At 40.7% G+C, this 113,026-nt stretch overlaps 5 protein-coding genes across 11 annotated transcripts; 2 read left to right on the forward strand and 3 right to left on the reverse strand.

Annotated features, from left to right (window-relative positions):
* The first annotated feature begins 2,579 nt into the window (after positions 1 to 2,579).
* Positions 2,580 to 7,747, forward strand: LOC119660118 (peptidyl-alpha-hydroxyglycine alpha-amidating lyase 2). 2 transcript variants are annotated; one of them, XM_038068512.1, is made up of 8 exons: positions 2,580 to 2,702; positions 2,763 to 3,114; positions 6,201 to 6,390; positions 6,448 to 6,561; positions 6,625 to 6,712; positions 6,769 to 6,868; positions 6,925 to 7,016; positions 7,075 to 7,747. In XM_038068512.1, the coding sequence occupies exons 2-8, from the start codon at positions 2,861 to 2,863 to the stop codon at positions 7,281 to 7,283; spliced, it is 1,047 nt and encodes a 348-aa protein (XP_037924440.1). In that variant the 5' UTR covers positions 2,580 to 2,702; positions 2,763 to 2,860; the 3' UTR covers positions 7,284 to 7,747. The 2 variants fall into 2 exon arrangements, with proteins under 2 accessions (XP_037924440.1, XP_037924446.1); XM_038068518.1 differs by having other exon boundaries at positions 2,617 to 2,702; positions 2,797 to 3,114.
* Positions 7,741 to 44,977, reverse strand: LOC119660090. 5 transcript variants are annotated; one of them, XM_038068482.1, is made up of 7 exons: positions 44,886 to 44,977; positions 44,542 to 44,610; positions 43,825 to 44,484; positions 31,597 to 36,224; positions 31,382 to 31,528; positions 16,322 to 17,176; positions 7,741 to 8,603 (listed from the first exon to the last, which is right to left on the reverse strand). In XM_038068482.1, the coding sequence occupies exons 3-7, from the start codon at positions 44,447 to 44,449 to the stop codon at positions 7,974 to 7,976; spliced, it is 6,885 nt and encodes a 2,294-aa protein (XP_037924410.1). In that variant the 5' UTR covers positions 44,450 to 44,484; positions 44,542 to 44,610; positions 44,886 to 44,977; the 3' UTR covers positions 7,741 to 7,973. The 5 variants fall into 5 exon arrangements, with proteins under 5 accessions (XP_037924410.1, XP_037924397.1, XP_037924404.1 ...); XM_038068469.1 differs by having other exon boundaries at positions 44,542 to 44,752; positions 44,886 to 44,962; XM_038068476.1 differs by having other exon boundaries at positions 16,322 to 17,173; positions 44,542 to 44,956.
* Positions 44,978 to 45,145: 168 nt separating this feature from the next.
* On the forward strand, positions 45,146 to 55,450 carry LOC119661613 (zinc finger protein 525-like). The gene is made up of 2 exons (XM_038071031.1): positions 45,146 to 45,278; positions 54,411 to 55,450. Exon 2 carries the CDS (start codon positions 54,526 to 54,528, stop codon positions 55,432 to 55,434), a length of 909 nt encoding a protein of 302 aa, XP_037926959.1. The 5' UTR covers positions 45,146 to 45,278; positions 54,411 to 54,525; the 3' UTR covers positions 55,435 to 55,450.
* Positions 55,444 to 66,557, reverse strand: LOC119661612 (ATPase ASNA1 homolog). The gene is made up of 7 exons (XM_038071029.1): positions 66,322 to 66,557; positions 66,141 to 66,258; positions 65,902 to 66,083; positions 56,312 to 56,396; positions 56,072 to 56,245; positions 55,833 to 56,009; positions 55,444 to 55,772 (listed from the first exon to the last, which is right to left on the reverse strand). The coding sequence occupies exons 1-7, from the start codon at positions 66,432 to 66,434 to the stop codon at positions 55,629 to 55,631; spliced, it is 993 nt and encodes a 330-aa protein (XP_037926957.1). The 5' UTR covers positions 66,435 to 66,557; the 3' UTR covers positions 55,444 to 55,628.
* A 12,428-nt stretch (positions 66,558 to 78,985) lies between these two features.
* On the reverse strand, positions 78,986 to 110,725 carry LOC119646883 (transcription factor AP-1). Of its 2 annotated transcripts, XM_038047516.1 has the most exons (4): positions 109,804 to 110,725; positions 109,541 to 109,740; positions 93,886 to 94,069; positions 78,986 to 81,383 (listed from the first exon to the last, which is right to left on the reverse strand). In XM_038047516.1, the coding sequence occupies exons 1-4, from the start codon at positions 109,853 to 109,855 to the stop codon at positions 81,061 to 81,063; spliced, it is 759 nt and encodes a 252-aa protein (XP_037903444.1). In that variant the 5' UTR covers positions 109,856 to 110,725; the 3' UTR covers positions 78,986 to 81,060. The 2 variants fall into 2 exon arrangements, with proteins under 2 accessions (XP_037903444.1, XP_037903443.1); XM_038047515.1 differs by having other exon boundaries at positions 109,541 to 110,725.
* Between the last annotated feature and the right edge of the window lie 2,301 nt (positions 110,726 to 113,026).

The following is a 113,026-nucleotide window of genomic DNA, read 5'->3' on the forward strand; positions in this document are numbered from 1 at the left end:
TCGGCTGTAATTCCATTGGCTCCTGGCGACTTATGATTTTCAAGCCGATAAATTGCACGGACTGTTTCTTCTACACTTGGTCGTGACAGTATTTGTCCGTCGTCTTCAGTTGACGGGACCTCCAACTCGCCGATGTTCTGGTTGTTCAATAGCTCATCAAAAAACTCAACCCATCGCTCCAATATGCCCATTCTGCCGGAAATCAGATTTCCCTCTTTGTCTCGACAGGATGAGCATCGAGGTGTATAAGGCTTCATCCTGCTGACTTGTTGGTAAAACTTCCGCGCCTGGTGCGGTTGCTCCCTGTACTTTTTTAGTTCACAGACTTGTTGGTTCTACCTGGCTTGCTTTTTCCGTTTGTGAAGTCGCTTCTCCGCTCGACGGAGTTCGTGATAAGTCTCTGCGTGTGCCCGCGTTCTTTGAGAATGCAACATTACTCGGTATGCGGCATTCTTCCGTTCCGTTGCTAGCTTACATTCATCGTCAAACCAGCCGTTCCGACTCCTTTTGTGGCTGGGGCCAAGTATGTTTGTGGCCGTACCCATGATAACGTTCTTCAGGTAATTGTGAAGATCATTTGTTGATGCTTCATCTCCAGGTCCTCTGTTGACTGCGGTTATTGCGGTATCCATTTCCCTCTTATAGGTGTCGCGGAGGGTTGTGTTGTGGATGGCTTCAGTGTTCACTCTCACCTGATTGTCAGAGGGGATTCTAGGTGGTATTGTTATTCGAGCTCGGAGCACCATGCCAACGAGATAGTGATCCGAGTCTATATTGGCCCCCCTATATGTTCTGACATTCATCAAGGCTGAGAGGTGGCGGCGTTTGATCAACACGTGGTCAATTTGGTTGAAAGTGGTCCCGTCTGGAGAGGCCCACGTATGGTTGTGGACCGCTTTCCGCGCAAACCAGGTACTTCCAACAACCATTTCGTGTGACCCTGCTAATTGAATAATCCGCAGTCCATTATCATTTGTTTTTTCGTGTAAGATATGGGAGCCAACGTATCGCCTGAATACGAGTTCCTTCCCTACTTGGCTGTTAAAATCCCCAAGTATGATTTTAATATCATATCTGGGACAGGCTTCGGGGGTTCGTTCTACTGCCTCGTAGAAGGTATCCTCCGACTCTGCAGTCTCCTTTGTAGGGGCGTGAACGTTTATGAGGCTTATATTTCTAAACTTACCTCGCAAGCGCAGAGTGCATAGCCGTTCGCTTATGTTTTCAAAGTCAATAACAGCAGGTTTCATTTTTTGGCTAACTAAGAAACCTACTCCGAGCACATGGTTTACTGGATGACCGCTATAATATATGGTGTAGTGACTCTTCTCCAGGAAACCGGTCCCTGTCCATCGTATCTCTTGCAACGCTGTTATATCAGCCCTATATTGGAACAGGATATCGGCTAGCTGCTCATCAGCTTCATCTCTGTACAGGGAGCGCACGTTCCATGAGAAAATGCGCAAATCGTTGTTCCGTTGTCGTTGCCGGGTCCGTCGTTTTAAAGTCCGTCCTGTCTGAGGCTCCTGTTGTGGCTTCGTAACAAGTTGTTTTCCATGTAGGGTTGTCAGCCCTACCCAACCCCCAACCTGGAGGACCAGTTGGTACAATTTTTCCCGTTTTTAGGCGCGGGAGACTCGCCTTCATCCTTCTCCGTCTGCCGCTTTTCGTTAAGAAAGAGCTCCTAGCGGTCACCACGTGGAGGTGGAGATAGAGTTTGGTAGTAGAGCTGTTGGTGTTGGTTCGGCAGGCATTTTCCAGGTTTTATGCTCCATCGTGGGTACCAACCCATGTTTCGCCCTGGGACCTATACTACCCTTTTGTCCTTTTCCTCAGTGAGTTTTTGGCAGACAAAAATGGTATGGTATGGTAGGTACGCAATCCCAAAAGGCTCGTAGCCATTTATCGACCATTCTTCTGACAGTGTATATCTTTGAAAAGACGTTTTTCGAAACCGTATGATCAGTCGCCATCGGAGCCACCGGATTCTATGCATAACCGTATGATTGGTATCGAATTTATAGCATCGTTGGCTGCTTTCCGTTTCACCTCAAAACGAATGGGAAGTAAATTTAGGATAGCTACGAGTGCCGCGGTCGGCGTAGTGCTCATTGTTCCAGTAATGCCTTTTGTATTTGCGCCTGCTGCTTCCTGCTGTTAGAATCGATAAGAGATAGCTTGCTTTCAAGATAATGACGAGGTTTGAGAGAGAACCATGAATTTAATATGCATAGATCGGAAACTTAGAACAAAAAAGTTGAAAATTACCATCAAAGAATAAATATAAATAAGCCCAGGAGCCTATATTTGGAAATAGCTTTTGCCATTTTACACAACAGTTGCAAATCTGGCGCATTGCATTCATAAGAGGACGTTGCCTTTTGAATATATGCTTATAAAAATGCAATCAACATTTATTCAAGTCAGCAAAATTAAGTTAACAAATCTATACCATTCATCACCATATTTCTCTCGGCAATAGAAATTTAAAAACTACACAACTAGCCCAACTGAAATGAGAACTTATCTGGTTGAGGTTCGGGTTGCTTATCGTAACCACTTACTTTCTTTCGAGCTGGAAAAATCAATATCGGAAAACCAAATCAAAAGAAAAGGCGTTGCGCAATGTGTATAACATGACGTCCAGAGATAGATACGTATTGATACACATTGACGTACAACGGGAAATTGAGTTGTCCTAGGTATCAGACTATGGAAACTTCATATCACATATTCTAAATATCTAATTACATTATATCCAGCTGTTATCAAGTGCTTCCATATAATTTGTCACAGTGCTCACCGTAATATCATCCCGTATAGTGTCAAGTGCAAATCCAGGAGTGAAAGAAAACTAGTCATGGCTAGTGGAAAATTTGTTATCGTTTTGGCATTCTTGCACATAGCATATGGAAATATCTTACCACCATTTGGCTACGATGAACTCTTTAAACGACCTTCAGAACCTAAAGCTGTGAAAAATCCTCCATCCCCAATTCTTGTGCGTGATTGGCCCGTGGATAAATATGAATTTGGACAAATCACCGGAGTTGCTATTGATTCAAGTGGAAATCCTGCAATATTTCACAGAGCTGAAAGGAATTGGTCGCAGATGTGAGTTTGCTCTAGCGAATATAAATAAATATTTTTTTATGTTTGTAAAAGTCTTGAAAATCGAACCAACATTATTAAATAAGGATATAGCTTGGATAAATTTGAAATTCACTTTCATTCTGGATCTCAAAAACAATGAAAGAATTTGCTTCGGAATGATGTTAAACAGGTTGGATTCAATATCTTAAAAGAATAAATTATCTCCAACAAATAAGAAGTACACTTTCCCGCCATTAGCATCCTTGTTCTATTAGGGACTTTAAATCTACAATCTGAAATATTATTTTCGGTCTTACTGGTAAATTGGATCCAATTTCATAACGATGCCTCCAGTATATGTATAAGCATATCATCATCATCATCAACGGCGCAACAACCGGTATCCGGTCTAGGCCTGCCTTAATAAGGAACTCCAAACATCCCGGTTTTGCGCCGAGGTCCACCAATTCGATATCCCTAAAAGCTGTCTGGCGTCCTGACCCACGCCATCGCTCCATCTTAGGCAGGGTCTGCCTCGTCTTCTTTTTCTACCATAGAAATTGCCCTTATAGACTTTCCGGGTGGGATCATCCTCATCCATACGGATTAAGTGACCCGCCCACCGTAACCTATTGAGCCGGATTTTATCCACAACCGGACGGTCATTGTATCGCTCATAGATTTCGTCATTGTGTAGGCTACCGAATGAGCATATACACCTCTCTAAATATATGACTCTTCTACGGCCATCTCCAATTTCTCGTTTATTGATCTAATAGTCTCTAACTTAGTTATGCCACGTTAGAAACTATTAGATCAATAAATAAGAAATTGGAGATGACCGTTCCACTCGAAACTTTCTCGAACCAGAACCCTTCGTGATGCGCCTTCGTCAAACATTTATGAAAATCTAAAGTCTTATAAATTGTTGGCATTTTGCCGAGATTAGTTAGAAAAGTATTTTTGTTGATATATTGAAAATTTTGAAAAGATGGTGAAATGGGAAATTAAAAAGAAAATCCGCCGATTGATACGATTACAACCCTTCTGGTAATATAATTCAAAATCAATTCATTATAATAGGAGAAACATTGTTTCGTGCGCCTCAGATCGTGATTGGCGTCTGGCCCCTGACGTTCCCTCCCTTCCTTGACATCCTCAGACCATTATTTCAGAGGACGTCCCTACAAAGGTTTTGCAGGGTCAAGGAGGAAGAGACAGGGAGAGAGTCCTCAAATCAATAAAAATTATCCACAATTCATGATATATTGATCCACTCCAAACAAAACAAGTCGGGAAACCGGAAGCTGGGCGCTTCTGGTATGAAAGGTTTTGTTTGCTTCTTCTGTGAGTATATTTGAGTGTAGAACTATCCCATCTATATGCATTTAGCATGTCAGATTTAGTACTTCGGGTTGTAAATTAACACGGTAAAGACAACTTTGAGCTACTGTAACTTTGTTTCTAATAGCATGATTTTGATCAAACTTGGGGATAATATGCTTCATATTATATTTTATATTACTACCGAGTTCTATGGGATAAACCTAAGGGGAGTTTTACTCAATTTTCCCAAAAATATTGTTATATACTATTATTAACTTAATTTGAACAGATATCGATATGGAGAGTATTTTGAGGCCTGGACACCATATAGAGGCAGCTTCATGATTTTTTTTAGATTTTCAGTTGGGTAGTTTCCGAGAATGGGTCCGTTAAACAAATCATCACTTTCCACCACCAACTCCCCCACCCCCAAACCCCGCCTTTTTAACAAATCTCAAAACTAAGACCGGCTTCGAAAAGTACTAATTAAGACCTTTCATTTGATATCCCACATGACTATATTCGATGAAAAAAATGTTTACACCCCCCTCTTACATGTATGGGGACCCCCCCCTAAATCTCAACGTAGAAGGATACTACTCACTGCATGTCTGGGAGTCCACAGGTCTCACCTTCTCACCAAATTTCGAGTCAATCGATATAGCCGCTTCTGAGAAAAGTGCCTGTGACAGACAGACAGACATTTTAATAAGGATTTGTTTTTCAAACAAAACAAAACAAAAGTAATAATATACAAACGAAAAGAAAAATTAAAATAAATCAAAGAAAAAAAAATGAAAAAAAGAAAAAAGAAAAGAAATGAGATCCAATAAAAAAATAACACTTACACGTTGTGGATTAAAAATATTTAAAACATTAAAATATGGATTTCATAATTATATAATCTACTAATTCATTTTCTTCCAGATACCAAAACTCGACCGAATTTCCCATTTCAAAAAAAAGCCTTTGAGAGTTCGTGGTTGGGTCGCGTCGCCTACGGGTAGCAATGAACCACGCCTCTTGCACTACCAAACTCTTAACCAAAATCTCTTAAACTACTCGCTGTTCCGCGGAACGGGCACAGATCAAAATCGCTTGGAAGCCCAATGATTTCGAAGCCCAGGAAAAACTTACATATACATATTCCTCTCTCAGCAGACTGTTTCACGCTTCTTCATTTCGCTGCACAACTACCTTGAAGTTTCTTTTGTCTTTTTAATAGACTGGTTTTTTCCTTTTTATCAGTCTTACCTGCCGCCAGCTAGAATAAAATTGCTTAAATAAATATTTTGGCTCCAGCGACAACTCTTACTTACCTTCCTTCACATAACATGGATTTTAGATCGTGTCGCACTCCTCGGCAATATACCATTTACCTGCATCGAACTGACTGATCAATACCTTTTGCATCCCTTCCCGGAGTATTCAGACATGAATAGGATTAAATCAGTGTCCTCCATATTACCGAAATATCTATTTAATTTTGTTAAGACCTTTATTTCAGGTCACGAGAAACTCCGGGACCAGAGGAAACACCCCTTTCCCCTCAAGTCTACGTACTGTAATTCAATAAATCTAAATTCTCCGTTAAAATATCGACTTTCCAACGAGCACTTATTCATTGAAACAGAATCTACATTGCTCGAGAAGATCCTCGGATGCATCTTTAGAACTTTTTAGGATAATCCAATTTATGCATACATGCTTTTACTTTACTACTATTTTTCCAATCTTTCCTTAATACATTAACACTAATCTGAACTAATACCTCTTCGCAGGGAATCCAACTACTATGACTTCATAAAACGTGGTCCAATACAAGACAAGACCGTTTATATTTTGGATCATAACACAGGAGCTATTATCCGTGGATTTGGGGAAGGAGTATTTTACATGCCGCATGGTCTTACCATTGATCCTCATGGAAACTATTGGATGACTGATGTTGCCATGCATCAAGCTCTCAAGGTATTTATGAACGAATCATTGTAATAACAAAATTAAAATATATCTTATATGCTCTAGTTCAAGCCCTATGAAAATGAACCGATTTTGACCATTGGGAAAAGATTTCAACCCGGCTCATCTACAAGTCATCTTTGCAAGCCCACTGCTGTTGCTGTAGCAACTACTGGAGAGGTATGCTTTTAATATCGGAGAACAATGAACAGCTAGATTAATACAAAACCTTTTGTTCAACAGATTTTCGTAGCAGATGGTTATTGCAACAGCCGCATTTTGAAATTCAATGCTGCAGGGCACCTTCTAAGAACCATTCCGCAACCACCGGGTAAATAAAATCCAATCATATTTTATGTTCCACCAGTAACTTCCTACATTTTTCAGAATTCATGTCGCTGGAAATCCCGCACGGCATAACTCTACTGGAGCATCTGGATTTATTATGCATTGCAGATCGAGAAAACATGCGAGTTGTCTGTCCTAAGTAAATTTTCTCTTCATGTCTATTAATTATTCAACTCAAATTACTAAATTTTGTAGAGCTGGATTGCGAACATCTATTGGTGAAGGATTGCCAGCGGCTACAATACAAGAACCAGATTTGGGTAGAGTCTTTGCAGTTGCATCATATGGTTCGTAACTAATATTGGATATAGACGTTAAGCACTTGTTGAAAATATCTTTACGCAGGTGACTTTGTTTATGCCGTCAACGGACCAACTTCCCCAATGTTCCCTGTTCGAGGTTTCACTATCGATCCACGTTCCGAGAAAATCGTTCATCATTGGGGTGACTTCCAGAATCCCCATGACATTACAATTGGAAGCAATGGCACTATACATGCCTTGTACGTGGTGGAGATTGGCCCAAATCGTATCTCAAAATTCTTCCTCATCTAAGTGAGAGAAGCTGGGAAAGGTCGCAACAAGTCCTTCTAGAAGAGACCAGCGAAAGCAATTACAATATCTTTCCTATGACATAAGGTGTCTAGAATGTCTAATAATGTACATACGTATGAGAACAATGTTTAACTGAAAAGCACAATATTGTTATTGATTTTATCGAGATTTATTATCCAAGCAAAAATGTTTTTATAAACCATTATATATTATACCTAATACATTAAAACTGTTATATCACTCACTAATCACAACAAAAATAATGAACTTTAAAAGAATTTAGAATTGCCATCAAAGAGCAATGATTTCAAATCGTTCAAATCTACCTTCTTCGTTTGTGTAATGATAAAACAAAAAAAATATATGAAAAGTTAAATGAATGTTGGAAGTACGGCATTGATTACGGAATGTAAATGTGTAACAAGAATTAGACAAAATATAAATGTGTATATACTAAAACATAATTCAGTTATCGATTATTAAGTTGTAGATTGAGACATTACTCTTGGAAAATAGGAAGCTCACATCGAGGTCACAGATCAATTAAGTCAAAATTGCGGCGTGTGTTTCAGAAACTCGAAATACTCCCTTTGAAGACATCAAATCGCTCCCACAATCCTCGCTTGTCGCAATTTTGCCTTCACTGATTTGCATTTTAAGGCAGCTAAATTAGAACATTTTTCCTACTTACTATTGCACCTGGACTTTCCAAGTCCGCATGAATTCAAGGACATCATTCAAGTTTCTCACCCAATAGTTATATTCCTCTTGGCTCTCCGCTGAAAAAAGAAATATTTGGCTGCTCCTGTCTATATTGCTTTCGTTTCCCGACTTCTGGAACTCTAACTGAAACGACCTTGGTTTTGGACAGATCTCACGATTTGCACTTCTTATCGGATTTGAAACACATTTCGTCAGATCAAGCTTCAAGATTGGGCTGACTTCTGTGCAATCTTGGGGATAATTCCAGAAGTACAATGTTAGAGCGTCAATTTGGCACCATCGCTTATTCCAATCCAACTTTCCATTCACTTCGCCAACATTCAAAAATCCACTTATTTCGAAGTTCTTGAAACAGTAAGTCGCACTTGCAGTAAGCCACACTTCATTGGTGAGATTTATGTTTCGAGGGAATAGGTTGATGGGCAAAGTGAAAATATTATTCGAGACCAAATAGAATTCTTCGTTGCGAGTGACATTGTCTTGATCTGATTCTACCTCGAATGGAGCCAAATTTAAAGCACTGATATTGAAATTGCCATGCATTCGGAAGCGAGACACAACTTCCTCCTGGGAGTCTGATAACGAAGATTTTCGAATCTGAAAAATTAAATGAAAAACAGATTAACATTAAGCCATTAAAATTAGAAATTAAAAAGAGAAAATTCAAAATTTCAAAACTAAAAACAACCCGACTGCACTCCAACAAAGACAATCCCAGGCCAGTGTTCGTGTAACACCTACGCGTCTCTTGGTGCAAGGGCAAGTAAGGAATTACTATTTATTATTAATATTATTTACTAATAATCTGTGTCAGCTTTACTCCACTGAGATGACGGCTTCCCTTGTCATAAAAGACAACTAACAATAATATTAATCGTTGGGCGACAATCCAATTGGATGAGGGCTTTATATTAGAGTATGGTTTGAATTAGCAGATTAACTATCTGCCCCTTCATCGGTACGCTTGGGAACAGCGCTTTTACGTCGAAGGATACTAGTATTTCATCAGTTTGTATCCCCCGGCCTCGCTGAGTCTGGCAATGACTTATCTGCCGTGTCCCACTGCTCGTTTTCCTATTTTAAGGCCTAACCTTTTAACTTCTACCAAGAACCACTTCGCAATATTTTGGGTCGGTGAATTCGTTACTGCTATTATCTCTCTGACGTCGTTGCCTTCTTTTTGTATTTTGGGGAGGCATCTGATTCTAGACAGAGGTGGGTTAGGCAGAGATGGGTTAGGCATTCTCAGTTCGGCTGCTTTCTTAATAACGAGTTTGCATTTAGCCAGAACCTTTTCCATTCTTTTAATGCAGTCTGGCAGAGGATTCTTCCTGATGTCGTGAATCCTTACCTTCTTATAATTTTTTGCGTACTAAGTCGTCGTATGCTTCTTTGTCCTTGATGACCACTGAGTTTCCTTTGTCTGCTGGTAAGAAGAAAACGAGTTTCTCTTTCAACTCTTTAATGTTTTTGTGCTGGTTGGACGATACTCTTTTCCTTGTGGCCATTTACTTGGTGGGGGTCAGCGGATACCTATTTATTCTCGGATGCCGGCCTTTTCTTATTGTGATGTATATTTGATTCCTACGTCCATGTCAATTACGATGTCCTCTTGAGGGAAAATGGGGTTTCTTATGACGAAGTTCAAGTCTTTATTGAGAAGTGAAAACTGTTCATTGTTAGATTTGCTGATCGCATAGTGGGATATGAATTCTTCCTTCGGTTTCTCTATTGCATCCTGGCCCGCTTATCTTGTGGTGAGCGCTTTTTAATTTCTTTCCCGGTATGCTCCTCCCTCTGGCCTTTTCGCAGGTGTAGGCCCTATTGATTTTTTTCCCATATGTCGGTCATGTCGTCCTTTCCTCCATGGGTGTTCTTGCTGATTTCCAAGTGTGCGGAGTAAGCATGGAGTGCGTTATATTCTTGCCTCGTAAAGTGGTTTAATGCTTTGTGCTATGGCCATCCTTTCCATCTTCTTTCTTTCGAGTTTAGCGTTAAGCAAGGCTGATGAAATACACAGGGACAGCATTTGTCGTTGGACAACGCCAATATTTCAAAGGAAATGAACGACGTTAGGAAACTAGACTCCTACGAGAGTGTCCATATCACGAAAATTCCCCCCGTAAAAAAGCTAAACACGGACATGGGAAATTTTCAGAAGATAAAACACTGAAGAAGGGGACAGTTGGTCCCCAAAATACGTCTTTGTATATATTACCAAATACTTTTAGCCAAAAAAAAGAAAAATGTCTTCAAAGGCTAATCTTTCACTTATGTTAAAGCACTTCATTCAAGACGGTAACCTAGAGAATTACATTACTTTATAGGAGCTAATGTGGTCAGCATTGCGCTCGCCCGGGTGTTATTACTGACAATCCAACGTCAAGTCACGATACAAATCCCACTGCCACCATTGAGACTTGAACCGCGACTTCACGCACGAAAACCTAGTGCTCTAACCACTGAGCTATCCGGACCAGTCACCTAGAAGGAATAAAAATGCCCCCAGAATGCTTGCTTTCTCCAGCTTGAGTGAGAGTTCCAGCGCTACAAGCTGGGCATTCTGAAGTTTAATGTTTACAGCAACTGCAAAGTGCGCTTTCATTACTTGGTAGCCGATTTCGGACAAGATACTGACGGCAAGTTTTGGACTAAAATGGAGCACGACCGCCGATACAGAGGAGAAGGCTCTCTAAATACAACTCACGAGGGGCTTCTTAAAGGTGACATTTTGATCGTGAATGCTGAATGCTAAGGTAACCTCTGATAACACTATGTTCGGATATGATGGGGAACCACGGCCTTGAAAAGGGCAACAATAATGGTGAGACGTTTGCTGCAGCTTCCACCGCCTCATTATTAGGCCTGCCATAAGGTCAGTTGAGTCTCAATTGACGATCAATCAGATTGACCGCATTGCCATCAGCAGAGATGTATGGACATGTGTAATAAAATGCGCCCTAACATTGGCCCCCGGAGTGATAATGATCTAATAGTTGCTTGTATATTGTATCGGATGCTTCGCGTAGGATTGGAGGGCTTCAATTCCCCAATTTCGACACCGACCACTTCCATGATCGAGTTGTCATTCGACAGTGGGAGAACTATCTTGCTAATCTGAATAGCCTGAGAACATTGAAAAGCATTGGCCCACCATTAAAAATGGTTTTTAGGCCGCCAAATCACGAGGGGCGTCAAAGATCTGGCTGACTGCCGAATCGTGAAAGCGGGTTGATGGATGTCACTTGGAGCCTCTATTGATTGCTGTTAGTGGTAGCGAGCGTCACGAACTCCGATACCATGAAAAATCTAAGGAAAGTGAACATAGTAAGTGCTGTGAAAAAGGAAATTTATTATGGCACTTAACCAAGGTTATCACCCGAATAACGTATAATGGAGGTGGAATGAATACCAACTCTAGTGGATGAAACTGGCCATAACATGCGTATACGGGCTGCTGCTTCAAATAGAAGAATCTCTCTCTGACATCAATGAACTCAAGCGGAGTAAAGTCGTTGAGTTTAAGATCTCCCCACGGAAGTTTTCATCGCACTGCTACTTCCACTTAAACAGAAATCTTGGGAATCGAAGATCTTTCCCAAAGAGCAGAAGAGGTGCATATTTGTTAAGATTCGGTCTAAATGTAATAATTAGAGGGGTATGTGCGTGCTTTCTGCTGTCACGAAGACAACAGCAACCCTAACATTTACCAAGAAACAATTCGAAACCTTGATCGATGGAGAGCAGGCTGATTTCCGGCAGTGACCACAGATTATTTTGGATCAATTTGCGAATTTGAGACTTGCACTCAACCTGCTCTTGGATTTCACCAAAAAAAAACTTTAAACGGTATAAACAGAGCATGTATGTAATGCTTTACGCAGGAGTATTCCAAAGACATAAATAGCTATTATCAGAGCGACATAAGACGACACATAATGCCACGTGCTACATCGAGGTAAAATTTCGGAAGAATCTAAAATCCAGATCAAAGTCCACCAGGGCTGTAACCTGTCGCCATTATTTCCTCTTATCGATGACGTTTCTCATGCTGCCTTGCTCGGAGGGTGTAAACTATTATACCTTTCCATCAACACCTCCACTGCGCTGATGATGTCTGCTACATCTGGATTTGCAGACAGAGCCAAACAGAGTCGAGTTGAAGATAAAAACCAACAAAAGCAAGGTTCACAGTTTGGCTAATCATTGCACACCTCCTATTGACATTATTGGGCAGAACGTTAATGGCGTTAAATAATTTGTATATTTAGCTACGTTGTCGCTGCCGCTGAATTTGATATCGCTCGAGGTACTAACAATGCTAAATCCACCTTCGCTCTTTTGTCCAAAATCTGGAAATGCAACTATCTCAGCTTTAACATCAAGTTCAGGCTGTTCTACGGTATTGTTTTCTCCGTGTTGCTATATGGATGTCGTACATGGAAGATGATCGCCACTGTAATTGAAAAGGCCCAAAGAATGTTTTTTTTTGTTTTCACCGAAGAAGACAACTCGTCCTCAAAATTCCGGAGCAATAAAAACTCTTTATTTGGCATTTAGAAAACAAAATTTAGTCTTTTTTTCCCGCTCCAAAGAATGGTTCTGCATCATGTCATCGAAGAGCTCTAACTAGAGATAATATAAAGCGAAAAGACACATCGATGCGCCGGCCAGACATTCGTAGACGTGTTGATCAGAAGGTAGAAGTAGTGGTGATAGATAATACATTAAGAAAGAGCAACCATTCCTAGATAGTCAGCGAGTGACTCGCTTCAGAAATACATGGCCCAGAGTGCTATACAGTTTCAAACATTTGCGAAGCTTAGAACAAACTCAATCACAGACGGTGGTCTAGTGAATTGTGACTTCGAGCTTTTTAAATGAAAGTAGGAAAATAAAGATACTACCATAGCTGTGTTACTCTTTAGGTAGACAGTAAGTCCTGTTGGAACGCCCTTTCTGTATTGTCGAAATGCTACTGAGGTTCCGGGGATTCCTGTAAGCCAGATCCTATTTTTTCATTATCGTGTGCTCATTGCCCAATGGACAATTCCTCGATCGTAAGAATAGGCCATTCCCATCATAAATCTGCAAGCCCATTGCAGAATTTAACGACATTTTTGAAGGCGAACGCGGTTGTTATGATTGAACGTTTTTGGATCCTAACGACTTGTCGATATTTTGATTGTGTCGCTTTCACCACCGACTTTCTTCGTGGAAACTTTCAGAATGCACCAATTTTTTCATAAGTTCAAAATTTCTTTCTTTTCCAGGGCGGTCGATAATATGGCCAAATGGTTTGAATAGTTTGGTCACCTTAAATACATTTGCTGAGGAACATTCTATAATCGAACCAACACATTACGTTACCAGTCCCAGTCCCCGGAACAAAAAACTATGCTTTACACAAGACTACAATAATTATATTTATGATAACTGCGTCATACACTTTCGTTTCGGGACGAAGTAAACTTTGTTTTTGTTTTTTGTTTTAAAATTAAACTTCTATTTCGTTCAGAGCAGATCGAAATCATGAGTCGCTGCCTCACCTCTAGTGTGGGATATGGGAATAAATTTTCTTTTTAAACAAAGCTTTTTCATTCATTTAAACAGTAAAATACAGTCCCTGTTCATTGAATTAGGAGAAGTCAAAATTTTTTACAATTCTCTGGAAATTCTATATGTGGCATTAAAAAAATGGAGGAGCTAATAATTAGATATATAACTATAATGACAACAATTAGGAAAATCTCACACCTTAATCCTTCTTCAGGAGGCAGTTTAATGATCTCACTTCTTTTCTATCTAACTTAGAGATTTCCATAAAAGTATTTGAACTAATTAAAAGGATCACTTCTCATCGTTCTTTTTTAAATATTTGGAGAGTAATTATTGGTAATTTACTGGAAAGTTGTGTATAGTTGTACAGAAAAGTTGTGGCTTTGAAAGTGTAAACGAAAAAGTGATTTTTTTTCTGTGATTCGGTAAAATTTCATAATGTGAAGGCGTAAGGGCATTAATCCTGGAAAAAAGTGCATTACTGGTTTTATAAGGAGCAGCACGCTTTCCTGTCAAGATACCACAAGGAGAGAAAAGGTTTCCTATCAAACACTGAGCAGAATCAGCAAAATTAACATCAATCATGAAGGACAAGTCCGCAACAAACGGTAAAATTACTGCCGTAAAAGGAAAACGACTCCTTGAATGAATATCAGAATCATTGCACAAGCTTGTGAGGAGCGCTTCGACTTAAAGGACTCTGCATTAGGGACTTTAAGGAGACAGAATACACATTTCGAAAATTACATTAAGGAGAAGGAATTACGTACAAAATTTAAGATCAAGAAGACCGGCAAAAAAGCTAAAACTGACCGCCCAAATGAAGAAAGTCAGACTGAAGTTTGCAAGGCGCTATCGGCATTATATCGTGAAAAATGGAAAAAGGTATTTGTCATTGGATTTGAATATTTTTGTTTATTTTTCTCTCAAAAGCATATTTTAAAAAGAAGAATTTTTTGTTTAGTTTATTTAGGTAGCATTGGGCAACGAATGTATGCTGGAGGAGTTTAAAGAGAGGCGCCGAAATGTGCGAAGAAGACCATCAAACCGATACAATGAAGGATGCGTCGAGGCGACGATACAAAATCGACCAGCGACAATGCTGTGGTCACTTATCTCCGCCGATGGAGCTGGACCCATATATTTCGGGGAAGGAACAATGGACGATTTCCAGTACCAGAGGGTCATTACCGGCATCTTGACTTGAATTTTTTACTCTGTATATGTAGGATGGTGCACCCCGCCATTTCCTGCAATATCTGCAATATCCCGGTTCTTCCTTTACCTGCCAATTCCCCCGATCTTAACCCCATAGAAAATGTTTCGAGCCTATTGAAATCGAAAGTTTACTGCTCTCCTAATCCCACTTTATACATGGTCAAGACAAAAATTGTCGACATCTGGGAAAATTTACGGTAATTTGCGGGAAATAAGCTGCTTTCTATAAGGTATGATTGCATAAATCGAATTATAGGGAAATCCAAAGGAGCCGTGTCTGACGAATTGGGCGAATAGAGAAAGATTTGCCAATTCACCCCTTCCAAAAATTTTTAGCTTCGTTGAGCAACGTGTGGCCTAACGTTATCGTGGCTAACGCCCCTTCCAACCATTTTTCTTTCAGTTCAATTTAAACGTGTTAGCTGCAGTCGGTAACGAGTGCCTTTGTTGGTGACGGTATAAGGAGTTTATAATAAATGATACCCTTCTGTTCAACCAGATACACAATATAATCTTCGAAGTATGAATATTTTATTTTGGCGTTGCTAGACCTGTTTCACCTGGCTTCACCTAACTTTCTCATGCTTAAGATTAATGGAGCACATCCATTTTTCATTGATAGTAACAATACGATACAGAATCCTTTTTCCGCCTTTCCAATAATTCTTGGCAGTTGTGCATCTTCCAACTTTTTCAGTGCACCTTTGATTTCTTTATCGCTCACATCAAAATCGCCACTTTGGAAGCGTTAAAACCACCTTTTACAAATTATATTAGACCGAACGTGATGACCGTAAATATTAACCAGCATACGTTTCAGCGGCACTTTCCTTCAAAATGTAATAATAAACTAAAGCCTCCCGTAAGTCCTGCTTTTTCAGTACGAAAGTTTAGATTTTCGACGTCAAATAAAAAACTATGTTTGCACCTGAAAATAATGCCAACTGTACAAATTCAGCACTTAACAAGAAATAATATCACTAACGACGACTTTGCTAAAAAGGGGCTAAAACAAATTTTCATACACAAATCCTTAATAAAACCACAGATACTTCCCTTGCAAGATTCACCTTCCAAGCGAATTATCAATTAAAAGAATCTCCCCTTCATTACATTAGCCTCTATATGTGGGCCTTCGAACAACTGAACTTTTTAAAAAATATCCTTTCTGATTATTCAACGTGCAATGAATCCTGCCATAACGTTTTGATCTGTTCATCAAGTTGCTAGGCCTCCACAGGGCTGAAATTTGACAATTTCCATAAACCCCTATGAGGGTCATAGCGCCTCAACTACGCTTATGCGCCATCGCTGTCGGTCCCTGACTATATGTTCCAACTTTTTGGCGAACACCAATACAAAAAAACATCATATAAACACCCAGATAACATTCAGCCACTTATTCACAATATCTATGTTCGTCAAATAGTACCGTAAACCATCAGAAGCGTACTAGTAAATAGGTCAGTGAAATTTTTTTTAAAAAAAAAAACTATCCGTTAATATAAAACCAAGAGAAAGAAATAAAATCAACTTACCGTTACTGGCGTATTATCATTCTGTGTTGGTGGCGATGACAACTTCCTGAGCCGCAGAACATATAAATCCACTGTTATCTGAAAATCCGCTGAAAGATTCTCAAACAACATGTTGCAATTTGAAAAGAAAACTGCATTATCCACGTTTTCAGCCGATTGTGTTGATCGTATATCTTGACCACGAGTGAACACTCCAATGTAAAAGTAGTTGAAAAACTCGTCATGATGAATGTCAGGTTTAATGGGGATTTCAAATGAGGTTACACAAACACTTCCACTGATGAAATCCTTCGGCGTGCTCCGATAAGAAGAAAGACTCTCATTCGAGAAATGTGTCGACTTTTCTTTCAAAGACGAATATAGTAATAATCTTTCAGCCTCAACCATTTCTGGAGACATTTCGAATTCTGGAAACTTTCGACAGATACTGACTGTCTGCTCCAGTTGACGCTTCACCGATGCATCCTTAGCAGTCTCATTAAGCAATTCCATCGCTGAAATATAATCAACTTCAAAATCTGATTCACCCTTGCGTTCTTGGCTAAACGAATCCTCTTTACGACTGCGTGTATCATTATCGGATTTTGTACTGCGATCATGAACCAACGAAAGGCGTTTCTTCTTAAAGTAGTTTCTGCCTTTACGGAATGATGCCCGCAGTCTATGTCTTAGACTTGCGTATCTATTCGCTGGTTTTGCATTTTCAGCCAAATTTAGGTCTTTGGATGTTGAATTATTCATGTTTTCATCCTTATCTTGACAAGATCGGCATGATTTGAAACTGCCAGTTTCCGGCGACTCGTTCTCAAAGTCGACGGTATCATATCCAACTGGTTTTAGATGCGGGCAATTCTGCTAGGAAAAAAATTTTTTTTTAGAATCATAGCAATCATAAGGAAAAAATGTGATAACAATACTGTGACGCTCACAAAACGAAGATTGTGCTAGTGCAAAAAAAAAACAAATTCGGCAGAAAAATACCTTGAGGGAGATATTTTCTTTTCAAACTTTTTCATTCCCTTCAAATGCGGTTAAACCAAATACAAACTGGAACGTAGAGGATTAGTTTACATCTTTAAGACATGCCAATACAATAAAAGGAGAGTGTCTATCATTGTTAGTTACAATATGTAACGGAAAACAAAATAAAAGGCTCATTATAATTGAGTCATACGATGATTAACAGGAAGCATTTTGTCACATTCTATTAAAATGTTGAGTCGTTAGCTTGTAAAGGAACACTTTCAAAAGACGAATAGCAAGTGTTTGAAATGACAATGTGTCTTCATTCCTTATACGAAACAATTACCAATCCATAGCCATACTGGATAAATTCCTTTGTTCCCAGCATTATACCACGATTCCTATAACGAATGTAAGATCCCGGCGAATTAGAACTTAATTATAAAGAATTCAATAAGATGATCTAATAAAAATAGAAAGTGCAACTCAAAAAATCATAAGCAATCATCAAAATAACACGACCATCATTCGTTAATAGAAAGAATGATTGTCAAAAACCTCCTCAATCACGTTTAGCGCCAGTGATATTAAATTCACATTGAAATTAAAAGTTTAAAATATTTCTTTATATATGCATGATGAGTTGACTTTATATGATCATGATGTCGTAGAGGTCTTAGATTGCGATAAATTCATGTAAAATACAAAACTTTGATCTTCTATAATTTTGTTAATAATCGTGTCATTTTTTCCAAACTTTCTAAAATTGTATATCACATTATTATTTATGGTGGTACCAAATGTACTTTTCGGATGAACTTAAAAGTAAATTTCTAAAATATAGAAATATACTATTAACTTATTTGAGCAGGCACCGGAATGGGATGTATTTTGAGGCCGAAATTTATAGGTGCCCGATTCACAGACCACATATTCTCATCAAATTTCGTGACAATCGCCTTAGTCATTTCCGAATAAATCGGGTGTGACAATAAGGCAGGAATAATTGATTAGCCGATAACTACTGAAAGTATTTCTTAACGAAATCTTTGAAGCTCATTTTCTAGACTTTTCATTTTTATAATTTATCCAAATTGGCATACGTAATTGGTAAAAAGCTAATGATCCCTTTGAAATGAATTAAAGCTTATTCTCTTCAGTACTAAATTATCTTCTATTTGAACTAAAAATGGTAACAAACTTCTAGGTAATAGACATCCTTCTTTTTCAGCTACTTGGCCAGTTTCATTTCCTTGGAAGGACAACTGGGCTAACTGTTAGCCACAGATTTTATAACTTTCCCCACTTCTCGGCTAACGTTGTATTTTGTCTGATTGGAAATATTTTCTCTTACCTTCAATGTCTATCACTGTTTTTTTCAGTTAGTGGTTCTGGTCTTCCTGCGTACCGCTCCTTTTATTGAATTGGCATGGATTCAATGGGATATTTGTTTGCCCTACTCTGTTTCGGTTGGGATTTTAATAGGTGCCATTAAGTAGATGGCGAGCTCCCGGCCACTTATTCTTAAACGAAAATTTTGTTGTGTTAACTAAAACAGGTGCAAATTAGGCGGTTTCGATCAATATAATTCATACACTTGCCGGATTTTGAATTCAACAAACAAAGAGCTAAAGGCCACCTGTAGCCGCTTTCAGTCGCGCTGAGCCAGCGTCCGATGAGATCGCTTCTATCCTGAGATTGAAACCGACCAAATCAAGAAAATAGTTTTTTAAAAGTATTGGGGACATGCCCAAGAAAAGAGTGAATCGAAAGGGCGAGTTGCTTCTCAAACTAGTGTGGACTGCCACTAGTAGATGACGGGCTCAGAACCACTCATTCCTAAACAAAAATTTAATAATGGACATTTTTTGGCTCATGTGCTCTGACCATTTTTGCCAATTGGACCGATATCTGTTCTTCTTTCTCTGATTGGCTCGCTAATTTTAGCTGTACTTCATATACTAATAGTGTTGTGCTGGACCGTATGTCTACTTTAATACCGTCGCTTTCCATTATTTCACTCTGGCTTGTATATCTAGCTTCTTATTGAAATATACATGCTAATATTGACCATGCAGAAATAAATCACCATGTAATATAATTCTTTACTGGAAACGGTGGTTATAGTTAATTGATCCAATTTGGATAATGATTTCAACTGACATGAACACTATGAGTATTCAAGACCGATAGGCAATGAAGCATGTATGTATGAATAGAACACTTTTCAAACTTCAGACTATTCAGGGTCAAACAAAACGAAATTACTATACTACAAAATGTACAGTTCAGCACATGCATCCATACTGTGTTTGCATTAAATTTGAAAAACAATCCTTTGTTTAACAAATAAGACAAACAAGAAGTATGAAAAAACTGCTAATCATTCTTGAATATATTCCAGACTCACGATATCCTCTCCTCTCTAATAGATAACACTACGATATCTAAGAAAACGGACATTTTCTCCACCTACTCGCAACTATTCCATCGCATGAAGCGGATAAAATAGCCTGAGAAAATGAACCTCCTTATCATGCGCCTGCACGATGTAATTGATTATCCAAACGAAAAATATTGATGTTACTGGGCCAGGTCGTGAGCATGTTTGATCGGCCGCAGATCTGAGCTATATTGCACTTTTTACAGAAATTATCAAGAAGTAAATTCCAATATGCAGGCTCTAATTGGTTGTTTGAAAAGTATTCTGTGGTATGGACTTCTGCAACATTTGAAACTGGTACTGAGATGTGCTCTTGGTGGGAGCGAAACAAGCGCAATTACTCTGTTCATAACCCTTTCATGAACATGAATCACCACCAACAATTCAACTCTTTGAGTTTGGAAAAATCGAAAATCGACAATATATGGCATGAAATAGCCTTATGACGCATAATTATTAATGAAGCGAAACACCTCCGCTAAATTGAAACCACTATCAGTTATTTTTTAGCTAGAAGCAAACGATACCCTTGGCAAAAGCTGTTTATAAAGCATATTGCGAAATTGACCACCGAATCATCTGAATAAAGAGAATTCAGACTGAGAACGCATCGCACGAATTTGCCTTTTTTCCCCAGGCATCACTCTGAATAGGTTAAGTTACGAATATTGCATAACCGCTCAAAAGGGACCTGGCACATAAACACAGTTCTAAGCGATCGATGCAACTCCACATCGATAGCGGATATCTTCATTTTGGATGTGAGCAAAACGTGTCACGCCACTAGTCCAACGCAACATTTCCGTCTTCATTGCCGCAAGACGCCATTCATTGTCTTTTATAACCGACTAACACTAAGAACCATAAAGAACAGGAAGGAGGACATTGCAATTCCACAACGCAGTTCTCCATTGGATGATAGCATTGACCCGAGATATTTAAATCGCTCTGTTCTAGGTAGATGACTGCCGCTGGCAGTGATTGCGCCTGTTTCGGGGGGATCGATCGTCAAAAATTCAGTTTTATTCTGATTCAATCTGAGATCGTATTGCATGAGGCGATCATTCCATTTTTGGACAAGTTACTCGAGATCACTTTTGCTATTAGCCGCTAGAAAAACATCACCTGCATAAAGCAGTGTATAGGGCGCTAGACGTTAGATGTCAGCATTTTGAAGTGGGAGTTGCTCTTGATGGCCGCTTGATTTGAACAAAAGTACTGATAGAGAGCAGCGCGACCAGGAAGAAAGCAAGAAAATGCAAGTGCGCCACGTAATCCAGATTTTGCTAATTTGTGAAATAATTTCATGGAGAATTTCCAACCAATGGTGAACGTTTCGGAACAAAGGCTGGTGGTTCGAGGGTGCTAGGTTTAGTAAAGATTCCGGAAAAGTGCAATAATGTATCCGCAAAGTGCTAAGTCAAAGAAGAGCCTTTCTGCCTTTCCTAGGAATTTCTTATTTTGTGTTTTGAAGGGAATCAGATATTATTGGTAAGGATCTTGGGAACCCTCTCAGAACCTTAACAAATTATGTTGCGAGTCAGTCCTAAAGGAACAATTGTGTGAAATCGGTCTTGAAAATATCGTAACAGATATTGGGTGACAAGTTCGATTACATATTATGAACTGCGCGTCTGGTGTGTCATGCGAGACGAAGTCAGCATGAGGAGCAAATCAAGGAATGGTTTCCGAAAAATTGCACTATGACGGTTGACGGTGAACTATATCATACTTTCGCCTTAATTTTTGTTTTTTTTTTTTAATTTTTAGACTCTGCTTGAATTTCCTAACGAAAAAATAAAGAAACAAGTGTTCTAAGTGTCACTAGTAAAAGGTTTACTCAAACAGACCTCTGGGTGAGGAATTTCACATTCGTTTATGACCTTTTTTAAGGTTTTGTTTTATTATTTTTCTTATTTATTTTGCTTTGATTTACACACAATCTCGGCAGATGCCGGATTTTACCTAATACTAGCACTAAGTGTCAAGAATTTAAACTCGGACGATCCTACCTATTTAAATTATAATGGGTCCCTGGTGGTAGTGGCCGATGGTCGATCAATGGGAGAATCCGTCGAGAACTCCCCGCAACATCGAGCACGTAACCAGAATGGTACATTTCTGCATGGTTTAAACCAGACTGTGTGAGAGTCTCAGAACATCAAGGGAAACCGTGAGGGATTTTGGTGCAACACCTGTAGTTGACAATATTATGGGAACTACAACCACCCGCTCGAAACGCCAAATTTCTTTGATTTCCGGAGTCAATGGCTCATAGTTCACCTTCTCCACGTATTTCAATGTTGATATTATGGGGAATAGCAACATCAATAATATACGCGGAGCGACCCGTCTCGTCAACTAACAGCACGTCAGGTTTGTTGTGTGATATATGACGATCAGTTAGAACTTGCCGGTCCCAATACATGCTGCAAATATCGCCTGGGGCTCATATCGGTAAACCGGGCATGTTTCCATGATCAGCCAACGTTTGTATGCAAGGTTTTGATGAATCACCTTAGAAAAAGCATTATCTCTCTTCCTGTATTGCACCGGTGTCATTGCAGTGCAGCCAGAAATGAGATGGTCCAACGTCTCTAACGCCGAACCACACATTCTGCGCTGGTCGTTCTCCATCCACTCTTTCATTATGAACTTTTTATAAGCTCAGGTGGCGACCACGCCATCCTGAATGGCACACATAAATCGCTCCACCTCACAAAGAGCTCCCCAGCTCTCAGCCATCTGTTCGACAAATGGCTGTCAAAGATCATTGACGTGGTTACCGTGTATTGCCTGCGCCTTCCATTCATCGATTCCCTCTTGGTCTGACTTCATCCCTCTTAGAGGATTGAAAGATCGATCAATCAAGTTAAGTGGAGTCATTTATGATCATTTTTATTTACACTATTTGTTATTCATTTTCCGAATTTCCGGATTATTACTTGGATTATTTCATTTTTGATTTAGCTACTTTTTCAATTTTTTTACAGTTCTTATGTTTTGAATATACAAATTGTCATGAATACCAATTGAATCATTTGATTTGAGGACTTCCTTTCCCTCTGCTCCTCTCTAGTCCTGCAAAACTCCTTTTTTTTAGATGGGCATCCTCCATTTCAATGACCTGAGCATGCAAAGGCAGGAAAGGAACCTCGAAAGTTGTGTCTCACCATACATCTAGGACAAACATTGATGGAGGGTGTGGTCCGTCGTGGATCCTCCTTGTCAATTGCGGCAATCAGGTCCGGACGTAGTTTTACGGCTCCACGCACGAGATCGAGCCGTCATTTTATTTTCATTTCCAGGTTCAGCTCAGTGAATTTTTGTAAAATGACACATGGGGAACCGATTTGCCAAAGGACCCCCCCCCCTCTTCAACATTCCCGAGTCTGGCTGGCACAAAGGCGTGCAAGCAAGTGTCGACGGAGCACTTCGATAGAAATTCAATATTCACGGTCAATTTCGCCATCTTTTTAGATTTCTGGGATAGCTCTCCTCTCTTGGTCGTCGTCGACCACTTAGGATTGTGTTTTTACCATCGACAAATCCCATTTAGCCATTGCATTATATGAGAATGACACCGAACTTACTAGTAGTACAACATCATAAGATCACCTACCGCGTAACCTCTAAATTAAATTATTATTAATAATAATAATAATCGTTGGCGCAACAATCCATGTTGGATCAGGGCCTTGAAGTCTGTTAGAGCACTTCATTCAAGACCGTAACGGTACACTAGGAGGCAATGTGATCAGCATTGCGCTCGCCCGAGATTATTACCCTGATTTGGCTCAGGTACTCATTCACAGCTGAGTCGACTGGTATCCGACGTCAAATCACGATTCAAATTCCACTGCCACCAGTGAGATTTGAACCGCGACCTTCCGTACGATAGCCTTGCGCTCTAACCGCTCAGCTATCCGGACACCCAATTATTATTACTTTAAATAAATGGAATAAGAAATGTTGAATAGCTTTCTCTTTCCAAATTTCCGATATTTACAAACACACCATCTATGATAACGAAAACGTAAGTAATTTGATAATATAATAAATACGCAACTGTCTGTCCCCTTGCAAAGTAGAAATAATTCAGTGAATAGGTGGACCCAATACTGATTTATTGCCATTTAAATCACGAAACGATATCCGATTGGAATAAAGATCTAATTTTCCACTTAATAATATCTTTTACCTTCACCAATGGATAGCAATGAGCATCTTTTATAGAATAGAGCAGCACTTAAGACTATATCAACTCGAAAAAGCCAAGATAAAAAAAAATAAATTGGAAACAAAACATGCGATAACCAAGCATCCACTCTGTGACATGAATAATATAACATGCAAAGCTTACCCTTGATTGTCCTGGTCATCTTATAGTTCATATTCCCTTAATGCATTAAAGTTTAACTGAATAAGATCAGGATTCTTATGTTAGGATGTTAGTATCAATGAAAATTAGTCATTTAGTAGAGGTTTCATTAAAGTTTATCTTTTTCTGTTCCTGGAAGAAAAGATCCATTAGTCGAATGGAAGAGATGTAATAAGTTTAGTGTAAAAATGAAACAGAAACTTCGCAGATATTACATTAGAAAAATGCTTTTAGCAAAAACGAACAATGTATTCATGATAATTGCAAACAGGTATTACCTCTGATCACCAAAATGTTAAAAATTATCTAAGTATTTAATGAATTCAAGAAAAAACGCAACTTCTATAAATAGGCAAAAAATAACTACTACATGCAATAATAAAAAACATAGAAACGTGTAACGAAATTTTATTCATTGCTAAATATTTACAACGTTTTGATCGAAGTTTTACAAAAACAATTTGGATTGGATTGCATGAAATTTACATGTGAGTTTTTGCTAAAAGCACTTAATAAAATGAACACTAAAACATCTCACTATAATAAAACTTTGAGCAAAATATACAAAAGAAAAATTTTACATTAACACGGACAAAAGCTTTGATCGTTCTAATACAAAATTTTGATAAAAAAAACCATTCAATGCATGGTAAATATATTACAGGATGAAAACAAACGATTTTAATACCAAAATATTTAAATGTGGAGATGCGGATTATTTCTTTTCTGAATGTATCTCATGATTAGATTTACAACTAAATGCCAACTAGGCGCATTTACCAATAGGAAAATTATAACCTGAATTCTTGATATGAATTGAAGGACAATCTGGTTTGTCTATAGCAAACCTTGGCTCATTTTCCCTTAAAACGATCCACATTTGGTTTAAATTCTTTCGGCCTCGCGCTCACCCACATCTTGGTAAATTCACGGTGGAAAATTCGAGTGAAAAAAAAGTGTCTCAAAAGCGTTATAAAATCGAAACGCGAAAATCGACAGCTTTAGTCATTCGCCATGTTGTGTGACGTCACAACTCGAACCAAGAAACTCCAATAGACCGACAGTTGGCAGTTACTGGCAATTTTTAAACCATTATAATTAACAAATGAGCGTTGCCAATTGTTTTTTTAACAGATATGAGAATTGGGCAGGTGAAACTACTATTTCGGCGTAAAAAAACATATAGTCATTTTCTAACGCGGGAAGTCTATCATTGACGGGAGTCGAAAACGTCGTCATGAATTTCATCGCAAATTCGGAAAACTACGTTTAATAGATAGGTAAAAAACGAGACATGCCAGAACAGGGAACTTATTCGCGAGCCAGTTAAGGAATTTAAAAAAATTATCTGAGCTTGCTGTGGTTCTGACGAAAAAAAGGAAAGTGCTCGTACAGCAAGAGGAAGACTTGTCAAAGTGGATATTAACGGTTGTGGAGTCAGAATGGAAGCCTTAGCTTTTGGAACGAGACAAAAAAAAATCGTGTTTAAGAATATTATCTGGATTGTGATACGGCCACTGTTATGCACGGAAAAAACAGTTTTATGCTGTTGAAATGTATGAATGTTAGTGGGATCGGGAAAATGATCTTTTGTAAAGGTCAGATAAACAGTGAGAAGTATATAAATGTATTAGAAACTGGCTTGATGCCTCCAATAACGCACATTTATAGTAACACCGACTTGAATAGTGTTAAACTATAACAAGTTAACTCACCCTATTACAAATCAGCTACCGCAATGGATAGATCTAGCGGGAATAACATTGTTTTGTTAGATTGGCCGGCCCAATCCCCGGATGTGAACCCCATCGCACATATGGGGCAACCGAAAGCACAAAGTAAGGGAGCACGAATAGATCCACGGATCCACGAATAGAACACCGCAAGCACTCAATAATTTGCGAAGCTAATATAGGAGTATAATGTAAATGATAATCGAATCGATTAAATTTTTTTCATTTTTTACGCTAAACAAGAAAAAGACATAAAATATTGGCCAAGGCTGTATGTACAACAAAGATCAAATATTTGAGCGATACCATGACTGTTTGATTGTGGATGAAATCCGGCTCAATTCCACTAATCTGTATGGATGACGATGTACTACCAATCCGGAAAATGTATAGGAGAAAAATCTATCGTAGAAAATTAAGACGACAAACAGCCGCTGGGAATATCAAATTAGTGGACTTCGGTGTAAACACGGAATGTCTGAAGTTTCTTATTAAGGCAGGCCTAGACCGAATACCGCATATTACGCCGTTAATGATGATGAAATATACAGTCGTCGGATCAACAGATATTTGACCGGTAGTGACCATCGTAAATGCTCCAGCGATTTTTTACTAAGAAAATACGTCTGTGCATACCAGCAGGAAGATGATATATTTTTTCCAATAGAAAAAAATCAAAAACGCACTCGATTATCTCAATATAGAATGGCTGGAAGACCATAAATTTTGGGGTGAAATTTTCCAAAAACGCATTCAAAAATCATACAGAAGTCTTCCAAAACGAATGTATGAAATAGCGAAGGTTCAACTCGGTACTAGTGCAAAAATAAAGACAAAATTTCCATATCTTCGTTTTTTTTTTTCAATATTTCCTCTAAATTTCTCCTAAAACCTCAACCTCTGAGAAAAATATAATTATTTTTAAGTAGAACTCTGTATATATTAGTCTGCCTGCCCAATTTGAAAAGCATCCAGTAGTTTAATAAATAACGAGGAATGTTAAAAAAACTAGCACTTTTTTGCGCGAACTGTACCACGTTCGTAAATAAAAAACAACTTCCACAAAATAGGAAATGCAAAATTCCACTGGATCTACTATCAATTCAAATCCATTTTACATGTACAGTAGAAGCAGTCAAACCTAACACTCCAAAACCGAACAGAATTGGCGAATTTCGCGCTTTTCATGTAACAGTCTAGCAGTTCATAAAATTGGTTTTGCTTACAAATGTATTAATGTCTGTCTGGATTTGGTTTAACCAAACTAGGAAAAGTGGAACTATTTTAACAGACCTTTCAATCAAAGAGCAACCGATGATGTTTCCAAATCGACTAAGACTTGAAAAGCCACTCTCAGCTCCTGAAGGTTGGCTGGAAACGTGGAAAACAGGGCATGCAATCCTACAATTTCTGGAGAAAAGCGGCTCTACAACCTCAACGAAAGGGTCTTAATGACAAAATGCTCCCACGAAAAAGTTCTGCTTCTAAGCAGAAGCAGTGTGTGTGGATATAAGCAGTCCAAAAAGAAGTTGACCGTAGTTATGTGTAGGTAATGCAAGTGGGAGCCATAAATTTTCCCTTTTGATAAGTGAACCAAGGAAGCAAAGGACCTTTAAAAACTTGGGGCTTGCGGTCCTTTCCGGTTCATTATTGATTCGAAAATCTGCATAAGTGGACGCTGTGCTATTTACAAGCTAATTCGATGAAATGTTTATATCTGAGGTTTCTGTACATTTGAGAACGACTGTAAATCTGAGTCGTGTATAAACTGTACTCGCACTTTCTGTCCTTTTGAAGAGGACTGGGTGCTGTATACATAACCAAGTATAAACTAAAGTGCAGCGTTAAGACCGTGAATCCATTAGCAAAGCCGAGAAGAGGAATTTTCCAGAAAATTAAATGTACGATAGGATACTGAATACGGAAGGCCATGGAATGAGAATGTTCTGTCGGAAATTCGAAAATGAATTCGCAGCTTTCCAAAGAGAAGAAGTATCAAGCGAGCCTAAGCAATTAGGAAGCGTTGTACTATCATAAAACTCTAAACTAGGAACAGGATAAGGGCACTTCAATTAGAATCGGCAACAGGGGGTCTTAGAGATGATTTCCTCTAGCATCAGGTCAGGGAATCCTATTTATCGGAAAATTTAAAGACCAGAAGGATAGTCCGCCTGAAAATTCGCCACTCAGATCTACCTAGAACTCGAAGATTTCTGAGGAAGCTTCAAATGAAAAATTCAAATTCAAAAAAAAGCACGATCAAAAATTATATTTTGGGCTGACCTAACAAATTGTCCATTGTCCAATCAGGGAGGAGGGAAGCTCCGAGCTGTTGAACAAGAATAAATATAATAAAAATCGTTGGCGCAACAATCTAACGGTGCCCTATAGTGCAATGTAGGAGGCAATGTGGTCAGCAGATACTAATTCACAGCTGAGACGACTGGTATCCTACATGCAGTCACGATAACAAATCCCTGTGCCACCACTGAATTTTAAACCGCGACCTTCCGCTACGTAGCCCAGTGCTCTAACCACTCGAGCCATCCGAACAAGGATATACTTTGAGTTTATTGAAAAAAAGGCAGCACACTCCACCCAGAACAATAAAAAGGGGCTCCCATTTTACAACTGTACTAATCATGGGCTTGCGGCTTGTCCTTGCAAAATTAAGAAACAACTGAAACGCTACAAGCAAGCACAAGTTTTCCAACTCTTCTTTCTTCCAAAAATACTCAAAGAAAGAGTTTACGTAGATTTCTACGAAAACAATGTAGCCAGTCAAGTTGACATCTCCGCCGATTCTTTTAGCATCGAAAAATCCTAATGACGAGTGAACAAAGTCACGATCAAATCACTGTGAAGGAAAGAAAATACGCTTCTCATACTTCACAGTAGGAATGCTGGGATAGATTCACTTTGATCTATCTGGACCGATGGAAAAATATTTACATTTTACATTTACAAAGTAGACGAAAACATTCATAAAATTCAAGCAATTATCAAAAAATTAGAACGGAGAGAATCAAACCAATAATGGATGTTAAAACGTAAACAAAAGGCAGGAGAATATTCTGAAAGCAAACAAATCCCGATACCAACAATTCAAATGATCCTAGCGTGTGCAATTCCTACACTACCGAGAACGGGGAATCACTCAATCAGAGAAATTTCTCATCTGCAGGGAGTTTCAGCTTAGTAACGATCCAGATCCTCAAAAAAATAAAGGAAAATTCATCTGTGGCATTTTCAAAGCGGGCAAACTTTGGACGAAAAAGGAAGACCACCTTGGTCAGAACGGAAAATTGCTGCTGCAAACCGCAGAGATCCTTTGTGGGGGCTCAATAAGTTGGTCCATGATACTGGCGTGGAAATTTTGAAGTGAACTTTGCGATGGAGATTGGATGATGCCGGCTTTCACCCGATACGGCCGATAAAAAAAGCACGCTTAACTGAGAAAATGAAAAAAGCAAGATTTGCATTCGTTCAGGAATATTCAAAATTCGGCGTACGATTTCCTTAAATTTAAAAGCAGTAATTGTAATGTTTTTATATAATATTCAATATTATCCAATATTTATCAGACAGTGTTTTCTTTCGAATCGACGTTCCAATGCCTTGCGGAAGCCAGTAGGTTTGTCAGAAGACGTAGGGGAAAGAAGTCGAATTAGTCCTGCATTGACCGTTAGACATCCACCATCTGTAATGGCATGGAAAAATCCCTTTACTTCCATAGCCAGGAAACTCGTCGAAGCAGTCATAAACTAATGAAACTATAGAACTAATACTCAATTGAGGGTGAATTTTCATGGCGATTTGTAGTCGCTGACGCCACAAAATTAATAATTGGTATCTACTCCTTGTCGACAAGTTATTGCTCCTCCCCCTTAAGCCTTGCACCGAAAGATAATGACGAGTGGAGAAAAAAATTATTTGGTTGACCATTGATGTGATGAACGCGTTCCAACAAATACCCGGCGCTGAGGATAATGACTTTCCAACGATACATAGATGGAGTTTTGAAGATATTTTTCGTCACTTGAAGAACTTACTTGTCATGCTCAAATATTGTTCACGCGACTAAGAAAATTGGATGTAATGATTAAATCTTCAAAGTGCGTATTTGGGCAAGACAGTGTTAAAGTAAAATTTCTCGGTTACGAAGCTAATGGCAATGGTATCCAACCTCTCAATGCAAAAGTTAGATGCGATAAGAAACTTTCCGTGACCAGACACAATAAAGCGGCTTGGCAAGTTCCTAGGCATATCGAACATTTATATCTTAGGTTCTCAAGTTCTACTTAATAAGCAGAAAGGCGTTTAGGAAAGCTAAAGAGAGTCTAGCGCAGGCCGTATTATTTGCACATAAAAAGTCAAGCTATTTGCTAGCGATCATCAATCACTTTTCCGAGCTGAGCGCAAATACTGTGCATATGAGCGGGAACTGTTAGCCATATAAGCTATGTAGTACGAGTATTTTTGGCACATGCGAGAGGTAAGACCTTTTTTATTTTTACCGACCACAAACCGATTGCATATGCATTCAGGAAAAGGAACCAGCAGTGAACACCACCTCAATCCGTTTTGGATTTAATCGGATAAATCTCCAATGATATCGAACACATTCCTTGGAAAAAAATGTCGGTTTCGATGATGGAAGAAATTAAGGACCGGCTGGACCTCAAGGAAATGAAATCTGCACAAAAACAGACTCAGGAATTGCAGAGTTTGATAAGTGACAACTCAATATCCTTGCATCTCAAAGGTATAAAATTCTTGAGGCTGATATCTTTGATATGTGACGTCCCTACATTCCTGGGTAGTTTCGCCGCAAAATCTTTAATCGTCTATACAAGCTACGTAATCCAGGAGTTAACGCCACAATAAAAATCATAACACAGCGTTATGTGTGGTCGTCGATAAGGATAATAATAATAATAATAATCGTTGGCGCAACAATCCATGTTGGATCAGGGCCTTGAAGTGTGTTAGAGCAGCCAATCCAAGGGTTCAACCAGGTGTCATAGGCTCTTTGAACCGAAATTTTACAAACAGTATTGAAATTCGTTCAACTTGAAGGAAAGACAACCATCAACTACACCAGCAGTGTTATATATACAACAACTGCAACCACCAAGAGAATTACAAACCTCGGAACTTATTCAAACCTTGAGAGAACTCATAGGAGACACTCGTTTGATGTTTCATGGAGACTTTTGTTCTGAATCGTGAAAAGAAACTCCATCCAAAAGCACAGCCATAAATCCCAGGAGTGAAGAACAGCAAATTTTAGATATTTAATCATTGCAAATCTAACATGAAACCGATCGAAAATTCTGGTATTAAAATCAAAAGCATCTTTGAAAGCCACATTTCATCATGGCAACTAAATATTCAAAAAACAAATGAGTTGTACATAATCAATAAAAACGGCAAATTCCACATAAGCAAAAACATCCTTTAGCATGCTAGTAACCTACACTATTACCGTATCGATGATAAATCTCTTAAAACTTATAACGCCACTCCAATCCAATTACCTCTCCACAGCAAGGATCTTCGTATTCCCCGTCGCTCGTCTGCCGCCTGCTACCAAGTGGATCTCTACAGAAAGAGCTGTTACTGCTTTCCCCATTTCCAGTACTGCTATCATAATAGAAGAATTGAGCCACAGCCCTCGGCGAATCCTGCAAAAATCATTTCCATATAGTGAAAATCAAATCATTTTAATTAATCTCTCCAACGAGTAACTTACCAAATTGCTCCTTTTTTCATCGTCCGAACGATCCGAATATTGTGTAACATTTACATTTTTATGATGCAAATTTTCTAGGAAAATATCACTAGTTTGAGACAAATCTGACTTACTTAGAACTCGAGCTCTAGGGGGACTGTCTTTTTCGTGGCTATTATTGAAAGAAGTCGATGGAATTGGTTCTACGGTGGCTGGCGGCTGGGGAGTGGAAGAAGTTAACGGACGCTCTGTTTCTATGAATTGCTCAGAATTCGCTTGGAGAGTCGCTGTTGCAAATGATGTTGATGGAATGGCATCTGCAACTGTTGTGTATGATGTTGACGGAGTGGCATCTGTTGCAGAAAATGTTGGTTGGCTAACACCTGCAGTTGTGATAAATGATGTTGATGGAATGTTAGTCGCAGATGATGCTGGGTAAGTGACAGTAGCGCCAGACGCTGGCCAACCGTACTCTACTACAGGTGGATTACCCATGCTGATGTTTTGGGGAGGCGACGGAAGCATAGCTACATAATCCACCTCTTGTGGTCGAATGCTAGAATGAGGCGTCATTGGAACATTTTGACGTTCCGAAGTTATAGGATGATCATTAGTAGACCGTATATTTCGTTTCTTATTGTGAAGAGAATCTTCACTTTGTTGCTGATCCTGATAGTCAGATTTTCTTGATACTTGAGCGCGTTCTACAATATGTACTTCTGACTGATTAGGTCCCGAATTGACTTTCGGATCTTCGACAGATCTACGTCTTCTTGCAGGCACGCAGGGTGCAACATCTTCAGACTGATGGGTCGACTGAACAGTAGCAGGGGAATACTCTGGAAGATCTCGAAATTCTTCTTCCACAGATGGCATAACAGGTTGTGTTCGGACGATATTCGGATAAACGACAGGTGCTGTACGTTGAACCTCATTATCTTCTGGCAGAATGTCCCTTTGAATTTGTTCTTGATGAATATGACGAGTCGCGATAGAAGAAGGCTGAGGCTGATGAACGTCACGAGTTTGTGGCAAGGTGGGCTGAGTTTGATGCCATCCTTGAGGCTGCACTCTAATGGCTTCATTTTGATTCGCAGTAGAACCAACTGCTTGCAAATTATGCGGTGCATTCGTTGTCGAAGGTTGTTGCATTTGATGCCAACCATGAGGGCCTGCCATATGGCCCTGATTCTCTGCATGGTCGCTTCGATGAGGAAATGGCATCGGCTGCGCTTGATTCCCCGTTCCAGGAGCAAAATGGACTGTTGGTTGTTGGGGGCGATTATGACGGGTAGGTTGTCCTGGAATAGGTTGTGCTTGATGCCAACCCATAGGAGTACCATATTGATCACTCTGTATAGAATAAAAGCTTTGCGATCCTACACCCGAATACTCCTCAGGATTAACACTACCATAGACTTCTCGGAAATCATCCTGATCTGGTGATGATTGACCCTGCGGTGAGGACCTCGGTGTTATTCGTAGATTTTGCGATTGAAAATGCTGCGGATCAGATGGATTAATATGAATGGCTGATTGCGGACCATATGGGTGATTTCGTTCAGCTTGAATCAAGTCAGTCGAGTATGGCTCTTGAGCACTTCTTCTAGTTCTTATATGTCCTTGTTGAGTGGAATGTGTTGGATGGCCTACTTGGGGTGTTGTTCCTGAGGGACGGTCACTTTGATGAAAGCGTTCACTTGGAATATTGGCATATTCAACCTCTGAGGTGATACCCCTTTTTGCAGGCTTTTGTTGTTTGAAGTTATCATCATGATAATTTTCATCTGTTCCGTGCCTGTTAATCGGTGGCGCCCGATTTCCACTTTGTTGTGGTAAGCCCGATGGAGGCACACGTTTTAAATTACCACCTCCTGAAGAATCTGAATCAATTGGGCCTGGCGATGAACGCTGCCTACCAAAAAGAGTTGGTGCGACTTCTTCAAGTGGACCATGCGAGAAAAACTCATCTAAATGGGGCGAGAATAGACCTCGGGATGATGAAGTCGATGAGGATGATCGACGCGAATGCGATGGTGAATGATGTGGAGGCGTTGGAAGCCTAACAATCTGCGGGGCAGGAGCTTTGGACATGTCAACGGGAACTGGAGGGGGACTCTGTTTCGGACGATTGGCTGGTTTTACAATTTGAGTTGGCTGAGACCCTCTAGGCAGTTGCGTTGGCAAGCTTGACTGAGAAGACTCCGCATGCCCTCCATCTGAAGGTGCACTTCTTTCCTGAATGTTGCTTTGTGAATCTCTTGGTTGAGAAGTTTGCTTAAACGTCCCTGAACTCCCAGGTTTATCCTGACCATCAGAAGAGTGTCCAGACCGTTGTCCCTGTTCTTTATCAGACAGATCTCCCGGAGGCAAAGGTGCTGGACGATGAGGACTCAACGGCGTCTGTTTACCACCTTTCTTCACAACTTTAGCATAAACAATTTTATCCTTATCAGGGCCCTGGTGAGACGTTTCTTTAGAAGCAACATCTAACCTAGCTCTTCCATCATCATCCACCTCCCGTATTTCAGCATATACCGGTTCTGGATGCACATCAGCTCGCGCTGCTATCGTACAAGCTGCCACCGATTCGTCCGTCAATGTATTAGTTACCGTCTCAGCTGCCGTCGTTTCGCCCTCTAATTTCGCTCGTGCTTTTCCCAAAAGATCTTGCACAGCTACAGTAAAATCTTCACTCAAATCCGATGCATACGATTTGTAACTTTCGTCGTGCCCTACTTTCTCATTGCCAGTTTGAAGATTTTTAAGAAAATTCCTTGGAGAAAAGGGCTTTCTTTGTGAGCTCCTTTCTGGTCTAGGCGACTGTACTTTTCGGCTAAAATCAAAACCGTCATCTGAATGATGAGTTGGTTTCGCAACTTCAGATACATCTTCCCCAGCAATTGGCGTTATCGAACGCCTATTCAAAGTATCGTCCGAGGCATAATCAAAATTCAAACGCCTACTTTGCAATACCAACGTATCGTTGGTTTGTGTTGCAACCGTTTCCACCATTTTTGGAGGTTCCTTTGCCTCTTTATTGGAACTTTTTCGGTCGTCTTTCCCATCTTTCTTTTTCGAAAAACCAAGTGATTCGAGAAAGCTTTTCGTATGTTTCAAAGCTCTCTTTTGAAAGCTTTTACCAGCAGGCGTACTGGCAGGCTCCTTAGCTGTTGTAGATTCCTTCTCTGTTACAGAATCCTTGACTGTTGTTGCAACAGTCACACTTTCTGCAGCAGATATTGATTCCTTAGGCTTCACCGAAATGGGATTTACAATGGGGTTGCTTTCTACAGGAATAGGAGATGACAGTTTAGGGTAAAGAGCACTATCCTTGGGTTCGGAAGAGATCACTGTTAATTCTTCCTCTCCCGAAGGGCTCACCTCTCTCACAGTAGCCATTTTCGGTGTTTGATTCTGACGCTGCGGCTTCGAAGGCGGCTGCGGCAAATTCTTAACTTTTTCCCGAAGAATGTTTTTCGGAGTCATTTCATTTCTGGGAATATCCGGCTTCACCGGTGTGCTCTTCAATTCCATGTTCTCAGCGAAATTGTGCGAATTCTCATTTTCCGATGTTTTTTGTCCACTATCCACTGTGTCGATCTGAAGCCTTGGTGGAGGTTGCCAACCAACTTGTTGAGGTTCTGCCACGGGATGTTGAGACACAAATTTCTGATTTGCTGTTTCATTACTTAGCATATTGTAAACAGCTGGAGGCACCCAACCAACTTGCTCAGGGTTAGGTATTTCGCCGGCAGGGACAACATTTACCTCCGCAAATTCAATGTTTTTAGGATGAGTAGCAGATTCAATGTTAAGCTTATTCAATGAATCATTGACAATAACGGGTCCAGTCGGAACACTTGGAAGCATACGGAGCAGTTCATTAATGTCCGTGGTATCCGGTGACACTATTTCACTGTAAGGTGGGCAAGTAGGCATGAACTCCTGTCGAGAGCTCGGACCAGTTTCAAAGCTTTCCTCTGCTATATTCGAAGAAGCAACAGCAGGTCTAGAATATCCTCCTTCTGAAGTAGGAGGGCTTGTTCCAGCTCCATTTGAATCAACTTTCCCACTCAATTTGTCAAATGTTACTTTTGTCACTTTCGGCTTTTGATTCATAACACTATTCAAGGAATCATCTGAAACCTTTTTGGAATTATCCTTTCCATTGAATGAATCGTCTGTTTCTTGCGGCAAACGAAAACTGGCTGGCATCGTTGGTTGGTCTCCTATCGACATTGCGCTGATATCTGAAGAGCTGCAATCAGGTGAACTTGAGAAATTTCTTGGCGGCTTTCGAGGCGGACCAATAATTGGCCTATAAGACACATCTGGCCCAACACGTTTCATAAGTAAACGACCGCCTTTTAACTTATTTGACCTTGGTCTGGCTTTAATGAGATCAGTCCGTATACCATCGTCTTCTGATTGACTTGGGACGTTCGTTGCACGTGATTGCATTTCTTTATTTTTTAGAGCAGTTGTGTTTGTACTGGCATCTTTCCCCTCCGTTTTGTTAGATAATTTCTCTGGAACTTGCCCTCCATTGCCGTCGATAAGATTTTCGACATTGATTATCTTTTCACTAGTACTAGTTTCTGCATTTCTGCTTCCATCGCCGGACCTGCCAGCACTTTTACTACGAACTGAAAAACATGATAACACTTAGTATTGAAATTATGATGACTGCCTCAAGTAATTTTTCAAAGAAGAGCAATACGTGCTATTCATTCGAATATGATCCATTTCAGAACAAAGTGATCGAATAGAAACTAACTCCGATGTTAACTCCTATTACGAGCGTTATTGATAAATCAGGATCACTCACAAATAACCGATCTAATACACGCTGCACTAAGCAAGCAATGTAAAGGACTACTTCTGGTTTAATTAACAAATTCTTAGCCCGAATGGATGTAAAATAAACAACCAATACTACGTACGACTCGAACTGAATTCTGCTAAAAATGAATTTTAAGAAAGACTCCATCCATTCATTCCAGTTGTGAATTAAATAAATTCATTGAACAATTTTTTCTATGGGTCCAAAACAATTTGGCTAAATTGGTAACCTACAAATTCGAACTCTATTGATAAAACGAAATTTATTGGTATTAGCAATATTTCGCCGCCTAAAAACTAAACAAATAAATTGTGTGCCAATGTTTGGTATCAGACTAAACAGAAGCAATCAATGAACAAAATAAAGTTGCGTAAAAATGAATTGCTTTTCGTTTTGATTTGATGACTGTGTATTGTGGAATGAAACTGATAAAGCAGCATAAAAGTAACATAGCCAAAGTGCTCAACTGTATAGGTCGAAATTCAGGAAGCAATTTCAGTTATGGCTGACCAATATTATTAACGTACAAACTGCCTTCATCCAGATCGAGCAGGCGGCGCGAGATCTTGGGCTGCACATCAATGAAGGCAAGACAAAATATATGGTGGCAATGTCAGCACCGAAGACGAATCAACCAACAACATCAAACCGCACTGGTCAAACACAAACACGAACAAGAATAACGATAGGAGAATACAACTTTGAGACCGTTGACAATTTCTCCTATCTAGGGTCGAAAATCACAACCGATAACAACTACGATGATGAAATCCGCGCACGGTTGTTGTCAGTCAATAGAGCCTATTTCAGCTTACAAAGACTGTTCCGCTCAAACGTCTCACCATAGGGTCAAAGCTCTTACTGTACAAGACTATGATCTTGCCAGTCCTCATGTATTCCTCGGAAACTTGGGTTCTTAGCAAGAAAAATTGCGAACTCTTGGCCGCGTTCGAGAGAAGAATCCTCCGAAGAATTTTTGGCCCCCTACATGAGGATGGACGATTCCGTAGCCTACACAATGACGAAATCTATGAGCGATACCATGACCATACGGTTGTGGATAAAATCCGGCTCAATAGGTTACGGTGGGCGGGTCACTTAATCCGTATGGATAAAGATGATCCCACCCGGAAAGTCTATAAGGGCAATATCTATGGTAGGAAAAGAAGACGAGGCAGACCCTGCCTAAGATGGAGCGATGGCGTGGGCCAGGACGCCAGACAGCTTTTAGGGATATCGAATTGGTGGACCTCGGCGCAAAACCGGGATGTCTAGAGTTCCTTATTAAGGCAGGCCTAGACCGGATACCGGTTGTTGCGCCGTTGATGATGATGAATATTATTAATAAGGACAATGAACAGAAAAGTAAAATTATATATTGCCTCTTAAGAGAGGCGAATATGTAAAGCTTTCCTGTGATCAGAGGGATGTAACGACGACGCAGTCCCACAGTCAACGAATGTAAGGTGAGTTCGAGCTCCGCCAAAAAACACCTCAAATATGACCCCCTGTCGTAATTTAAAGGAATAAGAAAATGAATATATTGGGTTGAGGAAAAAGAAATATCGTATTTGTGATCGAAATTAGACGCTTTGTTTAACATACTTAGAATTATCCGATTTAAGTCAAATATGCGCCGTTTTGTTCGCAAACCTGTTGCCATTTAGAAGGCGACTTCATTATCCCCTCCTTATTTGCAAAAAACTCAGACAGCCAGTTTTCGCAAGCCTCTTTTGAGGCCAACTTAGTAGCACCAAGAGCTTTTTGCATGGACCGGAAGAGATGGTAATCACTTGGTGCCAGGTCCGGACTATACGATGGGTGCGATAAGACATCCCATCCGAGCTCCCGTAGCTTCTGGCGGGTCATCAAAGATGGGTGAGGCCAAGTGTTGTCCTGGTGGAACACAACACCATTCCTATTGACCAATTCTGGCCGCTTCTGGTTAATCGCCTGCTTCAAACGGTCGAGTTGCTCACAGTAGAGGACCCAATTGAGGGTCTGGCCATAGCTGAGCAGCTCATAGTGGATGACTCCCTTCCAATCCCACCAAACACACAGCAAAATCTTCCTGGCCGTCAATCCGGGCTTGGTGATGGTTCGGGCTGGCTCGCCGGGCTCCGACCACGATCTTTTTTGCTTGAGATTGTCGTACGTGATCCACTTTTCATCACCAGCCACCACCCGCTTCAAAAATGGGTCGAATTCGTTCCGCTTCAGCAGTGCATCGATTTGTTTGCGTCAACTCGTGTGGCACCTAAACATCCAGCTTTTTTTGGAATCCAATCTTCTACAAATGATTCCAAACGGTTTTATGGTTTATACCCAGTTCCTGGCCAATCGAGCGAATGCTCACATGCCGGTCTACTTGGATGATTTCGACGATTTTATCGGTTTCTACGATTGGCCTACCAGTACGGGGTGTATCTTCAACATCCACTACACCAGAACGAAATCGATCGAACCAACACTGTGCTGTACGAATCGTTGCAGTATCGGGCCCATAAACTTCACAAATTTTTTCGGCCGCCTTCGTTGCACTTTTACCTCTCAGTTAGTAAAAATGTAAAATATGACTAATTTCTTGCTTGGTGGACTTCGTCTTTGACGCGCTATAACTTAAGACTGAAACGTACGATCACAACACTGTCAAAGAGATACTTGAAGCACAGATTGTCGTCTTCAAATCGCCGTATAGTATGACCCGATGCGATAATACGACATTTCTTTTTCCCCAACCCAATATATATTTTGCTGCATTAGAAGATATAATCATAAAGTTGAAGTCAAACGACAGTTGATCGAAGCTTCCCTCTTTCGTTCGCCATAGAGTACAGCCTTTGATACTTTTCAAGCATTCTTAGGAAGAGTGGACTTAAGGGCAGTTATTCTCAGTAAGAAAAGTATCTCCTTTGATGTGTAGTATAATAAGAACTCTTTTGCAATGGCTACGGAAAAATTCAATTAAAGGCTCTTGTTGAGTATTATACTAAGAGGCGCATTGTTGATAATTTACCAGAAAGACTCGGCGCGTTTTGTGATGTTTTTATAATTATTTTCTTTGCGCAATACCCTAATGTATATGAATTTCCTAAATTTGTTCTGCGTTGGAAGTATCAGCAAACCGCTAAACTGTATAGTTACAAATCCAACATATTCCTTCATATTTATCCAAACTGCAAGACATACGCGAGCGCTAAACGGATCGTAGACAGCCCGTTGCAGAGCAATCTGGGGAAAAAACAAAAGGAGGAAGGGGCATCTGAAGGAGATTTCACTCATATAATCCAGAACTCAAAAGAACAAGATGAAAAGAGCAAGAACCAACAACACGTCGCGTCATCAGAAAAACTTCTGCTTAAAATTAAAGCAGACACGAAAGCAGACAAAAGGAAAAATAGGGAGACGAAGGAAGACTAGACCGCCAGCTCTGCTCATTGCGGAAGTTCTCAGTGAAATTCGTTATAAGATCAAGCCCGAATATAGCGGAGCAGAAGTGTCTTCCATTCGAGAAGGGTGGTGGAGTCCCGGTCGAATTAGACCCGAAGACAACAAAAAAAGATACGTTCTGTGAAGCAAGCAAGGGACTTGTGGGAGAGAAAGCTTTGGTTTGTAACCTGGAACCCACGTGCCCTCTATAAATGCGAGACTTTGACTGCTTCACAGAAAATAACGTTATCAAACGTGAATGTCTAGAGGTAACCAATGTCCGGATTGGTATCACCGCTGCAAACTCCCGAGGCTAAAAGCTCGCTGTGGTGGAAGTTGCGGAGCAATACACGAGAAAGCTTCTAAACAGCGAGAAAATCAGAATTAGTTGAGTAATGTGTAGGATACGAATCTGGGTCACCCCAATCGAATGTTACAGATGTTTGGATTGTAGACACATGTCTGCAACCTGTCAGGGACCTGACGGAAGGGCAACATGCGTCAAATACTGTCAGGCAGGCCTTAAAGCAACGAAAAGGAGAATTGCGTCTTATGCAGTGACCGTGGTGGGTCTGATGAAAACGTTGCGCACACTGAGGACTGGGACAGTATCCAGTCTTTAGAGCAGAACTGGAAAGAACTAGGACGCGGTCAATATGATTCGCGTCCTACAAACCAATATGCACGGAGTGCAACCGATCACGAGTTGGGACCGCAGTTCACTGCGGAGACCAAAGCTGATTCAGTGCTCATCAATGAGCAGTACCGAGTTTCATGGCACCTTGACATATCAGGCAGAGGGGTAACGTTTTTCAGTATCTATCTAACGAATGAGGCGACGCGGGACTACCAACGCAGGCTTGATACTCTGGAGGACGCTATATTGGACACAGAAGGGCGGATCCCGGTCGGGGGTGACTTCAGAACTAGGGCACTTGAATGCATGCCTCGCATCACCTAGAATTCAGAGGAAAACGAATTCTCGAAATGGCGCCGAGAACAGGACTTGTAGTATTAAACACCGGATCCACCCCAATGTTCCGGCCCCCAGGCTTCGAGAAAAGCATTCCAAACGTAACTTTCGCGTCGTTGGTGGACGGGTGGCGAGTTCTGGAAGACTTCTCGGCAAGCGACTTTGCCTTCGAAGTGGTTGACACAAACTCTCGGTGGGCGCTCTTTCTGTGCATGGAACGTCGAGAAATTGAACACTGAGGAGGTTTGTCGAAATCCTTGAAGCAGGTGGGATCGCGCTAGAGGATACTCCTGGGAGTGGTAGCGCTACAGCTGACACTGTCGTAAATTCAGTTATGAACCTGAGAGCGACACCCTACGGAACTTCCATGATCAGGAGGCGTCGAAACGTGACAAACCTTCTATGTATTGGTGGATGGCGGAAATTGCAGTGCTCCGTCACAGATTCCGCCGCTTGACACAATGTTTAAACCACCGAGATGGGGCATGTAACATAATCACAGAGTAGAGTAGTAGACCTGGTCGACAAGGTGAATGGGGACCCGGGGGACTCGGTTACAAAGTGATAATCCGAAAAATCGGCGCTCTCCGCTCCGAGGTCTGCCCGCTTTTCTCTAAAAACGAGTTGGAACAGGCAGTCCTCTCTATGAAGAACAAGAAGACGCCAGGAACCGATGTTATACCAGCAGAGGTATCTAAACTGGTATGCCAACATTGGCCAGACCTACTGCTCGGCGCATTCAACGCCTGCCTGAAAGAAGGCAGTTTCCCTTCTCGTTGGAAGGTGGTGAGGCAGAACAAAGGGAAAGGCGTTGCCGTCTTCGTACCGCCCACCTTGTACACTTGACACTCCTGGAAAAGTGTTCAAAAAGCTCATCAGAAGTAGACTCGCTGAAGCGGTACCTGCCGCCCTGCCGGATACTTATCTCCACGGCAGTTCAATTTTAGAACAATCCATAGTTAATGCTGCCATGCAAGTCATGGATACCGTTCATCGAGCGGAGGCACATAGCCGCCGATCTCGACGAGTGGTGTTCCTCGTAACGGTTGACGTCAGAAACGCCTTTAATTCCTAAGATGAAAAGACATTCTAGTCACACTAGGCAACACTTGCTGAACTATCTCTTACGGATATTGAGGAACTATCTGAGAAACCGCTCCTTGCTCTTTGAAACGCTACAGGATCAGAGGAGGATGGAGATCACGTTGGGGGTAGTGCAGCGATCCATCCTAGATCCGGACCTCTGGAATGCTACCTATGATAATCTACTTAAACTCGATATACCCCAAGAGTCACACCTGGTCGATTATGGAGATGACGTCGCGGCGATTGTTGTTGGATACTGTCGAACAGGCGCAAAGGCAGATGGATGGCTGTTCATGGTTTCAACCTTGCACTGGAAAAAACCGAAGTAGTCATCCTAACTAAAAAGAGAATTTCGACCTTGCGTCCCATATCGTTCGCCGAGTCGATAATCCGTTCAAACCCCACTGTAAAATACCTTGGACTGACTCTTGATTCAAAGATGAGCTTTTCGGAGCAACTCAAAGCAGCAGCTGGAGATTCGGCGTAAAGTAGGCTAATGGCAAATATTGGAGGCCCTGGCAGACGAAGGTTCCTGATGAGTTCAATGCAGTCTGTCCTGGCAAGGAGGTATATCGTATGGGTCTGGCACAAGTACAGAGACGGGAAGCTTTGCGGGTGGCATCTGCGTCTCTAAACCGACCGTGATGGTGATCGCGCGAGTCATCCCCGTTGATAGAATTCAACCGGTGGAACCGGAGGAACCGGATGGCAGGAGGTTCCTTGAACTAATTGTTCCTTTCCTTCTCTGCCACCCGTTGATGAAAGGATGATTTGGAGGCCCCGCAAGGCGGGAGAGTTCGGGGACTAGCCCGAAGTAATGTGACAACCGGTTCCAGGCTAGCTCTCCGACAATGGGAAAGTGTTTAGTTGGTAGTCTTATGACACACCGTTGCGGGAGTCCACTACTCTGTGCGTAAATGCATTCACCTACCCTACCCCGAAAGAAATCCTCTTTAATGTGAACACTCTCAATAGTATGAACACCTGAATTTATTCTGTTCACGTTAGTACGAGTCTACTGTCTTTTTCTATTTTTGTCGAGAAATATGAAAATATGTGTTAGGTCTATAATTTTTCACACCACTAATTTTGTTTCTTATGCCACCATCTACACCCACCCCATATTTCATGTCGCACCCGATTTTCAACTTCAATGACTGGACTGAAGGGAGAAAATCAACACGACACGGAGGGATTAAGAATGACACATTCGCGCGCTCCACATCCAACGGAGAAGTTTGTAAATATATCGTTTGCTTTCTTACCAAAATCTAGATTTGATTTAGATGTTTCCATCTGTATATAATTGTGTTTATTCAAAATTCTACTGTGTTTCCATTTACCATCTACATTTCAAGCGTATTTATTTCCAACTCGCTCAAAACGGGAGTAGATATTTTCTTTTCATACCCCCTAACGTTTCCCGCATTATTGCCAGCAAGCAAAACGCCGATACATTCCATTCTCCCTTTTTGTGCGACCAATACACTCCGCGTCCTCGAAACCCTAGCGTATAAACGAAAAGTTGACGTGCCCGCATTTTCCGTCAATTCGCTTATCTTTTGCATCATTGCATATGTCCATGCTCACGACTATATCGCGCTATGGTAAATCAATTCTCCACTCGATCCTCGTATTTCTCCACGCTCTGATTCAAATAGGTCGTTCTTGCGTTTGCAAACTCGGCACATTTAACTGCCGCCGCTCTACCATAAAGTGAGTAGCAAAAGTGTTCTCGCACTCTCGGTAGATATGCTACAAACGCGCAGGGGCTCGTTGTAAGTTACTTTCGCTTTCGCAGAAAGTAGAGTTTCAACAAAATTAGCAAAAGCAAAAGGTTAACGGTCAGATCTCTTATCATGGGAATGTAGTTCTAAGCTTAGCAAACATAAGTTTAGTGTTTTTTTGAAATTACCTTTCGATTTCTTCAATTTGCTGCGATTAATGCGGATCTCCGAGACCACCACGTTCCTCTGGACTTCCTGGACTATGTGAATAAGCGGCGCATCGCTGTCAGAGCAATGGAACTCCTGGAACTTGTTCGTAGCTAGGAATGGTCTCCTCCGGCAATTATCATTGCTACATTTCCCGTCTTTATGGCCGCAGCCTGCCGAGCCGTTTTGCCTGTTGATCGTCCCCGACTCCAGGATTTCCGGGGGCAACGACACCCTTTTCTTCTTCTTTTCCTTCTGTTTATCGGCGAAGTACTGATCGGACGACACAATTTCCGAGCAATCTGATTCCGTTGGCAAATGGTACGCATATTCCTTCCGGAGCGCCTTGCACCGGTGGTGGCCCGCTGAGGTGCCGGGGTCTTTGCGAAAGTCTTCGCTGTCGCTCGTGAAGCAATAGCAGAACCCATCTTTGCATGGTTTGCTCAGCCGCTCATTGCGCTTGTTGCACATATTCTGCATGATGGATTCCTCCTCGCAGCGGCAGTGACTGTGGGAGCAACCGGTTCGCCGAGACGACGGCCCCGGCGGCCCCAGAGCACTCAACGGAATATGCTTCTTGCCATGCTTAAGACTCGGCAGCGCCATGTACGAAGACGCAGACGAAAGCGATTGCACATCCACTGAAACAACAACAAAACGCGTTACAAACGCTCTAGCACAGCCCGTAAAGCACTTACGATACTCCGTCTGGGAGGCGCTACTGCATGTGTGCTGCGACGTGGAGGACTCGCCCGTAACCTGGCGATCTGGAATTGACGGATCAAACTTTACTGTGTCTCGCATCTTAACTGTTTGCTGAGATCATTATCGGATCTAAATAAAGCCAATTTCGTCACTCAACTAGGAGCCAAGCGTATTCACATGACGAACACGGAACTTCTCAAGCAGCTAAAGCACAAATGGAACACAAAATGGGCAAATCACACACAAAGCAATAACTAAAGCGCTAAAAATACAACGTGCACTTTCGCAATTAGTTCACAAAACGATAAACCTTGCAATAAACAATCTAAATTCTTACGGGATCCGCTGGCGTCGGAAAAGGTTGAATTTCAAACAAAACGAAACACCGAGAGAAAACCTGTTGCGCGATTGAAGTGCTGTACTAACAAGAGGTTCGAGTGCTAAATTTGAAACGATCGTTCAGGGCGGGGAAAGCCGTATTCAGCCGGGAGGGGTTTAACGGTCGCTTGATATCGACGACCTTCTTCGCAGCGTTGCATTGTTTACAAACAAATGAACCGCTGTAATTGTGCCCTAATCAGAAACGAATGCTCATACGTCATCGATTGCGGAAGTGAATTGTTCTGATTTTCATAATTCCATGGTCATTGGAGTTTTGTTCTAAACAAAAGTGTACGAGAGTGAATCTGAAAAGGATGCGATGTTGAGTATGATTACGACTGTTCTCAAAGTAATTTGAATGATAATTTATCACCTTGAGCTCTCCCATTTTGTTTGGCTTTTATTCCGTTCTTTTATTACTTTTTCACGCCTTCCTTAATTTATTATTTTTCTATTCAAGCGTCTAATGTTAATTATTTTTAAAGTCAAGCAAAAGACAACGGAAAACGCATACACACATTTACGGCAGATATTATTTTAAGGACCTTCTGGAAGAAAACAAAGTGATATCGATTTTTCGTTCAAAAGTTGATATCAAAGCATTTATGCTGATTTCATTGTTAAAAAAACAAATTCGCGTCCTCCAGTTCTTGAATTCGAGCAGTAATATGCTACCTTCGTCTATTGAATACCTCTAGCGTTTCCTTGAGTTTTCACACTGGTTATTTGTCCTTCGGGTTTTTCTCATGTTGAATGTGGCACCTTTGCACGTTGATAATTGTGGAAACTTCTGCTTTGTCAAATATTTCATGTCTCTCATGGTTGTACTCAAGAAGACTACATACAGGAGGTTCGTCTCCCGGCAGATTGCTTGAATTTGTATGGTGAAAGAAATGCATGGCATATGTACGCCGTTCTGCTATCGCATACATAAGAAAACCATCAAGGCGCAATCGACATACTCTACATAGTATTCATTTGACACGGTAACATAAAAATTTCTATCTTCGAAGAAGTTTATAGTAAGCATAATATTCGAGATAGGGAATTCATAGTCAATTAATTTATATATGAGTCCGTTTTAGCATACGAACTCAAAGGGCTTTTCTAAGTTCAATGCACTTGCTACCGTGGGTTCATTATTGACGTTGTCTACTGGTATACTGATCTCATCAAGATAGTTCAATGCATGTTGTGTACCGTGTTTATGTCGGAACCCAAACTGATGATGATTTGCATTAGGACCATCAGATAATGATAACATTCGATGCCGATATCAGCGCCTCTACTTATAATCAACGGCGCAACAACCGGTATCCGGTCTAGGCCTGCCTTAATAAGGAACTCCAGACATCCCGGTTTTGCGCCGAGGTTCACCAATACGATATCCCTGAAAGGTGTCTGGCCTCCTGACCTACGCCATCGCTCCATCTTAGGCAAGGTCTGCCTCGTCTTCTTTTTCTACCATAGATATTGCCCTTATAGACTTTCCGGGTGGGATCATCCTCATCCATACGGATTAAGTGACCTACCCACCGTAACCTATTGAGCCGGATTTTGTCCACAACCTGACGGTCCTGGTATCACTCATAGATTTCGTTGCTATGTAGGCTACGGAATCGGCCATTCTCATGTAGGGGGCCAACAATTCTTCGGAGGATTCTTCTCTCGAACGCGGCCAAGAGTTCGCAATTCTTCTTGCTAAGAACCCAGTCTCCGAGGAGTACATGAGGACTGGCAAGATCATTGTCTTGTACAGTAAGAGCTTTCACCCTATGGTGAGACGTTTCGAGCGGAACAATTTTTGTAAGCTGAAATAGGCCTAAATCTACTGCTGGTCGCAAAGTGGTCAATCTGATCGCTCGTACGGTGGTGATCAGTTAAAACCCAACCGACCTTACCGACAACACGGAACAATATTCCACCAATGACAAGACGGTGAAAGCTGCAGAAATCCACAAACCTCCCACCATTATCGTTTCTTCTTCTTTCTTCTTCTTCTTTCTTCAATATATGTTTGAGCAAGGTGTTGTCAAAGCCTACTTTGGCATTCATATCACCCATCACGATCACAATGTCACCTTTAGGACGTCTCTCCTGAACTGCGTGTAATTGCTCATAGAAAGCATCCTTCTCCACTATATATTTTCTTTTTTTGGGAGTAGAGTAGGTGAATGCGTTTACGCACAGAGTGTTGGACTCCCGCAACGGTGCGCTGTCGGACTACCAACTAAACACCTCCCTGTCATCAGGGAACTAGCCTGGAACCGTTTGACACGCTGCTTCGGACTAGCCCTCAGGCTCTCCCGGCTTTGGGAGCCTTCAAGTCAGGGAATTCCTTTCACCAACGGAAGGGATGTGGAGGAAGTTAGTTGTCAGTTCAGGAAACCCCTTACCGTTCGATCCCCCCGCCGATCGAGTTCAATATTTTTCGCAATAAGAAAAGACCGAACATAATGCGCAATACGATTCCAGCTGCCAGCGCTCTTCAGCATCTCTCTGATAATGTTGTCTGGAGAGAGCTCCCCCGTGTCTGCTTAAAGCTACTGACGAAAACCGTTCCACCTCTCGCAAGAGAAAAAGGTGTGTTCAGCGTCGTCCGCCACTCCATTACAGAACACACAATCAGGAGATCGCGCCTTCCCAATCCTGTGCAGGTAAGACTGAAAACCTCCATGCTCACTTAGAAGTTGCCAAAAGTAGAGGCATGGGGGTAATAGCAGGATGTGATGTCAACGCTCACCACATATGCTGGGGAAGTTTGAACATCAATGCAAGAGGATCGAGACTACTGGAGTATCTAGTAGGAACCGATTTGCAGATCCTAAATGTGGGTAATGAACCCACTTTCTTCAACGTGGTCAGGCGAGAGGTCATCGACATCACGGTGGCATCTCCTGACATCGCGGCTCTGATCGGAGAGTGGAGAGTATCAAACGATATCACACTCTCGGATCGCAGACGCATTGATTTCGTTATGGGCATGGATCGGAATCGAGGAAGACAGATTGGGTAATGTATCAAACAGAATTGAACGCCCGAGTTACGATCCCTGGGAGGCGCATCAAATCCATTGCTGGAATTGAGAAGACAACCCAGATGATCACAACTAGCATGAGAGAAGCTTTCGAAGAAAGCTGTCCACTCAAGATGCCAAAGAAGGGTAAAACACCATGGTGGAACTCGGATTTGGAAAAACAGAGGAGAACGACAAGGATGCTCCTTAATCGTGCTCTGAAGGGCGAATCAAGCACTAGCTGGAATCGCTATAAAGAGGCACAGAAGGCTCTAAAGAAGAGCATAAGATCGGCTAAACGATCATCTTGGAGACGCTTTTGCGAAGAGACTAACTCTCTTGAGGCAACCTCAAAGCTGAAGCGGATTCTGGTCAAAGAACGTAGCCAGAAACTGAGTTATTTACGTTTACAGAATGGGAAGTACACAGAAAGCGATGAAGAAACGGCAAATCATTTGCTTGAAGTACACTTCCCAGGCAGCATCCAAAATCTAATCTCGGGGCCAACAGGTGCATACAGCCCTCAACCGAGAGATTGGAATCTGGCATGCAAAGTAGTATCACTGGAGCGAGTGAAATGGGCATTTAACTCGTTTCACAGATATAAATCCGCAGGTCCGGATGGCATCATTCTTGCGCTAGTAATAGAAGGAATGGATGCCCTGGGTCGACACATTCGGAATATATATCGGGCATGCCTAGCACACGCTTATATTCCAATTATATGGCGGGATGTGAAGGTGTTGTTCATTCCCAAACCAGGAAAACCCACCTACACAGACGCAAAAAGCTTTCGACCGATCAGCCTAACGTCCTTTCTGCTAAAAGGACTAGAAAAATTAGTAGATCGGTTCATAAGGGATACACACATTCCTAAATGGCCACTTCACCATAGGCAACACGCCTACCAGAAGGGCAAATCCACGGAGACAGCACTCCATGAACTTACGGCAAAAATTGAAAAGGCGATGTCCGATAAAGAATACGCTTTAGGCGCATTCATGGACATCGAAGGTGCCTTCAATTATGCCTCATTTGCGGCAATTTGTGATGCGGCAAGACAGCACGGAATCGAACCGCTGCTAATCAGTTGGATCCTTCACATGCTAGAGTGGAGAAAAATCCACATATCGGTCGGCCAGAAGTCTATTGAAGCAGGATGTCTCAGGGGCTGCCCACAGGGAGGGGTTCTCTCTCCACTGTTATGGCTCTTGGTGATGGATGCCCTGCTGTGGCTCCTGGAGGACAAAAAAGTCTTCGCGCAAGCATTTGCCGACGACCTAGCCGTAATAATTACCGGCAAGTTTGCGGACACAGTATGTGACCGCTTGAATGCAACTCTGCATGTAATCCACAGCTGGTGCCTCCGCAATGGACTCACGGTGAACGCTAGAAAGACTGGACTAGTTATGTTCACTAGGAACGTCAGGTGGGGCAGCTATACGCTACCCACCTTAGCAGGGGCGGAAATCCAGCTGGCACAAACAGTCAAGTACTTAGGAGTGCATTTCGACTCCAAGTTAACGTGGAAGCATCATATCCAGAAACAATACCAGAAATCCTGCAGATTGCTCTGGTGCTGTAGGAATGCGATAGGTAAGACCTGGGGACTTTCACCTAAACGGATATATTGGATGTATACATCCATAATAAAACCCATTTTGATGTATGCATGCATCGTCTGGTGGCCAAGACTGAACTTTGCTAACAGCAGGAAGCTGCTAACGCAGATTCAGAGACTTGGTTGTCTAAGTATTACTGGAGCAATGAGTACTACGCCGACTGCGGCACTTGAAGCCATCCTAAATTTACCCCCCATCCACTTGGAGGTGAAACGGAAAGCAGCCAACGACGCATATAGGCTCGATACCATTGGGGCGTGGAAAGGCGGCCAATCCAACGGGCATGCGTCTATATGGAAATTCCTTGAAAAACATCCGGTAGGCCTGATGCCGACCGATCATATGGTTTCCAGATTCGTCTTTACAAGACATACACTGTCGTAATCACCGAAAGAGAAGAATGGTCGACAAGTGGCCATGAGTCTTTTCAGATTACAGACCTAATAATCTTCACCGACGGGTCAGTCACGGAGGATGGATCGGGTGCAGGCGTGTTCTCGGAGAATCCGATTATAGAACAGGCCCGACCCCTCGGAAAAATGACGACCATATTCCAGGCGGAGATATATGCCATTTCATTGGCAGCAGAAGAATGTCTGCGACAAAAATGGAGGGGTCGCACCATTCGAATCTGTTCCGACAGTCGGGCGGCATTATCAGCGCTAGATGGCAACAACATATCAAGCCAGTTGGTGTGGAGTTGTCATCAGGTGCTGCTGAAACTTGGCCGACTGAACGAAACATTCCTGATGTGGGTGCCGGGGCACTCTAACATCGCCGGTAATGAGGGGGCTGATAGACTGGCTCGCCGAGGGTCTGGATCCACAATGGTGGGCCCAGAACCAGCTCTTGGAATCCGACCATCTACTGTCAAGTCTACTCTAAAAGGTGAAATTGCAAGGATTCACGCAACCGAGTGGAGAAATTTGGACTCTTGCCGGCAAGCGAAAATCCTTGTGAAGGAGCCTAGGGCCACTAGAGCGGCATTTTTGTTGTCCCTTAAGAAGTGGGACATGAAAACCCTAGTAGGGCTTTTGACGGGACACTGCCTCTTAAACTACCATATGGAAAAGATTGGGGTAGTGGTTTCGGCTGTGTGCAGCCAGTGTGAGGAGGAGGAGGAGACAGCCCTGCACTTTTTATGCAGCTGCCCGGCATCCTCTGATCTCAGACGAAGACACCTTGGCAAGGTTTTCTTCAATGAAGAATCTGCACACTCTCTGCCTCTTGAGAATGTTCTCAGATTCGCTAAAGCCTGCGAACACCGTAGGCGGGAAGCCATTGAATAGGCAACTTACGGGAATAGTACAATGGGCCTAATAATGGCCTGAGTGCTCGGAGCTGCGGCTCCCCCCATTTAACTAAACTAAACTAGAAGTTGGGTAAGGAAGTAGTCAATCTCACTGTACGTTCGGTTCGACCACGGGTCTAAATTGTCATGGCTCATCTTCGAGTCGAGCATTAAACCTGTTAAATAACAGTTGGTTTTGACTCTATAGTCAACTCGCCGATCGATATGGTACGCAGGATCGGGATTCTCCTTCTGGTCCAGACGACTACTTCAATTTTTTTCCAGCGCAAGGCTGAATCATCCATCCGCTTACCCGTCGCATCAACATGCCAAGTCTGCTTTACGCCTATTCAACAGTGCGTCCGGCAACAAGTGCCTCAACGTCGTCTGCATAACCAACCAAGCGCGACTCTTTGGGCATGTCGAGTCTCAGCAAACTACAGGGTGCGGCAGCATAACTTCCTTTTTTCAAAACTCAATAAAAACTATTGTATGTAACCTCATTTTCCTCAAAAAACCAGGGACCAATAATTCCAGCTGAGGAAATTGCACACCACACTGTGACTTTGGGTGAATGCAAAGGCTTTTGATGCAATTCTCGAGGGTTGGTGTCAGCCCAGTAGCGCATGTTTTGTTTGTTAACCGACCCACACAAATGAAAATGGGCTTCATCGCTAAAAAAAACAATAGCACCCTCGGGAACGAAATCAAGAAGAAGCTCACACGCGTTCATCCGAGAATTGAAGTCACGTTCTGAAAGTTCCTGCACTATCGCCATCTTATAGGGATGAAAATGAAGATCATCACGAACAATTCTTCTCACAGAACGATCGGATAGTTAAAGGGCAGATGCGTGTTTGCGCGCAGAACGCCGTGGCGATCGCAACAATGACTGCTTCAATGTTCTCAGATGATCTAACGGGCCGAGGGACTCCAGTTCTTCCTTGTGTCGCACTTGCAGCTTGTCTGAATGTAGTGACCCATGTAAGAATTGATTTGCGGTCTGGGATGGAAGCCAACGGGGCTACATTAAAGCGATTGCGAAATGTACGCTGTGTTGCAATAAGCGAACATCCGTTTGAAAAGTAAACCTCAACAGCAAAGGCACGCTCCTCACTATTCCAACGCATGATAGCGACTGAACCGTGTCGGGACAAAACTTTACAGTATCCCCTCTTGAACGAGACCACTAGCGCTCCGCTATGACATCAAATAACTGAGTGGCGCGCATTTTAAAAAAGGAAGTTATGCTGCCGCACCCTGTATCATAGGATCCTTGTGCTACTCCCGACGTGATTTCCATCCTCCTTTGGCCCTCTAGCGTCTCATAGAGCAGGGGGCGGTCTCTCATATAATCCCCCAATATCCGCAAGAGATAGCTTGGCACGTGAAATGAATTTTCTAATGTGCCTAGAATATCTGTCCATCTTACGGAATTGAAGGCATTTCTGACATCAAGCGTTATGAGGTGCACTATTCGTCTAGATCGGCGGCTGTGTGCTTCGGCTCGATGAACCGCATCCACGACCCCCATAACAGCATCTGCTGTGGATCTCCCTGTTCTGAACCCGAACTACCTTGGGGATAAGTCTCCGGCAGCGCGGATCGCTTTAACTGCTGATGAGCTTCTCGAGCACTTTCCCGGCCGAGTCAAGCATACTCATATTACTCATACTCAGTAACCATTCGACACCGGATTCGTGTCTGCTGCTACTCGGCTTTACAGAGTACAAAAGCACATCGTCGCAAGAGGGATAAGAGTATTCTACTACAAAATCCCACATGTTAAGCTTATATCATTGGAATTCTCCCTCGAGTTGGAAAAAGCAAGCATTCTGCGGACTCTCGAACCCTTGTCAAGGAGCGTGCACACATTCCAGAAAGCAATCACTACTTCGTTTTCAATAGCCAAAGGTCGTAGCCGTAAACCAGAGGCCAGAATATCCCGATGACGTACTAACGAAGACTCAGAGCCTTTGAGTAACAGTGGTGGTCACTTCCCATATGCTGCTTCATTCATTGGCACAGAACAATCTCAACTTGATGTTGGTGTTGAGGTATTTGCAGCAAGGGCGGTTAATACGTCGGGTTATATCAACCTTGCTGTCACCACCGGCAGAAACAATACTATCAAGATTTTGATCGACACCCCCGATATTCTGCCCGTTAAAGCAGTTCAGTTCGATTCTGCTTGCTTCTCTTTCCAAATTTAGACCCATTTGATTAAGCTCTGTGACTCGGGGAGCGAATGGGCAGATGCCATCAACGTACTCAAGGTCTTTGAGGAAAGTTTATACCTTTACTTGGTCTATTCAAGTTCCCGTACAAGGCGCTTTCGACTTCAAATTCCTATGAAATTTTATCTTGATACAGCTGTTAATTTCTCCGGGATGCCCCCTATTTAGAGCATTCCAGATTGTCCACGTCACCGAAAACTTTGCCGAAATCGGCGAGGAGCAGGTGAAGCGGTGATCTAGATTCCACACACTAATCCTAATTAACCCGAACTGCTGGTGTGGTCAGTGCAGGAGTAGCCAGAATGGAACCGGGTCTTTACCGGTCAAGCCTTTAAGCGTTCCAGGATAATTTTAGTCGATATGTTTGCTACGATAGCAAGCATGAAAATACTTCTCCATTGGTCGCAACTAAGACAGGCGCCTTTTTTCGGAACCCTGACGGCCATCCCCTTCTTCCACTCTCTCGGAAAGATCTTAAATTCCCATATAATCTAAAGATTTTCCCCCCCTTGAGTGCATTAATGGCCCAGATTACTTCATTTTTGTTCGGAGGAGCAATATCTGCATCTGCATGATAAAGTGACTAACCATTTTATCCATAAACGTCACCGGATGTTATACAGTTGAGAGGGGTGGTGAAGTATTGCCCTACATCTTAAGTCAAGATCATTTTCAAACTGAGTCCGGAAAGTGGACCGTGTTTAGCTTCTGGGGTCGCGCTTTCCACCCCTTCGAAAAGATGCGGACACAATACGTAAGCGAAAGCGCGAGACCATTAAGTGATGATCTCGCTCGAGGCTAATGTCCGCGCCTTTTTTGTTTTCCACATATAGAAGAGAACTCCTAAATCTACTGGTAACCGCGATGTGATCGATTTAATTAAGTGTACATTGTTGATTGACTGACTCTCTCCTCGAGCAGAATGTCGCAAATGACGAGACAGTAGAAGCTGCAGAAATCTACAAACCTCTCACTGACACCAACAATGCTGGGATACCATAATGGTGAAAACAAAGCAGCAGAGGAGAACATTTCGACGAAAATATCGCCCAATCCCAGATTTTTATTTCATAGTAGAGCCACGAGAAGTGCTTTCCTATATGAACAATGTTGCTGGTAATATTATAGGTTTTCAATCTCAGGAACACAATTATGATTTATTTATTTATTTAATTCTTTTGACTTTATTGGGATTCTTTGTAATTATACCGATGGCTATTCTCTTTATCATTTGATTATATTCCTAATAAAATTCTTATTAAAACCAAGTCTATTGCACGCTTTGAATGCTTCTCCATTTCTCTCTCCTTACCAGCTGAAAAGATGTCTTCCCTAAGATTCGTTACACGATTCAACTGAATATAGTTAAACACTTTCTTGATAAATATTTAATCCTCAAAAATGGTGCAAAGCAGTTCACTACGAATATAATGGAACAAAATAATTTAAAAACAATCGATTGTGCAGATGTCTTCCAAGATAGCTCATGTTCAGTGCAAAACTGCGTATTAGAGACGAAATACCGTTGCCAACATTGCTCTCTTCAATTTTTAAAACGTACAACTTTAGATATTCATCTCAAAAGGAATCACGCAGAGAATCCTTTAGCCTTCATCGTTCATTGCAAAAAAAATGCCTCAAAATCTTCACATCGCCCTCAATTGTGTGAAAAGACAACATATGAACACTTAAACGATAGCAAAGTACAGACCCTAAAGTGCGACTTCTGCCACAAAACATTTTCGAAAGCATGCAATAAACAACGCCATATTAGAGTGCACACCGGCGAAAAGCCTTACAAATGCAAAGAGTGCGATGAAAAATTCTCCCATCTGAGCACTTTGAGAAAACACCTTTTGGTACATTCTAAGGAGAAAACTCATCAATGTGAGATTTGCGGAAAGGTATTCACGCTCAAAGGCAATTTGGTAGTCCATATGCGAAGTCACTTAGGCTCACGCCCATTCAATTGCACTGAGTGCGATAAATCATTTTTTACGAACGCCCATCTTCGTGACCATTTGAATATTCATTCGCTGAAGATAGAAAATACGTGCAGCATTTGCACAAAGACGTTCCTGTCCAAAAATAGCTATAATAAACATTTAAAAGTTCACTCCGGGGAAAAATGCCACGAGTGTGGAATATGCAGTAAAAAGTTCAAACAAAAATCTCATTTGAATACCCACTTAGTGACGCATTCCACCCAAAAACTGTTTAAGTGCAATATCTGCCACAAAGAATTTAAGAGAAATGATCATGTGCGTGCGCATTATAAAGTACATCTCAAACAAATTATGAAGGTCAATAAACCTGGAGAACTTTATAAGGAACCATAAAAAATTAAGTTTCAAATTCTATCGTTGTTTTATTGCGGTAAATTATTTCCTTCCCTTAATTTATACAAAAAAGTGGATCATTATTATGTAAGGTTTTCATTTTTCCAGAAGAGCCATGACATACGCATTGAAATGCAATTTACTCAGCCATCAGTCGAATCGAATGCCAAGTGATGAAACGTTACGTTCAACATTTAAGGGGAGTAGGGCTTAATTAAGTTTTCGGAGAATTTCTTAACGCTCTCGACACCCCGTACTTCATTCTCTAGTAACGGCAGCTTTGTAACATGGAAGTCTTCATATAAATCGGCTATTTGGTCTAAATACTTTCCTTGCACCTGGAATTGGAAGTTGCATTAATAAGGCTATACTCGACTTTGCTTATATCTTCGCATTACCTTATACCGTGACTGACACATGGAGCACGGTGCCTGATTTGCTTTCTTAAACAACAATTGATTAACAATTATGTTATGCGTATCAATACCACACTTTGTTAACTCTTGTACTAAACGTTCCGTTTCGTAAAGGGATAAAAATTCTGCTATACACACACAGACAAAAGTTGTCTCGTCCTGAAAGAGAAGTAGTTATTAACGAAGTGACCTGGCATTGTCATCGACAATTGTATGCTTACTGGATTTCGGAATTGATCATTAACCTGTCGTATAACGTTCAGCATGTCGTCTAGCTTTGCTGATAGTGCATCCGCACTGAATTCTTGCATACCAAATAAGGCACCAAGCTGGGAAATGAAGGGAGCGACTTTCATTTTTAATCGGAGCAATTTACCGAGACCCCTTTCGACGACCTATTTGTGATGAAATTTTATATAGAGTAAGAGCAATGAATAAAAAAAAATAAAAATCGAATTTACCTGCGGAAAGGACAAAAGTCTTAGAGTGTGTCCTGTTGGTGCTGTATCAAATACCACAACGGAAAAGTTCATTGCCTTTACTAATCTGGAATTGAACATTAAATTCAAATTAAGTATTGAAAGTTCAAAGGCCAGTTCTCATACCAAAAATCTAAATCAATTGGAACAACTGTGCCCCCTACCTTCCGATGCGGTCAATTTATAATTTATTAACGAAAAAATGCATATGAAAAAAGCTTCAAAAAAGGAAAAAAAGACAACCAATCTTATACTTAAAATTAGGGAAAGAGGAAAACCCAAGGAGCAGCTCAAATAGGAGGATGTTGGGGGAAGTAAAGAGAATTTGAACAAGTAATTCATCGAGTGGCATTTACTGACATTAAATGCTAATTTTTTCACTGAACCTCGGCGCCCTAGAGTTGTGCCAACTTGTTGTCAATGGGGGAGGTCACTGATAAAGGCTTTAGCATTTCAAAGAAAAATCGACCCCATTAGCTATGCAGCTAAAATAAATTGCATTGACTTATGGTTTCTACTATGTATAACGGAAAAACAAAGTAAATTCAGAAACGGTATTCGAGGCACCAGAATCAATTCTAATGCTCCGTAGATCACCTCTTCTTTGTTTAGCCTATGTCCTGTTTAGTAGCGAGTTGGCTTGTCTAAATCGAGTGCCCAATTTTCTCGGTCATAGGCTTAGTCTGGGAGGAATCGGGAGGCTCTCAGGTCACCATCAACCGTATCAATCCATTGTTGTAAATTTTTTTTTCACTTAAAATCTTTGATTGAGACAAAAATGTGACTGTCAAAATATTTAAGACTGGAGCCACAGCCGTCTGTAGTCTTCCCAGTGCATTCGTTACAAAAATTGCTCGACTGCCGCAAATCACAGATGCGACGCCTGCGCTTGTTCCTCGCTGCGTTTTCTTCCGGGTAGAAAGGCTTTAGCTGGGCCAGGAAAACTCTCATGAGCATACTTTCGAAGCCGAGGATGAAATGATGTGGGCCTAGCTCAAGGATTTCATAGTGGCCTTCATAACTACGAGTTTCGGGAGGCGCCCATCCTAATTAGGACGTCTGAGGATCGTTAGGCACATTGACTACGTTTTTTTCACGTGGTTCGCGAGTGGCGGCGACTTCAGTTACCGCACTGCGTCCTCCAGCAGACAACAACCTGAGGATGTTAAGGTTCGAACAAATGTCGAGTACAGGGTTGCTAGGGAGTTTCAGGTTCTGCCCATATTCCAGCTCCGCGGGACTTACAACTAATTCTTCATGATTGGCTATCCTGAGGCCAAGTAGGTCGACTGGCAGGACTTACGACCAAGAAGAGTCGCCTTGAATCATTATAGCGGTTTTCGCGTCCTGTGACATCTTTCGAGCATCCCATTTGACTGCGGGTTGTACGCAGTTTTTCGGTGGCGTTTGCCTAACTCCGAGAAAATGGAAGACTCGAAATGCATTCCCTTCTCGGTGATTATAATTGCCGGCGTCACTCGCAGGGCTTCAGTACAAGATTGTGTAGAAATATCTTTCAGAGGTATCGTCTCAGGCGTGAACCTATCGAAGATTGTAAGGTAATACCTGAAACAATGCGAGTCTCGCAAAAGGCCAATATGTCGAGATGGATTATGTAAAAGTGCTAAGTGAGAGAGGGAGAACCCGCCAATCTCTTTGCTAATATGTTTCGTAGTTTTGCATTTTCTGGCATACGATTTATTATTTATTAATTTAATTAAAGACAATATACAGAAAAGTCAATTCCTAGTTAATGGCTTAACTAAGCATAAGGGCGTTGTAGAATCAGCATAGCCTTGGTATCGCGGAGTTAAAGTAGATTTGGCATTTGCTGACATTCAGAATCAGCTTCTTAACCGAGTCCATGAAAAGAAACTCGGTATGATAGGTAGGAGCAAAAGCCAACGAAGAACTTAATAAAGAAAGGCATGAGGAGAGGAATGGCGAGAAACTTGGAGCAGTCCGGATTAAGGAGAGGTGTAGATTGAGCAGTGGTTGTGGGAGTAAACACGGAGCAGCAAAGATGATGATGAAGAATGGGAAGACTGGGTGAGGGGACGGGGACCAAAACAATTTCAAGTTACCGTGGGCAAACGCGGCCTCGACGGTCAACAAGTATCTCTTATGCACTAGTTTAATCATCGACTTCACAGTGGAGTGCAAAGCTCTGAAATGGGCAAGTGTCAGTGTCATTCTTTGAAGTCCGGAACTTGTTATTAAGGATCTCCGTGGTGAACCAAGTTGGGTAAGAACGAAGACAAGTAGGAGAAGGACATAACAGGAGAGACGATCGAAAAGGATTTTATGAAAAATGCCAAGAGCTTGATCACACGTACCAGTGGATTGACGCTTGGAAGAGATGTTTGGAAGGAATAGAAAGGACGACTAGGTCAGTTGAGCTTGAGCGGGTTAAACGCTCCGCAGAGGAAGAAAGGGAGGGAAAGGAACTTGACAGTAAGCAGTTCCAACAAGCTGTCAAACAATTCTTCCTGCAGGTGGGAAGGGCTAGCACAGGGGACATAGATACAAGATACAATAAACCGGTTGGAATTAGGCGGGGAGACACGTAGCGTAACACATGATGAGCCTGAGGAGGAAAAAACGATTTCGGCGTAGAGTTGGTTTTTAATTGCAATTAGGACTTCAACACCAGTGGACTTACACGACACAGCGCGGTCCCTGTCGTAGCGGAAAATGATGTTGCAGAGCCAGCGGGAATAGATTGAAGGCCCCCAGCTTGATTCTCAAACCCCTAACATTTTGATAAAACAGACGGACACTGAACACATAATTAGTTACATTGATCAGTGAGGCAAGCGGGGTATCCTGAAATTTACTCGCGAGTTGCTACACTTATACGGCTTAATAAACACACCTTTAGACCAGAAAGAAGAATGCCGATTGTGTCACGTTCGTGCCGATAAGTGATTTTAAAAGAAGTTATCAATCGGACAGGGTTGCTGTCTTTTCATTCATTCTGGTGCAAAAATTAATTATTCATGGATGACCAGAAATATGTTGTGGTAAGTAACCAGTTCATTGTCCGGATGACTATGTGTGTTAAATCGAAAACGGCGGGGAATACTTCCTTATAGAAATCGATCGGAATATATGTGCCCTTAGTCTCTTGTCTGAGGTCTAGACATTGATTCGAAGATAAAAAACTCCCTAAATCTGTTTGAAGAATTGCGTCGTTCATCTGCGCCTCCGCAATTACCGGAAAATCGATGATGGCAGAAATCTTGACCTGTTCAACATGTGACTTCTTCAACATGAGTGTGCGTCGGAAACTACGTTATCCTTTCCCGATATGTGTTGAATATCGGAAGTTTAAGTGCAAAAGATGGGAACACTTTTCGGACTTCTGTTGAAAAGCAAAAATCAAGAAATTCTTTAGCCATTAAAGGCAAATCAAGCTAGACTTAGTGGTTAGAGCGCTAGCCGGTCGCAGCGGAAAGAAATTGGTGAGAAAATACCTGGATGTCGGGTCCAGTCGACTCAGCTGTGAATGAGTAAATTAGGATATTACCCTCCATTACCATTGCGTAATGGATAATGCACATTGCCTTTAATGAAGTGTTCTAACACCCTTCAAAGCGCAGGTCCAATTGGATTGTCACTCCAAAGAATTATTATTCGACTAAACAGCCCCAAATTCCCACGTTGAAAAGTATTGCTCTTGCTTTTTTGGCCTGGAAATTTGAGAAAGCTTACACCAGCTGAGCGCAATGCTGACCACATTGCCTCCTACACTGTACTGTAGTGTACCGTTACGCTCTTGAATGAAGTGCTTTAACACACTTCAAGGCCCTGATCCGATATGGATTGTTGCGCCAACGATTATTGCACCTGCTGAAGCCCGAAATCTTGGGCAGCCATTCGCTTCAGGTAGGCTACCAGTCTTATAAACTCCCATGTTAGTAGATGGACCGTTCAAAAAATAATGATCCAAAGCATACGGCATTCTAAACATCAGTAATTAAAAATTTGAAATCATGAAAGCACAAAGCCCGAAGTTAAATTCAAAATATAGTTGTAGTTGCAGCCACAAGTTGAATTTTAGGTGCAATGGACTAAACGTATATTTTATAGTGATTAAACGAGAAATGAAGCAACTTAGCAACGTATTTTGCTATTTGCTAGTATTTGGTTTAGATGTGCAGAACCCAGTATAATGAGGACCACTTGCCATCTTCTTTAGTGCTTTACGCCCTCCTTGAAACAGAACTTGGTCGGCCCTCAGGGCAGGTACTAGTACACGATGTGATTGGAAGGCGGAAATGACAGTGGATAGGTCACACATTAAGGAGGCGCGGCAATTGCATTGTGGGCCACGCCGTACAGTGGAATCCAAGATGATCGGCGAGTGCGTCGCCCCAAGGGCACTTGGCGCAGAACAGTAAACCAGGAGTGCGAATGTCTCATGAAGCCGCGGGGTGAGCTGAAGGGTAATTCAGGTAACCGCCAACGATGGTGCGTAGATGTGATTGACTCGCTATAACCCACCAAGGGGCAAATGGCAACCAGTATATAATAATAATAATGGAATTTCTTGCAAACTTTGCGCAGTCGTGCCTTATTGCGATTGTAATTCAAGAGCAGTTTTCCAGTAAATCGAAAAGAGAATAATATACTCTCATTAACTTTATTTGAATAGAGATCGGAATGAAATATATTTTGGGGCTTTGATTTTATGTAGACGCATCACCACCATTTGATTTAAATTTTTCGGTTGGTTAGTTTCTGAAAAAGCGTCTTATATTGCTGTAAGTTTGTGCTTTTTAACCTCTCATTCCCCTATTTCGCAACCAATGCCAAACCCAAGACCTCATACGTAAAGTACTGATTGAGACCTTTCATTTCATATTCCACATGATTAAAATTGCACTCTTTGCTTATACGAAAACCAGGACCAGAAAATGGACTTATTCGGGAAAAACTCGTTAGCTCTAAGGTATCCCTCAAATGCCAAAAGTAGCAAGAGAGGAACCCCAGGAGTGCTCAATGAATGTTAAAGATTAAGGAGTGTCTAAAAAGAAAAATTCCGCTACGACTCATAGAGAACACAGCTACAATCTGGAGGAACTACCTTGGCTTAATACGCTAGTTGGTGATTTGAGAAATTAAAAAAAAAAACTCCTAACTGAAAGCTAGAATATGCTGCCCCAACGGTAGACCTAAGCAACACCAAACTGTACTACCCTTGACGTATGGCTAAATCAAAAATTACGGGGAGAGCGAATCAGCCGGTGTCTAAAAGGAGAAAGACATACTGGAAATTCCGAAGAACGGTCGAACGAACGTGTCGGCAAGCGAAAAAAGTCCAAGAGGAACGAAAATAGTGATTATGCCAAGGCCATATACATAAAGGAAGAAGAAAGAAAAGAGGTGCTTGTTATATTCAGACCTCGACCTAAAAGGAATAGACAAAACTGTCAGCAGAATATAACGAATCTATACAGGCGATGTTATGTTTCAACTGAAAGATCTGGCTGACTTCGGAATTATAGAAGCGTATAGATGAACGAACGGAATTAAAAGCTGTATTATTCACTGCGGGTCATCGCGAACATGCCGCGCTCGAGCTCCGATACCGGGGATTGTTGCTGTTATTGCGATGGTGAGAAAAGCAGAAGTTACCGTAGATAGTAATTGTTTCAGAACTGTATACCGTATCAGGAAAAAACTTGCATGTGGTCATTCGATGTTCTTTGAGGGACGTTAATGATCGACTCCTCATCAACAATGACGAGCAGCTGAAGAAGTGGAAAAAGTATTTAACAAAACTCTTAACTGTATCACATCCATTGAAATTTCGCCTATTGTCGATGAAAGGGCCAGTCATTTTAACATGCGGGCACGGAATGCTCCTCCTAATAGAAGAAAAATCCTCTAGGTTGACCTTCACGATCTCCGCGCAGAGCTATTAATCGGAGTTCCTGCGGTTTCTGTAGATCTGCTACTTTCTCTTATACGGTAATCCTGCGAATCCGAAACTTTCCCAGAGAGTGGGTAAAGGAAATGATCGTTAAGATTCCAAAGAAGGATACCCGTCTTGAGTGCGATAATTGGAGGGTTATCTGCGTGTTCTCTACTGTTGCAAAGACAATAGCTATAATAATCCTGGAGTGCATCAAGGGACGCCACGAAAGCTTGATCGACAGAAAGCAGGCTGGTTTTCGTTCTGAATTCTCCTGTATTGACTAAACGAACGTTCGGCGGACCATTTGAAACAATACGCGGAGTTTAGGTTTCCGCTTCGCCTGCTTTTCATCAATTTGGGCTTTCGACAGCGACAACAGGGAGTGTATCTGGAGTGCTCTACGCAGGAGAGTCATTCCGGATATAATAATAGTTATTATGCGAGCGACATATAATGACGCCAAATGTCACGAGCTCTACCGAAGTAAACTTTCAGAGGAAATAGAGATAAAAGCGGAGTCCACCAGCGTTACATCTTGTTGCCGATATTTTTTCTTCCTGTTATCGGTGATGTTATTCATGCTCTCTTGTACAGAGGATTTCAATGGACCATTGTCTTGTCCAGAGGATGTGGACAATTTCAATGGACCATAACATCTTTCCTCGAATACCTCGACTACGCTGATTTAAAAAAAAAAGAGATAGATAGAGTCGGACTAAATATAATCACCAACAAAATCAAGGTTCTCAGTCTGACCGGTCATCGCACTCTTCCTATATGCATTAATAGGCAGAGAATCGAAGGTGTTCATCAATTTGTTTTTCTAGGAAGCGTCGTTTCTGCTGATGGTGGAATTGAACTGGATGTCGCTCGACCCGCTAGATCCACTGTCTTGTCTGAAATCTGGAAATCCAGTTTTTTCAAGACCAAGATCAAATTGAGACTGTTCCGTGCTAATGTTCTTTCTGTCGTCAACACTTGTCTGCCACGTGTCATTGGTATAAGCTGGCCTGATACTACTTCGAACAAAGAACTTCGTCGGCCCGGGCGAAATGATCAAAATGCGGGATCGGCAATGAATAGATCATACGTTAAGGAGGGCGACAGTTCCCCTGCTGGATACGCCATGCAGAGGAACCCACTTTCCTTGGATGGCCAACGAGCAGGTCGCCCTAGGAGCACTTTGCCCAGAACAGTAGAAAAGGAGTGTAGGATCCACGGCAAGTTCTGTAAGGAGTTTAGCGGATGGTGTACGGTGGCCGATAGCCGTGGTGGATGGGCTATGTCCTATCAAGGGAAGAATGGCAACCATCGAAGATCTCGATGAAGTGATATTCAGAGGAGAAATCTGCACTTTCTTAAAAGAACAATTAAAATCGCAGCACCTTGGAGAAGAATCCATTGTGAGTTTAAGAAAAGCCTATGAAGGTATGAATAGAAAGACCATATTATCAACGAGTGCAATAAGGAACCCAATGCATCATGCATCATGAGTCAGTCTGCCAGTGACTTCGTAAGGGCGGTGTACGTGTGTACAGCTGCTACTCTTTACTCAGTATCATATATATCTAAATTTGAAGACAACCGTGTGCTCGATAGAAGGGGCGAAGTTGAAAGGGGCCCGCGAGTGGAGGAAGTGGCTAAGTCTACTAGAAGTTTTAGCCCAATTAGCCATGATTCTGTAATTTAATTATGTAAGCGCCTTTCAGAAAGGAGGAGGATCTTTATCAGCGGTGCGGTGGCGCTTGGTGTGGTACGTCGCATTAGCGAAGACTCACCCATAACGATAACCATTCAATGATTTTCGAACGATGGAGGGGGCCACACAACAGGAAACCAGCACAGTCAAAGCCTGAACGGACAACAGGCTAGTCTGCAAAGGAATTGGATGCTTTGCATGTGATAAAATGCGTCATCAAAGCGTGAGACGCGTCATGGCGCCTAGAGATGCATATTCCCCAGTAGAAGACACAACAACTGATAGAATATGGAATTGGCCAGCCTTCGACCAGCTTGCTACCTGATGGGACGAATGAAAGGCCGTTTATTCCTATAGATTATCTGACCCAATTTCTTGCTGAAATTATAACGAGAATATGTTCCGAGAAAGGATGAGACGCTGACTCCTCCTAGGTTTCTCTCAATGCGACAACAACTTCTTCAGTATCCAGAGACGGATTGCCGAAAATTTATAGTGTAAAGCTGCGGCCTGGACGTCATACCGAATAGGACCTTAAGCGCGCGCATTTTCGCTTTGTTCGAGGCGTGTATATCCGAGGTGACATTTCCTACAGCATGGAAACGGCAGAAACTAGTACTACTGTCTAAGGTTGGGAATCCTCGAAGCGAGCCTATAGACCCATACGACATTTAATTGCTTGCAGTTTTCGAGAGCCAACGAAGCCATCCAGATGCATTGATGCAAGGAAATAATAATAATAATCGTTGGCACAACAATCCATATTGGATCAGGGCCTTGAAGTGTGTTAGAGCACTTCATTCAAGACCGTAACGGTACACTACAGTACACTGTAGGAGGCAATGTGGTCAGCATTGCGCTCGCCCGAGATTATTACCCTAATTTCACTCAGGTACTCATTCACAGCTGAGTCGACTGGTATCCGACGTCAAGTCACGATACAAATTCCACTGCCACCAGTGAGATTTGAACCGCGACCTTCCATACGATAGCCTTGTGCTCTAACCACTCAGCTATCCGGATACGCAAGGAAGTGGTAGTCCCATAATATTACGTGGTAGTGACTTTGGAAGTAAGAAATGCATTTAATTTGGCCAATAGGAGCTTTATACGGAAATCGCCTCGCTGCGATGCAGAAAGAAGGTTATGACAAAGATGACAGAACCTAGGAGTATCCGATATAAACTGCAAAAATCCGGGGAGACGAAAAAAGTGCGGTTATGAGCGCCAAATATTGAAGAAAAGAGACCAAGCCAGCCAGGAAAGTATGTAATTTAATATCATATAGCGGTTCCACGGGGCAGGAGATGTTGGAGTGGTTTTAACGGATAATCTCACACATTGGCGTGTCCAACAGTCACGCTCGCGACCGCGGTGATTCCCGTTCCATTTCTTTATGAGCGTTTTGATCCACACTTAAGAGGAATGAGTTTAATAGTATTGCGGGCTTTGAACTGCCATGGCTAGTTCGAAATACTATTAGATAACCCAGGAGTCGTAGCAGGCGTCAAATAAAACGCGCGTAATATGTAATCTTGCGAATTCAGCAAATAGTTGTAATTGTGAATGTGTGTTAGCCAAATTTGTTGTTTCGTGTCGTTCTCAGTAGACGGGGGAATAACTGCATTATGATGTCCGTCAAGCGAGTTCGCTCCTTAAGAAGATATTAGGACAGCAGTGGAACAGGTTCATATACTATAAAATACACGATAGATTGTTTCCTGCAACAACTCCTCAGCCGGCAGAATTGTATCCAAGGGAGATTATAACTTAAATAGACACCCACACATACTAACAATTGTTGCAACGCCATAGCATTGGCAGAGTATAAGTTTTTATGGTTGATTAAGCCTCGCCCTCTTCATGTCAGATGAGCATCTCAATAAACTGCGAATTGAAATTTCTGGACAAAGTCCACACTCAAATGTTTCTTCCCTCTTTACCACTCACTTCATAACTTCCGCGTAGCTCATTGCCTCGTCGATCCCAGGCAGGGCGCCTATCATTTCATGCAAAACTCCTTTGCTTAGCTTCATCGCTTCATTCTCCCCCTCGAAATACTCATCAGGCAGCTCATTAATGCCTGCGTTCGGATCAATTTCCATCGCAAAAAGATTCTCGAATCCATTAACCTAGAAACAAAGAAAAATAAAAATTCTAATCACATAGTACCCCCCATAGAATCCTACCTTTGTCGGAACTTTCGTGAATTTCTGGTCGAACGCATCAGAAATATTGTGCGCTGGATCTGTGGAAATAATAAGAACTGATTCACGGACTTTTGCCAACTGCACAGCCAAGCTGCAACTGCAATAATCAGAAATTGAGATGAAATCACGGTTTTCCACAAGCTTAACCGATGTTCCCAACCTGCATGTTGTCTTTCCTACGCCTCCCTTGCCACCGACAAATATCCACTTTAATGACGTCTGCTCAATGATGTTCCGCAAGCTTGGATCTAGTTGTCCTGCCTCGTCATCCATGATATATTGATTAATTTGAGCTTAATTTCTGAAATTTGCCACAGCACTACCGGAGAACCGAATCGCAAATTGCAACAACAAGAACGGAAATTTATGAAGTGTTAACGTCAATGTGACAAGTGATGATTAAACCAACTGATGCTGTGAAGTTAGAAGTAAATATTCGCTGAATCACTTTGAGAATCACTGAGATATCGAATCTAAGAATTTTTCTTGCATTAACGGCTATTCAGTGCAATTTATAGAGAGACGAGAGGTATCGGTGAAGTTAGCCAAAATCAGAGGAAATAAATAATTTCGATATTTATCTCAGATTCAGATGATGAACGTTGAAATTTCCTATTTTCCACATATCCAATAAATATATTTTGTGGTTTTGAGTGCCTAAAACGTATTTGTCTCATTGCTATTATCACACTAAATGTATAATTTAAAACTGCAATTGTGCCCCACGTACGTGTGATTTTCCTGCTAGATGTGCTGAATCAAATATATTTTCCCAGTTGGAGAATAAAATATAAAATTTCATTTTCTTCGCGTTTTAAAAATTTAAGAACTATTGGCTCATATATTGTATATAGAGCGGTCCATAAGATTCTTTATAAAGTGGTCATGAAAATTATCAATTTAATCCATTTCAAAGTTTTTCGCTTAATGAACTGAAGAGATACTAAACTTTTCCTTTAATAATGGGAATAATCTCATTTGAAAAACGACCGCATCTAATTAACGGATCTTGTTAGCTAACTTTTCATGCACAACTTCAATGATTTGTGATTTTATTTCAGGAATACTTGGATCATCATTATGCTTAAGATTCAGAACAGTCTTTTACACTTTCAGTATAACATCTACCATCTGGATTACCTACCTTATTCTAGTAGGGGGCTTAGTAGGGACTCCCTCCTGGGAAATCATAAGGTACCCAAAGCTAAGCGGTAATCAAAAAACCCCAACCGAAGTGTTATGCAAATGGAGTCTCTTCGGTACCCGCCGACCGCCCAATGTAACAAGCCTTTCTTATGTTCATTATATCCATGTACTCAGCTGCGCTTCCAGAATTTGCGACTTTATCCTTCGTTCCTCCTACCAATTTATGGATATCTATTTCTCAGCATTCTTTCACTCATATAACCCTTTATCCATAATATTTTTCAATATGCTCTGTGGTTGTGATCGCCCTGCAACTGAATCTGTGCAAAAGAGTTATATTCGATTTCCAAATTTTAAAGAAATGTTTCTTACTCAACTTATCCTTTTTCAACTTTTTAACGGCTTGACGAACAGCTCTGTAACTTCCGGAATTTAATACCGTGACAAATTACACAATATTCGCCACCTTAATGTTTTTGAGATTCCATTTGAAGCTCTTATGCTACTTCAATTAGTGGTCAAAGGGTAGTATAGGTCCCATGGCGAAACGAGGATTAGTATCCACGATGGAGCATAAAACCTGGGAAACGCCTACTGAACCAACACCAACAGCTTTACTACCAAACCTTATCTCTACCTTCACGTGGAGCTCTTTCTTAACGAAAAGCTGCAGATGAAGAAGGATGAAGGCGAGTGCCCCGCGCCTAAAAACTGGACAAATTGTACTAACTGGTCTTCCAGGTTGGGAGCTGGGGAAAGCCAACAACCCTACACGGAAAACCGAAGTTACGAAGCCACAACGAGAGCCTCGGACTGGGCTGATAACACGACGACGAACCCGGCAACCACAACGGAATAACGATTTGCGCATTTTCTCATGGAACGAACGCTCCCTGTACAGAGATGGAGCTGCCAAGCAGCTAGCTGGTACCCTGCCTCAATATAGGGCTGATGTAACAGCGTTGTAGGAGATGCGTTGGACAGGGACCGGTTACCTGGAAAAGAGTCACAACACCATGTATTATAGCGGCTAATTAGTAAACCATGTGCTCGGAGTAGGTTTCTTAGTCAGTCAAAAAATGAAACCTGCTGTTATCGACTTTGAAAATATAAGCGAACGGTTATGCACTTTGCGCTTGCGAGGAAAATGTAGAAACATAAGCGTCATTAACGTTCACGCCCCTACAGAGGAGACTGCAGAGTCGGAGAAGGATACCTTCTACGAGGCAGTAGAACGAACCCTCGAAGCCTGTCCCAGATATGATATTAAAATCATACTTGGGGATTTTAACAGCCAAGTAGGGAAGGAGCCCGTAATCAGGCGATACGTTGGTTCCCATAGCTTACACGAAAATACAAATGATAACGGACTGCGGATTATTCAATTAGCAGGGTCACACGAAATGGTTGTTGGAAGTACCTGGTTTGCGCGGAAAGTGGTCCACAAACAAACGTGGGCCTCCCCAGTCGGGACCACTTTCAATCAACCTTGATGAATGTCAGAACATATCGGGGAGCCAATATAGACTAGGATCACTATCTGGATGCCGCAATAACCGCAGTCAACAGAGATCCTGGAGATGAAGCAACAACAAATGATCACAATCACCTGAACAACTTTATCATAAATACGTTATCACAAATACTTGGCCCCAGTCGCAAAAAGAGTCGGAACGGTTGGTTTAACAATACATTCATCGCTATCGACGGAACCGAAGAATGCTGCATACCGAGTAATGTTGCATTCTCAAAGGACGCGGGCGCGCGTAGAGACTTATCACGAACTCCGTCGAGCGGAGAAGCGACTTCATAGGCGGAAAAAGGAAGCCTGGGAGAACCAACAAGTCTGTGAACTAGAAAAGTTCCGGGAGCAACCGCACCAGGCGCGCAACAAGTCAGCAGGATGAAGCCTTACACACCTCGATGCTCATCCTGCCCAGACAAAGAGGGAAATCTGATTTCCGACATAATGGGCATATTGGAGCGATGGATTGAGTACTTTGACGAACTACTGAGCAACCACAATATCGGCGACGGACAAATACTGCCACCACAAAGTGTAGAAGAAACAGTCCGTGCAATTCATCGGCTTAAAAGTCGCCAGGAACCGATGTAATTACAGCTAAATTGATTAAATATGGAGGCGACCAATTACACCGAGTAGTTCATCAACTTGTGCTGAAAGTATGGAATAGCGAATCAATGCCTAACGACAGGCAAAGAGGCATTATCTGTCCCATACATAAAAAGGGAGATATCAATCTACGACAAGGGGATGCCCTAAATGCAAGGGGAACGATCCTCTTTAAGTCCACCCAACTACTGGCCTATGTTGACGATATCGATATCATGGGAAGAACCACCCGAGATGTACAAACTACCTTCATCCAGATCGACCAGACCGCCCTAGATCTTGGGTTGCACATCAATATGGTGGCAAAGTGAGCACCGAAAACCAACCAACCAACAACATCGAACCGTACTGGTCAAACGGGAAGAATAAAGATAGGAGAATACAACTTTGAGACCGTTGACAATTTCTCCTATCTAGGGTTGAAAATCACAACCGATAACAGCTACAACGAGGAAATCCCCGCATGGTTGTTGTCAGCCAATAGAGCCTATTTCAGCTTACAAAAATTGTTTCGCTCGAAACGTCGCAGTATAGGGTCAAAGCTCTTACTGTACAAGACAATGATGTTGCCAGTTCTCATGTATTCCTCGGAGAATTGGGTTCTTAGCAAGAAGAATTGCGAACTCTTGGCCGCATTCGAGGGAAAAATCCTCTGAAGAATTTTTGGCCCCCTACATGAAGATGGACGATTCCGTAGCTTACATAACGACGAAATCTATGAGCCATACCATGACCGTCAGGTTGTGGATAAAATCCGGCTCAATAGGTTACGGTGGGCGGGTCACTTAATCCGTATGGATCAGAATGATCGAGTCCGGAAAGCCTATAAGGGCAATATCTATGGTAGAAAAAGAAGACGAGGCAGACCATGCCTGAAATGGAGCGACGGCGTAGGTCAGGACGACAGACTGCTCCCGGGATATCTGGAATACCTTATTAAGGCAGATATAGACCGGATACTGGTTATTGCGCCGTTGATGATAATGATGATGTTACTTTAACTACCTCTTGCCCAGAATGTTACGTGATTATCACTATTTGCAGCTTAGACGCCTGGCTTCATCCCTAGCCTCTCTAAATATTGAGTTATTGGTACCTTTGACTTTTTTCCTGTTTTTTATATGTAGATATATATATGCAATAAGAAATTAGAGCATTCTTCGTTTATTGAAGGTCAAATAAATCAATAAACCACGTGTGGACCATTCAAAACCATAACAAAAAACACGAACGACAACAACAGAGGGTAGTAAAATGGAGAAATTTTCCGTGAGGGTAGAACACAGTCAACCTCTGAGGAGCGAGGAAGACGGAACATCCGTGAGCTCATCTGCAGTTCATTGTGACACGAAATCTCAATCCCCGCCAACTGATGATAGGAAATGAAATACAAAGTCTGTAAACAATCCATGGATTCAACCATGTCCGGAATAAGGTGACTAATTATATCTGAAAATAAGAAAACTATAAAACTAGTGAAAAAACAAGACAACCTATTATATCGCATAGGCACCTTTATATCTCCCGGAACACCAGAGTTCCGAAAAGAAAAAAGTTGGAATTAAAGGTGCCGACGGATGACCGTTCCCAAACTTCATTCAAACCACCGTAGACCGAAAACGTCCCAGATGTAAGATCCAACAATCAACAACGCCTGGGAAAACCTACAGTGGGGCGCTAAATTCTCTAAACAAAGCCGTAGTGCACAAAAAATCTTTTTAATAATTAGTTTCCCAAATCAACAAGCTTAGATTGACTACAGGTCACGATGCTGCTCGTTATCCTTTGCGAAGAAACCATTATCCGGATAAGTGAGGCTAGGGAGTTGGCCAAAACCAACAAGTTTGAGGCCTAGATTTCATATAAGCGCATGACCCCAAATTTTTTTCAGATTTCTGGGTTGGGTAGTTTCTAAAAATGATTCCTGTCTTACTTTACGTTTGCACATTTTTACCGCTTACTTACTCACTTTACAATTTACGTCAAAACTAAAATCTGCTTGTGATAGTACTGATCGAAACCTTTCATTTGATGTCCTACGCGGATAGGTGAAACAAAATTAACATCCCCTCTGCATGTATGGGGAACCTCCTTTGAGCTCCACCTAAATTTATGTCACTCACTCTATGCGTCGGATTTTATAGTTCCCATATGTCCACGAAATTTCCCTTGAAGCTTGAAGCTGTGTAGTCGTTTAGGAGAAAAGTGCGTGTGGCAGACAGACAGTGAATCGATTTTAATAAAGTTTTGTTTAACACAGGTACACGAAAACTTTTAGCTATTATGAAAAAAATGTTTGTTGATTTATTAAAAAAACAACAAGAAAACTCTCTTAAGGGTTTATATATGTAAATTTGTAATCGCCGGGAAAATTGAACATTCTTTTATTGCATATTTTGGAAGTACATTATTCCAAGAAAATTCTCACCCATTCTGTGGGTATAGATTTTTGAACCTTCATTACCGCATTTAGCGTTTGTAGTTGTGGCCACAGGAATGGGTTCAGTAGCATCAATGTTTTGGGGTCTGTAAAAATAATACCTAATGACCCTAGCCGACTCGATATAGATAAGTAAATAAGTCAATTGCGTCAATTGTGCTATTATCTTAGAATTACGTTTTTGTGAAAGTATCTTCGCGGTGGACATGATTACTATAAAACTGAGTCCCAACAACGCCAAATTTTCACAACTTATTTATTATGAGAGTAGCTAGTCGCGAAACGAAGGATTTTTTTTTTTAAGGAAAAAAATTAAAAACCACGAAAAAGTAAACATTTTGTTAGAACTCTCGTTAATTTTTTAAAAGTTTGCATTTTGACAAATCATATGTTCAGCAATACGATGTACAAACGAATATTTTTTGAAATTCAGGTTTCGGATGAACCACCATCGAGCTATCGTGTCCACAGCAAGCCATTCCCAAAAAAGCTGTAGCTCCGCATTTTAAATTTTTTTTCTTAAAAAAACCTTTACTAGTACTCCTCAATATGTATTAATCGATGTTGCTAACAAATTTTGAATAAACATTTACTAAGCTGTAGTAAAAAAATTGAGAAAATGTCCTCATTCCATCAACTGCAACCATATAGACCCTTTCAAATATATTTTTTCCACTCATGCCTGAACTTTTTCCTGAAAACTTGGGCACCCGGTATTGACGAGCAGGCCAAGGGTTTACATAAAAACAACAGATCTGTGAATTCGAAAAGTACAGGGAAGAGTACAGGGAGTAACCGCGCCAGGCGCGAAAGTTTTATTAACAAGTCAGCAGAATAAAACCTTATACACCTTGATGTTCATCCTGCTGAGACAAAGAGGGAAATCTGATTTCCGTCAGAATGGGCATATTGGAACGATGAGTTGAGTGTTTTGATGAACTGCTCAACAACGAAAATATCGGCAAGTTGGAGGTCCCGCCAATGGAAGACGACGGGCAAATGGTGCCACCACCAAGAATGGAAGCAACAATCCGTCTAATCCAGCCGAAGTGGTTAAATATGCAGGCGACCAACTGCACCAAGCGGTTCATCAACTGATGCTCAAGGTGTGGAACAGCGAATCAATGCTTGACGACTGGCAACGAGGCCATACGGGGGGATATCACGCAGTGCAGCAATTATACGACCAGATAAAAGCAGCAGGATCACTCTCGAGACCACCCAAAATCAATCATGCGTCCTCTTTAAGCTAGCCCTGGAGAAAGTGATTCGCGATACAGATGCCAATGCAAGAGGAACCATCCTATTCAAGTCCGCCCAATTATGGGAGAAACAACCAGATATCTGCTATCTACCTTCACCCAGATCGAGCAGGCGGCGCGATATGTCGGGCTGCACATTAATGAAGCCAAGACGAAGTACATGGTGGCAACGTCATTGCCAAAAACCAAAGAACGAATAACATCGAATCGCACTGGTCAAACGAAAACAATAAAAATAGGAGACTACAACTTTGAAATCGTTGAAAATTTCTCCTTGGGTCGAAAATCATACCCGATCACAGCTATGACGATGAAATCCACGAATGGTTTTTGGCTGTCAACGGCATATAACGACGAAATCTGATTGCGGATAAAATCCGGCTCAACAGATTGCAGTGAACGGTTCACCTAATTCGTATGGATGTGGATGATCTAGCCCGGAAAGTCTATAAGGACAATATCGATGGTAGAAAAAGAAGACGAAGCAAATCCTGCCTGAGATGGTGCGTAGGTCAGGATACCAGACAGCCTTTAGGAATATCGAATTGGTGGACCTCGGTTGTACACCGTTACACCGTTGATGATAAATGAAAGAATGTGCATCCAAAGTTCCCCGCATAACAAAAAAAAACTTCCTCTTACCGACTTGTTTAAATAATTTTCATGGAAATCAAAATCAAACATAAAATTCACGGAAACTTAAATTTCGTTGACACTTTTCACCCTAAGAGCCCAATTAGTAGCGTTTTTAAAATTGTGATTTCTCAGAAATGAAATACCAAAGTGATTTGCGGTTTCTTTTGCGTTGAAGATAAAGCCTGGAAAAAAATAAAATGTGTATCCTGTTGTGGCTATATTTGAAACTTGATCAAAGGAGAAGAAAGTGTAAATGCAGTTTTGTTTGGAACACATGTATTTATGGCCCCAACTAGAAGTAACGGAATCGGTTGAAAAACAAAATTTTTAAAACTTTTAAAAAATTGAATTTCAAAATTGAAAAACATTGAAAAAAGAGACTTAATGTCATCGAATCCGAATTATTTGAAATCGCTCTCTTAACTCTCTTAACCGGTGATCACAAATTAACCTCCTTTTCATTTTAACAAAAAGCAAGATGTCGTCGTTGAAAACTTTTCTACAAATGTTTCAACTTTCCTCAATTTTCGCCATTTTTTGATGCCACAGCCTATATATCAACTTACAACTCCTTTCGCCCGCTGATATGACAATTTAAATGAATTAACTCCCCCCCCCCCCCCTCCGTCGCAATATTTACGCTTTCAAAAGTTTTCAAAAGATTTTTCAACTTTTCCTCAATTTTCGCAATTTTTAATCCCCTAACCTATATAACCCCTTTCAGGTCGTCTCATTCTTTGAAATGTTGATCACGAATCAACCCCATTTTCCTCAAATTCCCAATATTAAGCGAGATATGATTTAATGTTTTAATAAGATTTTCCAACTTTTCATCAAGCGAACATTAATCGTATCCGACGTAAATTCCGACTCGATACACAGACAGTCAGTACTATAAGAAATAAATACTATCAGCAGCCTTTCTCTTACCTCATTGAAGAAAACTGCAATATTGATAGACGGTCAACGAATTTTAATCCTGTATGCCGGCTACCTCCATAAACGCCTCTCCATTAGACGAACATTAAAAGGACGATTACTGTTCAAACCATACAGAAAAAAATGCGGACTCATTGACTTACAAAAAATATCGAGGATTCGCTTAGCAAACAAACTACTCTCCCTATAAGTCACCCACTAATTGTAATTGAATGCAAGGATATAGACGAAATTACTACTGCAAGGATATAGACGAAGTTACCATTGAACGAGGAGTGACACGATTTGTAAAAAAATATAGATGAAAAATTGCTTTCAATACCACGGACATATAAAAAGTGTAGACCAAGCATTTCCATGTAACTTCCTGATTTATTAACCACTGCCCATTTTATCTCCATTTCCCTTCCGATTGGAAAAGTGCTGGTATAACTCCCAAGCCTAAAACAATGAAAACCCTCTAATCCTGATAGCTGCACGCCTACCTCCATCCTATCTCCCTACGCTATGATCATTGAGCGGACAATTCAGTCTTTAGGGGGAAGTACTGTGACTCCAATTGCATATTTCTCTATTTCCACTTTATCAATCGACGTGACCGTCAGGTTTAGCGTACCTTCTCGTCCTTAAAACAGACATACTTCTCAGTATCAACCGGAAGACTCCAACAGTAGCATGTATCCTAGGCATTAAAAAGATCTTGGTTCCGTATGGCTATACATATTCCTTTTTAAGCTTTCTGAAATACTTAATTTCCATCCGGCCTTTTGCAAGCTAATCCTTAGTTTCCTTGACAGGGGGAAACTCCAAGAAAACATTCAACAACACCTCTCATCCCCATGTATATATGCGTAGCAAGTACTTCTCAAGGTTCAGTCCTTTCTCTGTTCACCGCTGACCTTCCCAAACCGAGGGCTAACCTCAATCTTATCAAAATCCTACAATACGCGGATGACTCTTTACACTTTCACTAAAACTATTTCACTCGGTTAAGCTCGTTTGAAACATTACCGATAATTTAAGTTTTGGAAACGTGAAAAAAATGAGGATGACGCCGAAAATGAGTTGGGATACCGATTTCCTTTCACTGAAAATCCATGATACGCCCCTTTCCACTGTGAATGAAGTTCCCTACCTAGGGGTGACAACGAGCATTCGTCTTTCCCACGTATCCCATATTTCGAAGGCACTTAACCGGGCAAAAGGCACCTGCAAATGTGCTTACCTCATCCTAAAATACAGCGTTCCAATGCCTCAGATGAAATTATTCTGTTATAAACAGCTAATCGGGCCTCTCCTCATTTTCGGCTTCATATTCTGCTCTGATAGTTCCCCGTCCCGGAGAACGGAAATGCTCTGCACTGCTCTAATATCTATAAGAAGGAAGACTATCCCAAATACATTTCAAATCCTTTGCGACTCCTGCCAAACTCCCCGCATTGATGCTGCCCTTGCCCGCCACGCCGTTAACTTCCTATCCAAATGCCAAACATGCAGATTGAGAACGCCGAAGAGAACCTTCTTCGTATCCATCTGTTCCCTCTATTTCTCTTATTCTAACAATCCCAAAACCGCCTCTTCAATCCCCAAGGTAGTGTAGTCTAAGAATTACGTTACGATTATTTATTTATTAAACGGACAATAAACAGAGTAAACTCCAATTACTTATTGCACTCAAGAGGAGCAGGAGAAAGCAGGTTGCGCGTTGTAACTTCGGCAAAGTCTAGGAATCGGGGAATGGAAGTAGACTTCGAGCTCAACAAAAGGCACGTTGAAAATGTCTGTGTTTCGTGTATCTTAAGACGCAGAAGTAGACTTCGAGCTCCGCAAAAGGCATGTTGAAAATGTCTGGGTTTCGTGTATTATAAGACGCAGGACGGCAGATGATGTTGTTAGAGGCGGAGTAGTCCATCAGACCCGATGAAAGTTTAAAAAATATGCATGAGTCCACATTGGATCTACTCTGTTGTAAGAAGGGGAGACGGAGAGATAGTCCACACAAGGGAAGTTTACGTTTAGAGCTAAAACATTAGTAGAGCACCAACGAACTGTCTAGGTTAGATTGAAGGGAAACAGTTCAGGAGCTCCATAGCGGAAAACAGCTCGTTGGCATAGAGCAAACAGGGAGAAGTAAGGAAAGGGGGGGGGGGGGTAGACCGTTGAGAAAAAAAAAATAATGAAGGACCCAAAATAGATCCCTACGGGACGCCAGGGGAGGGGAAGAAAGAGCGGGATGTACAACCATAAAAAGAGGTGCGGCAGGATCGGTTGGAATAGTAAGATGCAAGCCATAAAACAAGTGGTATGGGAACGGTTAGAGACGAGAATTTGGATAGAAATATCTTGTGATTTACAATGCCGAAGGTTTCAGCAAAGTGAGTGTAAATAATATGCACTTCTCGCCGTGAATTTAAACATTTGGCGTTGGTTAAGTTGAGCAAGGTTGAGGCCGTAGACCTATGTTTAAAAAAGCCGTGTTGCTATTTCAAAATGTGGTGCCCAAAGTGGGCGGACAACCAGTCACTGACATATGAGGTTAATGAGGTACTCGACAACGAGAGACAAGTCATCTATTATGACTGACGAGAAATACCCTTTGCTCCACATTCCAAACATCCTTAATATCAACTCCTCAAACTGATCTCAGCTGAAAATCATACAAACATACACTTTATTAAAGAACGAGATCAGGCTGTAGCATTTGAAAATGGGGGGTTATGATTGCATGATTACAATTATAATCAAATGAGCTTGATAATGATTACAATCACGTAATCATGAAATTTATAATCATGCATTACATGTAAGCGGCTAGGATTACTTCAACCAACGCATACTACGTACAATTCAGGTTTTTCCCTGTTGCGTTACCTATGTAAGTGGTTTCGAGTCGAATACAGTTGTGTACTGGGGGTAGGGCGAAGCGGTTGATCTGGTGGGTGATTTTTATGAAATAGTATTTAGGATAAGTATGTTTGATATTGTATTGTGCTCCCCGGATTAATGGGGTTAGTTCCCCAAGCCCTGTGAATACAGGATGTGTTCCCTGAATAGTGGGATTTGCCCTCTAGGAAATGGGATGTGTTCCCTGAATAGTGGGATTTGCCCCCTAGGAAATGGGATGTGCTCCCTGAATAGTGGGATTTGCCCCTAGGAAATGGGATGTGTTCCCTGAATAGTGGGATTTGCCCCCCAGGAAATGGGATGTATTCCCTGAATAGTGGGATTTGCCCCCTAGGAAATGGGATGTGTTCCCTGAATAGTGGGATTTGCCCCTAGGAAATGGGATGTGTTCCCGGTTTGCGTCAACGCAGAAGGAATGTGTTCCTCTTAGTTTGTATGTATGTGTGAGGCTATTCACTAAGTATTATGTATACTCATCCTTCCACCTCTTTTCAAATAGCGACTCGAACGACGCGTGGAACTCAACCCGGCAGCCAACGCCTCCATAAACATAATGAATTAGTGTTCATGTGTAACGTGTCATTTGTTGTCTTAAAATTTAGTAAAGTCGGTCTAGTTTCAACACGTGTATTATCGTTTTTGTTCTGTATTACATGATTGTGATTTTGCCCAACTCTGATGTCAAGTGTCTTCGGACAGCATAATTCAGGCCTTACAGCAGTGCGGTGATAGGTGCAGCAGGATGGTACGTTACACTCTAGGCACTCTTAAGACGAAAAAGAGAGATGGAGAGAGAATTTTGTCCGTTGTAGCAAACAAAAGTAGTCTTAACATTCGCAAAGGTTTTTTGAATCACCGTGAATGTTCAGACATTACTGAATTGCTGCATTCGAAAAGTAAACAGAGTCATTCTTATACATCATACATTTTTATTTATGATGCTTCAAACAGATTTTCTGATTTGGTAAAATTTCTATTGGAAAGCTACGTTAGTAAACGAGACAAATATTTCTAGATGCTTAAGATAAATCTATCTTTGTAATGAAAACAATTTTCCCAGGAAGGCCAACTAAGGGTTTCCTTTGAAAAAAGGAGCAAACTTCGGGGGAATCCCATCGAGAGTTGATAGTGAGTAGCATGGTTTACGTGTTACGCCCAGTCGTGTTTACAGACTTGCATAAGTAATTTTCTACGCTAAATGAATGTGGGATTGGAATGAAACGGGCTTGAAATCCCCGAGACAACTAGAACGACTGAATCGACACGCAAATGCTCTTCGCTTCCATGAATTGGGAAACGACTTTTCTTGGAACTATAATGTTATTATTCAAATCAAATCATATGAAATAAATGGATGGCTAAATATCGTTTGAATTCATTTATTTATGCAAAATAGATTAATGCAAAAATAGACATGTATAAAAACAAGGCAATATAATGGTATTATGTGTTGCATTATAAATATATACGTGTACATCTTACCAGATCGATGTTACTGTGTTAGTTTTATACATCATGTTCTTAATGCTTTCTTTATACAAATATAACCGTTAAAATATATCCTTTCTCTGTGACATTCTTTCAATTTTCTTAAAATACATGTTCTAGACTATTCCTTATATTTTGCTTTCGTTTTTGATTCAACGCCGCACATATACGAGAATAAGTTGTTTTATGGCGGACTTATTTTTTGACAAGTTAGTGCCGTTCAGATATTTTCCGAGGCTTTAATATTCGTTATATTCAAGACAGTTCTCAAGCGGACAATATTTAAATTTATTAAAAAGAATAATTATGAAGTCAGGGAAGCGTTGTGATAGTTCATAATATTATTTGAATATGAAGGCATTTCGTGTTTATCTTATCAACAATATGTTCGTGTCATGTCTACTTAGCGTACACCCCAATCAAATTGAAACAAAAAAATACTGTGAGGATGAAAACCAGATGGAACACGACCTTGGGTAAGATAACTTGAATTACACAGAAGACATTTGTAAATTTTTAAACATACACACTTTTTTCTGGATTCTTTCACTGGGTATTGGGGGTGTGATTAGTTTTTGTTTTATACACGGGGATTTTGGTAAATTTTCAAGTTAATGTTTAGACAGTCGCGCTTCAGAGACATTTATGACTATTGACAGACTGCAATGTTCACTGGTAAATAAATTGGGGATATCATGTTTCATCAGAACTAACCGAAAGCACCAATCTGAGGCAATCCCTCAATGTTGAAGCGAAAAGGTCTACAGCTAACAACAATTGCCACAAAACTGACTAAAACTTGTAGAAAACGCACCAATTCTCTTTTTTCTAAAATTTATTGTTTTAAGATAACTTTTGTAGACTAGACAATTAACTTTAAGTTACAACCTTAACAACTAGCGTTAATATAAAAAATATATATTTACATCTAATAAAGAAGGACAGAAAAACATGTCATTTTCTCTTAAATAATCGCAAAAAATTACCAATAATAAATACATATATTATAATAAACATTTATAAGGCGCTTTTCATCATTTGCTGTATAGTTTAAATATTCACAAGAAAACGGACTTGCATTGTTGCTTCTCAATTTATAATTGTTTAGTATTGAAACGAGCCGAAAACTGTGCGAGTGCTCCCTTCGGGTGGCTGGTTTTCATTGCAATAGAGCTATACACTATTAAATAGAATATTCGATTCAGTTTTTGATCCGGAACAAAAAATATCACAGGGCAGTACCGCAAAATTGCTGGCGTATTATTCATTTTATGGCTCGATTTCTCTAAGCTTTGTTTTGTGTACCGCGAAAAGCAAATGCTTTGAACACAATCTTTGTTATTCGATGTTTTGGTAACGTCTAATGTGCGATTGTTTCCGTGTTTTGACTGAATGCGAGTAACGTGGGGTTATTGCATCAAATGTTTATGTCACCTGGTGTAAAACTGTTGCTATTACTGCTCGTAGTTGGCGACGATTACTTCGATACTACATAATTATGGCATTTTTCAGGTTTAAGTCATTCAATGACTCCCTGAAATATTGGCGTCTGCAGAACTTTCTACAAATAAGACACAAAACGAGGCCTTATATACAGACGAGCAGAAAAGCAAGAGTTTTAAAGCAGTTATACTACTCAGTAGGTCACTATCAACTACGGCAAAATTTTTTGTCCCAATCCTTTTAGTTTTACAATTTTCTGTTCGCTTCGAAGAGAGCACTCATTCGAAATATGTATACAAATTACAAAATTGTGCATTGTCAGAAAATCTGTTCCTTTCTTCTTATCTTATCATAATTCGGTTAATCCTAGACAAATTTCCTTACTACCATACACAACGTATCTTAATCTGATAGTATCACGAGTAATAGAGGTTCTTCTTCACCCAGAGGCTGTGGTTCTGTTGTCAGCTCAAGGGTTTCCGATGAGAATTCTTCTTCAACTTCTTGCTATTTGGTTTCCTGTATTGGAATCGTACAGCCAGCCTTGTGGTGCTCCAGCACTTGTCGCTTCAAGCTGAAGATATCCTCACGTAATTGCTTTATGATGGCACTCAACTCCCCGTTCTCACCCTTCAGGATTTTCACCTTGTCTTCCAATTTGGAAATGCGTTCCAGTTTGCGTTTCCGACACTTTGAGGCTGCAACACGATTTCGTTGTCGTTTTCGTTCCAGCTTGATTCGCTCCTGTGTCTCCATATCAATTGGACTGAGTGGTGGTGAATTTGGAACAGTTTGTGGTTCATCCTTTATTGCGACAGGGTACGAATCATCTGCAATGGAATAGAAAAGTAATTAGCCCATTATCGTGAATATTGAATTAACGGAAATCTAGCGTATATGACGTGCATATTGATTGCGAATATTGCAAATCGGCTGAGACAATCCAACGAACAATTGAGAGCTTTCAAACCCGCGAGCGTTTCTTGATCCCTAGAATAATATACAGCTGCAACCCCCAACTGTATGAAAATGATGTGAAACAAATGACTCATTAGCAAAATGTTGCCAAAAGCCAAATTCTACACGAAAGGGTTCAACAGAATAAATAAATTTGCAATAATTCGGGATAGTTTTCATTTCGCTAATTTATAGAATATTACTAAATTAGCTTTTGGGCATGTTTCCAAATGTGTGAAAGCATACTTAGCTTAGGACTATGGGTACGCAAAAAATAAACTTTTTTCCGAGGAAATTTAAAAGTAAATTACTTTTTGGCATCGCACTTGGGGACACGACGCTCATGACTCAACGAAAAAATCGCACATTAAACAGACAGGCGGCATATAAACTAAGCGTTAATTTACGCGTTGATTTGGAGCTGCAGACGATTTTTTTGGGGAGCTTTCACATGAAAGGTAGCAAAATATATTATAACAGCGAAACTGATGTGAAATAGACTCAAACAAAAAAATTATGGGAAAAATAAGTACATACCAGCGCTGCAATACTTGCTTCGCATCAAAACGAAATGAAGTTGATTTATACTTGAAATGTCCACTAAGATTTATGGATTGAGAGCGGGAATACAAAATAAAACCGAGCACACGCCCAACAAGCTGCTCGGGGGATAGTAAAAGTATACTTTGGATCTATTAGTTGCCTTAACGAAAATTGGCTACATTGCAAGCATATAGGAGCGATGGTACAAACACGTGCGCTAGAGATCTTACCATCACTTCTAAGATTTCTAGCATGCGATGATGACGCAACCCAAGGTTACAAGTGGCTACTTTGTTAACATGATAATTGTGTTAGTTGCACTAGCTTCAAAGGCATAACAATTTAATCATATTCAGATACACGTATTGTTTAATGCTATTATGGGAATATGGCATAAATTAAAAATAAACAATAACGAACAGGCTTCAAAAGGCCCGATCGGGGCTATCACTTGTCTGCTGTCATAACGTACACAAAAGATTAAAATTGGTGAAAATTTCTTAAAAACATCAGTAATGCGTGTTATATTTGTTTATACTTTTCGCCACTAAGCGCATCTAATTGAACTTTGTACCCCATGAATTGATATCAGCAAATTGTTACGATGTGTAATACTCTTATAAACCGAGTCTCTGTATAGTTTCAGGTGTTTACTACAGACGTGTTAGCGAGCTCGTCTATAAAGACCTTCATTCAATCACTTTTACGTTGAATGCTAACAGGTTGCCACTCCAATCCCGTCGGTGATTGTAATCATTGTCAGAAAAACATGAAGATCGAACCAAATGAACAAACAGATATTGAGTTTCAGCTCCGGAAAGACCAATGTTTAGGTGTACAGATACTGAATGCTCATAGGTGAGGCAGAGCGCACCAACTCCCCCTGATTTCTCGAGAAGGTGACGTTCTTTCTTCTACACGATGCCGATTTTGGGCGGCCACAACAAAAATTTACTTTAATCACCCTTCACATGACCCTGCTGTCTATCTAATTCTATGCCCGTCACCATTTAGAAGTAAATGTAATGTGATGGTAACTTTTGTGCTTGAAAAGTTGGTGATAAAATAGTGAAGAATAGAGAAGTTTAAAAAGCTGACTTGATTGTTGTTATTATAGGGTTAACCATTTAAAGTTGGAAGCATCGAGAAACCTCATAGATTTTGACAATGCTATCAGAGCGACCAATGTATCTGAAAAAACACCTTTTCGTTGAATGTAGGCATAAATGAGCAAAATTTTCCCGTAATTGGAATAAAACACCTTAACCCCCAAAAAGCGATGACGCTTACGGTAGTTCATGGCGAATGCTGTCAAACCATGGTAAAGGATTTTATGATATCCATTGCTCAACAAGACGAGGCCACACCCCACAAAGCTTGATGAACAATCAGTTTAACGTGGCCATTGTTCGCAGGACAACTGATATAAAAAAATGAAAATTTTGACTAGCTACTCAGATCAACCGATTGCACGTTTACAGACTTGAACAGCCAAGAACTTTAGCTCAAATGAAAGTCAGCATACGGTGTTAAATTGGCCCCATCTCGGCCTTTACTCTTCAAAAAGTAGTTGGAACAAACCTTTTTCAACTAGAACAAATTAATATCCGAACAAATGCCCAACAAAAAAATTGTTTTTTTTTAAATATCAGATTTTCAGACCTACACCTGTTTTTCCTTTGTTTTACTAAGAAAATAATCACCCCGGCGGGAACGAGAGGAAGCATTAGCAAGGAATTAGAAAGCAGTTATTTTTCCGTTCGAATCCAGAAGAAGCAACCAAATGGGATTGCCCAGGTGTAACTAAAAGAGGCTTCTCCATCGCACGAACAAAATAAAAATATCTGTAGGATACGGAGAAGGGCTATCCTGACCCATTGTTCCAATTTCTAAGTCCATGGGTAAACAACAAAGTACCCAAAGACAGCATAGCAAATCAAAACACAAAGTCAAGAATTACGCGTCGAAAAATCATTGTATTCTCTATAAGAATGGGAGCATACGAAAAGAAGACGTAACAGGATCTAAGCTGCTCACGAATAGATGGGTCAGACGATACGGAAAAACTGATTTGTTATTCTTATTCTTATAACGTTAATCAACGGATGTGGATATGATCCTTCAAATGACCTCGTCTGGGTTCGTTGTATGGAAATGTTGTAGCGCTTATCTCAAACTGAAAGAGCGTATGTCTGCTTGGCTGAAGGCTTCGTCGCCAGAGCCCAATAATGTGAATTTTAAAAATGGCTGGGACGAGACTCAATATCCTGAATATTGGTGGCATTCCGATGTCCCGATTAAGATATTGCTTTCCAGCATGACTGTCGCTACAGAGTCCTAGTATCAGTGGTCTAACGATGATTATCAGTTGTCTTGATGACCGTCGAAAAGAGATACCGTCACGGGAAATCAATAATTCGCCAGTTTGCAAAGGAACTGTGGAGAATTGCATAGCATATGATAGGCCAGGATGAGACAATCTTTATATATGCAGAGGACAAACCACGCGTAGTCTTCTTCTTCCTCAGCCTTTGTCCCGTTCAGAAGCGTAGTCGGCCGATGTTCGTTTGTAGGCCTGATTTGGATGCAGCCGTAAACCTTTCAAATCACCATCTAGCGTATCAAGCCAATATTTCGGCCGGCCTTTTGCAATATATAGTATAAGTAATTTTTCCTGTCTGCTCTATCAAAACCTACGGAAAGGCATGTACTAAAGACTGTGCATTCTTCGCCACAAAAGGAAGAGGAAGCGACCTTGTCGATGAAGGAACGAACCAAAACAGACGGGTGTGCGTCTCAGCTCATCTGACTGCTGTAACACACAGCCGTCACTGCCAACATGTGCTGCTCCTCGTAAGGCTGGATGGAAGAAACATCTTTAATTCTTCGATGCGAATCGTCATGCACAGTTGGAAAATCAGAGAGAGTTTCCTAGGCATTTCCTTGCAAGTTGATAAGATCATGGTCGGTTTCAAACCGGCGGCGTATTTCGCCGCCTTGACATTATAATAGACTCGAAATCAGTTTCTTAGAGCAGAGCAGTGAGTGAAAGTCTATGCACTTAAGGAAAGACGGCTCAAAATCTCAGTGCATGATAGCAGTTCTAGGGGTGCGAATTGAGAAGTAGACTTTCCATAAAACAGTTGGGAGATCTGACCATGCTTCAGCTGAAAGCATAGTGGGATTGGTTTCTATCTAATCCAGTAACCATTCTAATTCCAATCCTACTTGCACAACAACGTCGGTCGTTTGACTCCATGTACTGTGAGGGATTCGTTAATGATGTTTCCCATACTGTTTTCTTTGTAAAAGGTGGAGGCGCCACTGCCATCGTCTCCTTGCTGGAAAGGTGTTTCCGCACAGTTTAATTGCGACCTTGCTGTAAATTTAAGAAATATGGAGCCCGGTGGTACGTTGCAAAGATATTTTTGAGAGACAAATAAGGCGGTAGGGTAGCTAAGGCTGAGGATTATGCGCTCCGCAACTAAACAGGCCTAGTCCAAAGTATTATATCAAATGGTTCTAGGAGAGAGTCCTAAAGATCATAAAATACTCTAAATTCTGTGCATCAATACTTTTCCCTTCTTTACCTTTGTCAGACTTCGAGAATTTGTTCGGACCACTTCTGAGGCCAAGCCGAATAGTCAATTTCTAAGTTACCTTGGAATCCTTGGCTTCCCGCCTGCGAATTAAACGAGGGATTTAAAATGTAAATAAATTCTTTATCGTATCAACTCCAGTAACAGTAGCGTTGAACCATGTCATGTTTCTGATTATATACACGGAGCCAAAAACATCCGTTGCCGCTTTTGGTCATGCTGCTCTGGAGGGCAGAGTCTGATGAGATTACTCGCGAAAGAAACCGTCAGCCAACAATTTTTTTTTCCTCAGAACTTCGTTGCGGCCTTTCGCCACAGCAGAGCGCAGCTCGGCCTTCCCAGATTTAAATCTTCGATGAGATAACAGAATCTGCTGGGATCAATTATGTTTTGGGCCTATCTATCGATTATACAATGGGATTGTCCACATTCTCATTTTGTCTCCCTGAAATTTTTTATTCTTTATTTCAATGACAAAGAATAATCGATGGCACAACTGATTAATTTGAACCTAGGCCTTGAAGCATACTAGAACGCTTCTTTTCAAACCGTAATGCTACCAAGAGGCAATGTGGCCATCATTGCGCGTCAAAGACTATTGAACTGATTTCATTCAAATACTCATTCAAGACAGTCGAAAGGTATCAGAGATCCAGCCTACAACGTAAATCCCCTACTATCATTCAGCCAAAATGGGAAACAGAACTTCTTCACTTTAATGCCATGTTCTGTGCGTGTATGAACACGCCTATTATGCTCTAATTTCGAATCTTAGTGAGCATGCGGGACTTTTTTACGAGGCACGACCGAATGCGCAAATCCTATTTCTTCCTTTTCAGAAGTTACTACCAGAAAAGGGAATCATCTGGAGACATTCCATGCGATGATCCCGAACACACTGGGAAATTACCTAACGGACACGCGAGGATTAACTTTCATTTTCCGCTAGGATTAAATTGAATCCTTTACCTGTTCGTCACATCTACAAAATCGCCTCTAAACTGGACTATAAAATATGGAACCATTTCAATTATTTATTGACTAGCAGAGTAGCCTACATCAATCGTTTCTGGACCATGAATCAGAATTGTTATCAATTATTTAAGGCAGGATCTGCATGCCCACTGCATCATTTAAGAAAACCAATTAATCTTTCAAAGCTTTAGCGAGAACAATTTTTGGCTTTTGCTTCTTTCTTTTGCGGAGAAATTGCTTACAAAGTTCAAAAATGTACAAAAGCGTATCATACAAAGGAGGTTCATATTTATGAATGTCAAGGCTAGACAACATAGAGTTAATTGCTTGAAGGACTCCCTATCAGTGCTTTGCTGGATAAAAATAAGTCGAAAATAAGAGCATATAAAGCGATAGATTCTATCCATAAGACACCTTTTAATATCAGTACATCTTTGATAAGCAAAAAAATTGGATATTTTGCTTGGAGAAAAGATTCTACTTCCTAAAGAAGTACAGAATTTAATGGCATGTGAAACGTTCGCTTTTTTCTTTCATAAATATTATAAATAAAAAAATATATATGGTAACATACGCGTTCCTAAAATAGATGAGATTGTTTTTTTGTTAAAAATATTCCAAATGGATTTTTGTTAATTCTCCGGATTTCTTTATCGTGAGCTCCATCTGTAGTTTTTCTTATACTTGAAGAGATCTGGGTTTGCAGAATAAATTTGCAGTTAAATATTTGACAAAGTAATGATGCTATTTTTTATAATTCACTTAAATTTAATGCTCCTGAGTTTTAGATAAAAATTTCTAGAAATAGAAATATTGAAGGAAAACTTAGCAACAGTCTTAAGCGAATAAAGCGCGATTTTCACAAATTCTAGCTACGATTATGACCGTAGACTTCTCTAGGAGAATATTTTCATGTTAGAAGTTACTTCCTCCCATAGTGTGCAAATCATCAAAGCTAATAATCGTGTATAGTTATCGAATGTGAGGTTTTTCTGTTAATCAGTTTATTTATATACTTCTTAATCATCAACAACCGCTAGGGAATTTCCGTCATTGGTTTTTAGTTCACTTATCGTGTAAGCTGTAAAATTATGACCCTATCGGAGCTGGGGTGGTTAAAATATTGATATAGCCAATAAAAACATACGAACGAACCATTAATGGAATAGCATGATCAGTAGGACTTCATTGCAAGTTTGTCAAATTTATGCAAATTAAATCAGATTTGTAAATTTCGAATTATCGAGTTTGTGTGTTGTGGAAGTAGAATTTATTTTTTCGCAAATATTGGAAAACTCTGGAAGGTCTATATGCAAACAGGAGACCCGTAAATGCTAAACAGTTAAACATATAGGTTTTATACTTAACACATGCGTTACGAGAGCGGCATTTTGACAATGCGTAGAGCCAGATGTAGCAATAAGTGATAAGAATATATGTTTTTTATTTGGAGCAAGTTGAATGAACGACGAATTTGGTGTCACGTTAGGCACCAGAGAGAACAATTGAACTATTGTCCATAAAATATTTGGGACAGAAATCTGACTCTGAATCTCTAAAAAGTATACTCGTTGCATCCGCTGATACTACCAACGCGGGGACATGCGGGACATCCTTTTAAAACTTGACACTACAATTTCCATGAAAATGGATTTCTATAACTTTTACTTTCTTTCTGAAATATCCCCAGCCCAAATTTTTCAAAAGCCCACTAATCTTAAGATAGAAGGGTGCTCAATTACTTCCTGTCGCGAATATTATCGTGGTCCTGAGTAGGTTTTGGCTAGAAATTAAGGAAACATCTCTAGCTATATAGGTAAATTATCTAGGCGTGAACGTTACTTTCATTAGAAACGTTGTCTAATAACCAAGAATTAGAGCTTTATAAGTTGCTTACTCGTAACTACAGCCGCCAGGCGGACTGAAAAGTTGAAAGTTAGCATAGACAATTTTTTTTTATAAAATTTAATTTAATACAATTTTTTGATACCATTTTTATGGCACGATTTGGCTTTAGCTTCAAAATAGGCTCCAGATTCGGCGATTACCTCTTTCTCGATGCCAAATTTCTTTCCAGCCAGCATTCTCCTGAGGTCTGAGAACAGAAAAAAGTCGCTAAGAGCCAGATCTTGGGAATACGAATGCGAAGCCCAATTCATGCAACTTTGCCATCGTTTTCATTGATTTGTGCCATGATGCACTGCATTGCTGAAACAGCACTTTCTTTTCCTTCAAATGGAACCGTTTTTCCACGATTTTATCCTTTAAACGCTCCAAAAACGCTATGTAATATTCGCTGTTGATGGTTTTTCCCTTCTCAAGATATTCGACGAATATTATGCCATGTGCATCCCAAAAAACTGACGCCGTAGCCTTGCCAGCTGACTGTTGCGTCTTTGTACGCTTTGGGGTCGGTTCACCACTTGCAATTTACTCAGATGACGATCGTTTTGACTCTGGCGTCAAATAATGGAGCCATGTTCCGTCCATTGGGTTTTTTTTAAGGAGGAAAAGTTTCAAACACTGCCCAGAATTGTCAACTCGTGTTTAGGTCGATTGTGACATTCATGCACGATATGTCCAACACATTCCTTTGATATCTCAGAGGCTCAGCTTTTCACATCAACTTCACTTTGCGGTCTACCAAAATGATTTTGTGGACTTTTTTAATCTTTAAGGCGTCCACTGAATGCATCGTCTCCGCTGCTGATTTCGCCTGTTTTAAGTTCAGCAAATCACTTCTCAACGCTAGATTTTTCTGGTGCAAAATCCGACTAGTGTTTATCAAGCGAAGCCTTTGGTTTCAACAGTATTTTTTTTCGTTAAAAAGCAATGCTTTATTAACTCACAAAATTCCACTTCATTCAAAGTGCCCTATCCCACAAACTAATTGTCTGACAGCTGTCAGGTTAGGGCCAGCTAAAAATCATGGATTTAATACTAGTAGCGCTATCTGTGTGTTCGCCTACGAACATTTCAGCACACCTGGTAATATTGGTCTTGAGTGAGTTGATTGACCAACAGCGTTGCGACCTAGTGACGCTGGAGTTGAATCCCGTTGATCACAGATCATCTTTGTCGTTGCAACTTACACAGCGTTCAGTATGATGATATTGAGTCCCTGAACACAGCGTTCCCCAGAAGGAAATTTTGAAGAAAAATTGAATGAACTAACATTTTTATTGTTATTTTAATATTTACGGATAAATTTGACGCCGTCTAGGGTCCGCTTGGAGACGCCTAGAAAGGTCTACAATTACCAAACATTAAAAATAACGCAGCTACAAAAACTAGCCGCACACTCTCGACAATGGAAATTTATGCATAAATGGAGAAACGACTCAATTCCAAATTTTTAGTGAAGATATGGAGTAGTCCTTAGGGAATTCATAAAATGTTGAAGCCGGTTTATGAGGATAACTTACTAAAACCGATCCTATTCAAATTATGCAAACGTTTGCATAAGGGTTATGAAGTTTGGTTGCTGGTAAATTGAATTTAGGAAGACTGTCAGTGCCCACAATTGTAAAAGTCGTCCGGAAAATGCTAATGACCACGAACTGAGCAGAATTAAATATTGCGCCGACTGGAGCAGGCCGCTGGTTTCTTGGTGATTTCCCACGACTTTGCGAATACGGCATCGAGAAGAAATCACAGAGCAAGGAACAGAAAGCAAAACCTAGCACTTAGCATAGTGATTTCTTCTTGCTCCCGAGCCCGGAGACATGGAGACGAACAAGTCTGCATATTTCCAGTGATATGAACAATAGAAAAGGAAGTAAAACAAACACATTACACTGAATGAAGAGTACTTTTAAGGTGGTAAGTTTTACGTAGACTTTTGTAAATTAACCTCAGTGGCGTAACACACCATTATTACATCCGAAATGAGGATAGCCGCGTGAGGTACATAGCAAACGATTCTGTGATTGTATTGAGCAATTACAGTCTGACAAAAGGCTGCCCCAACAGAGGCTTCGTTTTACTTAAGCATATCAAGGCATGCTTGCGGGTTGACTGACCCAAACGGAACAACTACTTAAGGAATACATACAGATAACAACAATAGATATTATTATTGAAATCTTCAATCAATATAGTATTCTACATTGCGGAAAAACTGCGAGATAGTTGTCTTCGATGGTATGATCATGGGAATTTGAGAACTTCTTGACTCCCCCTGGACTTCGCTTATAACCGAGAAAAATAGCCAATTTGATTTAGACACGCCACCCTCGCTAGGGAGAAGTTCGTAGCTTGCGAAATAGTAAACAAGCGACACTTTACGTGAAATGAGTGGAGGGCAGGAGAATATTATGCGGACCCCGCTTCTAAACGGGGCAAAGAGTGAAGAAAAAGATTGTGCAATATTAGTAGACTTTTCAATAAAGGAATAAGAGAGAGGCTGCATTTGACGAAAAGAAAAATCCTTTCCACTATGATAATGCGCCGGCTTCAACATCCAAGAAAACAATGGCAAAATCTAAGAGGCAAAGTACGAAACATTTCACCCCGATTTTGAATCGTATGACATTCGGTGAAGTTCCACCTATTGTAGATGATATGGTAAGCCACTGTAACATGCGAATTCGGACCTCTTTCAAACAATCACAAAACTATCTTTGCCATCAACGCGCTCAAGCAGAGTAAAGCTTCCGACCTCGAAGGTCTTTCTGTTGAAATTTTCAGTGTAACCCCTGAAAATCTCCGCAAAATTGCGACTTCCTATCATTCGTAGATCCGGAGAATTTGAAACCTGTTTACAATGAGAGGAACAAAAAGTAAATCGGTAAAATTCTGAAAAAGCGCATCCGTCTTGAATGCGACAATTGGTTGAGTATTACGTGCTGTCACGAAGTTTCTAGCTAAAACCACCCCGACACACATCAAAGAAAGAAAGCTTGTTCGACAGAGCACAAGCTGATTCCCCTCAGGATCGGCCACACTAAGATCTTACAGATCATTGTGGAGCAGTACACGGAGTTTAGATCGTCGCTTCACTAGTTCTTCAGGTCATAGCTATTATCAGGGCGATATATAATAATAATAATGCATTAATGGCTAGTAAAACATCGAGGCCGTCGAACGAAAAGTTGTTTCTGCCGACGGTGGAATCGAACTTGATGTCGCTCGACGTGTTAGCAATGCTGAATTCACCATTAATGGATATCAGACATTCAGAAAGGGTGATAGCTCCATTGCGAATTATAGCATGCAATGGAACTCACTACATTCAGGATGACAGGCGAGTGAGTTGCTCTAGAATTACGTGACACAGAACAGTGGAGGAGTGCAAGCTTTCCAGGAAATCGTGTGGATCGTCCTCAGAACGCTTTGACCCGCATAGAGATTTCTGGCTACCATGAATACAAATTGCTTCCCTATCTTCATCTGGTGTCCTGACTCCATTTTTAAGGTTTTGTTTGTAAAACAAAACCTTATTAAAATCGGTTTACTGTCTGTCTGTCTGTCCGTCTGTCTGTCTGTCTGTCCGTCACACGCATTTTTCTCGTATACGGTTGTAGCGATTGGCACCAAATTTAGTAGAAAGGTGGGAACTGTGAACGCTCACGCATATAGTGAGTTACATCCTTTTACGACGAATTTAAGAGGGGGTCCCCATACATGCAAAGGGAGGGTGTAAATTTTTTTTTCATCAAATATAGTCATGTGGGGTATCAAATTAAAGGTCTCGATTAGTACTTTTCGAAGCCAGTCTTACTTTTGACATTTGTTGAAAAGGTGGGGGGTGCGGAGGGTTGAAAGTGGTCATTTTTTTAACGAACTCATTCTCAGAAACTACCCAACCGAAAAATCTGAAAAAAATCTGGGAACTGTCACTATATGGTGCCTAGGCTCCGAAATACCCTTCATACCGATACCTGTTCAAATAAAGTTAATAATAGTACATTACTATAATTTTTAGTAATTGACAGGAAAACCCCCCTTAAGTTCACCCTAGAATCACAAAATTTTGCAACAATATAGGCTACAGCATAGAGCATGATCCTGCCAAATTTGATGAAAATCGCACTATTACTAACAAAGTAATACTAGGTCAAAGCTGTCGCTTCTCTGCAAATTCAAGACTATGAATGTCAATATCACTTGAAAGTGGCTATTTTCACATAATATCATATATGCATATTTTACGTGCTACATGCTAATGGGACAAATGCACACCCAAATCTCTTTATAAAAGAAATACACAAAACCTTTCATACCTGAAGCGTCTAGCTTCCGGTTTCCCGACTTGTTTAAGTTGAAAAGATAATTTCACGGAAGATTTTACTTGAATGAAGTAGCAAAATCGGGACCCGAGGCAGACTTTGAAGCGCTTAACGAATTGTGTTATTCGGGGTTCTTAATATATCAATGGATGGATGAATAAATTTAGTAGAAGATTATGTTAAAAATTAAAATAGATAGTCCATGTAGTATAGTTCTATAAAATATTGTCTGCACACATGTATATATATTTCGAATCCAGCTAGGCACTGAAGAAAGTATTGAGTAGCTCTTGGAATACGTATTTGGCGATCAAGAAAATTGTAGAAAGGAAAAGCTACCAGTTTTTTTTTATCATTTAAATACAATATAAATGTCAGAAGCGAAAATTACTTCCTCCTGCACGTACCTTCGGTCTATCTTTTCTGTATATTATTTTGATATATATTTTGAGCTTAGTCAGATTTATATTATTGTCTTTTCCATATTAATATGTTTTCGTAGTTTGCTTTGGCTCAGACATCTCGCCAGCATCTTGAAATTTCAGGAAAAGGGCACCAGGTAAGCTTCTTTAATCCGAAAATATCAATCACAATTCACATCAATCAACTCCCAACTAATAACGCAATAGTAAAATGTGTCAGAAAAATTAACATAAATTACTTCAAAATAATCAACATGAACTGCGGTTTGTGTGCTCAACGATGACCTCAAATCAAGTAAACTAGACGCAGTTCCACGACAAGAGAAATACATGAACAGAATATGGGTAGGGGGAGGCCTTGTATAATTCCACAAGGTAAACTATTCCAGTTCGTTGGTTAGCAAGCTTGCTAGCTGTCGCCAAACAGCCGAATGATGGATGACGAATATCTATTATAGTAAAGCTTACTTGATAGCGCGTAGAAACCTAAAAGCCCATCCAAAATCAACAAAACTCAACTACGCAATCAATGTGCAAACAAATTGGAGAGGAGACATATGGAACAGCACAAAAGAAAGAAAATGTTAAAAGCAGTATCATATTTACCTAAATTGGTGTATGTGATGGATCCACCGCTCATTCCGTTCCCAGTTACTACTGAGTTGACCGTTGTTGTTGCCACCGTCGACATGGTGTTTTGTGAGTCTTTTTTATGCAGCGAATTTAATGCGTCTACGAAACCTTTTACGTAATCCTCCTGTTCTGTTGTACCTTGTGTCGTGGTCGCAAACTGGATGGTTGGTTTGAGAGAGAAAAATGGAAAATAATCATAGTTAGTGATGAATAATAAATAATAAAATTCGATTTTGCTTAAATTATGAATATTGAGGGGGAGCGTCAGGGGCTTTCAAATACCATTCCTTTAAAAATACGAAGGTTTAGAGCAAAAGGGAAAATTATAATCGAGTCCATATACTAGATTTAAATTCTAAAAACGCTGAGAGCTAAATCGGAATCAATTTTTTGTTAAACTTCGGCAAATATTGAAAATTTGGCCCTTCCACCGTCTTCCAAAATATTGTCCATCCAAACATATTTTTACATGTACTTAACTTACTTTTGAAATGCAATAAAAACTACATTACGCGAAGTAAATACCACAATTGAACAGATAAAAACCAGAAACTCTATCGTCATCATTACTATCCATAAACCTGAAATCGCTTCGTTTCATAAACTTATTCCAAAAGCAAATGCGTTCTCATAATTACGTTTGCATTTCACACACCCCAGACAATGAAGAATATTCCATTTAACAAAATGCGAAACATGTAGCCAGAAGCAAGGTAGATAACGCTGCTGATAATAATTATCATTTGACAATTTATTTAATACCCACAACAGATAACGAAATCTTATCGTAGAAATAACCATCGATTCTGATAAAGGAATGCCTTTAAATACAGAATACTCGGTATAGTGTTCAAGGCTAAATGTCGCTTGGGCAATGAACAGCTTACTGGAATTGTCGTGCGGAATATTTTTCTACGACTGGGACGTGAGGACGAAATTGCTTTGTTCAATTTTTGGAAAACATTTTTATATTATCTTTGTCTTGTTTCGCTGTTTCTAAATGATAAAAAGGAGATATCCCTCGGGAAAGTACCTCATTTATAATAAAATGTTATCTGTCTTTCTTTCTTAATGGACATGAAATAAAAGCATCCGTTATGCATTATTGACAACTAGGAAAACTGTTCACTAAACAACATAAATTTTTGCGTTTCTTGAACAAAATTTAGGTAAAAGACGACGAAACAATAATTACATATTCATAGTACTTAGTTAAAACGTAAAGGCAAAGTAAGCCTTAAAAAGCCTTCGGAAACTGTTCGGAAAATAAATTTTCCATGGCGCGGGGATAACGATATAACATTTTAAGATTAAGAACTTTTTAGATCTCTGAATGCCTACAATTAACAAAGTACATATATTGGCGGAATAGACTTTAACATCGACCATTATTATTTTGATTTGATTGTTGATTTTATTAGGAAAAAGTGGTCAATATCGGCCTACAGTTAAAAGAGCGGGTCAGATTTCTACCCTGAATTTGTTATGCTGAGAAAATACACGGGTTCACTACTGCCAATAGAATCTATGAAACACTGTTCTCATAAAGTAGAAACATACGATTAAATGGCATTCTATGTACCACATGCACTCGGACTTTATAATTTACTTTAATTCCAGAAATTCTAGCTCTAGCGTGAATCTTTAGAGAAACCTCATCTCAATATTTTTTATCAACAAGGTTTTGGAAATACCATTAATAATTGTCAGATTTGCTCAATACCAAGTTGTAAATTGCCCAGTTCGGTAGCGGACTTGGTTCGTCTGGATCAGGTTCCTTACTTCTCCCGGTCGTGAGCTTGGTTCGGGTGAAGTCGAACGATTACTGTTTCGAATCATCTTGGAGTCATCTTTCATAGTGTCTGATGTTGAGGGCAATTTCAGTCATAAGTACTACTAGTCATGACGACATATCCGCAGCGGATGTGCTCTTTTTGAATGTATAGAGTTATACTTCATCGAGCGCAAAACCGCCAGAATTCGTTGTCTTCATTACTAGGGATACACGTACAGTCAAATATATAAGAATCCATCCGGACCCCAACCTATTCTGCATATTGCTCTGGTGTTGGAGATTTGTGATAGGCAAGGCCCTGAGGTGGAGTTTTCACCTGTTGTTCTTGAAAGTTGGCCGACAGAACGACACACTTCCCTTATAGAGACCACGACACTCCAATATAACTGGTAATAAGAAAGCTGGCAAACTGACTCGTCAATTTAAGGATTCAGGCAGCTGAATACTGACGGGAAGCCAAATATTCTTGAAAGAGTCCAGGCTACCAAGGTGCCATTTTTGTTCTCGTTTAAGGGAGTGACCAATTGTAAAAAATTGTTTGTCGCTGTTTTAATAGAAAATTACTAAAAGAATACTTGTTTAAAATGTTATATCCATATATAGTTTGGCTTGCATTTACAGTGCTTAACAGCGAGCGGGGCCTTCCTATTTCTTTATGATATTAAAAATTTTAAAAACATTTTTCTCGAACACACCTTTTCGGTGCACGTCATAAGAATTCGGATAAAACCACTTCTCCGATTTACTCCAAACTTTTCCTGCATACTTATACAGCTTGAATGTATTGCATGATCCTCAATTTTTGGCGATAAAGATTTTTTCAATATTTGGGCACATTTTTTTCAGTCAACTGCTTCTTAAACTACCACATGGAAAAAATTGCAATGATGATCTTGGCAATATGTAGCCAAATTGAGAGAGAAGAGGAGACGACCTTGCTCCTCATATAGAGTTGTGCAGCCTCCTCAGAATTCAAACGAAGATATTGCGTTAAGATTTTCTTGGATGAAGAAAGTGCTCTGAATCCTGCAAAATCCTACGAGCGTCGCAGGTGGGGGACCATTGAATAGATCGTTTTAGGCCTCAGTGCTTGGAGCTGCGGCTCCTCCACTAAACACAACTAAGGGACCACCAAGCACTCGATGTCATAAAAGACGACAGGGTGTATGGCGTAGCGGTAAGTTTTGGATTTAAAATGCTCGTTGAACCATATTACAAGATGGAAGTAAGAGGGGAGGTGAGAAAACATTTTACCCAAAGAGAAGCGCACTTAAATGGGCGCTCATACGCCTTGATGCATATGAAATGGGAGAAAGGGTGCACTTTATTTCCTTAAAACCCGGAACAGCAAATTACGCAAAACGCAGATTAACGATCTTAAATGCGGAAATGCAATTGAAGAACGGCCGTGCAATGAAATCCACTATCCCAGAGTATGGAGAAGTTAACACAATCGTCAAGTACTTTCCATTTTAAGTACGTTTCTATGATTTTTCAATGATTGTATGCTAAAAATGCCTACAATATAAAATACGTAGCTAAGAGAAAATCTTTTATGTTTTTTTGAAATTCTTGGTGACGAAATTATCCCCTTTATGGGAATCCTACTCGCCCTACATGAAGTAAATAAATTGTCAAAAATATCAGTATTTGGAATAATGATGTAGCTTTTGCCAAAACATAATCCAATTGCGAGTACAATCTTTTTAGAGTAAACAAGATTGGGTCAGTTAAATAATTTTTCTTTTTAGTGAATTTTATTATCGTTTCAGCACGGCGTCACACTGCAGCGGTGCATCACGTCTACGGAATGACTGACCTACTCGTCATATCTTATCCGATAGGCTACGACGTTTGGTAGATTTATGGGAGGGAGTCCGCACTAAACGCCACAAAAGGTTGGAGTCGCTTCAGCAAACTCTACGTCGATAGTGGGGCACTCAACTCAGCATTTCCACAAACCAAGATTATCCATGAATTTATAGATATAGATACACTGGAAGCATTTGTAATTTGGATTAATTTACAGAGCATCAACCATAAAACTAGAAGAATATTTCTCTTCGAGTTCGCGAAGGAGCTTTTCACCCGATATGAGAAAGTTACCAGAAAATCTCAGTTTGTATTGCACTCTGCACAGTTGAGACTGTCAAACTGTGTTGATATTTCTGTTTAGTAAGGTTTGACAAGTTATCATTAATCGCTTAAGGCCAGAACAATGCTCCCAAATTGTGGAAATTACTTGGAACAAATAAATCTGTCTACGTCCGCCTTATAATCAACATAATCGGCCTAGCGATCAAACAATTCGTGGAGTTGTTGATCGTTTTCGCACTAATTTTACTCTTCTCGATTCAAAACCATCAACAAGGCAACGACCGCGTTGCAACTGGCTATACAGCGCGGTTAACAACTGATTTCTTGCAAAACCAATTTGGTGAAACTTTGTTTGCAGAGGTCCCACTCATTCGCGCGATTTAAAAAGTAATCGACTTTTTATAGATCTCAGTATATTGTTTATGCCAACAAACCAGCAACTCGTGAAGTATTACAAGTCACTGTTCAAGCCACCATTGACGCCATACGGCCAGATTTATTGGAAAAAGTGGTCAAAAATTTGACTGATCGAATGGACCATGTAACTCATAGCCGTGGCGAACATATGCCGGAAAGCTTACTTAAAAAATAAACGCCATGAAATTATCTACCAAATTATAATAAAAAAAAAATCATTTCAACAATATTTCTGTCTTTTATTCTGATTTTAATTTCCCAGGTTTTAAAAAAATATCCTATATTTGCGAAGATTATACTTGAATTTTTAAGAGAGACATTTTAATATAAATTGGCCTTCAGTGAAATGATTCCTAAAAACCCATGCCTATGTCTATGCTCATTCACTTCCAGCGGAATGGCTTTTCAATTTCCTTACTACCTTTGCTGTACGGATCCGGAACGCCTGTTGTTGGATCGTATGAATATTCTCATAGTAAATGTATGGAATAATTCTTGTGTCTGACACTTTCAGTGCTGGACAGGACGATATTGGAAGATTTGGTTGAATTCCTAATATTATTAAGGAAATTATACCAGAAAAAGTTGTCCCTTTCGTGTTAGTTACTGCACTCTAAGGCATCATAGAATACACACAAATGATAGAACAGTACACCCAATTTTTTCACATAAGAAAACCACAAGACCTGTCAGACTAGATACGTTGAATACTGTTTTTCAATTTTTCGTTGTTCCTGCAACGTTTTTGTTTGTTTGAAAACGATATAAGTGTTTTTACGTCCCAAATCCACTTTTTGTTCCTATTCCAATAACAAAACCTGAGTAAGTAATAAGTTACCGTAGCTGGTAACTTGTTATTCCATCAGAGGATCAGGTAAGACAGGGATATTCAAGTCATCTTCAGTTCAACAAAGCAGCGAATTATACGGTTGTATGGGGCTTACTTAATAAAAGAAATAAAGGAAATTAGATATTTAGAGCGGAAGCAGATTCGATTTAGAAAATCTCGATTTGTGTTGTAGTAGTTAGTAGCCATGACTTTAAAATATATCCAGAATGTAAATAGAAAAAATCCGTTTAGAGAAAAATAATTCGACGTTGATGCATAATGGCTAAAAATAATACGTGACAAATATTAATTTTTGAAATATTGGGGTGATATTAAAGCGTAGAGGGAAACAGATCACCAAATTTTAGAGTAAACTAATTTGAAGATTGCAGTTTTTGTGAAAAAAACTATTTAAAACAGACTTAATAGGAGGTGAAGTTTGATCAACACTATGTATCAAGCATAAATGAACGGATAGAAAAAAAGAATTGTTATTCTTTTGTTCATTTAACGATATATATGACAGAAAGGTCGATCCTAAATCTAACCAATCGCATACTTTTAATCTTGAAACCAATGTTTCAAATATAAAATATTTCAATTATAATTTCAACCGATTCAGGGGAAACGAGCGTAAAAGTTGACTATTTTATTTTATACCATGACCTACGAATTGATCATACCATGCCCCATGAATTTATTGTACTTCTTTATGACATGAAAATTCAAATATTATTTACACCAATCATGCTACATTTCATGCAATTTACTTGATACTCACATCAATTTCAATGAAAAACTGTTGAGTCAAATCTGTTTTTACATTTATTTATTATATATTTATTGAATTCAGATGAATTTCAGGCTATTTATAATTCTCAGTGCAACTTAAAAAAAACGAAACAAAGGAGTACGTGTATCTGGAGCTATTTTGATGCTTGGGGTTTCCCCCCAAAAAACTATCTCCATCTAAACTAAGAACGGTTTTACCCAGAATGTTTGGCGTCTGAGAATGATATCTCAGAAGCCTACATGCATGTATTTATTGAGGTCGACAAATTGAAAATAAAATAAAAAAATGTATTGCGATTGTGTAATGTACTCATAGAAAAGATATGAAATTTAATTTAAGAAAGTTTATGTTCTTACACAGACGGCTTTTCAATGACTTCGTCATACTTGGTTTCCAGATTCAACATGGGATTTCGCAGGAAATAGTTTATCTTTTTTTATTTGATATTGGTTATATTTTCGCAGCAAAAACAAGAGTTTTATTGTTTCTGCACTTGTAACATTATAATAGCGACAGAGATGCGAAAAGTAACCTATCGTATCGTAGGTTATGTCATGTTCGAATGCGCCGGAAGTTGCGCGAGCAAAATTCCGCGCATAGGGGCTGGTGTTAGTGCCGTGTATGTGATTCAATGCATTAGTGTGCGCCCACGTGGTTGCGAGAATATGGCTGCAAGTTGCTGCATGCACATGGCTTTCTTAAAGATTCATTTCGGATTAATGGTAATGGATCTTGATGGAATTAATTATTCAAAATTTCTCTATGAGAGGTTTGGTAGAATCAAACACGCGTAACATTCTCGGCAATAGATCCATGTTCGCTCTCCTAGGTAGTGAGGAGCACATAAGGAGATCCATGCAAAATCAATCTTTCCGATGCATCCGCTTCCTGCTGGGATAAGACGAAGTAACATGCACCCGGAACTGAAGAAAGGAATAAGTTTTCCCCGAAATATCGATGTATGTCGAATAAAAAATTAATTCTAGCGAAGACGGTGTTGAATTTTAATTCCTTAATACACAAAAGAAAGCCATCTAGGCGACATCGACACACCAATACCACTTATCTACCTCGCCCCTACCCGAAAGGTGCACAATAAGATTCCGTGCCGTTGAAGTTGCTCTGCCTGTATATAGGTTTCTTGCAACAATAGCAAGGAAAAGGTATCAACTTGCTCTCAATGCTGAGTTATATATTGGGTCATCCCAAATCCTACATTTTTTTACTAACGGGTCCCGACTTTTTTCAAAATGTTGCTAAACTCTTGCCTTGTTAAACGTGAATTAAAGGTTACAATCATCTTTTAATCTCTTTTGTTTAGAGCAATTTTCGTGAAATCATGGTTAAATCAAAAATACATGTTATTTTTGAATGAGTATCGTCGGAGAAAAACGCAGCAGAAGTGTGGGTGATTTCAGCCTTGAAAATAAACGCCATGGAAAACCCCAAGCTAAGCCTAATACTGAAGAATTAAGAGCTGTATTGGAAGGTGATACTTCGCAAAGGACTCGAGACGCAGCAAGTTTTCATGGATATATTTCAACTATAATTGAAGGTTTAAAATAAATCGCAAAGGTAAAAAGTTTTATACAGATCGGTACCACATGGATTATCAAAGCGTCACAAGCGAACTCATTTCGGAGTTTGTATTTCTTTGCTTCCATCAAATAAACGACAGCCAATTTTAAATCGCATTGTTACATGTGATCTAGAGCCTTCCTCGGCTTTAAAGAACATACGCAAATTAAAAAGTTCCTAAAAAAAGCAGAAAAAAAACGCGAAGCTAATACTGAATCAAGGATAACTAAAATTGGACATAACATATTAAAATATGAGAGGATCCGCAGTCATTCCCTTGCTACGGGCTAAAATGACGTAGTTCAGAACGAAAGTCTTCGTCGAACGAGAAATGCGTATCAAAATCGGATAACATAACCATTTCCGATTAGCCACGTGTTTTAGCATTCCCGAATTGCGAACATGCCTAATTAATTTTCCAACACAAGATAATACAGCTACCAGTTAAACAACGGCTGAAGTCAACCTTTGTGTCTGCTTTAAAAAAAGGCTTCGAGAGGCCTTTTTATTCACGTATAAATGAAACACCATAAAATGTGACAAAGTTTACGGGAAAGTATTGCTACTGACTACGAAATGTTGATGTTTTGATGAAAAGAAGAAACGCTTGGCACTTAGTGCTAGTATTAGGTAAAATCCGACATCTGCCGAGATTGTGACAACTCGGATAATAATAATCGTTGGCGCAACAATCCAACTGGCTCAGGGCCTTGAAGTGTATTCAGAGCACTTCATTCAAGATCGTCGCGGTACATTAGAGGATTGCAGCATCCTTTAGGTCAGCGTTGCGCTCGGCCAAGATTATTATCCTGATTTGACTCAGGTACTCATTCACAGCTGGTATCCGACCTCTTATCACGATACAAATTCCACTTCCACTAGTGAGATTCGAACCGTGACCTTCCGTACGACAGCCTTGTGCTCTAACCAGGCAGCTTCTGGACAACTGATGGTCAGCCTAAAGGATGAAAGGCGACCGTGTATTCACAAGACAAAACTTCTTCTCGTGTAAGATTTCCTGATAGCGACTACCAGGTTGATTGCCTTGTGATTGTGCAAGGTTGATTGCCTTGTGATTGTGCATTGTGATTGGGCAAGGCAATCAACCTGGTATTTTACTTATATTGCTTTGTTTTAGTTTTCATTTTAAATCCATAGTGAGCAATTTATTCTTAGTATAAACGTTATCTTGGCATCATATGACTAATGTCTTATGCACTTGTATCAAATTAGCTTAGGAATTCTGAGTAGGTGACAAACAATTTTAATCTCCAACAAAGCCTACAACAAAGGCTAGTCAATAAGCATGTATGTACTCGTTATATTTCTAAATCCTTCACTGGCTTTGTTAGATTGAAATCTCCTTATTCTACTCGTACGACCATAATTAGCGTCCCTACAACTTTATTAAGCCGCCTGAAAAGTAAGATTTTGGAAAGTCCTCAAAATAGGCATCGGTTGTGGTGATGACTTCCTCGTTCGTTGTGAACTGTTGTCCGCTGAACCATTTGTTAAGTTTGAAAATAGAAAAGTCACTTGGAACCAAATCCGTTGAATACATTGGATGTTGTAACACTTCAAACTTTAACTCTATGATTTTATTAATTGAAATCGCACCAAGGCGCGTTCATGCATTGTCTCGATGAAGGAGGATCTGTTTCTTTTTAAAATAAGGGTGTTTATCCTTGATTTCTTCGATGCAATAATGGCACATAATAATATCCTGTTATTGTTTTTCCGTTTTTCAAAAACTTTACCGAGAAAGACAAAGCCTATATAATAACATGGCAGCCTGTTGGATATTTTAAGGAGCTATTGAACGCCCTTCGCATTTGAAAATATTCGAAAAACGAAAATATTGTTAGAAATCTTAAGCTCACGTTTGCCCATGAAAAATATTTGCACTTTCAAGGAGTCCCGAAGATCGGATTCCACATCAAAGTATATATCCATGATTGCTTCTTGTAGAACATGGAACATAAAAATTCTAAAAAATATGTTGCCAAATCATCTTTCCAGTATCCTGTAGTGAATTTGAATATTTTAATTATTTCCACTGAAGAAATTATTCAAATCAAAGCTAAATTGAGTTCATATGGAAGCGCTTTAACTTTTTAAATTCACAGCCACGACTGAAGACTTATTTGCAAGCAAGTCAATGACATGGGGAACCACCTTTTGATCAAATGTGGATGTTTACTTTGAAGAATAAGTGGTTTCAAAGTCCCCGGATTCTCTAAGTAGCAACGTGACAAATATGTCTACCTTTGGAATAAATTAGCATTGCGTTGATATCAAGTGTAAGTGAAATTTTTGAAGGTGCGAAAAAAAAGTTGGGTAGTCATTCAGCATTGATTTTTGATTGGAGAAAATGTCACCGATGCTGAAAGATGAATTAAAAATTGATGTGGTGACAGCCATTGCAAGGTTTAAATGCAAATATTTTCGGGATACAATTGAGATGTCTACTTCCGAAAACATTTAAAAAACCTAGCATTTAGTAATGAAATAATGAGGGATACGAATGTAGCTATAAGTTTATTAGGTATCAGAAGGACTGCGAACAAAATTTTGTATAGTTTGTGTATCCAAAGAAGCTATGTAAGCGATAGTTGCCGCCATTCCCTGAATGAACTAATAAGTGCTAATTGAGAGAAATAGTTCAAAATGTTCAAAGGGAATTTGAAGCGATATTTCCAGTGATCGAAAACAACGAATGAAAGGTCGACCCACCACTATTCCATGAAGTACGGTACCAATTCGGGTAAATGCGTAGAACCCAATGAAAGCAGATGGGTTTTCCGGAAGGAGTAGGTAGGTAGGTATCAGTGGCCACTCCGAGGAGCCCAATTAGCGCTTTCGTGCGCCGTTTTGATACCACAAACTCCTAAGACCGTAACTGTTGTTATAGGAGCAGGGAGGCAGAGTCCAGCCGGCTATTATTGCTATATTACGAGCTCATCCGCCGTAACCGAAAGGCTAAACTGTACGTGGATGGCGGGCTTGATATGGCGAAATTGACTGATGCCAACCAGGACTTATTTAAATTAGAAACTTTTTGTGATACCACCCGATTGCCTAAGGTAACTCCATGTAAAAATTGCATGATCATCTCACGATTAGAAGCGACCAGCGCCGAAACGTGGTGCTCTTAATGCGATGTAGAAACCAAATGCAAAATAATAGCAGGCAGATTTGTCTAATTCGACGGAACGCCAATTGGGAGAATCAATTTTGTCGAAAATTACAGAGGCTTCGACAGATATCATTCGACTTCAAAGAACACTGAAAAAAAGTGGTCAATTTTACCAAGCTGGTTGAGTTCAGGCGACCGCAAGTATTGCTACACTAAACCAGAATACAGGTGAGAGTCCATCAACTTTCATTTGTCACCCACCCATTTAAGCTAGAGGCTTTTGGTAAAAAAACCATAAAAAACATCACCAATGTCCTTCAAGGGTCCTGAGGCCTTACCTTATTTCCATCCTGACCGATAATGATGTTCTCAAATATGATATAATATGATTTGTGTTAGCAGGAAAGTATGGACTTCGTTTGCAAGTGGGTTTCAAGAAGCTAGTGCAAGGGCATATAACTGCTGATAAAATCAATGTGTTACGCACTCCATTCCCCGAACACGTAATTTCTCGAAATAGTTATGTTTATCAATCGCCGTGCTCGTGCGGTTCTGCACGATTAGCCTTTAACATAGAATTGAGAATGCACAGCGTATATAGCCTTACATTGAAGTTGGCGTTGTATAGAGGGAGGGGGTTCAATTGAGGGCGTATGCGATATTGCCATTAGCAGCAGCTACATTGACCCCCATTCAAATGGAAAACATGGATGCACGCACAAGTCGACGAGATCCAAGCTAATCGAGCCCTCTGAGATTGTTGTTTCCTTAGTGGAATACACACTACAACAACAATATACATTAGGAAGAGCCAACATTTAGCGGTTTACGTTTAGAAGATCGCGGGACAGAGTCTCCAATCAAAGAGAAAAGATTAAGGTCCTCTCAGCCGCAATTTTCTTGTTGGTCACCGCGTTGTTTGCAACTTGGTTAACAGCGTTAGTATACAACACCAACAACGATCGCTCACCTACAAGATCTTTATTTAACAATTGAATGATGTTGTTAGTTACTTTGCAGGGTTTGCAATGCAGTAATTCATAATTTCGTTGGTGACCTTGTTGCAGTTCTTAGGTTTACAAAGTGGGGGTATGGCATTATTGTTTTCCTCCCTTCTCTTACCAAAGACAAAACTTGCTGAGTCTGCATGCTCCCCAAAATAGCGTAAAATCAGAACGTGTGCTTCCATCAGGGTATGTAGCATGATGGGGTGGATTGTTCTATTGAGACACATTAGGATATTAAAATTTACGTTAAACTTGGCTTTTTCAATCATTTAACAGGTGATTAAAGCGATTATGTTTGTCGCATTGTAATCGAAAATTTGAACATGAAAAAAGTGTAAACTGATCTCAAAAAGAGTAACACAAGCATAAGCTACTTGTTATTTCTTCAAATTTATTGTATCACCTTCAAAATAGACTCTTTCCTAAATAATACACATATGTCAACGAATAATCGAATTATTGAAACTTTTTCAAAGAGTCGACTATAGTTCTTGGCGTGGTTTCTCTTATTATTCAGCTTAGTCGAGAGGCGTCATTCCGAAGCTTGTTGACTGGTTTGCCATGTCAAACTGGAAAATCCATGTCTCACAACAGTTATAATACGTCTTACTAAAAGAGGGTGGAATTAACTCGTTCTTTAGTAATGTTTGCCCTTCAGAGTTTTCTAAATTTTTGGTAAGTTGCAACGCGTTTCGTGTCTTTTCAGCCTCGGTAAGATTTTCAGCGATTCGGCATAGAAAGTTCCATCTGCATTACAAAATTTGTTCGTATTTTCACCCATTGCAAAACACATTTGAGATGAACTGACCTAATCGAACAAACTAAATCAAAAATTGTGCTGAAAACCAGCGTTAGTGTAAAACAATCTTTACAATTTTTTTAAGGAAGTTTTTAACCCTCATTGGCTCTTCAAAAACTTTTTCGAATCGGCTCTCATGTATAGGAATATACTCGTACATATATACAATCACTTTTTACAATATATAATAGCTAAGTGAAAAGCAACGGATGTAATATTTTTTACTATCATTATAAATCAAATTGATCGAAATCCATGTGAAAAAAACATCGAAAGATTACTGAATAAACCATCTATTTTTATAATTAATTGAATGTTGAATTCGAAAGTTGTATACGGTCATAAATAATACAAGGAACCAATGAGGGTTAAATAATCAGTTCCTGGTACTATTTTGACAGAATATTTATGTGAAAATACGAAGGATTCTTGGGAATGAAAAATGATGTCAATTTTTTATTTTAGCTAACATCAGTGATGAGTAATGGATATTCGAGTGCAACCAGGAGACAGAAAGGCTTCAAGCAATTTCTACCCTCTTTAGCATTCGAGAACCACTGTAAATGCAGCTTTCTATTTGATATTGTTAGAAAAAATTAAATGAAGACGATACCGCTTTGTAGAAGATTTAAATGGCTCCCGAAATACAGTACAAGCTTTACAAAATAATAGTTCTAGCCTACAACCGGAAGATTTACCACTTGTTTTTTTTTCTTTTTTGGTTTTCATTCGGATCTACCACACCCTATTGGTTTTTGAGCTTCCCAATGATCCCATCCGATTTTTTGGGGCACCAAAAGAAAATATTTAAGATCATTCTACATCGGCTCTGAAGAAGGCTTTCTAGGTTTGGAAACATAGCTCTAAAGGTATTTTGGGACGGGAGGGTATTATTTGAAAAAACTTTTGATTTTTTTACGAATATAATTAATAGCGTTTTCCTGGAGCTTGATTTATTTATTTGGGATAATCAAAGAGTCAAAACTATGATCTAGTATTCTCGATTGAATACGGAAAACAGGAGACATTCTTATATCTAAAACACAGATTTAAATTTTAACTTTGATCCACGATCACCAGAAGAAGGGTTATGAAGAAAATTTTCCAAGGACTGAATGATGACTGACTGATATCTTTAGAAATTAAGCCGATGTTTAACCTATCAACATGAAATAAGTATGTACTTGAAAGAAAAGTGAGTATTTTATCAGTTTTTCATGAAGTGCCAGATGACGTTTATTCTATTGACAAACATGTTTGCTTCTAAAAATTGGTTCTTATTCCAACTTTTAGAGGTATTAACAGAAAATGCAGTTAAGTATACTTGCGAAAAATGAGTCCTAAATCGAAGAACCCTGTTTTGATAAAGTTTCGTCTATTTTCGTTTTATCATTTCTATGTAAATATTATCTATCTTCTTTTTCTATGGCATTACAGTTCCGTCGGTCCTTGACCTCCCGAAGCCTTCGTTTTCTCTCTTATCGGTCAAGCAACCGCATTTCCAAGTTCGTAAATCGAGCTGCGTGTAACTTGTGTTCTATACGAGTCCTTTCAACTATTTTTGGGTTTTCCAAGTAAGCAAGTCACACTCCTCATAAAACCTGCAGACAGTGTCCGTAGATATCCCTAGATTCCCTAGGTGGTAGGTCAGCCGACAATGACCAGTGAGAATCGCTACTATGATTCGAAGGTTCTTTTTGGTGAGGTTTAAGCAATCCTTTGTGCGTATGGGTTCGTATCCCCAAGAAGCACTCTTGACTGCTCCATCGCTGGTAGGCCCGCCCAGTATAGTTCCCTCAACCGTTCCTCGTCATTTTTTAGAGTCATAGCCATGAAACCGTTTCCGATTCCGCAGAAGGGTTCTCGCCCGTACAAAGGCGTCCCCGCTCCCTTCTTGGCCAGTTCGTCCGCTGCCTCGTTGCCTTCCAACTCAGCATGGCCTGGAACCCAAAGTATCCAGACCTTGTTGTATGAGCCGAGTGTATTCAGTCTCTCAAGGCATTCCCATATCAGTTCACCTGGTTAGACTTAAGTGCCTTGATTGCTGCTTGCAATATTCTGCCCCCTGTAGTTCCTTTGCAGATTAAAGTAGGCACATCAATCTATGGCGTATATTTCCGCCTGGAGTATGCTAGTGTACCTGCCCATTGGCTCGAAGTACATTTTCCTTGGACCAATGACACCGGCACCCGCTCCCTCTGCTGTGAGGGATCCGTCAGTGTATCAAGTAATCAGTTGCTGGTCTAAGTCGTATGTCGCAGCCACACTCTCCCAGTTTGCCTTGTTACTCTAACGTGTTTCAAACTTCTTATCGAAGTGAAACCTCGTTGTCATGTTATCCCTTGGTATCGGTAATTCGGGATACCGCCTAGACAGAATATCAATCTTCTTTCGGTTTAGGCAGCTCCCCGAATATTGCCCTCCTTGCCTGCATCTGCATGCGCAGGAGAGTGGTTAATCCCAGAAGGACCTACAGGGATGCCCTCATTGCCCCACTGATACACACGCCAGCCAGTCTTTGGAGCTTGTGTAACTCCCTGGCTTGTCTCGTCCTGGCTGAACTCTATTAGCAACAGGTAGACTTTTAAAAGTGGAAACACCCTATATTAGCCATAGCTAATACTCAACGTCAAATCAAATTTATAAAGCGGAAGTTTTATAATAGACATTTTAAAAATTTGCTGGATCTCGAACAAAATTTTGTGATTTCTCCCTTGAAGGAGAGGATCCATTAGACATGGTTTATAACAATTTCGCAAAACTGTCTCGTAAAGAATGGATGTGCCTCTAGGCAATTCATTTGATTTCTTAAGTACAGCTAATTCTTGTCGCATCCATTGGCGTGATAATTAGATAAGTTTCGAAAGGCTAGAAGACAAATGTGTATCTCTGGTATCCCAATAAGACTTATCAACGGGGAATTTGTGGTGAGACCCAACTACGGTCGGATAAGAACAATACAACTTCTTACCAAGGTCAAGAATACCACCGCACTTCCGTCCCTATTTCGAGCATTCAGATCATTGCATCTCATGAGCATCTTTTTAAGCCGGACAACCGCATTGATTTTATCATTTCTCAAAATTTCCCTGAAGAACACAGATTTTTATGGGAAACATTTTCCTGCTGGGTCTTGACGCTCCCCCTTAACACGAACAAAAACAATTTGACACTTACCTTTGCTGGGAATGTTAGGTTGGGCGTTGGAGTTGGGAATCCGTTTAGAACAATTCGCTCAATATCGGGCGTTGTGAGCTTGAAGCTCTGAAGGTCGGGGGATTCTATCACGAGTGGCTGTACAGCTTGGTTCAACCTCAGTTTTTTCCCGGATGGAGCCTTCGGGTTCAGATCGAGCGTGGCGGGCCGTTTATTGCCTACTGTAAATTGTGCGTTGTCTTCGTAAAATGATGTTTCCATATTATTATTGTCATTTAAATTACTATTATTGTTGTTGTTATTGATGCCGTGGCTACTGTTACTATTCCCTCTCATTGTGCTAGTTGCCTGCACTGCGATTCAGTGGGGTCCTCTCACCCTATCGGATCGAATCTACTGTAATTTGTAACACGGTCACGTGCGCTGGATGACGAATAAGTTGGGAATTCCACACAAGCCTCCCAAGTCTACTCCTACTCCTCTGCTTTGCACAGCTTTACGCAACCCTGACAATCGCGGAAACGTCACAAATGTCACTTCCACTTGTACACATGAGCGCTCAGCAGAACTTCACGGGGAGCATATTCGCGTTCATACCGAGGTCATGCAAAATTGCGAAATCCGGAAAAATACACAAAAGCCAAAATCCGCAACACCTTTGTCGAGGAAATATTGCCGCGGTTGACTTCCGCTACGAAAACAAAGCCCTCCGACGAGGCGCACTGACACTTGTTTCACACTCCGGAACCGTCCGGCGGCCTACAATGGGCGTTAATCGTAGTTGCTGGCGAACTCAATGCACTCGCCAAAATATGCTGGCGGATTGTCGACGCGTGAAATATCAGCTAAAACAAAAATATTTTCATCACAATAGAATTGCGGAGCGCGTTCACCGACCGTAGTCCGTCACCTACGAATGTTTACAACCGAATGACAGAATTTTTTCACTTTCCCACCTTAAAATGCATGAGTCATCGGACGGAAATAGAAGCAGCGTCGATTTGCTCGGCTGTGATTGGCTGGAAATGTCGTCATCCGCACCGAGCCGACTGTTAATTGGTCGCTTGTGTGAGGGGAAGTCGGTGGGGGTCGATTCGAAAATTACAATGCATTCCACTTTGAGATGAACTTCGCGAAATACAATTTCAATTTAGGCGATTTCAATATTTCACGCTTCAGTTTGATGACTTTCAGAAAATTTCGTACGTTCCCGGTCGGCGCGGCGGCGAAGTGTCGATGAAACCAGGCGAACGCAAGTAAATATACTTTCAGGACTGCATTTGCGGCCTAATTGCTTGCGAGATAAACTCAACTGAAAGTTCAGAACGTTATTATTCGCCAGCGGTAGAATAACGTAATTTTATTGAAAGTAATCAAGTTTTTACAACATCGGGCATGGATATCCGAAGGGTGGAGTTTAGATAAGATAAATATTTATATTTTTAATCATTGTAATTGCACGCTGGCTAGGGTTTTGTAAAAGCTAAACTCAATTTGAGGGTGTTCGACTAAGCATGCACGTAAGTACTAAGTCACATTTTATATTCAGCACCAAAAAACTGAGGGACCGGAAATATCTGCGAAGGTTGCTAACATGTTGACGGTAGTTTCAAAAGCACCCGGAGCATGTGTGAGTCAATCTAATCCATTTTTTTCATTTTCACAAAAAAAAACTCATCTTCCTGTACAATTTGGTATAACAATTTAAATTTCAATTCAAAGGTTTTATTCGAAAAATAATAATTAAAACATCTCAGCTCTACATCATGACCCTGCTTAACTTTCAACTTCATCATCCAATTTTCTTCTTGCTAGGCAACGTTTTCATCTGGCTTTTATTGCCCATTTAATTGCTGCTTATCTAAAGATTCGTGCGCCTCAGCGGTGAATCCTCAAACTTGAAAACCCAGCCTTTCACCAGGTCAACACCTAAAATAATTAGATATCAAATAATATTAAAATGAGCAAGAAGCAACAACGCGAGTGATAAAGTACTCATGATCATTATCAACGGCGCAACAGGCGGTCTCCTGTCGCGGCTTGCCTTAATAAGGAACTCCAGAACCCCGGATTTGCGCTAATATTTCTATCTGGCGTCCTGGCCTACGATATCGCAATTTTTCTTGCTAAGAACCAAGGAATACATGATGACTGGTTCGGGAAAATTTATAATCTTTTATAATCCAAAAAAACTATTATTTCCGTATTCCACTTCCTTCCACTTCATCACCTTGTTCCGCCGGCATTGGATGCAACGGTGGAGGCGAATCCATAATTGCGCCCAGGTTTGCGCCTCCGATGCCCCGCCACATCACTGCGCCCCCCGCTGAAACCAAGCGACTTCAGCGAAGCAAACCGTCCGCGCGATCTCGCCAACGAGTCACCCGGCGAATCTGAAGCTCCCCGCGTGTTTTTTCAGAGCGGTCGTCGGTTCGACGAAGGATCTCACCCTCGATGAGGAAACCTACTTGGGCCCGCCTCGAACGTCGAGCTTGAACGAGTGCTCACCTCGTTCTAGCACTCTACAGGGACCCTCGTATGGCGGTTGCAGCGACCTCCGAGGGGTATCCACCCTGATGAGGACCTGGTCACACGTCTCAAGAACCCTGGGGGTGTTGACTACCGATGTCGACCGCATCTTCGAAACCGCATACCTAAGCAGACGCAGCATTCCTGAGTCGCTTAAACCTGCTCAGATGTTCAGTACAGGGTCGACGGGGAGGCGTAGATTCTCCCCGCAAACCATCTCGGCGGGGCTGCCCGCGAACTGTTCTCGCTGGGCTGTGCGGAGGCCACCGTGCGGGCCATCGCGGGTCATTAGAGCGGCCTTCAGCGTACCAACTCTCCAGCATCCCATTGAACTGCGAATGGTATGCAGTAGTCCTATGCCGTTTGAAGCCAACGAGCTTTGCTAATTCCGCGAAAAGGGTATATTCGAATTGCATCCCCTGGTCCGTGATGATAACGGCTGGAACACCAAAGCGCGGAATCCACTCTCGACAGAGGGTCTCGGCATGTGATTGGTATTGCTTCAGGCCATCGAGTAAACCTGTCGATGATTGTGAGCCAATGCTTGAATCTGTGCGAGTCTCGTAAAGGGGCGATGATGTCGAGAAGGATGGTGTGGAAGCGCTTGGTTGACCGAGCGAATATACCTACTTCCTTTCGAGCAGGCTTCTTGACCTTGTATTTCTGGCACGCGATGCACTGTCTGGCCCAAGAGTTTACGCTCTTGTTCATGGACGGCCAGAAATATTTATCAGTGATTAACCGGTTCGTCGTCCTGATGTCTGGGTGCGCAAGATCGGGAATCGCGTGGAATACTTGCCTATGAAAATCAGCCGGAATGAATGACCTGGGTCCCTTATCTGAGGTCTCGCAGAGTAAATAAGGCTTTGAGCCGAAAATAGGAAACTCCTTGAATTTGCGTTTGGATTTTGCCTTCAGGCTCTGCGCCGTTTTCTTGTGCCTTGGCGATTGCCGTATGATCGACCGCGGTGGGGACTG

This window comes from Hermetia illucens, chromosome 1 (assembly GCF_905115235.1).
Source record: "Hermetia illucens chromosome 1, iHerIll2.2.curated.20191125, whole genome shotgun sequence".
In the NCBI taxonomy this organism is placed as follows: Eukaryota; Metazoa; Arthropoda; class Insecta; order Diptera; family Stratiomyidae; genus Hermetia; species Hermetia illucens.

Coding starts and splice junctions, on each gene's coding strand:
- LOC119660118 (XM_038068512.1), top strand. CDS start 2,861: ATGGCTAGTGGAAAATTTGTTATCGTTTTGGCATTCTTGCACATAGCA. Junction 3,115..6,200: donor GAAAGGAATTGGTCGCAGAT/GTGAGTTTGCTC, acceptor ACCTCTTCGCAG/GGAATCCAACTACTATGACT. Junction 6,713..6,768: donor AACCATTCCGCAACCACCGG/GTAAATAAAATC, acceptor TACATTTTTCAG/AATTCATGTCGCTGGAAATC.
- LOC119660090 (XM_038068469.1), bottom strand. CDS start 44,647: ATGCGAGACACAGTAAAGTTTGATCCGTCAATTCCAGATCGCCAGGTT. Junction 44,485..44,541: donor CGCCTCCCAGACGGAGTATC/GTAAGTGCTTTA, acceptor TTGTTGTTTCAG/TGGATGTGCAATCGCTTTCG. Junction 36,225..43,824: donor CAAATTGAAGAAATCGAAAG/GTAATTTCAAAA, acceptor CATGTTTTTCAG/TTCGTAGTAAAAGTGCTGGC.
- LOC119661613 (XM_038071031.1), top strand. CDS start 54,526: ATGGAACAAAATAATTTAAAAACAATCGATTGTGCAGATGTCTTCCAA.
- LOC119661612 (XM_038071029.1), bottom strand. CDS start 66,434: ATGGATGACGAGGCAGGACAACTAGATCCAAGCTTGCGGAACATCATT. Junction 56,010..56,071: donor ATGATCAATTCCGAAATCCA/GTAAGCATACAA, acceptor CTTCTCTTTCAG/GACGAGACAACTTTTGTCTG. Junction 55,773..55,832: donor TGTGTCAGTCACGGTATAAG/GTAATGCGAAGA, acceptor TTCCAATTCCAG/GTGCAAGGAAAGTATTTAGA.
- LOC119646883 (XM_038047515.1), bottom strand. CDS start 109,855: ATGAGAGGGAATAGTAACAGTAGCCACGGCATCAATAACAACAACAAT. Junction 94,070..109,540: donor ACCTAACATTCCCAGCAAAG/GTAAGTGTCAAA, acceptor CCAACCATCCAG/TTTGCGACCACGACACAAGG. Junction 81,384..93,885: donor CATCACATACACCAATTTAG/GTAAATATGATA, acceptor ATTCCATTGCAG/ATGATTCGTACCCTGTCGCA.